Below are 120,334 nucleotides of genomic sequence, written 5' to 3'. Positions count from 1 at the left end.
TAATGTGCTTTCTCCAAGCATGCCTTTTATAGCCGATATTTCTCATTCTGACGCATGGCAGCATCATTCTCATCAAAACAATATTAATGCTTACGTATGGTGGGACCAAGGGTTTTGAATACAGTTGACTACACAGGGTCTCTGACAAAAGTTCGGATTTCCCCAACAATCTTGGAGTTGATATTATTTATATCAGGTTGTCTGCACATGCGTGTTTCATTTTCTCCTGTTTGAAATTGGAGACATTACGGTTTTGGGGCACTTTCTTGTTTTTTCATCGTCTGTTAGGCTGAATCTGGATATTGAACTGGAGACTTTGATCCTGTAGTCAGTCTAATATTTTGCACTTCTCGTGGCCATTTTCGCTCTGACATCCTGTCTGTCTCTTGTGCGGTGCCCCGGATGGCCGAGTGGTCTGAAGTGCTAGCCTTTACCGATCACTGCCATCTCACCCTTATCTGAGCCGGTTTAAGTCTCGGACTCAGCCAGGTCGAGGTTTCGTACCAGGGTTTATTTATGAGTTCTTCCTCAACCAACTATACTGGCTGCAATGTATAGTCTATCATGCACTTAAAAATGGCGTTAACCTCCAAACAACAACGATGTCTCTTGTCCTGACAATGATGTTTTCAGTAAGATGCCAGTGCTTGTTACATGGGCGCATGCAATAAGCCTTTTTTTTTGGTTTCGCAGTCAGAAACTGTGTTGGTTATGAGGTTTTATTCAGCATATTTCCTCAGTAGGAAGAGACTGATGCTGTAACATGTGCAAAACTTCCATTCAAGATCAATATTGTAGATATGTGTTAAAACTGAATAAGAAATACACTGCAGGTAACGCAGGCGACCGAATGGTCTAAAGCGCATATGCATTTGCTGCTCACTGACATCTCACCTCTGAACGCGTGGTTTCAGGTTGCGGACTCTGCCAGCTGGGATATGTTAGAAAGCTTGCCAGTAACTTCAAGTGGGTCAGCTTTTCCTGGGTTCTTTCTCCACCAGACATATTGCAATTCCTATCATGTGCTTAAAATTGCGTTAAACCGACAGGAGCAACAAGATACACTGCGTCATGGTCACTACCAAATACACATCAATCAGATCATACTTTAAACGTCAAAGGGCACTCATTTTGATCTAGTTCTTTCTCGTTGGAAGTCCGAAAACTCCTCTGTTGGACAGCTTATTTGGTGGCATCTTTCCGAATTTTGCCACATTCCTGGTAAGAGGAATTTTCTGACTTACAGCATCTCCAGACGGGGGTAGCATTTTTCATTGAGTGGTCTCCATGATTTCGATAGCAGATACACTTTCATCTGACCATTCATCGACTTATTCGCAACGAGACTGAACAACTAACTGCTTTGCTATGTCTCATTAGTGTCATACTAGAAGGCATGGGGAGTGGACACCTACACCTTCCTCCGTTTAGAATATTCATTTTTGTTTCCAAGAACAAAACTTTCAGATCACAACTCATATTAAAATCTCGCCGGTTGGTTGATGATCCCAGGGAATTACCGATGAAGACGGATCTGCCGTCACATCAGGGAAGGTCTCTCGTGTTGGACTCCAGAGACGAGTCTCTTTAGTAGGCCGAAGTGGATATTTTTGCTAGTTCTTTGGTCATTATGCAAGTGCGTTTTGTTTTTCCAATGCAAACCGAATCTCCGGTTTTTAACATGACACTGGCTTGTGTCCTGTATCGATTATTTTTGAAAAGCTTGGTTTTGAGATTATATTGCCTTCGTCTGTTTTCCATCACAGAGGGCTTCGACCACATTGTTTCAAGACAATTTGTAATGTTTGCATTAACTCTGAACTTGTTTAATATATATATATATATATATATATATATATATATATATATATATATATATATATATATATATATATATATATATATAACCTTTTGAGGACTGCCTTTTTTCTTCACTTTTCATTATATTCTTCAAATCTCTCATAGTAGGTTTATCCATCTCGTCAAAAGCTTTATCTTGAAGATTAAAAAGGGAATACCTTGAAACGGTTATCTGGACAGTAACGATATTCCCGTTTCTGGTGAATCTGCTTGACGATTTTAACTCTTGTTGTAATTGTGAAATATCAGTAAAATTAGGATCAGGAGATAAATGATGATAAGAGGTCCAGCGTACAATGCTAAAAAAAAAAAGGATCAAACACTTTTAACAAGGGTACTATTTGATTGATATCAAGTTGGTTACTTATTCCTTATTCCCGATTGAATAAGGAATAAATAACCAGTTACCGATTGAATAAGGAATAAGTAACCAGTTACTTATTTCCAATTCGATTATTTATACATACATTTGGGTACTGATTCCTTATTCACATCTAGTTAGGTGTTCATTCTTTATTCACAGTTCCATAAGTAATTGGTTATAACTTACTTATTGAAGATTAGAAGCCCTTCAGGGCATACATTGGTGTTGTTCTAACCCAGTTAGAGAAATAAGAATGTTTTCTGGAGCCAGCTATATATAGCTGACTAGAGAAAAATCCTCTAACTTGGAGCACAATCAGTACAAACTAGTAATACAATCTATTAACATTGGTGTGTTTTTCATACCGGGTACCCATAGGGTACCACTTATTTCGTTTTTTTCTTCTTCTTTTCCTTTCGACGAAATTCATATGGACATCCGTTGTAGGTGGTCTCTATCTCCGAGATATAAAATATCAAAGAAGTGTCTATGTCAAAACTCAGTGAAAACGGTGACGTAGTGCCCCAAATGTAACCTAAGATATAACTTTACGGCATGTGTTGTACTCGATCTCGTCTAGTCGCGAATTTCTCAAATTTAGGTCGACTATTTTTTTCTGTATTTTCCTGCTGTTAGAACAGGTCCCTAGCTAGATAATGTCCAAGAGGCGTTTAAATCAAAATCCTCTAAGTGAAGTGCAAACTATTAATACAATCTATGAATATTTGAGTGTTTTTCACACCCGCAACCCGTAAGATACCTTTTTTTTCTCGCTCTTACCACATGACGAAATTCGTCAGGACTTTATTTGTGGATGCACTCTACCCCCTCGAGATAAAATATTAAAGAAGGTCAATATCAAAACTCTAAAGAGGGGACGTCGTTGTTGTTGTTGTTATAGGGTTTAACGCCATTTTTCAGCACAAGATAGGCTATACATGGCGGCCAGTATTAATGGTGGAGGAAGAACCCGGGAAAACCCCGGAAAGAACCACCGACCCACGAGAAGCTGCCGGCACGCTTTCTCACATATCCACATTGGCCGAGCCCGAGACTCGAACCCAAGAAGACAGAGGTGAGATGGCAGTGATCCGTGACGGAGATCGCTTAAGATCACTCGGCCACTCGGGGCCCCAAAGAGGGGACGTAATGACCCAACTGTACAATGGTAGATGTTGTACTCGACCTCCTTTCTCTAGCAGCGAATTTCTAGAAATCGGCTCGGCGAATTTTCTTCAAACTTTTCCTGCTGTTTGAATGGGCCCTATTTAGATACTTTATGAGAGGCGTTGAAATCAGAATCCTCAAAGTAATGGTTCAATTAGTACAAACTATTGATACAATCTATGAATAATTCAGTGTTTTTCATACCCGGTACCCAACTCGCGTATCTTATTCCCCTGTTTCCTCTCGACGAAATTCGTCATGACATCTTTCGTGGATGGACTCAGTCCTCCTATAGATAAAATGTCAAGAAGGGTTTATGCAAAACTCTATAAAGAAGGGACTCAATGGTCCGAATATATACGTGATATACAATTTTCATACGGAATGTTTTGTACCCGACCACCTTTATGTGGCCGTGACTTTCTCAAAATCGACTCGACGTATTTATTTGAAGAAAATATTTTTTACTTTTGCACGGGCGTCTAACCAGGCACGGTCCAACAGGCATTGAAATCAAAATCCTCTAATCAGAGGTTCAATTAATACAAACTCTTGATTCAGTCTATTAATCTATGCGTGCTTTTCATACCCAGTACCCATCGGACGCCCCTGATATCGCAGTTTGCTATCGACGAAATGCGTCAGGACTTCGTTCGAGAGCTGACTCTATCCCCTAGAGATAAAATATCAAAGAAGGTTCCATGTCAAAACTGTATGGAGATATAATGTTCTCACGGCATGTGTCTTACTCGATCTTTATCTAGCCTTAGATTTCTCGAAATCGCCTTGACGAATTTTTTTAATGACTTTTACTACTGTTAGAACGTGTACCTAGTTAGATAATATGCAGGAGACGTTGAAATCAAAATCCTCTTAGCATGTGTTCAGTTAGTACAAACTTTCGATGCAGTATATTAATATTTGCGTATTGTTTTTATTGGGCTTTTTTTTTGGCGGGGGGGCTGGGGGGGGGAATACCAGGTACACAAAGAGCGTCCCTCATTACGCTGTTTCTTCTCGACGAAATTCGTCAGGACATTTTTTGAGGATTGACCTCTATCCCCTAGAGATAAAATGTCAGAGAAGGGTCTATGTTATAATCTTATGGCATGTGTCGTACGAGACCTCCGTCATCTAACTGATTCCTCGAAATCGGCTCAACGAAATTCCTCATAACTTCTTTCGTGACTACACGATCCTCTAGAAATAGCATGTTAAGAAGGGTCCATGTCAAATCTCTTTAAAGATGATACTTAACGACCAAACATTATAAGCAAGACATACTCTTCTTGCGGAGTGTGCTTTACCCACCCTCCACTCCCTTTTATGTAACCCCAATTTCTGGAAATCGGTTACATGTATGCTAAGTTCCCAGTTCCAAGGACTTCAAGACAATATTCGAGTTAAGAGAAGGCTTCTTAAACTTGTAAATACTCCACATATTTCTCCACTAAGGACATGACGACCACACAAGAGAAATCTCCAATTTCACACTTGTAAGTTTTTATTATTATTTAGGTTTTCCCTTTTACTTGAGTCATTAGTAAGCTTTTCGAACCCGAATACTAATACTTAACGCCATACATCACAAAACACGACACAAATACCTATCAAAACTAATTAATCCTATATCAAATTACAAAACACGTATTCCTATCAATATCATAAACCATTCCTACATATAGTACGTGATCTGTCTATATTCAACTTTATATAGCACTCGTATGTCTCCAATCATGTAACAATTACACCAATGCATGCCTTAAAAAGCTTTCATTTGCATTAATTTAAGTGGTAACCAATTACATACTGAATTGATAATAATGAATAAATATAAAAACCTCGGTGTGAATAAGGAATAAGTATTCATCTGTATGTGAAAATATTTGAATTGGGAATAAGTAACTGGTTACTTATTCCTTATTGAATCGGGAATAAGGAATAAGTAACCAACTTGATTTCGCTTTCTATTTGTCTGAAAATGTATGCTCCTTGTTCAATGAGCATATTTTTTCTTTTGACTAACTAGTCGCTTCTTGTAAACCATTTGTGAAACACTGGCGATGTTGTCGTAATCGCTCTTTCTGTTTTTGTGTCTTTGAAAAAAATGAATGATCCCTTCAAATGTTCAAACAACATTCAAGCGCTAAACCGATATTTTAATTGCCTTTTCAATGATTTATTTTCACATTAGATCATTGGTTTTGGTAAATACTGACAAATATCATAATATTTAGCTAAGCGAGAAGGGATCACATTTACACACAAACACACACTTGCTTTAGGTAGGCTTCTTTGGACGATGATGTGACGTTCGAGAAGAAATCTTTGTTCTGAGAAAATCAAGTGAGACTTGTCCAACAAATCTATGGGCAGCCGTCGCCGCCAAAATTACATTAATCAAATAATCCAGTATGAAATCAAATGATTTAACCTAGCAAATGAAATGATAAATCCAGATTCCAAATGATGTGGTGTCACATGAAATGATTTAACGAACAAATCCGAATGATGCATTTAGATTTCAAATAACGTGGTATTAAATGAAATGATGTAGAGTGAAATGAAATGATTTAACCCATCAAACGGAATGATCAATTCAGATTCCAAATGATGTTGTGTGATATGAAATGATATTGCATGAAATTAAATGATCATCAAGCGGACGTGATGGAAAAAATGTTTGTTAAAGTGGATATTGTCATCAGTTTGCCGTCATGTCCATACTGAGATCGTCATGGGGAAGATATGTCATTTTTGTTTATTTATTGTCATTAGTTCTCAACTGGACGGTTGCAGAATTCTTTCATAAAATCTCATTGGCGTGCCACTTCTGAGTGGCTTGTTCACTGTATAGTCCTGCTTCCGTTTACTATTATGTCACAAATTGTTTATTTCTTTATTTCTATATTTTACCATTTATTTTCTTTTATTGTTTACAGTTTCAAGACTCTCACTTTCGGGGAGTCCTGCTCCTGATTTTCCATTTTTCAAATATTTTGTTTGGTATGTAGTTATGCATGAGCCAAAGTGGCCACTATGACATTGTTATTAATTACATCATTAATTAACTCATGTGGGTTCTATTTACATAGCAAGCTTCGGTTGCTTTTGCCCTAGGATGGGATTAAATTTTTCCATCACGAGGACGTGATGGAAAACATGCAGATCAAAAGAGTCTCTGGTGTAGTTTTACTAGCCACCTAAGATGGCTTTCCGGAGACAAGATGATTTTTGGGTTTGTTTCTTTGTAGGCATGATAAGGAAAAATTTTGGCTAAGTTTCATTAGCTCTTGTTGTGCCCTGTGTTTAAGAATTATTTTGTATTTTTTTTATTTTTGCTCTATTTCTTGGTCATTTACTGCTAATTATCCCCTGTGGTATTTAATATGAATCACTCGTATGTGTCCTTATGTTAGTCCCTTTTGTGTTAACCGTTTCTCGTTAGTTTGCAGGTTTATGTGGGCACGCTTTTCGGTCTTGTTTGGTAATTTAATCACCGCCTGCTGTCTTCTATCTGTCATCAGCTGGCGGGATTTTGGTCCAGTTTCTCCCGCACTTTGTTTTAGAGGAACGGTAAATCTCTCTGTCTGAAATTAATTTCTAATAGTCTGGTTTAACGAGTCTATTTCGGCTACATTTGTTATATGTATTAAGGTTTGCTGGGTTTCAAATGCCGAAGTCGGGTCCTTGACTGTTGAGTTGGGGGGGGGGGGGGTCTGTCGGTGTTCTTATAGCAAGCTCATTATAAGTGTCTTTTCCGGGGGTTAGTTTCTCAAAGTTAGTTTGTTTTTCTGGTAGAGTTTTTGCTAGCCGCTTAATGTCTTTCCAGAGTATACAATTCAGTAATCCAAAGCTGTTATCTTCTATTTTACATAGCATTATAAATGAAGTCTATCACTTCTCTGTTCAAAATTTTGTCTGTTATTTTATGGGTATAAGGATGATTTTTTGGGCTCAAAATTGCCTAATTTGCTTATACTTTTATTTTCTATTTTTGTCTTTGTTTATTTAAGGATCTGAATTATAAAATTACGTTTTTTACTATGTGGTCCCTTGCACACGGGGCAAGAAGGGATGTTTGAGACAAGGTGTCTCTGGTGGGCATTTTCACCTGTCCACCCTACATCATGTAGATATTGATAAATGTTCGTTTGTTTGCTTATCTCTTTTATTTTTTTCCAATGATTTTCATACTATGTTCCAGTCAATCTCTAAATTTAGTGTTTCCACCTTGTTTGGCTTTACTTTTGTATTGTGTTTTATCATATTTTCCAATTCATTCTTATTAAAAATTGTCCAATATTCTTTGCTTGTTTTGTAATTTTGTATAGTTTGTGTAATTCTTTACGCTATTTTGGGGTGCACTAGCAATTTTGTCATGCTATTATTCCTATAAATTGCAGGCTTACTGGATAGAAGAAAGCCAAACCAGTAAAGGTATATGCCCTGCCAGTGATATTCTAGATTTTCCTGACATTTATTCAATCTGGAAATATAATTTACTACTTATTTAACTCAAGTCCATGAGATTGAGTCCTCCTTTTTTCCTATCTTTTTATAATGTGTATTTTGGTAATTTGTGGATCCCATTCCGTATAAATTTTATTATTAACGATTCAAATTTATTTAGATATATAAATTCAAAGTCCGATACGTCAAATTCGTACCAAATCGAGTTGTATAAATACGATTTCGCAATTTGTATTTTTCTAAATAAATTTATTTGCCTATCATTCCAAATTATAGCATGTTTCTCTAATTTTTTCCTAATTTGTAGAAAATTTAGCATTTTACTGACTTTCCCTAAATTTATTCCTAGTCCTTTAACTTGATTTCTTATGAGTTCTGTAGGGAGCCCTTGATAATTCTCCTTCCATTTGCCTACAAGTAGTATTTCAGTTTTAATTCGGTTTATCTTTGAACCCGAGGCTAATCCAAAAAGGTTTTACTGCTGCATTAAATAATGATACCATTGCTTTGAAGTTATAAAGTTGGAGCAATCGTCCTCATGTTGGAAGGTTTTACACTCCTTCCTCATGTTAGTTACTCTTACTCCTCGGATTCTTTTATGATTTTGGATTTCATTATGTAGTGCCTCTATCCCTGTTTCGTACAGTAACATAGATAGTGGACAACCCTGTCTTACTGAACCGTTTATTGAGAACGGATTGGTTTTTGCACCATTGGTCTGTACCAATGATCTTATATTCTTATAAAGTGTTTTGATCCAGTTTTGGAATACATTTCCAAATCCAAATTTATGCAGTATCTGCAAAATATAACTCATTTCTACCCTATCAAAGGCGTTCTCCTGATCAATGAGGATTAAAGCGCCATCAATATTAGATGTTTCCATATAATTTATTATTGTCTTTATTGAAAGTATATTATTCTGTATATTTCTGCCTTCTTCACCATATGTTTGGTTTGGATCTTTTATGTACCCTAGTATTGGTTTAACTCTATTTGCTAAATATTTACTGAGTATTTTGCATTCAATATTAAGTAACGAGACTGGTCTCCAATATTTTAGGTCTGAAGTCTAGCCTTTGTTTTGGAAGATGAGTGTAATAACTCCTGTTTTCATACTTTCTATCATTTCTTGATTTTTTATAAATAGTATTGTAGAGATTTTTCATTATTGGAATTAAATATTTTTTTAACTTTTGATAAAACTCGGGCGTTGTCCCATCTAACCCCGGAGCTTTATTCCTAGTTAATTGGTCAGTAAGTTTATCTATTTCTAATTCTGTTATGGTTCTTCTTCTTCTTCTTCTTCTTCTTCGTCTTATAATAATAATAATAATAATAATAATAATAATGTTATTATTATTATTATTAGTCGTGGTAGCTCCTAACTTTACTACATGTATTTTCCTGTACTATATGTACACATTATTTTGCTCTAATGTATGTACATCTTATTGTGCTGTACTATATGTACATCTTGTTGTGCTGTACTATATGTACATCTTGTTGTGCTGTACTATATGTACACCTTGTTGTGCTGTACTATATGTACACCTTTATATGTACATCTTGTTGTGCTGTACCATATGTACATCTTGTTGCGCTGTACTATATCTACACCTTGTTGTGCTGTACTATATGTACATCTTGTTGTGCTGTACTATATCTACACCTTGCTGTGCTGGACTATATGTACATCTTGTTGCGCTGTACTATATGTACACCTTGCTGTGCTGAACTATATGTACATCTTGTTGCGCTGTACTATATCTACACCTTGTTGTGCTGTACTATATGTACACCTTGTTGCGCTGTACTATATCTACACCTTGTTGTGCTGTACTATATGTACACCTTGTTGTGCTGTACTATATCTACACCTTGTTGTGCTGTACTATATGTACATCTTGTTGTGCTGTACTGTATCTACACCTTGTTCTGCTGTACTATATGTACATCTTGTTGTGCTGTACTGTATCTACACCTTGTTCTGCTGTATTATATGTACATCTTGTTGTGCTGTACTGTATCTACACCTTGTTGTACTGTACTATATCTACATCTTGTTGCGCTGTACTATATGTACACCTTGTTGTGCTGTACTATATGTACATCTTGTTGCGCTGTACTATATGTACACCTTGTTGCGCTGTACTATATGTACACCTTGTTGCACTGTACTATATGTACACCTTGTTGTGCTGTACTATATGTAAACCTTGTTGTGCTGTACTATATGTACATCTTGTTGTGCTGTACTGTATGTACACCTTGTTGTGCTGTACTATATGTACACCTTGTTGTGCTGTACTATATGTACACCTTGTTGTGCTGTACTATATGTACACCTTGTTGTGCTGTGCTATATGTACACCTTATTGTGCTGCACTGTATGTACACCTTATTGTGCTGTACTATATGTACACCTTATTGTGCTGTACTGTGTGTACACTTTATTGTGATGTACTGTGTGTACACCTTATTGTGTTGCACCATATATAGGAATACTAATCATATTCAAGTTTGTATTAACATACTTACGAAAGCAAAACATATTTAATTTTACTTTCAATAGTCCAGCAGGTAAGTGTGGACATCTGCGCTTCGCAAGCACAAAATGTTATTTGAAATCTTTTACTGAAACTTCATCTAATGTTGTGGGTGAGGGCAACGTTCCCTCTGAGATAATGCTGTTTGGGTAGATTAAGTGTGTTGAGGCAAGTTGGATAGTAATTCTTTTCCAATTTTAGCTTTGTACTATATTATGTTTTTTTCTTCTTTTTTCTAACTGGTCAAATTGAGAGTGTAAGGTAAATTTTGATAGTAGTTCCTTTCCAAGTCATAGCTAGGTGGGTTTTGATGGCTGTTGAATTGCTGTTAATTACTTTTTTTTGGGGGGGGGGGACCAGACATATGCCCCCCCCCCATTTCCAAAAAACTAAAAAGATATTTTATGTTTTTGTGTTTTCCCCACAGTTATGTAGTATGTTTTATTTAAAATAGGTGGGGTATTTATGTTTCCTTAGTGTTATCTAAAAGGTTGTTCGTCCGAGCCTGGTTTTTTCCACCTTGCTCGAAGTTCCTTCCCTTGTATATTTTTGTGACCTTTGCTAGAGGTCGCCTAGGTCTCAGTATCTGCTATATGCAGTGGTGCTATATTGTGTGTATGCTATTTTATATATATGTTTGAGACAGCAATTTTAGATCCAGTGTTTTTTTTCCCCAGTTGTATTTCTTTTCTACTAATTTGGATTTAGGATCCGATGTATTCTATTATGTTATATTCGATTAAATAGTTTTGGTTTTTGAATTTTGACGATGGAACGGTGTACTACTATTTTTTTCCTTTTTTGGGGGGTAAATTTTTTTATATTGTTTTAATCTAGTGCTAATATGTGTCGTTCCTCGTGGTAGTTCTAGGAGTATCAATATGTAGGTTACGCTCGATTCAAGGTCCACACTTCTTTATTTTCATTGTGTTTCTCCTGAGTCGAGTTAGGCCTCCTTTTATTAATTTATCTAAATATTTTATTAGAAAGAATCCAAAATTGTTTATTTTCCACATGTGGGTTGGTCAAACCATACAGTACGGGAGCTGTATGGTTTTAAGATAGATAAAGAGTTAGTAAAATATGAAACTATGAATTAGCCCATGTTTGTCTTTTATATCTGTTTGGTCTGTTTATGTTCTACGTGGGGTATTTTTTTCAAAACTCTTTCATGGGCCTGTCCACTTCGCGTAGAGCCATGTGACTTAGCCCCATGATGTCATAGTCTTTACTTTCCCCATGTATGTATCTTTGCATATTTTGTCTATAAGTTTTCTAAGTTAGGTAAGAATTGTATATATATATATATATATATATATATATATATATATATATATATATATATATATATATATAGACAGAAAAAGAAGAAAAGAAAACGAAAAAACAAACAAACAAAAAAAAGATAGAAAAAAAAAATCACTTTTTTTTCCCCTTATACTTTTTTTTACCTCTTTATCACAATTATTTGCCCACAAGTCATCATATTGTCTACTATGTACTCTGTAATTTTGTATAAAGTTTTTTTTATTGAAGTCTCCATCCATGTATAATATATTTGCCTTTTGATATCTCCCCCCTTTGTTTATTTCTTCTATCACTTTCAATTTACATGTTTTCCTGCTCTCGCACTGTATCATTGTGTGTAGTTTACTAAAAGAGGCTTTTTTAAACAGTGGACATTTTGGCGATACTCTGACCATGTGCCGTCTCACTGCTACCTCTCCTATCAACCATTGCATTGTGCATGTATTTGAAGCAGAGGCTTTGTATTTTTAGGGAACGTAATTTGGTCCAGTGCCCTCATGCTCTTTTCCAGTTAATCTCTATGTTCTCCTGTTCTACTTTACTTTTAGTTTTTCTTTTGTTATTTCCTCTCTAATGTATCTATATGTTAGTTTTCCTCCTGGTCCCATAAACTTTTTATATCCCTATATTTGGTTAGTATTTCTTTAATATATCTAAATTTTCTTGGTATTTCTAGTTTTTTTACAAGTTTATTATTTTTATAAATGTCCCCCCTGTTTCTCAATGTGAACCCAAACCAGTAGATGTATATTCCCTCCCATGGTGATGTTGGTGTCGCTTTAATCTTTTTAAATATATTTATAATATTTGCAGTCTTTATCCAAATGGGGTTGGAGAGTGCTAGTCCCCCCTCTCTTGTGCTCTATATAAAGTTTCCCTCTTGACGTAGTGGGTTTTAAAATCCCATATGTAATTAATAATCTCCTTATCTAGTTTTTCTAAATTTTTATTTTCTTTGTCAATAGACTTGGCAATAAAATTTATATTCGCGTATATGTACGTTTTGGCCACTTGGGCCCGTTCCATTAGACATAATGGCGTAAGTGCCCAGGTGTTCACATTCGTTTCTAATTTCTGTTTCATATTTTTATAGTTTTCTTGTTCTTCTCTTATCCCAAAATAAATGCCCAATGCATTCACTCTTTCTTTAATTAGGTGTGGTAGTAATCCTGAGTGATTTCCTCTCCAGCTCCCTATTTTCAGTATTTCAGTTTTTTCATGATTTATTTTTGACCCAGAGGCCTTACCAAATTTTTCAAATTCCTTCTCTAGGTGTTTAAAGGAATTTTAGTCTTTAATAAAATTCGTACAATCGTCTGCATGTTGTAGCATTTTTATTTCGTCTTTTACATTTGGAACTGTAATACCTGCAATCTTCCTATTTAGTGTTATTCTTATACTTAGAATTTCAATTGCTGTTACGTATAATAGCATAGATAGCATTCCACATAGTCTGGAGTTATGTTTTCAACAATCTCGTGATTTAAAAGTGATATTTTAAAAATAACATACGAAAGTGATTAAATATGTTGAATTGGAAATAACACCGTAATATTTAGCATTTCTCACAATTATTCACTCGTTGTTCCATGAAAAACGCTTTATCCACATGTAATAGCTTCACTACTTGCGATGAATGTGTGATTTTATAACTATTTAAACATTTTATCACTTCCAGTTCATTGCCTCTTCAAATCAACACAACTCCATTGCCTGAAATGACAAATGAACGCAATCGACTCTAAAGACAGTTTTGCCATTCTTGATAATGGGGTACTTTTGAATTCTATTTCACTCTGATGATATGTTACCACAAAAATGTATTCTGGCTCAACAGGATTGGTGTCGTTAGTAAACTTTATCATGGAAGAACTGAGAAAGTGTAAAGAGCGCATGTCAAATATGATGGAAGCAGAGAACATTATAAGGACTCAGGTACGTGGAATTGAGATTTTCATGGAGGACACCCTGCAGATGTATCAGTGCCTGTCGAAGTGATTGAGCTACTTGGACAAGCTCGTAGTATCTTTGACAAAACCGATATCAATTCTATGCCAGTCAGCGAAGACCACCAGTACAGAGCCTCGCAAGTCTACACAGGGCATAGGGGTAGACCTCTTTATGACATAAGAAAGGAACAACTACAATTTTTCATCGGTAATTTCTTAACTCAACTGACACACTAACATGTTGTATATTATATTTACATGTTCCATTGTTATCCCCTAACACATAAGCAGTGTTTACTGCTTCCAACTTCTTTATTTTTCTGATGTTCATGCACAATATTTGATAATGCTTCCGTATGCAAGCAAATCATAGAGGTGTCATTTTAAAGCGTTGATAGTTTTCAATATTGTAAGACATGACATTCTTTCTTGAGTATCATTATCTGTCCGTCTGGCTAAATGATTTCGTTATCCTGAATATTATAAGGTATCGGGATTTAAGCTGTTTATGCAACAACACTTAGGAATGATAAATGGTAAACATCAGTTAGGTAATGCCACTGAGTATATTATTCGCACACCACCCCGTTGTTTTGTACCCCGTTACAAATTTTACAATAAAACAGTATCAAGGACATAAAGATGCACGAAATTAAGTAATTTCATTCACTGATTTATAATTTCTAACTTACAGTTGATAATAGTTCCCTAACACTGCGGACGTATTGGCATTTCAAAGCAAACGGAAGCTCTCGATATAAACAAGCGACAGATCGCTCACTGACCTTTTCTGGTTTATAGAACAGTCCATTTCATTAAAAATGTCTATGTTTAATATTTCGTGACCAAATTGTGAAGTTTTTTGCTATCCTTGATGCCTTTTCGTTTTAACATCGGTGTGTGTGTGTGTGTTGGGAGGTTTGCAAATAAATGGGAGCATGTACGAATATTTTAGTCCTTAAAGAACCGTGTATTGAAATTTAATATATAGTACTGTCAAAGACTTCACATGATATTCTACAATCGATACTTTTACCACCGTACATTGTAAGAGAAACTGTGTTTTCTTTGGTTTGTTTGCATGATTCTTTATTCCACATATAGTCATGTAGTGCATTTTTTCCAAATTAATTGAATTATTTCATAACGTAAAACTTTCACCAAGTAGAAAGTATAAAAAACAGGATATTATTAGAAACATATATCCTATGCGGCATCATCTGGTAAATGTCCCAAAGGTAAATAAGGGACATTTATGCAAGTAGAACTTCTAGGAAGCATACTTCCATCATCAAAAAATTCAATCTCGGGTGGCATGTAGTATCCTAAAACTGGTATCTCTGCAGATGCCGTCACAAACTGTACTATTTTCTCCAATGTAACTTTGGCTTTCTCCGTTCCTTTTCTACCACCTATAAAAAGCAATAGAATTATATATATATATATATATATATATATATATATATATATATATATATATATATATATATATATATATATATATATATATATATTCAAATCTATGGTCTTAAACCAAGTGACAGAATAACGCGAAAACCAGCAAGTTTTGTAAAATTTAACAACTAATTTAATTCCCTAGAATACGAAATGAAAATTTAAAAAAGAAAACTTGCAGTATAGTGAAATGGATACCAAATAGTCATAAATGTTTTATCAGAAGGCCAAAGATATAGACTAATCGGAGTGAATTACAGTGTAATTCCAGTTTTGAATGTGCTGATGTGCCAATAGCCGCTCGTTGATACTGAATGCCGTTCATAGTGCGGTGAATACAAAAATAGGAGATGGTGGTTGCGTGTTGAAGAGTGATTCTTTCAGCATTCTGTTCAGGAGTAGGTTTCATACAATAAACATAACAGCAAGTTTGTTATTTAATAAAATTAAAATGTTGTTTTCATGTGTTAATACCGAATATATTTCATGTGAAACAAAAAGCAATATATTTTATATTTGAACATGTGACTTCAAGCTCGCTGAAATGGAAATGTCACGTTTTTTATACTACACAATGAGTTATAACCGGTATTAACATAGAAAAGGATATATATATATATATATATATATATATATATATATATATATATATATATATATATATATATATATATATCTGTGTGTGTGTGTGTGTGTGTTTATCGTTTATGCAAACCTTATAATTCATGATCTTCTTTGATATAACAACTTTATGTGGCCATTCCGCTAGCTGCCACAAAGAAGGACTGAACATATTGTTTTACAATAAGTCGTAGAAATGTGAATGTAAAAGAAGAAAATGTCCACCTCTCTTTAGAGGCTATATAAACCTTTCGCATCCAACGTCTCTCAAAATGTGTATATAGTGGAGTCCTAGTAATCATGCTAATCTAACACAACATAGGTACAACGGACTGAACACAGATACAATTTAGATAGTATGGAGTAATTCAGGAGTAAACATGTAATATCATTATATTAATAATAATCTTTAAGAAACTAGTTCAATTATAACCATGGCGCAAACGAAAAACATTTACCCCATATTTCATTTTGATAAATGTATATTTATAATCTATGAAATCAGAACTACCTCTTTCTTGTTATCTTTACAGATGTTATATATTTACCTGAAACTTCTTTAAGGTATGCTAAGAATTTTTGATATGTACCATCCTCCTTTAATCTTCTGTTAGATCCGATATCTGAGAATACTGGTTTTAGGATATGGATCAATTTTCTCTGTGTCAGAGTTGACCTTGCAGAAGGCCTGAAGAGATATTTAATACACGGCTTTCGGCGCATTAACTGAAAAGTAACATTTCAATACATAAAAAGTTGTAATTGACCCAAACTGTTTCATTAGCAAGGTTGCAATAACAAAAGGGACTTTGTACCATAACTTCTATTTGCACATAAGACTTTATTATCAGTTTGATTCTTATCCAGTTATGCGCATCTTCAGTTTACCTCTCAAGAATTGGAAAATATGAGGGGTACTAAATTTATAAAGCTTGATGAGATTAGCTGATATTCACATAATCTAATACATGATAAACTTATGCTTTTAAAATAACCTTAACAATGTTTACAATCCTTATTTAACAAACAAGCTATATTGTATATTGTGGTCCCAAAATCACTGCCAAAATTTTTAGTGTATAATGATAACAGGTTACAAGAGTTTTATAGGTCCGGGTTACGGCTGCAGGTTTGGGAAAGTTTAGATACTCATTTGTGCTTACATCAACAAAACCAAGCCGATTTAAGCCATCTCTAAATTGTGCCTGGACTGGTGTTAAGTTTTGGGACAGGAGCGTTTCCAATTCAACTTCTGTTAGGAAACATGGTAGAGGCCCGTTCTGCATCAATGACAAACCTAAAATTATTGTTAACAAGAATAGAACGACGCGCGTGTAATATTAAATGAAAGATATATTTAAACCAAATGAATCATTTTTCTGTTTCACTCTTATTAACTCCAAAAACGAGGCACAGCCTGTTAAGCAAGAAATGTGGGTCATCACAATCACATCTTACTAGTGTTGAAATACGCGTGACACATGAATGCACGCCAAAAATAGCAATGTATTGACCATGCATGCAACAATGTCGTGTAAACTGAAACTGATGTATAGGAGTTAAAGAATGTCAAAATTATTTTTGCTAAAATAGTTAGGATCGCTTTATATGTCGAGAGAGAGAGAGAGTATACTTTCATTCAATAACAGAATGAAAGACCTATACCATTCATTTACACGACAAACGATTTGCTTTATCGATTGCTTACCAAATTGCAGACCAAAGCTATTTACCACAAAAATTAACATGAAAGCATATTGTGCTCTGCCTAATATTCACATCGCAAATATGTTGTCCATTGATAGCCGAATTATGACCAACATAGTAAAAATTAAATCTACAGCAAGTAACGAAAATATAACACTTACCACAAACTAGCCCTGCACCAAAATAGTATTTCCTTTCAAGTCCAACGGAGTCATCTTTCAGTGTGTATGCACCCTCCTCAGTCATTTCAAAAAGTCTCCATTCTTCTTTTATTATTTCTTGCATCATATGAGTGAGGAACTCCTTCCTTGGTCCCCCTAGGTCGGAAGCCTCTTCTCCATAAAATGTCACCTCAAGGGGTACCAGAAGGTTTGGCGCTTCCAAGATCTCCTCCATTCCTGTTGCAAACATATTCATCCGCGACACATAGATGGGTTGGGTTTCACCCTCCAGCGGTTCTGTTAATGATGTTTGGTCTAATTGTCTTCTAGTCATTACAGATTTTTGAAAATAGCGCAAGACAGCTACTGGGTCATGAATGTCCTTGCTGTGGCAACAAAAAAGAGCAAGTCAAGGTACTTAAATTACTGAATTCAGGTGGAATTTTGTAAACTAAGAAGGCATCAGTATTTACTGAAACAAGAGAAAAGAAAAGCAACGGAGTCTAAGAATCTTAAAATTTGTCAGTTGTATCTAACTTTCCCAATTCAAAGGGCAAACACTCATTCATATGCACGTGGCAGTGGGAAATAAAGATATCCACTGAAAACATGTAATTGAAGTCAAGCTATATACATGAAATAATATATTTTGCTTGGATAACAAAGCAGAATATATCCAACAAGATTAACTAGTTGATAAACATATTAGTAATCGGTGCTTATTGGTGTGCGTGTGTTTGTGTTAAACCAGTCTTTAATATTAAGAAAATAATTACCTTTTTGCAGATGGAAAGATAAACATGTCACTTGGCACAAAAATACATAGTCCAGCATGTAAAATGAACTAATTAGAGTTACCTGCATCTTATTATGCGTTATTATGACCCATCTAGACAAAAGAATTTCCACAATCTCATATAAAGTAGTGTATCGCTGAAAAGGCACAGATTGGCCTCAAGAAGGAAATTTTCGTAGCATGAATGTATACAGCAACCATACAACATGGCATCTCATAATTGGATCTTTCCAAATAAAATTTTTTTAAAAACATCTTACACTTCTTCCAAAATCACAGCCTTGTTGTCAACTAAACAAGAAGACCTGTAATTTGTCATTACAGTATGATGCAGATCACCAATGCTGGGATGTCCGGTTACATCATTATGATGTTCAGTGTTTCTTGATCCAGCGCCATGCTCTTCACTGGTACGGTGTACTATTGCTACTATACCAGCATGCTCGCTAGTGCCAGAGCTGGGAAACGTAGCCACGACAGTATCCTGTTGTCTGATATTTGGAATTTTGGGTACATTACTGTACATTTCACCAGTGTTGAGAAGTGGGTCTGCAGTACTGGTGTTGTTGTGTGTTGTTACAACACTAGGCTGCTCACTAACGTTAGCTGGATCATCGCTGAAAACACATAAATATATTTACAACGTTTGACAAATCAGATGATTATAGATCGATTCAGATTTATGTCGTCCTGTAAGTTTCATAAAAAGCATATGCATTCTACAAGACATATATTTTAGATAAGAACTGTACTGTAATCTATGTAGGACACAACTGGAATGACTGTGAAGTGGCATATTTATTAATCAAGGATGACTAAATTCCATCATCAGACTCTGTAACATGCAATAGGATTGACAATGAAGCAAAACATCGCGTAAAAATCCACCAACAGGACATTTAGTTAGTTTACATGGGTAGTGACCAGTGGACTGAGTAAAGGGGACAATGTATAATGCATGATCAATCTGCAATGAAGCCTCACTTTCTTTTTCCCTAAAGTGATGCTCTATTGTGATGTTTAGTGGATTCCATACATTTATATGCAGTCTACTTCCAGTAAATCACATATCAAGTTTGCAGGAACTGTACGAATGTAAATCATATATCAGTTGTACATGCAACTATACTATACTCTACACAAATATGAATCATTTATCAAATGTACAGGGAGTTAGTTACACACTCTACACAAATATGAATCATTTAAGGCAAATAATCAATTTCTGAAGGATGGACACAAATTATCTAGTCCTGAGTAAGTAGATCTAAAACCGAGGTTCAAAGACATACAACTTACTTGAAAATTTCAATGAAATCTGCATCTTCTCCTGATTTCTGAAAATCATGAATAAAATGTGTGGGTACGTTTTTATCAATAACACTCTCAATCCCCAACATTACGTAAATACTCTGCACACATGATACCACCGTATAAATTTAGTGATCTAAACAACAGGCACTTTCTAACCAAACGAAATGCATACCCTTTGAGTCTGTCTAGGTATCAGTAAAGTTTATAAAAAAAATTCTCTCAACAGAAAAGCAAAGCAAAACTTCATTTACACAGCACTTCATCTTCGCTAGCCAAGCTTCCGATATGATAATCCTATCTACACCTTGGCGGATCGAACATATATAGTGGTGCTTTGTCCTAGCGACATCTACTGGATTTCCTGAACTGCCTCCCATCGTACATAATGCCAAGGAACCAACACCGTGGTGCATTCTACACTGGCCGAAAATAATGCAGGCAATTGACCTAAAAGGATACTTTGGATGTTTAACCTCGAAAGTACGACTAAGTACCAGAGTGAAGCCATTACAGGTGTATTTGAGAGAAAGGAAATTGTGCAAACACGGACTGGGACTAGAAAATTGCTTACTTATCAGTCCATTCTAGCTGTGTGCTCCCCTTGTCCCGATCATGTAGGAACAGTGTTCACATTTGAACAACTTAATTTTGACTGGATGCGGTGGCTTGCCGTTGCATCCAGTGAAATTCATAGACATGAAACACAGAAATATCTGCCCGATACGCCGAGGCGGTGATAGGTTATCATATCGGAACCTTGCCTTGCGAAGATGACAGCCCTTAGAAATTGCACCTTTGTCTAATATACATGAATTGTATATAAACGGAGGTAACATACTGTTGGATTAATGTTAAAGCTTTAACATGAGCAAAATACCTGATACAATTAACTGATAATCAGACTACCTTACCTGACAAGTTTGCATGTGTTCTCTCAGGTCCTTTATAGGTACCATGCTTGAACAAGACAAACACTTTTCTTGCTCTTCAAAGGAGTCTTCTATGTCAATTATAGCGATACTCTTCTGAATCGGCCTGATGTATATGCGACCTGTACCGAACTCCCTAACGTCTTCTGCACTGCATCTTCCGTGACTTACTGTGGTTAAAACTTTTTTGGAGTTGCTTTTTAGCGTTAACAGCTCAAAACCACCACACTGATCTAAAGCCGGAAAAGAGCTGGAAAACAGATAATGAATATTACATTTTTTTATTTTCGAGTACGGATAACAGTTTTATATCAATATTCACTTTTAAACTCAATTTTAAAACAATTATGTAATGTGTTTGTTTGGCGTTAGGATTTCAGGAATAAAGATATGGTTAAATTTATTTAGAAGGTTGGTTCAAGCTGGAAATATTGAATGGATGATGTTGAGTATTGAGAGGAATCGTCATTGAGTCTTATATTTCAGTAATTTCTTGAATATCATTCAATTGTTTTTATTCAGATAATATTGTTTTGTGAACGTATTTAAAATTTGGTTTATACTTTTACTTGATTTTGACAAGTAAACCGTAGGACATAGCTTGTTCAACCAAATCTTACTTGTCCGCATAAACGTTAAGAAAAACACCTGGTTTTACAAGTACAGTATTAAAACTAATCGCAAAAAGGGATACAGTTAAGTCTATAAATAAAATAGACAATATCTACTAAATCTGTACATTTCAAATTTTACGTAGTGTTTCTGAACTTTTATTTTGTGGAATATTCTATTTAAAAATGCAATAGGAGCTTAAGCATAAGTTATGGTCCAACAAATATTAACTTCCGCCACTCCCACTCACACATAAGCTTGATGGTTTATCAATTAGTACTTAATTGTTTGATTACCAAGAAACAATGTTCTAAGTAAACATTAGAGAAAAACATTTCCAGATGGAATATTCTTAATTTCTATGACTCAACAAATCTGTATATTATGAAATAGAAGTGCGCATAGAGATACAATTTGAAAGAGACATTTGCATCAAGAAAAACAGTAGATATAACTCACATCAACAAGCGATGGTGTATCTTGTCTATTATGACTTCAACTGTAACTAGATGAGCAACCTAGAGGCGGAAACCGAGTTGCATAGTGCCTACCTGCTGTTGCTTTTTTTTTTTTTTTTTTTTTACAGTTCATTCTCTTAAGATTTAGAACGTAACATACAAGCATTTATTCGCATGCACTTCACTCGTTTCCTTCATTTAAAAAATTTGCCGATCACTTTTCATTACCTTTTGGAAAACATAATTACCTTAGTATGGCCTGTCTCACTTGGTCATGCAAAGCATCAGCAGGAATACTAACTTTCTTTTCCCCAAGGCCATTTTTACGTAGGATTCTCCTTTCTTCCAGAGGTGGAATAGTAGTAGAAGTATTGGAACTCAGACAAACAAAAGATCGAGTCATAGTGCGACCTAAAATAGAAATATGTATCACCGCAGTTTACTTGTTTTGGTGACTAGAATCAGGACATAAAAATAAGCAATATTTCCTAAAACTTTATATAAGTTTATGTTGCATGAGTGAAGCAGCTAGGTATGTGTTTGTGAGACATGGATGCCCACACGTTCCTGTTGGACAAAAATTGAAGTAAGAAATAAATATGCATGTATTTATAAATCATACTTAGGTTTCATATTCTCTGTTGCAATTGTGTGAAAAAATGTGATAAATTCCATTTTGTAAATTTTAAATGTAGGCATTTCATCAAAATCGAATAATGTAAAAATGTGAATCGTCAAACACACTAAAGAAAAGACATAGCAGAACAAAAACAACAACAACATAAGAGGGGAGAAACAAACACATATTAACATTTGTGCATCGTAAGACAGACACACATCACGCAGACAGTCAATACAATAGTTGTGTATTTATTTTATATTCAAAATAATACTAGTACAGAATATTTAAAAAGAAACAAACATTGTGCCTTGTTCTAGTGGTTAACTTGAATGTTGAAGTGTTGTGGTGCTGGTGTCAAATCAAGACAATAAAGGCTATATATTGACTATATATATGGGATAACCTATTTGTGTGAGAGTATTTGTGTGTCTGTGTGTACACGTTCTATTAGATGCATTGTATGACATGTATTTTTCCATTCATAAGTGATGTCTTGAGTGCTTAATATGGCCAAAAAAAACAAACCCAGAAATAAAGCAACTATATAAAATAGTGATATATAGTGATAATGAAGGGTACCTTTTCTTCTCCCATCAATCCTGACCAAATTGTTATCAGTCCTACCAGTTCTTGACCTATATGGATTTAATCTCTGTGCAAAACAAAAAGAACATGTGACAAGTCTAAATGTAGAGAAAAAAGATGTGGGTTTTTCTCATATAACAAAAGATGATGCCTGGGTCATTATATTTTGGGGGAAATCAATAACATTTCATGGTGATATTCATTTACTCTTCTATTGAAAGAAGACCTATTTGATACACTAGGCTTCTATGAATGTTATAGGGCTTATATGTACGGAAACACACTTTATGAATCATAACGTTTAATTAAAGTTTAGCGGATATTATATTTTTACACATTAGCAATAGGACATTAGCAAGTTACGGAAAGGCAAAACTATAAGTTAGTTGGTGTTAATAGTTTCATTGTTTTTCGCATAGCATTTAATTCAGCTTAGTGGCTGTTGAATCCACTAAACTTAATTAAATTGATTAAATGGGACAGTTGCATAAAATTAAGTTAAAATTCAATTTTAAAATCTTTGTGGCATCAACAACTCAGGATGACAGACAGAAAGACGAAACGCCGTGATGACAATGATGTAGTTCATGGAATTAAACAGTGCAAAAAGGAGAAGTTTGTTGAAATTATATACCATTGTAAAACTAAACAAGCGCCTGTGTTCCTCCGATACCGATGAAGATGATGTCTGACTCGCAGATGAACCAGATGCAGAGGATCTAAGAGATGATAAGGTGGAGGAAATCTGGTCTGCGACCCTCCTCAAGATAGATATGGCATCATCAAGGTTTGTACTCGTGTCTGAATTAAGAACAAAATTGGTAATATTTATCGAACGCCATAAAAAGTACTTGCGTGTAAGCTGCTTGTATGAATCGTTTTCTGTTCTGTAATATCAGTGAACTGGTTGTCACAATGAGGAATACGTGTGTTTGTGTATGTGTATGTGTGCATGCATGTGTGTATGAATGTATGTATGTTTAAATTTGCATTGTTTGCTTGTTAGTTTTGTTTTAAAAAAATTATTTCACTTTATACTATTGTAATGTAATATTGTATGTTGGACTTATCCCTGTAAAAATTCAAGTTCATTTTATATTCGACTTTAATTACTGATTTTTTTTAAAGACTGTGAGCAACTAATACATGACTAAAATATTCTCTATGTGTATGGGGTTGATATTAAAATCACTATCAGTAGAAGTATACATGTTTATTTGGGTCTGGGTCTAGGTTATTGGAAATTCCCCATAAATTGCCAAGTTTTCCTGTTGTTTACTACATTTTGTATTATAATTTTAGAAACAGTTATAAATATAGTTATAAATAATTACAACTAAGATTTTATTTTGTAAACATTAGGAGCCTTCTGTAAGGGTCTGTATGACAAAATGCTAATTGTGACCGGAGGTCAAGTAGTGGACTATATAATATTGTCACTGGAAAAATTATTAATTTGTGATTTAAAATCTTAGTAGAATTAGTCTGTATTATTGTTGTGACCAGTAGTTCATATGGGCTGGAATTTTAGTTATTCCAATTACTTCTTCTCTGGAAATACAAACGTGCTCTGATAACATTCTTGGAAATAGAGACTTGGATTTATAGTGAAATACAAAAAAGGATATAATCTCGGATTGTATTATTGCAATCCAACAAAAGACTGTTGACAAAACAACACTTTACGAGCCATCGCAGGCACATCAACCCTTTCAGCTTATTCATACCTTTTATCGTCGGAACTTTTGTCTGCAATTATATGATTAGTTTGCGATTTAATTCGCAATACCATAATTTCTTTCTCTTTATTTTCACTTTGTAATCTACGGAAATATAATCTTTGTTGAATTTTTCATAGTCTGTTGCTTCTCACACTTTTCTATTACATATTTAAAACGACGGAGTCGTAATAATGTATGTATGTATGTATGTATGTATGCATGTGTGCATGTGTGTGTGCGCATGTGTGTGTGTGTGTGTGTGTGTGTGTGTGTGTGTGTGTAGCGTCATGTCTATCAAATCGGATAGTAAATACGTAGAATAGTGTAGACAAAGTGTCAAAAACGGAGTGTTCATGGCTAGAAACGTGAGGTCTTGGAAGTGGGGAATCTGTAGGTAACTCTGAGTTACTGTAGTGAACAAAATGGCATCGACTTTCGACGATTGAGGAGACCAGCATATAAATGCTTTACATAATGAATAAAGTTCCTGAAGACAGTTACACAAAGGTACATATTGAACTATCTTGTGTAAATGCTGTCTAACCCTAAGTCATAATGTACAGATGCGGACAAATTGTAGAGTTGTCTGATACAATGCACAGAGTAAAGGCCTCGGCGACTTTTGATTTGTTTTACTAAGATTCTTCCTATTTTTATAGTTAGTCGGGTCTTGATGCTGAAATTATGCATAATTAGACATGGACACAAAGGATTTAAACTGTATAAGAAAGATTGTTGGTCAACTGCATACAGTAAATCGCATACATAAGAAATTCATAAATATTATCCTTCACTTAATAATGAAAGGTTAATTCCTAGCCCTGTTAATTATATTTTTCTTATTTATTAAATTATGGCAAATTGTTCCTTGTAAACAAGTTGGTATTGAAAGAAATCAACACACTCTATATGTATGTATGTATGTATGTATGTATGTATGTATGTATGTATACAACACATATACAAATAATGAGAAGAATGCTGAAAAAAGACAGACGATCCTCACAAAACTATTTTGACATTATCGTGCAACATCATTACTGAATGGATACTGCCCTGCTGAATTACTGATGGGAAGAAAATTACTAGCTACTTTGCCACCGGCACCAGAAAACTTGCAGCAGAAAATGGCAAGATTAAAGAAACTGAAGAAATCGGAAAACTATAGACATTTAATGCTCATGCCTACCACAGTATCAGAGCTTGTCCGAGTGATTTTTTAAAAACCCTGATACTTGACTCTTGATGAAAGCAAATCAGCATCTATCAAGCAAACTTGATATTTCACACGTTTGGGAAGACTGTGAAACCCACATGAGAGACAGAACCAGGTCACGTTTCATTTTAAATGTTAACATACGCAGGATTCGAGATGTAACGTTAGCCTAATTCTAATTAGCTTTAAATATCACTCAGCTGTTCTTGACAAAGAAATTAATCAGACATTATACACTGGACTAGAACTGATTTACATCAACAGCTGGTTGATGTTATGCCCTCACAGGGTTTAAGATCAATGAGAAAAATAGTTTGAGGGCAATCATGTCTCCGCAGCTTTACTGGTGTCTTGTAATTAATAAATAATTAGTATGCGTTTAATACAAATACGCCATATAGATTAAACGTATTAATTCATATTATCATAAGGAAGCAAACATCCAGTAAGGCACTATTATCCTTTTTACCATCCAGGTTAGTATGCAGAATAAAAGCCGTCTTTTACCGACTGAGTCTGGTTCACCCTTCATTGATAAATGGTGCTCACCTGGAATATTCTATTTCATATATAACTTCGAACTAGTAATTGATAGCAGCCTATAACAAATCATAATTCCCCACCACATACTTTACCTCTTTCACACTGTACCTTACCTTCCCAGTTAATAATCGCCCTCATATTATATATCCCATCGTTCATTCAATGATTCTACATTGCATTTATCTGGTAAATCTCTAGACTCCATTAAAAATAAACTTCAAATCGACCTCAGCAATATATCAGTTTGGTGTCATCGAAACAAAATGCATATTAACATCTCTAAAACGAAATGTATGACAATTGGAAAAAAGCAGCATCTATCTACTAACATGGATTTACTTCTAACTCAAAATGGCTTAGATGTATCTATTGTCAAAAATCAGAAACTTCTTAGTATCTACATTGATCAACACCTCAGCTGGAATGCGCATATCGATAACCTATGTGCAATGATAGTCAAAAGAATTACTGTTACAATTGCTTTCGAAATTTCTACCTCCACAATCACTTGAAGTACCATATAGGGAAACACATCAAATTATAATCTGTCCAGAATTGATAGGCTCCAGAAAAGGGCAGCCCAAATAATACTGAAACTTTCTGTTATGACTCCCTCAAATGTTTTGTTTTCACGTATGAAATGGCTACCTATTCAAAAATGTATTCTTTATTTTAAAAGAATCATGACATATAAGTTTTTCAACGGTCTTTCTCCAGATTATATCTCTAACGTAATTGAACTAAGATCATCGAATACTGATCGTAATCTCCGATCGACGACTAACAACGATCTCCAGATTCCTCGGTCGAAAACCAATCATTACAAAAGCTCATTTTTTGTATCAGCACCTACTGTATGGAATTCCTTATCAATGAGGATACGTAATTCAACTTCCCTTGCTTCTTTTAAAATATCATTAAAGAAATTCTTTCTAGACCAGCTGGAATGACATACTAAAAGCTCTGAATAGAAAACTTTATAATCATATCCATGATTGATGTGTGTATATATATATATATATATATATATATATATATATATATATATATATATATATATATATATATATATATATATATATATATATATATATATAATAAGACTTGTGCTGAAATGTATGTACCTGTGTATTGAATATTGTTCATAGTTGTATGTTTCCCAGTATAGTCACACATAGTCAGAATGAGTGTGCGACGATACCTGGTTATGTGCATGATCTTATATTTTTATTTTGTGTATTTTCTTTCTTTCTTATTTTGTTTTAAATATTTAAAAAAAATTTTAACATAGCCGATTACAAAAACTGAGGACCACACGGCAGATGGGTCAGCCATGACCAAATGTGTTATCCTCGTTAAAGATAATTTATTATTATTATTATTATTATTGCATACTTCACTGATCGCGTAACTCATATCTACACCTGAGATTTACATATTAATTTCACGCGTTTCTCTTTGTGTTCCACCTTTGGTTCAATGTTAATTTCTCTTTGCATTTTGTAATAATAATAATAATAATAATAATAATAGTCTTATGTGATGATGGTAACACAATTAGTACCGAAACTAACCTCACTTGTGGCACTTTATTATCTACATATGTAGAGGCAAATATATAAAATACAGTTGAGAAACAAACATCATACAGAAAAGGTTTGATTGATATACACAGGAACAATTAAGTGTTGATATAGCACAGAAAGCATTGTGTACACCAACATGCATGATTCAAAGCTTTTTCGTTCACACACACACACACAACACACACAGAGGGGAAAGCTGACCATAACCGGTTATAGACATTTAGATTGTATCCATTTCAAACTCCTGTGACGAAAGGAATGCTCTGATGGTTCTTCTTTAACATCTATAGGTAGACAGTTCCAAATGATTGGACCCACACTATTTTTATACAATTCCATTTCGGGCTTAGAAAGAAGAAAGTTATAATTTGGCATAGAGCGTAGTATCGATAGACCAGAAACTGTATTGACATTATTTGTCCTTTTACCGAACATATTGTTATATAGTTTGGCGTCGAATCATTAGAAACTAAATCTTTATACTGTGAACAAATTTCTTTTAGAAAAATTACCACGTATGATGCTGTCACTCATATTTATACGTAATATTAATTTCATGTCATACGCTATCATTATTCTCATCTCGTTCTAAGTCATACTTGCTGTACAACATATTGATTGGAATGCATCTATCGCTCTCCTTTTCATAATATATTGTCTCAGTGCGCGCCTGCGCATGTGATACTGCTGACATATATACATATTTTATTGAATAAAATTTATGAGAAAAGTTATAGATCGCTACTGGAGTTATTCTTCAATAACAAGACATTACAATCACCATCACTATTTAGCACCACTTAGACCAGTAACTGGTGGCGCCTCCAGTCATGTCAGAAAAATGCGGAGAAGTGCTTGTAGGTGTGTACAGCACCACAATAAAACAATATCAAGATAATAAATTAAAGACACCAGCAGCACAAATATCATGTTCAACAACAACAACATAGTAATAATAATAATAATAATAAGAAGAAGAAGAAGAAGAAGAAGAATTTACTTGACATAATAAATCTGTTGTTGGTGCACAAAGTTAGATTTTCTTAAACTTTACGGTTTCGCTTGTTTCTGTTACTTAGTTTAACACTATAAAGTTGTAACACTTCATACAGACCCAAACTTAAAGTATCAAGAGATGCTAATTGTTGATACACGTTCCATGTTGATTTGTTTGATCTATTTGGAGATGTGGACCGTTTATCTTTCTAAGGGCTCATCACATACCACTTTACAAATATGGAAGTCCTTGTAGTGTTGAAACATATATCGAAAGAAAGACAGCAATGGAATCAATTTCTTTTCTTCTTTCTGAATTATCCCAGGATCATGTCTCTATGATTCTTGTAAAATATTTTGTTTTCACAATTTTTCAAGGAACTTTACAAAACCATATATTACCATGAAGCTTCCATCTTCGTTTTTATTAAAAATGTAGACGCACCAGAAATAATGTGCAGATGGAAACTGGAATGGAATTATGAAACTACCTGACATTAATAATTCATTCAAACTAGATATTCTTATAAAATACAAAGTTATTATTTTGGTACTAGGTTTTATATATATTGGAAGATAAAAGACTAAAAGTTTGGCTTATGAAAAAAGATGAAATGTGGACAGAAATAGAAACTACAAAAGAATAACTATTTAATTATTATGCAAATTGATAAAACTTGTTGCACGAATGCTGCATGCATAAGGTTCATGTAAATTTTAATCATAAACTTTTATAAACTTCTATGTTAATATCATTTCAAAAATTTTATTTTAATTTAATTTTTATTTTTATTTTAAATTATTTATTTTAATTTAATATTTTAATATTTTAATGGCTATAGTTTCTTCAGTGTTACTTCTAATATACATGTACCATATATTATTACCGTTTACTGGTAATGCATTTAAAAAACAATGTCATGCCTAAAGTACAGCCTCCTTTATAGTGACCAATTAATAAGAAATAAAGCAACATATGCACAGAGTTTCTTGATATGTGGAAGCCTGTAAAACAGACAGGATTATACAATTTTGGAGACAATGCTGTTACTGGTTGATCTTAAAATTAGTCAGTACGGAAAAGTTATAAGCTACCATGACAATAAATAAATAAATAAATAAATAAATAAATAAATAAATAAATAAATAAATCTATTTATTCTTCTTCCTATCATTATTACAAGAAGAATAAGAAGAAAAGCAAGAACAAGAAGAAAATGAATTATCTAAATTGATATAATGGCATGGTGATGACAACAATGATGATAGTGCTGCTAATGGTAATGATGATGAGCTGGAGGTTGCTTATTTTTTGCTTGAACTTTATTTTTAACCTGATTGTATATATTATTTTTAACCTGATTGTATATATTTGTGATCATCTAAAAAAACTCTTCTGCTAAAACACTTTTGGGAACCGATGAAAATTGGACTTAAATATTTGATGAAGAGGTACAGTGCTTTTGTGGATTTGGTTTTTATATTTGTGTGTCTGTGACACAATTACACAAACGTGTCAATTATTTTTTCTCACTTCCACAGATTATCACATCATCAGCTAAGGGTGATATACCCTAGCTACCTTACGTTTCATCGTCTCGGAATACACAACGATGATAATGTCCTACTTTAGTTCTAAGTTTGAATCTCTTCTGACTAAAATGGACTATTTTAGTAATAAACTAATATCGCTCATTCATTTTATCTGATATTAAGTGGCATAACAAGGAGATCAAACCTGGGGTGGGGGTGGGCTCCACTGAGCTATTGGGCTTGACTTATATTTGGAAGCATACGATTAAGAAACGTTGATTTTAGGTCTATGATGTCAGGAGAAGGAAGTAGTTAATATAAAGTTGCATGCAATAGTGTTGTAAAAGAGGGTTTGGGATACGGACGGAGTGTTTGCTCCGTGCGCTAGTGGCATTGGCATCAAAACCATGGATGGGCGCTAGAGGTGTTGTGGCGCCAAAACCCCCTTGGGCTATCATCGTCGTCCCGACGCCATTTACCTTTAGTACGCCACTGCTTGCATGCAAAGTTAGAATGTATTTATGCTTTAAAACAAACATTGCTCTTGTGGCAATGACAATTTGTTACTTTTGACATGACAAATAATAATTATTATTATTGTTATTGTTATTATTATTATTATTATTATTATTATTATTATTAATTTTGATATTTTGTTCTTGTTGGCACTGCCAATGACATCAAAGTAGAAAAGTGATAAAATATGCCTCGCTTCTGTAAAACAAGATGTCGAGAGTTCGAAACTCGCGGTGGCATCCCAATTTTTTGCAAATACCTTTTTTGGCATTTCTTTCAAATTCGCTCATCCCAATTTTCCTTTTTGAAATTTTTTATCTTGAAAATGAATGGCTTTTTTATATTGATACCCACATTTATCTTTCTAAGTGTCAGGCTGCCAAAGAAGAGGTCGCAATTTTTTAAACACCTTTTTGTATTTTTAAATTCAATTTTTTTAAAAAAAATTTGCTCATCCCATTATTATTATTTTTTGTTTACTTTTCGAGAATTTTATTTTATGTTGAAACAGGCAATTGAGCTAAGTACAAATAAATACCAAATAGACACTACTTAAATCGATGGATATCAGGTAAAATCTAGCATTGGTCCAGCGGTCAGCAGAAAGCAGAAAGTACAAGCTTCGACCGTTCTATTGCAGAGAGAGAGAGAGAGAGAGAGAGAGAGAGAGAGAACGTCTTTACCCTAAGGGCTACGTGGTATCACTTACAAATCGCGGATGATGTTTTTTTTTTTTTTTTGTGAAAATTCTGATAGAATCCATAGCCTTTTCTTGTTATTTTCATACATCATTTGCTAAATTGTGGGTTTATTCAAACATGATCTGTGCTTATTCTTCGCCATAAAACACTCCAAAGGAGGTCACTGTTTTTTTGTTCACGTATTATTCTTTCACAATATATGACCAAGTTCCTCCCCCCCCCCCCCAATTTCCAATACGTTTGGAAAGGAGAGTGGGGTGTTTGAAGTACACTAAGAATCGTGAATAAGGGATTCTAAGAAAAATTATATTCGATATCAAAGAGGAAATATAAAAGAAGAAAAAAAAAGCACTAATATGTCGCTGCAAACTGGATTCAATGGCGGATAAAGAATTGATAGCATATAGACCTTGGACGAATAATGCGTATGCACTTAGGGCCGGTAATGTAAAATATACCAAAAGTGACGGGAAACACATTTTTGGCTTAGTGTGTAAGGTCATTAAACATGGTAAATAATAATGATCAAATAAAATCAAGATTTAATCTCTTTAGTTGATAGATCTCGCTTTGTTGAAGCCTAAGAAACTCACGCAGTACATGGCAGAACTTGAAAAAAAAAATAAAAAAAAAATATACGCACATTCATTAATGTGGATAAAATCACTTTATGCTGATCGGAAAACATGGTTCTTGTTTATAAAATACGAAAAGAAACGCTCACCCTTGCTTTGCTGTCCAACCGTCGTCTGCAAAAATCTCAGCCGAATGCTGTAAATACGCCCGTCGATTATGTTTCGGCGTGCTGACATCATACGTCATAGATAACAGCGCCCCCCTGTGTTTGTTTGGATTTACGCTAGCTGATTTACATTTTGATCAGACCGTTTTCTTTCCATACATTTCATTTAATACCACATCATTTGGAATATGAGCTGATCATTCCATTCTGTTCTTCAGACCATTTCAACTAATGGCAGATCATTTGGAATCTGAATACATCATTTCATTTTTTGGGTTAAATCATTTAATTCTAGACTACATAATTTCATTTAATACTACGTCATTTGGAAGCAGATTTCATCAATCCGTTTTGTTCTTTAAATCATTTAATTTAATACCACATCATTTGGAATCTGAATTCATCATTTCATTTGTTGAGTTAAATCATTTCATTTCATACTACGTAATTTCATTTAATAATATGTCATTTGGAAGCAGATTTCATCAATCCGTTTTGTTCTTTAAATCATTTTATTTAATACCAGATCATTTGGAATTTAAATTCATGATTTCATTTGTTGAGTTAAATCGTTTAATTTTAGACTACATCATTTTATTTAATAGCACGTCATTTGGAAGCATATATCATCATTCCGTTTTGTTATTTAAATCATTTTATTTAATACCAGATCATTTCATTTAACTCAACATCATCTGAAATCTGAATTCATTATTTCATTTTTGGGGTTCAATCATTTAATTTCATGCTATATCATTTCATATCACAAAACATCATTTGGAATCTGAATTCATCATTCCGTTTGATGGGTTAAATCATTTCATTTCACTCTACATCATTTCATTTAATACCACGTCATTTGAAATTTAAAAGCATCATTCGGTTTTATTCGTTAAATCATTTCATGTGACACCACATCATTTGGAATCTGGATTTATCATTTCATTTGCTAGGTTGTATCATTTGATTTCATACTAGATCATTTGATTAATGTAATTTTGGCGGCGACGGCTGCCCATACAAATCTTCTTTTATACTGTTAACCGTCTCCTCTGAATGTCTTGACGTGGTATCAAATTGACTTTGAGCAGCAATGGACGAATAGGCATTCTTAACGGACAAAATGGAGCCTGTGTAAAAATAAACATGTATGTTCTGTCCTGTACATTTGTCTTAATGTATCACCTTTGTGGCTGCAGCTGCATAAGCCAGAACAGTGTAAGAAGACGTGGACAGAGAAGACATTTCTTTAGATATGGGTTTCCATTATTTTCATTGGCTGGTACCATCCTTAGCGGAGAAAGAGTAGAAAAAGAAAAAAAGGGAGACAGTCAAAGATCGAGGTTTTCGTGAAGACATGCCCTTACAGGCGGCAGTACCTCTATTTCGTGAAGTAACCATTTTCTGTTGCGTTTTCGTCTTATTAGAGTGTGAACTCGCTGAAACTCTCTTCCTTTTTAAATGTTATCTTGAGTTTACATTTTGTTATTATAGCTTTGGATTTAGGATTCCACCGTGGCAGCGAACGAATCATGATACCAAGTAGAGGTTCACTTCCGCATGGTTTCAAGATGATTTGTGTGATCGATTTTTGAATTAGCTAGCTATGTCAAAGCTACTTGTTTTGTTTCCCTTCACAAATTTGATGAAGAACGTGGATAGTGCATTGTAGTTAATTACGGGTTGTCAACGTATACCATCACAAGCCTAGATTCTAACAAATATGAACTCACATGTGCATTTTGTTTCTCGCGCCTGATGCCATACAGTGTACGAATCAATGTGACAGGAAAAGATAAAAAAGATATCATATTGAATACTGTCAGAAAGAAAAGTCGTGAATGATATTTTATAACTATTTTAGACAGACGAAAATTAGGAAGGCGGCGTGTAAATGACTTTCTTCTTGACGCCAGTCGTGAAACAAAACCATACCAAATATTAAATAAGTGGGAGTGATAAGGATTTTTTAAATCGATGAGTAAATATGTATGTGGCAGTTGAGTAGCGTCGTTATAAGCATAATTCGAGCAAGGTGTTCGTAATTGTTTTGCCAAGACTTGAACTTGGGATTTGTGTCTTGGACTTAAAACAAATTAAATGTATTGAGACTTATGGTGCTATGCGCTTGACTTTGCTGAAATTGATTATGAGAAACTTAAATAATATGTGCATTAAGATGATGTCCTTTTCGTGTAAACCAAGGTTTCGTTTATTCTTAGTGATCTAGCTATTTGTCAGTCAATATGAGAACGCAGAATGCCGACATAATTCTCAAGAGGAAAGTGATGCGACATTTGTTCGAACTGAAGATTACGTATCCTGAGTAATTTGTTGTACCGTTAAGTTGCACGTTTCCATGTTTCTAGACACCATTACGTCTTTCTATCTCTGTCTCTTGAAAAGTATGAATATCTCACTGACATAAGTATGCTAAAATTGTCGAGAAATGAATTCTTTACACTTGTACAAATGGGGAGAAAAGGAGAGCCACCACACTTCTCTCTTACGATGGTAATGGACATTTGACTCAGTATTTTAAAGTGCCGTCTGTGTTGCTAAGCTTATAATTAGTGGTTGAAATGTCTATATTGCCGAATAATATTTTATGATCAGTTGTTTAACAGCAGCAACAACACAGAAATTACTTGGCATTCGTCCATCTACGGGAGACGATGGTGTAGCTCTAGAGTAAGCTTTTGTTTATCCTTCTTTCTAGCTCTCTTTACAGCTTGTTTTCTTTTTCTGTCTCCCTCGGCCTTTTGAACTCCCTGCCTGACAGCTATCCGCCAGGTGGAACGGTCCTTAGCACAGCTCTCCCAGTCGTTGGCATTGATGTTGGCCGTCTTCGTGTCCTTCTTGCAAACATCTTTGTAACGCAGACGTGGTCGTCCAGTCGGTTGTGCACCTTCTGCTAAGTCCCCATATAACAGGTCTTTGGGAATGCGGCCTGGGTCCATTCTCTTGTCAATGCCGATCCAACGAAGGGGCCTCTCGCTGAGAATGGAGAACATGCTGTTCATGTTGGCGCGTTCTAGAACCTCTATGTTGGGTACTTTATCCTGCCACTGGATGTGCAGAATGCGCCGCAGACATCTCAGGTGGAAGCTGGTGAGTGTCCTCTCGTGTCTTGCATACGTGGTCCATGTGGAGTGAGCTGAGCACGCAGGATTGGGGTTGTTCCAGACCCTCTGGTTAAGTCTGGCCATCACTGCTGCTGCCTTGGCAATCCTGCCGTTCACCTCAGAATAATGGAGAGTGAACTGGAGATGTTGGACCCGAGGTATGTGAAGTTCTCGACAACTTCCAAGTTGTACCCATCAATGGTGACAGAGGAAGGGGAGTCTGCCTCCTGCGAAATGACGTTCGTTTTCTTCAAACTGATGGTTAGTCCACTTTCCTTGCAAGCGTGGGAGAGGCGGCATACCAGCTGATGAAGTCCATCTTCCGTGTGTGATGCCAAGGCTGCATCGTCAGCGAAGAGCAATTCAAGGATGAGTACCTCTGTGACTATAGTCTTAGCAGGGACACGGTCGATGTTGAATAGCTTGCCGTCAGCCCTGGTATGGATGTACACGTCCTCGCTGCATTCCTTCAAGGTGTACTGGAGAAGCATGGAAAAGAAGACGGCGATGAGCGTCGATGCAAGGACACAGCCTTATTTGACTCCGCTGATGACTGAGAAGGCCTCTGATGTTGCGCCGTTGAAGCACACTGTACTGTGCATGTTCTCGTGTAACGACATGAGGACAGCAAGCAGACGTTGAGGGCAGCCGATCTTCTGCAGGAGTCTGAAGAGTCCACTCCGACTGACCAGGTCAAATGCCTTCTTCAGGTCCTTGAAGGCAATGTAGAGGGGCGTCTGCTGCTCGCGAAACTTCACCTGCAGCTGGCGTAGTGAGAAGATCATGTCTACAGTTGACCTGCCGGCTCGAAATCCACACTGGGACTCTGCGTAGACGCGAGAGGCTAGGATCTGCAAGCGCGCCAAGGCAACACGGGCGAAAGCCTTTCCGACGATGCTGATGAGGGAGATGCCCCGGTAGTTGTTGCGGTCAGCATTGTCTCCTTTGTTCTTGTACAAAGTGACGATGTTGGCATCACGCACGTCCTGTGGGACGCATCCCTGTTCCAAGGAAAGGCAGAGGAGTATGTGTAGGGGCTGGAGCAGTGCTGGTTTCCCGCTCTCGAGGACATCAGACGGAATGTTGTTGCTTCCAGAAGCCTTCCCACAGGCAAGGGAATCGATGGCTTTTCCGAGCTCTTCCAGGGTGGGCTGTGTGTCTAGCTCCTCCATGATAGGCAGGTCTGGAATGGCGGCCAGGGCAGTGTCAGTGACGTTGTTTTGGGTTGCATATAGCTCGAGATAGTGCTCAACCTATCGCAGCAGTTGTTTCCCCTGGTCTGTGATGACTTCGCCCGTTTTGGACTTGAGGGGGACGGTCTTGGGGCGGGGCTGTCGCCTTCTTGATACCCTCATACATTCTCGGTGTCGGCAGCTGTCTGTATACTGTTGAAAAGGTTCAGCCAGTAGGTGTTGGCACAGAGGCGGAAGGTCTTCTGGGCGTTGTTTCTTGCAATCATGAGGGCTTGTAGTGTTCTGGATCTAGGTGCAGCCTTGTATGCCAGGAGGGTTTTCTTCTTTTCCTCAGTCACGGGCTCCATCTCCTCCCAGTTTGCCTCATACCAGTCGACATTTTTTCGTTCCCTCTTCCCGTAAGCTGTGATGGCTGAATTGTACACAGTGTCACGGAGATGGGACCACTTGGAGTCAATGGTGTCATCGGGTGTCACTTTGGTGAGAGCTTACAGCAGTTTGCTGATGAACTGCTGTATTTTCTCTGGGTTGCTTGAACAGCTGGTGGTGATGTGCGGGTGACTCTTCTTCTTGGCGTGGTGCAACTTCTTGGGTAATATTCGCACCTTGCTGGCCAAGAGGGAATGGTCCGTGCCGCAGTCTGCACTGTGGTAGCTGTGAGTGAGGAGGACACTGGCCAGTTCTGCACGCCTGGTGATGACGAAGATTAGCTGGTGCCAGTGGCGTGAACGTGAGTGTCTCCATGACACCAGGTGGATCTCCTTGCATTTGAAGAAAGTGTTGGTCACACATAGGCTGTGGGAGAAGCACATCTTCAGCAGTCGCTGACCATTCTCGTTGATCTTACCCCTTCCGTAAAAGCCGAGACAGGTGAACCAGGCCACATGGTCAGCTCCCACTCTAGCACTGAAGTCTCTTAGTAAGTAAAGGCCTTCATTGTTGAGAATACTGGATATTGCCTGATCCAGAGCCTCATAAAACTCGTCTTTCTCCTCTTCGGTGGAGCAGATGGTTGGGGCGTACACGCTGAAGATGTTGACCGGGCCTAATGATGTTGACAGCCGGAGGGCAAGGATTCTCTCAGTACCCGATGACGGAGGTTCAATGAAGGCGACTAGAGTGTTCTTTACGGCAAAGCCTACACCGTGATGCATATGTTCATCCGAGGACTTCACCGCCAAAAGAACGTGTAATTGGCTTCCCTGATGGTGCCGCTATCAGCCAGTCGGGTCTCCTGAAGGCAGACAATGTCGATTGAACATTGGGAGAGTTCTCTGTCAATGACAGCAGTCTTCCGTGCATCGTCGATCTGCTGTAGGTCAGCGGTCAATCCAGGACACATGGTCCTGATGTTCCAGTTTGCAAAACGAAGAGCTGGAGTCTTTTTATTTCTTCTTTGAGTCTTTTCTGGTGCGGAGGTTTGTGGCCCACTTGTCAAGATGGTTCTCTAAACTCCACGCACCCAGTGAAGCAGGCAGGTCATGGCTGGAAGCACCCTACTGACTGGGGGCTGCCCAAATTGAGGCGGGCGGTAGCTGTCCAGTGAGACCTGGTGATCTCTCCCACCGTCAGAAGTAACCCCGGGCGCCAAACTCTACGCTAATCGAGCTTTGAGACTTAGAACCGGTAAACTGCTACTTCTCGTGTTGTGCCGACACCGTACGACGACGCTGGAGTGCCCTCTCCACCAGTGGAGCTACGAAGCCTGGGCAGGGTGGTATGGAGGATGAGCTGTTGTCCATTCAGCAGATCCCCGCTCTCCACGCAGTTGGTGGGCCCAAGGGAAAGACGAGTGCCGATACAGCTTGGCAATAACGGAGTCGCATGAGATGCCGGTATGACGTTGAAGTCAGTGTCAGACCGCCTTAGGGACTCCGTCTCCGGATTTTCTGTAGGGGTTTACTCCCTTAGCCTTTCCCATGAGTGGGTATAGCCGCAAGGTAGCAGAGGTTTGGAATCGGAGTTTTCCTTCTCCTAGATGAGCTACCGTCCAAGGTTTACGAGTCTCATCTACCCGAAGCAACTGGTTTTAAGGCGCCAGTGGCCCGCCTCCACCCCTTCTCCTGTTAGTGGAAAATGTGGTCCGCCGGACTTCACATCTAAGCCACTCGCGAAGGCCAGGACCTGGATTTTAGTTGACAGAGGCAATCAGAGATGTAAGCCGTATGGGGCATTTCTGGAGGAGTTGGACGCTTGTCTCCCACTCCCACCCCGGCAATGTCAACTTTAGACCACAAAAGAAAGAAATTACTAGGGCATTAATAATGTACAAAGATGCTACACTGAATTAGCTTCCGGGCTTTGTTTAATAGTCATCAAATTGTATTAATATCTTGATTTGTATTTATTTTGTTTGCTTTTTAATAATAATAATAATAATAATAATAATAATGAGGACTTTGTATAGCGCCTAATCTTTAGAAGCTCTAAGCGCTTCACAACATTAGACAACACATATAAGATACAAAACATATAATAATATTATTAAAAAACAAACACCATGAAATTAGTAAAACATTAAAAAAATTTAAAAAAACATGCTGTGATACTGCCGCTGTAATGTATAATGCAATTAATTTGTTATTGTCATTTTTGCAAACTGATGCAGTGGCGTCACTCGGGTTGGTGTCACACAGTGCGGCAACTCATAGTGTCACCCCCAGGGACCTCCTTCCGCAACAGGCCATACAGAATCCTTAGTAAATTTTGTAGACAGTCATTTTGGTGTCACCCCCTCTGCTGTTGTCACCCGGTGCTGTCCGCGCCTCGCTTGTGACACCACCGAACTGATGGACTTTTCATGGGAATGAAGAACTTATCGCAATTGTCCCATATAATTTGTTTTATTTAACTCAATAAACAAACAGTGGCATATTCCGATGTGATACATTCTAACAAAACATTTTTCAGTGTGATGTGCTCTGGAAATCGTCATTCACTGTATTTATAGTATCAGCAACTCACACAGGTCGTAATACACATAACGGTCAAATAATACTGACACAGTAAGTACATACAGACATAATAAACAGCTGTAACACAAACACAGAAATATATAATCCACCAAGAATGACCCATTAAAGTGTGAAGAAGAAAAACATATTTAAAACGGAGGGATCAAGATTTTGGGGCACATTTAGGAAATTAAAATGATATATTCGTCGAAGTTTGTGAATTACTATTAAGTTTTTTTTATATTTTTTATAAAAACTTTTTTGAAAAACTGCTTTCAGAATTAAATATATCACCAGAATGTCAATACAGTCAAATATCATTAAACTAGGTTTTCTGGATTTCCTTTGCTTTAAAGGAATGACATAATAGCCGATTTTATATTATCTATATAATGTAAGATGACTATTTCTTATGCGAACAATTCCTGACCACGATTTTAGTCTTATCGGTTTATTGTATCCTCCACTTCAGCATATTTTTTTTTTTTTTTTTTTTTTTTTTTTTTTTTTTTTTTTTATACCAATTCCGGCATGCCACAAAGAACCCGAATAGTCAAACTTAAATTTTTGTAAGCAGAACATAACGTTTTCTAATATTCAGTGATATACGTTGACCTTGCCTAAGGAGAAAATGCTTTTACTTTTTAAAGCATGATATTAACTATGCGTTCACACATAAATGAACTGGGGAATATTTGGGATGCTTTTGAGAAATGATTATTTTACCATTGCAGGCTATATTGAATTCCGATTTATTTGTATCATTTGCCTCGAGTCAGATAGAAAACATTATGTTTTATTAAAATATAATGTCGATTGATTTTGAGAGAGAGTGGGCAAAAAGACTGAAGACTTCTAGTTCCTCTACAAGCCTTTACAAAATGCAATTTGGGTTCAGCTGACAGAACGTACCCACATGGGGTTACATCCCTTGATTCGGGCATAGCGCCCGTTTATGAACTTTTTTCAGCACGAAGAGAGTTAAAATAATAGAGATACAGTCTAAGTACTCAGCAGCAATGACTAATCTTTATGTTCATTCAACAATAATAATAATGTTGAAGCTAATAATAATAATAATTATATTAAATAAATAATATACAGTTACCATTTCAATATATTATAATATGTTAGTGATAATTTTGTATCAAAATCATTATTGAATATCCATTTCACTAATGGTGCAGTATTACTTTCAATTTGCATATTGCTTCGTTTCGGTTTCAACCAAATGTATCAACACGAAATATTTGTGTTCTACCGCTCACCAAAGGATCATTACACTTGGCTATTTTTGAATAACATACACATGGGTTTCTGTTGATTTCGAATAATTTTTGTGTAAGCATAATCCGATTTTCAGCTCGACATTATAAATGTAGATTTCCGCTTGCAACCATAACAGCCTTGGTGGCTTCCCCAACTTTCATATTCGTCGTGTCACAGTCAAGGACAAATCAAATGAGTTTGTATGCAGCAGTCACACACATTATAGCATTGTATGTTACTTGTAGAAATTCCAGAGCAGTTTTGATAATATATGTATAGACAGTACGCTTGTTTTATACTATAGCATGATGATTGGGGAAAACCAGTCCTTGTGCAGCCATGCTTGATCCAGGTTGGATTTAGTTCCACTTTCGTTTCTTTGGATTATTCCGTAAAGACTTGGGAAGTCCAAGTTTGTTGCATTTCACTTTCTTTTGATAAAACGTAGCAAACATGTCTGCTCAGCACGTTAAAGACCCTTTAAACATTTTTGTCAGTTATCGCAGCTTACGCAATCATATCTGGATGAAACCGTTCATGAATGTGTTGTACGAATCACTTCTATTTGAATTGTAATTGTCTTGTTTTATAAAGAGTACTTCATATATACAGCATAAGTTATTCTTTTCCAAAATTAAATTTTGTACAATTGGAACTTGGAAGTACCATGTTTTACTTCATTGTGTCTTGTAAAGAATGTGATATTCAACCAAGTGAACCCTTGATGACATTTTTATGTCCTGTTTTTTTCAGTCAAAGCTGAAAACATGGTCTCTAACCATATCACAGTGTAGTAATATCCTTGTTTTCCAAAGTTGTGATTTTCCTGTGTAAATTTTGCATAGATTCTTTTCGTATGAAGTACTATATGCAATATTTTATGCTGGAAACCCATGGATAACCTAACCTTGGAATCAAAATGTCTTGGCTTTTTTTTTATAACTGCATTTTTCTGAGTTATGTAAAAAAAAAAAACACCACTGAATGACATTGTATTGGATTTGCAATTCACTTGGTAGCCATCATAGCAATAAGAAATCACATTTTATGGAAAAACACCAAGTAGTGTTATTACACTGCACATACAGCAGTGATCAAGTTTAAGACTTGAATTTTCCATATGAAATATGTATCCAAAGATATTTTACATAACAACCAGTGTTTGTCCCAACTTTCCTTGATATGGGGCATTAAATGTCCTTTGGGTTGAAATTATGCAGCTCTTCTAATCAGTTGATTCGTTATTTACTTTCCATATTACTTGCTTATTACATTACCACAATTATGAATATGAACTTCCATTAAATTCATTTGGTAAATGCATACAAGTACATATTGATATGTATTGTTAAGTTATGATCACGTGTTTTTATTTGATGTAACAATTTTTTCAGACACATTAAGAAAGAAATAACAGTGCCAACATATAACTCTAGCATGGGTACAATGCTTCAGATTGCTGCACTTTGGTAGATAAAATGAAATTTTAATTTGGTGATTTGAAGCCAGTCCTTTTATTAGGGATATGTGCATTGTGATTATTCCATTTTCTTTATTTGCTTTGGTGAAACTATCAGTATCAGCACTGATAATACTGCCATCATTATTACTTTCAATTCAATAAGTTTCCAGTACTTGCATTTTTATTAAATAATCAGCATGAAAAAGATTTATCCAGAGATCTCGCTAGCATTTTAAACCTAGGAGTCCAGGACTCCTAATTTGGTAAAAATAGGAGTCCCCTCCCAGAAGCATGCTAAATTGTCCTTTCAGATGCCAGGAATATACAGACACAAAAATGTGTTAGTTTTATTTATTGGTAATTATTTATTATTCTTTAAAAAAGTATGAGTTAAAATTGATATCAGGTACAAATATCATATTCATAATTACAATATTGTTTACTTTCGTCTATGTCTCATTTCACAAAATGTTCTGATGCTTGGCTTTGGATCGTATTCCTCCACATTAGGTCACTCTTCTTTGACTCGAATCAATTGTGTTACAGTCTGATGTTTTAGTCTGCACCTTCTCTTCGTCTTGATTTTGTTCTGCACAGTAAAGACTCTCTCACATGCCAATGATGTCACTGGTGAGACCAACACAATTGCAGCTAGGACTGCAAAGTCAGGAAATCATCTCTGTACTGTTGCAGTAGAGTTGTACAGGCTTCTGTCAGTGTGCAGTTCAATGATTTTTAAAACTATCTTCACTTGGTAGAAATCAGCTTGTGCTCTTTCACCATCAATAACTCCATCCTCACCACGATAAATATTGATCAATTCCTATAGTTCATTTTTACCATGATCATCAAGACTGTTAGCATTTCTTGGTACTCTACTTTGTATTGGTTCAGCAGTGTTCATAAGCTGAAGGTTTTTCATTGATTGTTCATCAAACCTCGCATCTAAGTTTTCTACAAGTTTGTCCAGATAGTTGTTTGCATTAATCTGAAACTGCAATCTGAGTTGTTCTCTGTCTTTTACCCTCACCCCATGATATAAAGACTTTGATACTGCGAGTTCATCATACACTTTGGCTAATTCTATCCCATTCTTGTTTTTGAACTGGGTGATTTTCAATCGAGTAGATGCCACCATAATGTTCAGTCTCAATGTCTACATTGTCTCGCTGAAACACTAGAGATAACTTTCCTACTACTCCAAGAACGTCTTTAAAGAATCCAAAAACATGCACAAATGTCACACACTTTACCTTATTAAAAATTCCCTTTGCCTCAGAAACACTCTTTGCAGCATATGTTCAAGCATAGCATACAAAGCAGCTCTTTGTTTGTCCATCAGAATGAATTTTGTCAATCCAAGGAAAGTTTTGGTTCCAGATACTAAGCCAGACATCACATACTTTCTTACACTTGGATAGTGTCGCATCCGAGCTATCAGTTCTAGCAACTTTAGCACAGATCTGAATCTCATTTAAATCGTCATCAATTTTCCGATTAACACCAAAATACATGTCCAAATTTGCAAATGCCATTTTGTCCAAGTCTCAACGTGTGTTGATTTTCAGTTTGCAGGCAATATTTATATAGCTACAATTGGAAATGAAATCAATAACAGGGGTCGTGCTGGGCTTTGCCAATGTAGCAAATTGAGATTCTGTTTTCCTTATTGTTGACAAAATATACCATCTGGCGATATTTTTTGGCAACACCATTTTGGGCTGATAAAAACAGTCTTTGGTGTGGAGTGGAGAAATTCAAAGGCACCATAACAAGAAGCCGCAAACTTTGATATTAAAAATGCACTTGAATCTATTGTTACATAAACAAATCCTTGTTTCATATTGACAAACCACCCAAACAGTGCATTGTTATATCATAATCCGCTTATGCTGATATCTGGCCTTGGAAGGTGGGAACGTAATAATGACTCGAGTCCACCAGTTTTAAAAACAAATACCAGATGGCAGAAAAAATAGTTGCTGGAACTTCAAAGAAAACTGATTACCTTTGAAGCACTGATATAAACTAAGCAAATAAAAAAAATATGTCTCACTGTTCTACACTTATCTGATGTTGCTGCAGCAATGACAAACTGGTATTTGTTTGGTCCTTCAAAGGGAGCCTTTTAAACCGACGACCTTTGTTCAAAGAAAGTCAGCAACAAACTATAAAAAAAAGTAATTCTTCATTTTTCATAGTGATTAGAACGTATTTACTGTGTCGTTAAACTTTCCTGTTTGCTACACACACAAAAAAGTACGTACAGAGGACTCCTGCATGGGTGATTTTCTGCGTCCCAGATCAAAAGTTTACGTCAAAATATGCTATTTAAGCGTTTCCGAGATTTCTATCTATCATTATTTACAATTCATTGGCCGAAAGCTATGTCAAAGCAATATGTAATCTTGATAAATTTAGTAATGTGCCACACAGCATGAGCGATAAAATCAAGTGGACATTCCTAATAGTTGGGACAGAGAGAACAAGCTTGCAAATGATATTGATGCATAAATCTTGATAAAAATTAAATGAATTGCATATTTTTCTCCCATATATGGAACTAATAGCATTCTTAGAAATTCAGTGGGCTATTTTCTGAACAGACTGAGTTGTAATCATCAAGATGCTAATCATATCATTTAAATGGCCAAAACTGATTTAGGGTGCATTTGATTATATGGGTCTGTTTGACTGATTGTACTCACTGTCATGAAGTACCGTCATTTCAAACATCCATGAAGCATCATGAATTTGCAGCGCTAGCATAGTTTATATTGATTTAATGTGCCATAATAAAACATGGTCTGCTTATGGCAGGGTAAGTATGCTGTAATCTTTGGACTAAAATTCAAATTGAAATTGTTTTGCATAATTTGAATGCATTAAAAATTGTGTTTATACATTTATAGTCAATTTGTTGGCGTAAATATGCAGATATGCTTTCCCTCAAGAACTCTTTTACAGTGTGTATTGTCAATGTTGATGTGCATCCTGTCAGATTTTGCTTTGTAGAAAAGATGCAAATACTGACGAAGAAAACCAATTTTTTTTTATAATGTTAAAAATATCGTTTATGCCATTGTTTGATTATCTTAAACTTTTAGGTCCAAAATGTCAAAGGAAATTGCTGCCTCCAAGGCAGATGCTGGAAGGATTGTTGTGCGCAAACCACCACGTCGCTTCATACGCCCTGTAGAACGTCAGCGTATGAGACCATGGCTAATTGAGCATCTTGACAAAAATGATGTTGTTGGGTTGTGCTGGCAAAATAAGAGAGACAAAATCTTCAGAATCTCATGGAAACATGCAGCCAATCAGTGTTTTAATATGGCAAAAGACACGAGTTTATTTGAAAAGTGGGCCATTCATACAGGTAAATTGTTTCTAAATTTTATCAGAATTTGCATGTATATGTAGCAACTACAGTGTAACACAGACAAGATGACAGTTTACCTGGAAATCTGATGAAACTGTTGACCAAGTGTAGAATTTTCATTGCAGCATCAATACATGTCATCTGATTGCAACACATTTGATATTTGATGCTATATTTATGGAATTATTACGTTATAATCGTCGAAAGAAACAGATTTCATGCATCATTGGAAATAAGCATTGATCATGCTGCATTTGCATGACATCTCTCTTCTTTGTTACAAAATGCGGGTTATTAAAACTTCATGAATATTCATGAAATTTACAGTCCAATCAGAGAAGATGTAAACAATTTGGTCAGTGGTTGTAGCACGTTCCTCTGATATTCCTACACAAAGAAATAATCCCTCAAACTTTATGCAGACTTGACGAAAAGTTAGGCAATTTAAAAAAAATGCATCATGTATCATCAAAATCGACATATTCCAAGCTTATTTTGCTACCAAATTTATATATGAGAAACATTTTTAAACCAAACACAATGAGCATTGAACTTGTAAAACATCTGAATCTCCCCGTGTTGGCATTTTCCGTCATATTTGAAGTTTCTAAGAGCTGATAACAATACATTGTCAGTTTTCGTAAATAATTGGGCAAATAGATTAAGGAAAATTCAAAATAAAGTCTAGATATTATCTAATAGAAGATTTAGCGAAATTATTTAATCATGTAGGTCAGAAACATATGGGACATTACTGTGTTATGGAATTTGAAAATAAATGCTGCAAAGTCATGGTTGTTTTCGGACAACATTGATTTTTGTCAGAATATGAAAAAGATAGTGAAACAAATACTATTTTACCAATGCATATTGTTACTACCATAGGCAAATAATAAAACAATAAGTTTCCAATCTTATCAATGGATTGTTGTAATGAAGCTAGAAATTGAGTAGCTATCATTCACGTTGCACAATGCACATTGATACCAGTGCAAAGAAGGATCTAGTTCAGTCATGTATTGACTTTAATGCTTCAGTGTGTTGTCTATGAATAGTTACAGTAATGTTTTATCAGCAACAGCGAAGTTATGATGAACAGTATTATATGAAGTCACTTGTGCTTTTGTTCCTATGTACATGTTACAGAGGTTGTTTCAAAGTGGATTAGAAATCTTTCTGACTGCAATTTAATACAATACTTTCTGAAAATAAAATAAAAAATTTAGTGGTAGTTTATTTAGCATTTTTACCAATTTGCAGTTACAAGACTCTAATCTTGTTACTCCTATCAGTTAAAATTAATTACAGTTTATAGTTTTTGCCATGCTCTTTTAAAATCGTATGGCTGGATGTATCTCATTCCAAACATACACATATGAATACAGTTTTGTATGATAATATTAATTAATATAATAATTTTTATAAATATACAAAATGTGTTAATAATAAATATATAAAACAGATTGTTCAACTTAATAATAAAGTTTTGCATAAAACCAATGAGAAATAGATACTGGGAAATAAATGACATACAGTGCGACCCCATTATAATGCGAATTCGGATATAATGCGGTTGTGGTGTGGCTCCCGAAATTTCATATATTCATTCGCACATGAAAAAATATTTTTTGGGTCAGATACATGAAATATTGTATAACAAATTTATTATCATTTTTATATGAGAAATAGTGTGTAAAACGTTTATTATCATTTTGGGGAAGAGTTCACATATGAATGCGTATACAATACGATCATGGCATATTTCCTGAAAATTTAAATAATGTACATGTATTTTTCTCATACCGGGAAAAAATGTTTTGCTTTTAGTACAAGAAATGGTGTCTAAAACTTTTATTATCATTTTGAGGAGGGGTTAGCGTATGAATTTTAATATAATATGATTGTGGCGTAGCTTCTGAAATTTAACAGATTCTTGAAGTGTTATGCCAAAATAAACATTATTGGAAACATTGCTTATTACTGATCCATGAATAAAGCCAGTAAGTCGTCTTTGTGATTGTCTTCAATTAATTCTGTATACAATCGTTACTCAAACAATAGCCAACATATGTTTCTTCTTTAACTGCATACACAACCAAGCAGCAGACAATGTGGTGGTTGATTAAAGACTCGCATATTTTAATAAACATCAATAAACGAAAGCTGCCAAATTGCTGGGCTTGGTGATGCTGTTAGTGCATCAGTTGACCAGTAAATAATGTCTGTTTTATTAGCTGGAAATTTAAAGAGTATGAATTTGTACGTGCGTTCAGCTTAATTTTTTTATAAAAGTGACTCATGACCATTGAAGGCCTACTGCACTTAGTTCTCTGGTTTGACATGGGTATGGTGTTTGTTTATGAACTTGTTATTAATTTCCTATTTTTCATAAAAATATTTTACCATTATGGAAAAGCAAGTTCACAAACACGATTGTTCTCTGCACTTTGTGCAATGATTAGTATAGTAGTTTTCACATGTTTCTTTCAGTATTCAAAAAATCTGAAGTAAAAGTTATATGCACACGGAAAGTATGTGTTGATTGTTAATTATTCTTGCTGTAGTCATTCAAATGAATAGGCATACAAGCGTTAATTATTATAAATTTGCAGTGGATAAATGTGCATGGAAACACATATGAGAAAATGTTAGCAGTATGAAATTTGTACAGACATTGTTTATAGACCCTGGAACGTAATGAACCGTACATGTGCTTTGTCTTTCTTATTAACCTAATTTTGCTGTGAATTTTTTCCATTGAATTCAGACACATAGTGATGTGTGACAAAATTATTGAATTAATTTTTTCCATTGAATTCAGACACATAGTGATGTGTGACAAAATTATTGAATAGTTTATGTATTTATGCAGTTTTTGCAATGGAATTATGTGTATTTTGGATTAATTGCCAGCCTCAGTGGTACGATATCTGACAGCAGGTAAACAGTGTTAATACTCTGTTCATGCTGTATATTAGATGTTGAATTCAGACACAATGACCTGGGACAAAATTATTGAATATTATAAATCAGCGTGCAATTTTCAATGGAATTACATGCATTATGGATGAACTGCATGCCATGATGGCATGAAAATAAACAGTGTTGATACTCTGTTCATCATATACATTAGACATGAATACATGTATATGTGCCAATGAGTCCTTCTCTGGAAAAAAGTCAAATACTGTAAAACCCCACATTAACACGACCCTGTTTAGCTCCCTCTTCTCTCTAAAATGGCGGCCCCGAGTGGTCTAAAGTGCTCTCTGTTACAGATCGCTGCCATCTCACCTCTGTCTGTGTGGGTTTGAGTCTCAGATTCGGCCAATGTGGGTATGTGAGAAAGCTTGCCATAAAACATAAATCTGAGTTAGAGGAATCTGGTATACAGTGAGAGGAATCTGGTTTACAGTGCAGCATGATTTCTCCTTTATTCAAACTGTACAGTGTTAGTCTTATGAATTTTATGCAGTTGCAGTGTATGCCAATTGAGCTTTCAAGTTTTGTTTTTGTTTAAAAAGTACTTGTATCCTTAATGAGGAAAACCTGGTCCCTTAGTCACTCAGGTCCAATGAGAAAAACCTGGTCCCTTAGTCACTAAAGTCTAATGAGGAAAACCTGGTCCCTTAGTCACTAAAGTCCAATGAGGAAAACCTGGTCCCTTAGTCACTATAGTCTAATGAGGAAAACCTGGTCCCTTAGTCACTAAAGACTTTTGAGCATTAAATTTGAACTCGTACTAAAGTTTCAAAACTTGTGTTCTTCTGTAACTTTGCATTCTTTTATCCTGACATGTATAATAAACTTCAATGATACATGTATTAAGGGAATCTAAATATTAATTTTAGTGTTGCAGCTTTTGTCTTTTTTGCACAGATGGTTTGATGACTATGGGTTAAGAGTAAGATTACTCGTAATTCACTAATTTAAATGAACTCTACCCACCATGTCTGGTCATTAATGTGCTCCTACTTTGGATGCAGGTCGACACTATGATAGCGATCACAAGCGCTGGAAGGCCAATTTTCGCTGTGCTCTGAACAGTCTCCCAGATGTAACAGAATTGAAGGAGCAGGGAGTGAAGAAAGGAAACAATGCCTTTAAGGTGTACAGATTCCTAGATGAGAAAGAGTCTAAGTTTGGAAAGGATGCCAAAGCATTTGTCAAAGAACGAAAGCAAAAGAAAGGTAGATATTCTGTTTTTTTGAGAACTACACGGTGGATGTGATTGTTGTTATTAATTACCATATATACTCATATTGAAGTTGGGTCCACCTGCCAATGGATAATGTTCCATCAGATTTAGGTCTCCACTGCTTTTCTTTAAGGAGTAATCAGTAGAGCGAACAACATAGACCCCAATCTGTTGGGCATATTATCAGACGTCAAACAAGGGTCTGTGTTTGTGTGCAGTTGGACGTAGCTTATATTTGAGTATATATGGTAGATGTGAAATTATAAAAAAATGATTGCAAATTTGATACCATAAGCTGCTTGCAGAAAATAGCAAATTATAATATTAAATTATTAAAAATTTCATGAGTATTACTTTGGTATTTATTACAGGACTTAAGTTTACAAACTTTTTTAAGGTGATGTTGCATATTTATTGTTAAAATTTGATACACACCATTGACTATACGCCATTATTTGACTAACAATACATGTATCATGATAAATTTGAATGAGTACCCTACATACTGACTTGCAAGTTCAGTCTGACTTAAAACATCATAGACCATGATCTGCTATTAAAAACAATGCACCAGTAGGTCAAGGTCTGTGTTCTTTGTTCTGCTTCTTTTTCCCAACAAACTGCATAGATCCAGATCTGTCAGCCTATTATGCTACAGTTAATTGGGATCTAGATACAGTTTGCACTTGATCCTGATAAGCAAGAACATGTATTTATGGTAAAATATTTTGCAGTAGTTTGTTAGGTATGTATCGTGAGAAGAAAATACAGGTATAATCCATTCTAATTAAGTTTATTAAAGGTCCAATATCTCTATAATAAGTTTGAATGTACCATTAATTTTACTGTATCTGTTCATTCAATTTAATGTATCTGTTCATTGGTTTTTCTGTATCTGTTCATTGATTTTACTATATCTATTCATTAATTATGCTGTATTGTTCATTGATTTTACTATATCTATTCATTAATTTTACTGTATCTGTTCATTCAATTTAATGTATCTGTTCATTGGTTTTTCTGTATCTGTTCTGTTTTTTTTTCTTCTTCAGAAGTTCTTGAAAGCAAAAACATAGATGACGCATCAAATGCTGGTTCAGATGGAGATAAAACATCAGAGGAGGTACATAGCTATTAAACATTCTTATTTTATTCATCAGAAAAAACATCACAAGTTCCTTTTCTTGAAGGTCCTGGTTTTTGTTGCAAGATAAATTTAAGGCGAGGAGGGAATACACTTTTTGATTTTAAAGTTTAGAAAGATTGAATTTTATACCAAGGTTTTTGATCTAGCTGGCTGGTAGGCCTAGAAAGGTAATTAGACAGTTTACTTCCCTCAATCAACATATTCATAAAATTGCACAAAAGTTTGGATTTTTTCTTTTTTTGTTTAAAATCCTGAGCAAGTAACTGTTTTGTCCCTGCCAGATTTCAGCTTTTTTCCAGGATGCCAGTCAGGATTTTTTCAGCATTATGTCCATTTTCAAAATAAGAGAAAATACATGTATATCCTAGATCGGGGGTATTAAATTCAGATCACCACGAGTTCCACACAATGATTGGTACATTGACCTGAGGGTTTTATCATTGAAGAAAAAAATTTACATTATTATTTTACAAATTCCAGGTGTCATTGCAGGATACAGAAAAAACTTTACAGGCCTCACGTGGCCCATGGGTTGCATGTTTGAAATTCCTGTTTAAGATATTAAACTCTCTCTCCCTCTTGTGCAGGTTGCTTTTGTCCTCCTACAATTGTAGAACAAAAATGTCACCATTAATCCTATTGGAAAATTTCAGGGCATTTTTGGATTTTATATGCCATCTCTTATAACCAAGCATTGTGCTATATGTATGAAGAACTGTGCAATATTTTGTAGTTTCTGACTTGTGCCTTCTGTCTTTCTATCTGTTTTGCTTAAATATTATAAATACTTACATGTTTCCTTTACACTGAATATTCTTAATCACTGTTCAGAGCTGACTGATTGCAGCAAAAAGTTAATTTGTGATAGACCAGTGTTTCTCTTTACCCTCATTTGCGCTTCAGAGACCCCTGAATTTTTAATTTGACCCCCAGTTTTGATACCAGAGTTTGTTTTTAACTCAGTCTGACTCCTCAGTTTTGACACCAAGGTGATTTTTGACTCTCAGTCTTGCACCCCTAGGGGATACACTGTAGACTCTAAATTAGGGGTAAAAAATTCATCGATATGTTGATGCATGAATACTTTTGCTGTAACGATGCACATATTGATACAAGAGATGAAGAATCAATACAAAAAGATGCCATATGCAAGTTAATTTAATCTTCTGCAGTCGTCAAAAATTGTATTAGTCGTTTGCATTGTTGCCTGTTATTCTTTAAATTGAGAATTTTAGACAGCTGTTGCAGGCACATGCACCTATTTTTGTTTGTTTAAATGAAAGGATATGACAACACTCACTTGCCTTCTACAAATTAACACCAAGTGACAAAGGTAATTTGTAATATCCCCCTGCCCCTGCATGTCCAATTCCATTGTAAACAGTTTATTAAAACAGCTTGTTCGGCCTAAAGTAGTGTCTTCTGACCCGTGCTATCCCATTTTTTATATCCACTTACTAGCTGAACTATCATACTTGAATACCATTACATTTAACCAGACCTGAACTAAATCAATAGGAAGATGATTTATTTTCTAGAAATTGCGAGTAGAACATTCTCTGTGTTTTTAATTTGTTGACAGATGATATGAAACTACAGCATAAAGATGAAATTTGACCTGGAACTCACTACTGCATTGCTAGCCACACGACATGGTTATTTAATTAAATTTGAGTGGCACATTGTGTTCTGGAACAAGCATTATGTGGTAGTATGAACTTGCATCAATAAAGTTTTGCCAATATGTGTTTAAAATACGGACTACCTAGAAAAGACAGTATGTCTAATCCTAGTACGCTTCATCTTCAGATGAGGATTTCATTCAGCGAATACTGGCCGACGATAGTTATAAAGACAGTCATTTTTTAAGTTATGAAGTATATCAGATTATTACAGCTGGGAAAATGGAGATACCAGTTGGTCATTTTGTGCCTGAAAATGGTGTTAAATACATGTCTGATATACATGCTGGATGGACACTAATAGCATGCCGGTCAACCACCCTGTCAGCAAATGTAGAGAAGGCAGAATACCAAGCCAGATTAAAATAAATTAAGTTTAAAAGTAGAATCCCTGCATTATCTTGTGTTATAAAACTATATTTCCCCATCGGGGTTAAGATAAACAAATGTAGAGAAGGCAGAATACCAAGCCAGATTAAAATAAATTCAATTTAAAAGTAGAATCCCTGCATTATCTTGTGTTATAAAACTATATTTCCCCATCGGGATTAAGATAAACAAATGTAGAGAAGGCAGAATACCAAGCCAGATTAAAATAAATTCAATTTAAAAGTAGAATCCCTGCATTATCTTGTGTTATAAAACTATATTTCCCCATCGAGGTTAAGGTAAACAAATGTAGAGAAGGCAGAATACCAAGCCAGATTAAAATAAATTCAATTTAAAAGTAGAATCCCTGCATTATCTTGTGTTATAAAACTATATTTCCCCATCGAGGTTAAGATAAACAAATGTAGAGAAGGCAGAATACCAAGCCAGATTAAAATAAATTCAATTTAAAAGTAGAATCCCTGCATTATCTTGTGTTATAAAACTATATTTCCCCATTGGGGTTAAGATAAACAAATGTAGAGAAGGCAGAATACCAAGCCAGATTAAAATAAATTCAATTTAAAAGTAGAATCCCTGCATTATCTTGTGTTATAAAACTATATTTCCCCATCGGGGTTAAGATAAACAAATGTAGAGAAGGCAGAATACCAAGCCAGATTAAAATAAATTCAATTTAAAAGTAGAATCCCTGCATTATCTTGTGTTATAAAACTATATTTCCCCATCGAGGTTAAGGTAAACAAATGTGGAGAAGGCAGAATACCAAGCCAGATTAAAATAAATTCAATTTAAAAGTAGAATCCCTGCATTATCTTGTGTTATAAAACTATATTTCCCCATCGAGGTTAAGATAAACAAATGTAGAGAAGGCAGAATACCAAGCCAGATTAAAATAAATTCAATTTAAAAGTAGAATCCCTGCATTATCTTGTGTTATAAAACTATATTTCTACATCGGGGTTAAGATAAACTGAATCAGTAAGAATGAAGAAGAAAAAAAATGAAATTAAGAAGTAAAGATCTGTTGATCAAAATAACCCAGTCTGGTGCTAAAGTTAGCCTTTCATCTGCTCAGATGGAGCAGCCTTGTATGGCCTAAAGTGTTGAATACAAATCACTGACAACGAACAGGTAGTCTGTTTGAAATTATTTTTGTTTTGTTACGGATGATGCTAAATATGTGTTTCTCTGTAATTTTCATACTGGAAATGCAAGCAGTAAATCACATGAAAGGGTGACAGACCTTCTAAAGATGGAAAGACCATCAAGTTAATATGTGTATTGATGATATATTTTAGGCTATGTATAGTAAATCATATTGATGCACAGCACAGGTGTATCATTTCACCCCTACTCTTAACGGCAGAATATTTATTTTATATTTGTGTTGGGAATGAATCTCAGAAACAGATTTTTTTAATTAAATTGTTAACTTTTTGGTAAAAGTAACCATTATTTTCAAGGTAACCAATCTCTGATTTTTTTTAATAAAAACTATCTACAGTAGGTTTCTACACATCACTTCATTGTGTACCTGCAAAATATTGTGTATTATATCACTGCTTTTTGCACAGCAAAACAAGATTTCTTTAAGTAGAGACAATTGTTTTATGAAGAACACTTTCAGCGTTGAAACACTAAAACATTTATGCCATAATTTCATTGCAAGTAAGCTTCTACTTGCATCCTTGAGCAAACGTCTTAGTGCCAATTCAGGAATTTTAAATTCACTACAATCTTTGGAACTCACTTGTCCATAATGAGCCATGTCTATCAAACATTGCTTTTAATTCACTCCTTTTGTCAGGTTGACTAGCTATCTTTGATCACATTTGTGAATGTCTGTATAATTTAAGGTAGCGTAATTGTTACTTGCACAATAGTTATAACATTATTCAGTTGAAATAAGTTGACCTGAAACACATTGTTATCGCTAACTCTTATGCAGGCAGAATTTACATGCCTTTCAGCATTTTTAGAAAAAATTCCAATCTCGTTATTTAATTTGATATAAAAGACATAATGAACATGATAATACAAAGCAGGTCTGCTTTTAATTGATTGTAACAATACAACAAATATGTCTGCAGATTGGAGATCAAAACACAGTCTGTAGATAATGTTGTTTTAAGAGAAATGCCACTTACATAACTTTGATGGTAGATCGACATTTTTAACATTTAAATACACGAGGGCATATTGTATATATGATGATTGCTCTGAAACTAAACTAAAACATATGACTAAAACAAAAAAATTCACTTGACAAAACGTGTTTCTTCCTATTTATTTCTGAAAGTGTTGCCACCAGTAGGCATAAGTGGCTTTACACTATTTGAAAATTATCAGTGTCATTTACAGTTTAATGAAAATGTTTTTCTAAAGCAAATGTAACAAAATTTAGGACTTATTATAAGCTGAGAAATGTGTGATGCAGATTCAAATTTTCAGACACTAACCACTGCTTTTGATTATGTTCAGCACATCAAAGCTTTAGCCTGTGCTGATTGTCTTAAAAAGGCCACACTACATCAATGAAGCCTTGATTAGTGTATAGCCACAGAGTTTTATAATTATGGTACAAAATGTGTCTGGAGGGTTGTTGATCTAAAAAATAATTGTAATTGTTCAGTTGCACTGTATTTTTTTCAGGAAGAAGATTATGTGGATGAGGGTGCACAGAATGCTGCCAGTAGTCAGACTGCTACAAAAACCATTCTTGGGGGAGATCATAATGACCACAGCTATGCAGAAAGTAAGCTTTATTTTTATAAATCCCCCCCCCCCATAATGCAAAGCTTATTATGTTCTGTCGTATGGCCATTTTCTAAAGTTCTGTTTCTGCATTATAATTTGTGTTGTTCACCATCTACAATTAGCAGACTTTGGATGGTTTATGCTTGAAGTGAGAAAAAACCTTGTTAATTTTGGGGTCAGAAAGTCAAAGGTCAGGGTCACTAACTGAAAGAATAAAAATGGTTTCCATACAATAACTTAAGTACTTTATACCATCTGCAGTACCAAACTTCATGGCAGGTTTGCATTTGTGGTAAGGAAGAACCATGTTGGTTTTATGGTCCAAAGTGCAGGTCACTGACTAGAAGAAGACAAATGGTTTCTAGGTCACCTACTTGTACTAAACTTGTTGGACATGTTATACTTTGGTAAGGAAGAAGCCTATTGACTTTAGGATCAAAAAGTCATATACCAAGGTCATCATGACTGAAAGAAGAAAGTTGGTTTCTACACAAAAGTTTTAGTTCTTGACCGTGTGCCTTCATATATATTCATAGATAACTTACACATTGGGTAAGAAAGAATCCTTTTGATTTTGGAGGTAAAGGTAAAATTTCAAAGTCATTATGAATAAAGGAATTTTTTCACCTAATAATTTTAGTGGTGGACTAAATACATGGACCAAACACTGTGAATGCATTTAGGGCAATACAAAAATCTTTAGAGTCATTGGCCTTAAGATCAGATGTCACAATCAGAATAATTAATTAGAAAATATTGGTTTCTGCTCAGTAACTCAAGTGCAAGATGACGGCATACCTTTGCCAAAAGTTCAGATCACTGTTGCCGGAGTCAATCATGGTCTAGTGTTCCTCACATATAGCACTGTTAAACACTAGGCAGCTGTATAATGTGCCATTTACAATTCACTCTATGGGACTAGATCACGTTTTTGTCAGAAAAAGACCACAGGTTATAGGGATTATGCCAGGGCTCATATAACTGGGTGAAGTGGAGCCAATTTTCACTTTGATGCATCTGATTTTGCACTGCTTTATTGCTTATATATGATAATGTTCCTCTTTAAGCAGATTTGGAACAATCATTGGAACAGATTTGTGTGAAGACTTGTGGCTAACTTCTACCAGCTTCAAAGACATGCAGTGCAGTTGATGCAAATGATTGTACTGTGATAATTGCTTTATAATATGGGACTAATTAACGGACTTGAGGTCTTTAAAGGTCATTGAAAGTCATTGAGAAATTAGTACCTCATTTCAAATCCTTGAAAGTCATTGAATAGGAGAGATTTTTCTTAAAAATAAAATAAGATGGAAAATTTTACTTTGAGTCATTATTTATGTTGTATGAAGATTCAATGGGGTTTTCACAAGAATCATCATGTTATTTGACCCTAAATGAAAATGGTGCTGATCTTGTATCCAATATGGGCACCTCCATGGCCATCTTGAAAAATCTTGTTATTGCTATTTCTTCAAAATGAATCTTCATATCAGCATGCAGTTTTGACCCAGAGACTTCTTATGGTCTCTGGTTGATTATAAACAGAAATAATGCAGATCTCACCAGGAGACTTCATATGATGTCTAACTGGTAATACATGAAAATGGTACTGCATGCCAGGGTTGTTTTAAGGGGCATGCATGATGGTCAACTACCCAGGGTGTCAAATAGGGGGAGTTGTGCATTTTGTGGAGTTTGCAGTATATTTTACCAAGTGGATGTACTGAAGGCAATGCTTGCCTGGGGCTCCATTTCAATTTTACCAAGTGGATGTACTGAAGGCAATGCTTGCCTGAGGCTCCATTTCAATTTTACCAAGTGGATGTACTGAAGGCAATGCTTGCCTGGGGCTCCATTTCAAGTTTACCAAGTGGATGTACTGAAGGCAATGCTTGCCTGAGGCTCCATTTCAATTTTACCAAGTGGATGTACTGAAGGCAATGCTTGCCTGAGGCTCCATTTCAATTTTACCAAGTGGATGTACTGAAGGCAATGCTTGCCTGGGGCTCCATTTCAATTTTACCAAGTGGATGTACTGAAGGCAATGCTTGCCTGGGGCTCCATTTCAATTTTACCAAGTGGATGTACTGAAGGCAATGCTTGCCTGAGGCTCCATTTCAATTTTACCAAGTGGATGTACTGAAGGCAATGCTTGCCTGGGGCTCCATTTCAATTTTACCAAGTGGATGTACTGAAGGCAATGCTTGCCTGAGGCTCCATTTCAATTTTACCAAGTGGATGTACTGAAGGCAATGCTTGCCTGAGGCTCCATTTCATCCAGCACACTTGCAGTGGCCCTGTTGCTTCCACATCCAGTTCAGCCACACAGCATCCATCTTGAAAGTCATGCTTTTGCTACTTCTGAATGAATGATCGTATCAACATTGAATTTGCTGAATGATTTCATATAATGATTAGCTGGTGGTGCCAGTATGGCTGCCATAGTGGCCATCTTGAAAATCTTGTTATCACTATTCTGGAATGAATGGTCATATCAACATGGGATTTTCTCTGAAAGACTTCTTATAATATCTAGCTTTTTGTAAATAAAAAAGTTGCTGATCTGACTTCCACCGTGGCTGCCATATTAGTCATCTTGAAAAGCTTGTTGACACTTCTAGATAGTTAAGTTATTATAATTATGTTGTCACCAAAAGACTTATTATGATGTATGGTTGTTCCTAAATGGAAATAACATCAGTTTGAAAAGGTTGTTATCATTACACATTCAGAATGAATCAATGGAAATTCATATTAATGTGTAGTTTCCACCAGAAGACTTATGATTTCTTGTTGGTCCTAAATGAAAAAGGTGCCAATCTGACATCCATTATTTCCATGAGAGCAGCTAATTTAAAATTTTTATTTTTGCTGAAAAATATCAGAGTGGGTTTCACCCAGAAAGAAATTGGTCTTACCTTGAATATTCAAAAGAAAATCTTTTGGCCAGTAGAGGATCAGTCTTTTCAAGGGACTCTTGTTAAATGTACCTGTGTATAAATATACCATATATATATGGTATCTTTTCTAAACAGTGTATGACATATCACATTTGTGGTCATACCGTCACAGTTAGGGTCCATCCAAGGTCCCTAATGGACCTTTTTCCATTTTTGATCGCTTTAATTCTGAAGCCTTGAAATATAGATTTGATAAACATGTATGTAACTATACTAATAGTCTGAGTCATATATTGTAGGTGATAGCCATTGGTCCATGTTGCTTATTTTCATTCTTTTTCAATAAGTCTGTAACCCATGTAGATGGATTGTAAATCTTTTAGGAAGTTAACATGAATTTATTAAGTTGCTTACCATGATCTACCAATTATACATAATTATCATTTGATAAAATTGACAGCTACAGAAACCTGGTTGCCAATTTTGTTGTTATTACTCCGGAATGGATAATCTTACTGATATCAAATTGTCACTCATAGACTTGAGATGTCCAGCATGAAAATCTAACTTTTTGCTAGTTTTCCTGAAATGATGGTCTTAATGACATAGGGTATTCGCTTGAAGACTTCTTATGATGTCTAGATGGTCCTGTATGAGAAAGGTGTCAATCTAACATCCAGTATGGCTGTTTTGTCAGACATCTTTACAAGCATGAATGCAACTCTGCCTGACTAGTTGATTTCATTGACATGAAGTTTTCACTTAAAGACTTCATATGGTGCCTGATTGGTAAAAACGGTGTCAATCTAACATCCAATATGGCTGTCTTGTCAGACATCTTTAAAAGCATGAATGCAACTCCGCCTCATTAGTTGATTTCATTGACATTAAGTTTTCACTTAAAGACTTCTTATGGTGTCTGATTGGTAAAAAAGGTGTATGGTTTACAGTCAGCCTTTGCAAGCTTCACCAACACAGTTCTGTTTGTCACAGTAGACCTCTTCATTGCCTCAACTCTTTGCTATATGAAGAATTATGCTGCAAAGTTCAATCATCTTTACCTGATGATGACTAGAGAAGACCAAGACTTTAGAGGAACTTTATTGTCTACTACCATCTGAAGTTTAGCCGTCTCCTACTCTATCAACAGTAGGGTATAAAGTCCAAGCATCTGTTGATTTCTTGTGGAAGATAGATCAGTCCAGACTCAAGCAGTTACCTCAGTCTGTTAGAGAGATGGACATGTATTGTTAAGAGAGGCAATTACATGACCCCAGAGAACATCACAAGGCCACACTCAGACTACAGACATTGTTGTCAGTTTTAATCATCAGTGGTTAGGTAGAATGTAAGCAGGACTCCAAGGAGACAAATATTGCACAGGCCTTTCATCAGAGACCTCAATGATCTTTCCAGAACAGAGAGGAGAGAAACAGGAAGAATAAAAACACTAGTGCACACCTAGTGGGAAACAGTCTTACAGGCACTGTACATATTCAAAAGCAAGAAGTTTCTAAAGGGCCAATAACAAGAAATAGAGAGCATCTGTCCAGAAAGAAATGGCAAGATATTCATGCCACCCATGTATATTATCTTGGTTGTGGGAAGTCTCTTTGCTATGGAATGGGAAAGACTCTGTCCAGATGATCCATGTATCCTGCAAGTCATCTTAAAAGGACTTTACATCATATTCAGCACTCCTCTTCAACTATTTCATACATCCCATTCTGGGCCAACACTCTGTAGCTAGAAGGGGCCCAGAGTGGCCGAGTGGTCTAAAGCTCTTACTGTTACGGATCACTGCCATCTCACCTCTGTCTGTGTGAGTTTGAACCTCAGGCTCGGCTAACGTGGGTATGTGAGAAAGCCTGCCAGTAGCTTCTCGTGGGTCGGTGGTTCTTCCCGGGGTTTTCCAGGGTTTTTCCTCCACCAATTATACTGGCCGCCATGTATAGCCTACCTTGTGCTGAAAAATAGCGTTAAACCCTACAACAACAACAACTGTAGCTAGAATAGGCAAGATTGTATGAAACAGATTGTTATCAGATTTTTATTCAAGACATGTTAATGCTAAATGCCAATGTAACACTTTTGCCAGTCATAGATTTGAGCTCCATCAACTTTTACAGGCTACCATGGTTCAGAACACAGTTGTTAAGACTGGTTTTAAATGTTATTTAGGAGGGAGACTTTGTAGTCGGTCTAGAACTGCAAGATCTTTACCTCCTGTTCCAATACACAAATCCTACAGGAAGTTCCAATTATTCACTTTCAGGGATACAGTGTTCCATTTCAGGGCACTGTCTTTTGGGCTTAATATTAGTCCCTGGGTCTTTATAATAACTTCATACAGATTAGTGTCTCACTTCAGGACCATCTTAATGTCTTTGACATACGGCAACAATACCTTTAAAAACAATTACATTTTAAGTCAAGACATGAATTCCCTTCTTTCATTTCTGTTCTGCCTTGGATTCCTTGTCAACAAGAACAAATCCAACATCCAGCTGTAAATTTAGATCACAACATGAGGATGTAGTTCAAAATAAACGTGAATGGGGTCTGTCTCAATTACTTTGAGTGTTGAAGATCATCTCTACAATTAAAAAAGGAAAAAACTGCATTTCAGTTTGAAAATTCCTCTGACACTGAGCTTCCACACTGTGGCAGCAGATCTTTTAGTCTTGGGTCACCTGTATGTAGTACCAATGCAAATGATCCTGTTGTCCCAGTGGTGACCAAACTGAAGAAAACAGTCTTAGGTCCTATCTCAGCAAATCAGAGCAGATTACTTGGCTCATTGTGGGTTTTCCCTTACAGGTTAAGCATCCAGTAATCTTCATTTGTATGGATGATATCACAGAGGGCTGAGGAACCCACCTCCTGAACCAGTGTGTGGTAGCCTCCTTAGTTTGAATTTTGTATATGAATTGCCTAGCAACGAAAGTCACATTAGATTCATGTCATTGGTGGCTACATGGATAGGGCATACTCCTTCCTGACATTTTAACTGTGGTAAATTATCTCAGAAGCTTGGGAGAGTGCTAAATTCCCAGACCTCTGCCTTTTAGGTTGAGATTTTCTCAGGTGGTGCAATGGAAAATCTACAGTCAAGTCTGTTACAATCCCAGAAGGCTTGATATAATGGTGGACTTATCTTGCCAGGATCAGCTAATCCAAACCAAATGGTTGATTCATCTCTCTTTATTTAGTCAAATCTGTACCTCCTGGGCTGACCACTAATAGTTCTGTTTGTGTCAACCCTGCAACCTAAGTCTCTCCAGTCCCAACTCTGAAGGCCTGTGTAGTCAACACTCTTTCCTTGGACTGTAATGGTATGGATGGATATCCTTATCCTCCAGCACCTCTGATCCCATAGATCCTGCAAAAGGGAAGGGAATCGGAGCATTGCTTACCTCAATAGGAAAAATGATTTGATAAACAATTTTAAACCTGGCACTGGAAATCCAAAGGAAATTTTGGGGTCTTTCCTCCCTTACTCAAACAACTCTAGTGGCAAGTGTTTCATTTGAACCTACCCATCTGGATCATATCAAATAAACCCCAAGGGGGCAAACATTGTTCCAAACATGTGATAGGATGGAATCTCTTGTACAAGAAGGCCCACCACTCTTGAGGAGACATTGAAGAATTTCTCACAGTGGTGCAAGCTGGAACACATGACTCCACTAAAAGCATCCTTGTCCCAGTCGGTTATGATATATGTGGTAAAGAAATAAAAACCCAGCGCTATAAAAGTTTTACAATCTCAGACATGTTTTTACATTATGGAAATGAGGATATAGGATAGAAGAAAGGTCTTTTGGCTTTATGGCTCTAATGTATCATGACTGTGCTGCAAACTAGAATTTGGGTTCAGAAATAGTTGAATAAGACCTATCTGAGACACTCTTTAGCATCATTGCTTCATGTCTTTTATAAAACCTGCTTCCTAGCTGTCCTAGCTACAGCAGGCAGAATCAGTGAAATATATGCCTTGATGGTCATTATGAAATGTCTACAGTTCTAGTTTGAATTCACTTATGATAGTCCCTGCATTCGTTACCAGAAAGTAGACTCTCATCTGTAGGCAGGCAGTCATTCATGGTTAAACCTCTTTTGTTGTTAGACCCTTCACCGTGGGGTCATCTTCAGGACCCAGTGAAGACCTTAAAAGGCACTGCATCTCCTAAGGGTGCAAGACAGTCAAAGATCTCCTTGGTGTCAAAACTGGGGGGTCAGACTAAGTTCAAAAAACAGTCTTTTGTGTCAAAATTGGGGGTTAGGGTCTCTGAAGTGCAGATGAGGGTAAAGGGAAACACTGTTCTTGAAATGAACTGAACTGTTGGAAAGTGGGAGATATTGCTGATTGATACTTTTGAAAGATGGAAATGACTACTTGGATATGATATATTATTTCACTGGACTTATAGAGGACTTACATGTATTGAGGGGGATTAATTACCACCATACACATGTATTTTCTAATCTTCCTTGATGCATTATTGTACATGGCTGCTTGCAAGTGCTACTTTCATAATTCTGTCCATGTATATTGTATTCTTCATTGATGCAAATTGTATGTGGCACTTTGCATGTGCTACTTTCCTTCTGCACCATTGTCAATAGCTGCTTGCAAGTACTTCATTCCTAATTCTAGTCATAAATTTTCTATTCTTCATTGATGCAAGCTGTAAATGGCTGCTTGCAAGTGATAAGATCTACTTTCCTTCTACGTCATTGTATCTTGCAATTTGCCAACTTGTGAATTTATTCATAGTTTGTCATATGGCAAATGCTATGTCAGTTATTAAAAGTTTTAATATTCTATTTATAAACTTGCTATATCACAAGTTACACAGATTGCATCTTCTAAAATCTTAATTGTAATGTTGCATCAAGCACGTTGCAAGTTAGCCTTACAAAAGTTAGCATAAAATAATGCCACATTATGACAACAGATGGCACTGTGGCACATCAATTCTTACAATACAACTACTCCCCTGACCCTGACCCTAGCAACATGGGGTTATACCACTTGACGGCATGTTTGGCGTCTTATTTAAAATATCATTCGAATTCTATTACTGCATTAGAGTCAGCTGATTTCTCAGAGTATTAACATTCAGAAGAGATGTGGCCCTCAAGAATCTTAAAACAAATTAAATGTATCAAATTGTATACAACTAGATGTATTTACACAATGTTATTTTTCCGCTGACCCTTCCCACCCCATTTTTATTTGGACATTTTGTGTGTGTGTAATTTACCACTGCCGCACGGTGGCAGAATGGGGCAGCCACTTACAAGTAAGGTTTAAGGTCCTAATTTACTTATATATTCTCATTCACAATGTTATGAATTTAGAGCATATCTATTAATATAGAGTGAAGTGCAAATTCTGCTTTTTGTATCAGTAAAGACCTCTTATTGCACATGATAGTACCTCAAGGCCATACTTTCTCTTTTTTGCTTATTAAATAGAGAGAGAGAATTATATATGGATTATGTTGCCCAAATAGTTTAATCATATTTTTCGTATGGAAAATAATCTCAAAGAGTACGAAAAAGAATGTGTAATAAATATTTCATTTTGGGGAAGAGATCATGCATGAACAAATATAGGATCCCACAGTGAGTATTTTAAACTATTACATGATCGTCAGTATTAAAAATTAACATAGATCAGATGTAATTGCACTAAAGCAGCATGTATTTGTAATGTACGTTGTTTGTAATATACGGTAAGTTTAATTACATATATGTGCATTAAAATTTGCAAGTTAGAAGATGAATAACCATGACAAAGACATATTCCATCACAATTTTCTTGCACCTAATGATCAAATAATCCATATGCCCCTAGAGAGAGAGACAGACAAATATGTCTTCACGATTGTAAATCTGCATTGTTCACTCACCTGCTGACTGATTTTACTTGTTTACAAGTTCAGTAACATATTCCATTATCAATTAATACCACTAGTTAAGCAGTTCCTTCTAATGTTTGTTTCCACTTCCATTATTAAAATAATCACATGGCTTTGTATTGGTATATATATGCTAATTAAATATGCTATGGCTGTATTCAATCATTCCAAGATAACACCTGTTTGAGGTCAATATTCTGCAGACTAGATCAGATTAGCGAGGCTACCAATAAAGAAATGAGACTACCCATGGATATTATGAATACCGTACCATATAGTTAAAGGAAATGCCAGGTGGTTACTATTGTAAATTTCACAGCCAGTGACATATTTTAATTTGCAGACAGAACTGACACCAATTTAAAGTACATCTAGCATGAGCAAAGATCAAAAACAATTGCCGCCTAAGTACAGAAAGAGTGTCATGCACTTTAAACAAAATCTTAATTGTTGGGAATGGAGAGGTTGTTATACTTGCAAAGAAAATTAGACAGCATGCAAAATGGTCATTCTTGGGATTAAACTTAATGGAGTCCATATGTATAAAACTACTGTGAATATTTAAACCCTGAAAGAGTATGGTATGTATTTTCATAGTATACATTTGTTGTTTCATTTATTAATGTTTTCTCTCTTTGACAAAAGCTTCAGCAACACGAGGGCAATAAGTTAGAAAAAAAGAACAAAACTATCCCAAAAGAGCTGAACTTTCTCTCTCTCTCTCTCATATGTTGGACCATATTTTATATCACGAGGTGCAAAAAGAAAATGCAACGGAATACATATGTATCTTCTTTCTCTATCTCTCATCCCGTTCCACCCCAGGAAAATGCATTTTAGTCTTAATGATGCACTTTCACCTTTGCTGGTAATCTGAAATAGCATACAGTGATACTTTTAATATTTATGAAACCGAAAGTTATTATAATTTATTTCCATACAGCATCACGAGTTTTATCCTATCTGTAACTCAATAAATTTTAGGGTCAGTGTCATTATGTGTAGCTAAAAGTACATAATACATTTAAAATACTTCCTGTGAAACAAATGAGGTACTTTTAGTTACATTTTAATGATCCTGACTGGAAAGGTTACTGAGTTACAGCTAGGATAAAATTCTTGATGCTGTGTGGAACGAAGTGAAAAACACAATCTGAGGTGTTGATCTGGTCTTATGCTCAGCATTGACTGATATAAGGATGAAGGATGGAAAGTTTGTCAAATTGGCTGATTCAGCCTATACTCCACATTGACTTATAGGCTAGCAAATACGGTATACAGAATTCTCATAATGTATGGCATGGATTATTATGCAATAGCCAGCAAGTATTGTCACTAGTTTTCTGTGACAAGTATCCTCATACCTCCAATTTCATTTAAATCTCCAGTTCCAAACAATAGCAAGAGACAAATGGCTTGAAACATGGACATCACATACAAAGTATATCCTGTAGCATGGCTACAAAAATATGAACTTGTTTTATTATATAGGAAAATAAATTCTAACAGTGTGAAATATATTTTCTGTATCTAAACATTTCCATACAATTATAAGATGCTCTATTTTCACAGATATCAAACCGGAAACTACATTTGTATTATTATTTAGAATCGTATTCATCCATGTATGTGAAGCTATATTTATAGTACAGATCAGATGATTGATTGTAAGGTACTTCACTGACAAAATATCAGACTCCTTTGGTGGCAATTATAAAAATATAATATATTGAATATAAATAATGTTGCTATAGCTTCCAGTAACCAGCTCAGTTTGTTTTTATTATTGCTGCTACAATACAGTACCAAACTTGCTTGATCAGTTGGATATGAAATTAATGTAGTAGTTAAAAAGATTAATACTAATTTTATCATGTAACTTCTACAGTTGTGATTGTTTTCTGCTAGAAGAGTAAGACCCGACTTTTTTTTTAAAGGCTACTCACAGCTCAGGCTGTTGTAGAATCCATCCCTCCTCCCCCACATAAACATCTGCATTTGTCTATGATTTTATCATTTATTTTATCCTGTTTAAATTATAAGTTAACATTGTCGTGACACAAAAAATATCAGCACAATGCAACAAAGTAACAAAGCAAAAAAACTGAATAAAAACTTTGTACAGTCCTTTGTTTAATTTTTCATAGGAAATATTAGAGAAAAATAAATATTTAATGTAAACCAGAATTCACAGAAACAATGTTGGTAGTTGAATTAGTCTAAAACAAAACTGGATTGTCTTGTTACGTTGTTCTTTTAGATTTATTTGCCAATCCCTTTTGTTTTTCACTTTCGCATGAATAAGACATCCTTTTCACAGTTTGGCTTTTGGAAGGACATAACACTCATAATTGCAAATTCTGAGGATTTTAAAACTGTAAATTTTGGATTGGCCGAGACACATTTTCTTTTGTATACCACATACATTTGTAAATTATGCCTCAAGAACAGTCAGGTTATATTCCCTGTGTGACAGTTTCAAGAATTAATACAAAAAAAAATTCCATTACTGGATCTGTATTCAATATATACATGGTACAAAAATGCTCACCTTTTGGAGACTTTTATAGAGAGAGAGAGAGAAAGAGATATTTGATACACGTTAATTTTCATATAACAAATTTGACTGCCATGAAGTTTTATCTGAATGATAGCATATAATAGCTATGGACAATTATCCATTTTTTGTCGTCATCATCATCATCATCGTAAATCCATTATGCAGAACAAAGAGAAGGTGATGCAAGTTGTTGCCAGGTTTTATTATTGAACTTTTACATTTCCTTTGTTTATAAAAGATTGTATGCATAAACAGCTGGAGACAGAATTGTTTAATGTTGTTTTACTTATTATCAACGACAAAATAATACAGCTTATCACAGTTCCATTGTGGAAACTTTTTTTTTTGTTGAATGTATGTTAGGGTATTAGTTTTGAAGTGCTTTAATTGCAAGTCTTTTGATAAAAACTTTTGGTAAACAAGGGTATTCAATCAAATGTGGAATTAGCCTCTGGTCTTTCTGCCAACCAGACTAGGAACACACACACACACGTGATCATGCCCTATGACATCTTAGCGATATTCTCTATACCGTTACAATAACTTAATGAAATATGCATTTTTGGTGCATTCTCTCTCTCTCTTATGATAGACAATTCACTAAACTACTTTTATATTGCAAAGAGCAGTACACTTAATAAGACTGAATCGTGCATTACTACATTCATGTTTCAAAAATTCTTTAAAGTTTTGTTTTAATCTTTAATGTGACAAAGAGCAGTTGAATAATTAGAATCCAAGGGTGTTTTATTTATATTTTTAAAATTCTGAGCTAATTTATTATCTTAATTGGTTTGATAATGGTAAGACCTACAATAAATAAAACTAAAATCTCCTGTAACATTATGTATTTTGTCTCTGATTATTTCCACGTTTAAGGACAAAAGTTTTAAGGGTTGCAAACCAGTTTTAAAGCTTCTTTTTTTTAATTTTTATAAATACATTCAAAAGTTGAGGTTCTGTACATTAACAATGCAAATTAAGTATTGGAAAACACAATCATACACTAAATCAGGGTCCCCGAGTGGCCGAGTGGTCTAAAGCGCTACCCGTTACGGATCACTGCCATCTCACCTCTGTCTGCATTCGTTCGAATCTCGGATTCAGCCTATGTGGGTATGTGAAAAAGCTTGCCAGTAGCTTCTCGTGGGTTGGTGGTTCTTTCCGGGGTTTTCCCAGGTTCTTCCTCCACCATTAATACTGGCCGCCATGTATAGCCTATCGTGTGCTGAAAAATGGCGATAAACCCTACAACAACAACAACAGCAACAACAACAAATCATACACTACATCTAATACTTCTAATCACAAGTAAACACGTTTATCATGATATGAACATGATGTTCCACAATTTGATTATATAGGCTTTTGCGACAAAATATGTTCCAAAAGAATAAGAAAACCTTTAGGAATGCAAATTTTTTTAAAATGTCCTTTTAACTATAAACAGTTTTTTTAAATGTGCTATTGATGTTGATCCAAATCTATTATTTCCGCCTGAGCTTATGTACAGTAGTATCACAAGAGATGAATATCTGTAAGGTGATGTAATTATGATCCTTACAACCAGGGGTTGTCTGATGAAAATTTGTTAAGAGAAGTAAAAAGGAATATATCATTGTCATTTCTGATCCTTACTTTGCTAAAATAACTACTGTTTCCAAAAATATGAGAGATGTTATGAAGAAGTATGTTTCTTAACTGGCGAAAATAAATTCACAAATGCATCAAAAATGGGGTTTAGGAAGATGGACCACCCTGCTGTTGTGTATGCATTTTTGTTTTCATAAGTTGCTGTAAATCACTTCGATCTTCGAGAAAGAATATGGTTTTAGAGAATCATTAAAACTTCGTTGCTAACATATACCTTAAAAAAGGGGACTGAAAAAGTTACAATATCTATTGACACAAAAGGAATACTGTAAAGCTCCGTGGGGAGCATTCATTATTTCTAGTAAAGGAAAAACTTTAGCAATTTAGAGTGCCATCTGTTGCAAGTACATGTTTCAAATTCGCACCTGACTCATTGGTGTGAAATTGAAAGCACATGTTTGAAACAAATGCAGGTCCAGAAAATGCTGTGGCTCATATCCTTTCCTCTACAAAGAAGCTGGCATGCTGGTTTCATCTATACTGATAAATATAGGTTTGATCATGAGCACTCAGAATTTTTTTAGTTATTTAATTTTTAATAGTAACGGTGTTTGCATAGGTTTACTATAGGAACTGAATTAGTAGGTTGAGTCTTATATTCTGCTTCAGTAGTACCTGAAGTTTGGATGGGTTTTGGCAACAGTCCTTATAACCAAAAGGAGATCGTTCTATGTCTGACTCCAACCTATCTGCATATATCATTTGGCTTTTTTAATAGCTAACTTGGGAGGACAGGTTTGTGAGGTAGTGGTCAGAGTCTTACGGTATTATGATTGGGATAAGTATTATGGAAGAAACACATTTTAGTCCAAAACTTTGTTTGTGATAAGTATTAGAAATGGTTCAGTACTCAGCAGTTAAAAAGAATAAAAGAACACAAGAAATGGACTTATCAACGATTGCATGAAATTCTTTTCGGTCAGTATAACACTAGTATTTTCAAGGGATGCTTATTAATTACTGCACTGGTTTGCTTTTGCAACTCCTATACCTTTGTAATTTATTGTGTACTTTTATGCAGATACTACTAACAGTAATCAGGTGTCCTCATCAAGAAGTCAGAAAGAGCCCCATAAACCCCCAGACCTCCTGCCACGCTTGGAGGAACTGAAAACCATTTATAGCAGTCATTATACTGTGATAAACACCCTGCAGCAAGGAGGGGGTACAGTCTTCACCAATGCTGAAGGGAAGAAAATGCCAGTCTCCACAGGGGAAGAGTCCTTGAGTCAACCCTATCAAACTGATGTACTGCGACAAATACTTGGTCACAAAAATCCAGTGGCTACTTCTGTTGAAGCTTCAGGAACTGCCTGTGAAGGTTGTTAATTTTTTTTAGCTCTCTTACTTGTAAATGATTGTATATACCATCTGGAATATGTGGTGCTGAGGTTGTGTGTATGTGTGCAACTATAAAGGGATGTGCTATTGGGAACATGAAGTACTTAGGTTTTACATTTGTGCATCTATCAGGGATCTGCTATTGGGAACATTAGGTACTCAGGTGATGCATATGTGGTACTGGCAGAGACCTGTATTTATGAACATGAAATGTCTATGTTGCACATTTGTGCTGCATAGTAGAGAATTGTATGTGGGAGCATGATGTACCTCAGTTGTGCATATTGGGTACATTAGGTGCTCAGGTATCGAAATGCTCCACTACCAGGCAAGGACATGATTGGGTACATTATTAGGTATTGGGTTGTACATATATGCTGTGCTACCAGGCAAGGATATGATTGGATACATTAGGTACTCAGGTTGTACATATATGCTGTGCTACCAGGCAAGGACATGATTAGGTACTCAGGTTGTATATATATATATGCTGTGCTACCAGGCAAGGACATGATTGGGTACATTATGTGCTCAGGTTATACATATATGCTGTGCTACCAGGCAAGGACATGATTGGGTATGTTAGGTGCTCAGGTTGTACATATATGCTGTGCTACCAGGCAAGGACATGATTGGGTACATCAGGTGCTCAGGTTGTACATATATGCTGTGCTACCAGGCAAGGACATGATTGGGTACATTAGGTGCTCAGGTTGTACATATATGCTACCAGGCAAGGACATGATTGGGTATGTTAGGTACCCAGGTTGTTCATATATGCTATGCTCCCAGGCAAGGACATGATTGGGTACATTATGTGCTCAGGTTGTACATATATGCTGAGCTACCAGGCAAGGACATGATTGGGTACATTATGTACTCAGGTTGTACATATATGCTGAGCTACCAGGCAAGGACATGATTGGGTATGTTAAGTACTCAGGTTGTACATATATGCTGTGCTACCAGGCAAGGACATGATTGGGTACATTATGTGCTCAGGTTGTACATATTTGCTGCTATTCAGGGTCCTGTGATTAGGAATGTGAAGTTCTGTACACATGTGCTAGTTTGCATGTTCTAAGGTTGTGCATGTGCTATTAGGCAGGGACCTGTGATTAGGAACATGTGATGTTGGTTTATATATATGCTGATAGGTAGGAACCTGTGATTAGGAACTTGAGGTGCTCAGGTTGTGCATATGTAATATAGGTAAGGGACCTGTGATTGAGAACATGAGATGTTGTTTTACGTATGTACTAGTGATAGATAGGAACGATCAAGAGATTGAGATACTCAGGTTGCATGTATGTATCATAGAAAATGGACCTTTGATTGGGAACAGGAGATGCTCATGTTGTGCATATATATTACCAGTAGTCACGGAGCTTCAATGGGAACATGAGGTACTCAGGTTGTGTGTATGTACTACTAGGCAAAGACATGTGATTGGGAACATAGGTGCTAGGTTGTGTGTATGTACTACTAGGCAAGGACTTGTGATTGGGAACATGATGTGCTCAGGTTGTGAATAAGTGCTACTGGACAGAAACTTATCATTGTGAACTTGTGGTGCTCAGGTTGTGCATACATACTATAAGCCAGAGGCCTGTGATCAGACACATGATCTGCTCAGGATATGGATATGTACTGCTGGACAGGGACCTGTGATTAGGAATATGAGGTTGTACAAATTGTACATTGTGCACTACTAGGTGGATACTTGTGCATTTTAAACATGAGGTGCTTTGTGTGTTACACTTTGCAGGAAATTACTGTTGGTAACATGAGGTGCTTTGGTTGTTACACTGGGCAGGAAACTGCTGTTTTTAACATGAGGTGCTTTGGGTGTTACACTGGGCAGGAAACTGCTGTTGGTAACATGAGGTGCTTTGGGTGTTACACTGGGCAGGAAACTGCTGTTGGTAACATGTGGTGCTTTGGGTGTTACACTGGAGAGGAAACTGCTGTTGGTAACATGAGGTGCTTTGGTTGTTACACTGGACAGGAAACTGCTGTTGGTAACATGAGGTGCTTTGGGTGTTACACTGGACAGGAAACTGCTGTTGGTAACATGAGGTGCTTTGGATGTGACACTAGGTAGGAAACTGCTGTTGGTAACATGAGGTGATCAGTTTGTACATATATTACAACTACTAGGCAGTGGCCTGGGCAAATTAGGTATTCAGGTCGTACATACAGTACTCACATTGGATATTTAGAAAAATCCATGTGGTGGAAGTTCATCAGTCCACAACGTTACCCATCACTGTAGTGGTCACTATGGATGCTTATGTTGTAGCTTATAATGGATGGATTACATTTTATTTTCCCCATTACAAAGTTGCAGAAATATGACATGGAGCTTTCGTGTATATTGAGCTACATGTAGATTTTTGTGGTATGACTGTAGCACGCATTTTTCACCTTAAGCAGACAGCTTAAGACAGTGTCATTTCTTTTGTAAAGGTTTTGAAGATATATGGTCACAAACACTGATCCTGAGTTTTTGCCTCCAAATCCTGATTTTTTTCCTTTGGCATTCTGAATTTCATTCCACTCAAGGTGTTGGGTCTGGTGTAGTTATAAATGACCTTCAGTAAATCCAGTTTGTTTGAAACAATGCTTTGTTGTATTTGATAATCAATACATGCAGCGGTTGACAGTGGAAACAATGGTTTTTGCTAGTGATTTGGAATCACAATTTTTAGGATTTTCAGAGATGAGTTTGATGTTATTGATTTAGGAAAGTGTTAGCAGTGACTTCGAATTATCATCTTTGTCCATTGTGTCAGAAATTGAAACAGAATCAGATGATGAAGACAGTGCATTGTGGATAAGAGCCATGTGTCGTGCAGGTCACCGATTTCATTGAAAGCATAAGTCCTGCTTTTTGTTTTTGATGAGAGGACATTTTTTAAGGATTTCTTATTTAAATATTTGTCCTGGTATTAAATGAAAGAATTGTGGCTGAAACTAACATCTATTGAGAAAAATGTATGAAACAAATGATGATGAAGTTTTAAAAAAATAGAAAAGATGCAGCATGAGGTAACATAATGTGTAAGTAATGTGATGTCTGTCTTTGTGTAACACATAGTAATATTCTCATTTGTTCCATTAACAACACATTGAAGGACACGTGACTTGCATGCTATAAACATTATATTCTAATGACGATGTTGCAAGGGATACACAATACAACTTTAGGTCCATGATGACATCACTAGGCCCATGATGAGATCACTAGCTGCCTTTGCAGAAGATCTGTTTACATTGGGTCTTTCAATTCAATCCTTGTTGGAACCATGAAATTCAGGGAAAGGGTACAGCATGCAAAAAAGTGAACTCACTGTATTCACCAAGTTTTAATAAAAACACTTAGAGACAGAAGTTGGTATTGTTGTATCTTATGTGAAATGATATTTGGGAGAGAAGCAATAAGTATGGCCGATTATGTTACACAGACTCTGAAAACTGTAGTAATATTGCTGTTGTATAATGTTAGATTTCTTTGTGGAGTTAATCTCCATTATTGTTTATCACCCAGTCAGGAAACTTGTGAAGTGATGTATTTTACACTAGGTCACAGTGACCAATAATTTCTATTGAAAACACTGTTAAATATTTATGTATAAAAGTTTGGTCATCTCATGAATCAGTAATTGTTACAGGAATGTAAGTCCTACTGATTCAGCTTCCTGTATAGTTTGCTGAAGATGTATTTTTGTTTATAGTGTTTTAAACAATAATAACAACAACAAAAAATAACAAAATATACTTTGTTTCTTGTGGACTGTGCTATTAATGAATGTACGAGTACAAATTCGGTATAAAATATTAATGTTGATAATAAAAATGTGCCATTGGAAATATTGAAATACTTTAGGGGAAATGAAAAGATCAGTTTCCTTTTATATGCATTTAAATTTACATTTTTTTTTTAGATGTAGTTAAAACAGAGGTACAAGCAGGAGAAGAGTCAGCATCAAATGGGAGCTCAAGCACAAGTTCAAGCACTGACCTGAACCAGTTGGCCCAACTTGGCATTCAGCTGGAGCTACGTAAACGTGAACCTAACCAACCTGCTGACTCTACTAGCACTGCTTGTAAGCACTTTTTCTTCAAGTTGTCAAACTTGAGAATTGCAAATTTAATAGATTTCATATAAAAACTAGAACCTAATTTAGCAAACAGACCTTGATTGTTAGCTGGCACATTTTAATGCCAAATGGATTCTAGTCAGCTTATTGTGCCCTGCCCCTTTCCATCAAATGCCAGATCGATTTCAGTCAACTGATTGTACAGTACCCTTTCCGTCAGATGCCAGCCTGGAATTTTGATGGCCATTAGGAAAATCCTTTTATTACTGCTTTTCCTGAACGAACGATCTTGTTGTTGTTCAGACTGCTCATGTGGCCTAGTGATTAGAGTGTAAGCCATGGATGCAGGAGGTTGTGAGTTTGAACCCCAGCCAGGTAATGCCAGAGAATTATAAAAATAGTTCTAACAGCTGCCTCACTATGCGATCAGTATTAAGAGTTAGTGTCAAGACTGGTCAGCCTGCCATCAGGATAATGTAACAGGGTGGGACATCATGCTACTTTGACATGATGCTTCAGTGCTAGACATCAGTATAAACTGCCACACTGATGATATTGTAGCAGTATGACTGAAAAGTTGTTAAAGCTACGTTAAAAGTCCAAATCACACACATACACTGAACTTTTGACATAAAGACTGTTAAAGAACTATGTAGCTGTTCCAGAACGACACTTGAACTTACATGACCTATGAAAACCAGTTCAATTTGACTTAAGGGTCAAGTGAAGTCTTGCATTAGCTGAACTGTATTACTTAACCAATTTTGGAAAAGTGGGTCAGATATGTAACTTTTTTGTTGATCCTGCCACCAGCAGAAGTTTATTACACCAATCACTTTGGCAGGGCCATCACACATTTGTGGTTGAGGAAATGGCACCCTCAGTAAGCTCACCCCATCAAGAAATAATGTGACCAACTCTGCAAAATGTTGCCCGTCACAGCATCACAAGCCTTTTATGATGGCCCTACACTTTGGCATCTATGGGTACATTCATTTTAGATTGACATCAATGTTAATGTTTTAGATTAACTTTGTTATGTTTATAATAAAGGTTTTTCATTTGCTTATAGTTCCATGACCCCATAAGCAACATACCTGCCTACCATTTGGATGTTGGGTCTGGGTGACACTGGCATACAATGAATATAATATCACTTCATGCCTGTAATTTGTTCTGTATGAGAGTTACCATACCCCAGTGATGGGTTTGATGTTACAAAACTTGTTTGTGGGTTTTCATTCCACATACTTTGACAGGTATATTGAAGATGTCATTTTGTTGAATATTTCAAGTCAATATATTTAATCTTCCATTTAAAAATGCATGATGTCAGGGCAGCTTGTTGCTGTTTTATCTGCCGTTTCATTACCCGTAACACCACTGTGACTAGGGAGCCAACAGTACAGAATATTTTATTTCAGATTTTGTGAGCACGTCATCTTTCTTTAGGATCAGGAATATTTAAGTTTTCACATGTGTGAGTTTACAAGGCTTTAAGTCTGAAAAGATGATTAAAATTGTTGTTTGAGAGTTTTCCATGTAGTACAAAGATTTTAATGTAGCATTAATTTTGCAGCAAAAAATTAAATCTTTATTCAGTAACCCAGCTTGATTTGATACCATATTGTGTTACAGTGACAGCTCCACCCCTGACTCATCTTTCCAAATGTCTGTATACAGAAACATTTATCCATCTTTCAAACTGTATGCATACAAACGATTGGAGCACTGACTGCATTGAATTTGTTTGGACTTTATAGTTGGCAAAATTCCATTATTATTTGATATAATTGGAGGGGGTGTGTAATGACCAAGGTTGTGATTTGGGAACATAGAAGTTTGAGTATTTTTAGCAAGGATTTGTTTTGTTGCTGTTGTTAGGTGAAAATGAATTCATATTAGAAATAACTATTGGCATAATGACTGAATAATAGTGTCTGTCCAGCTTCATGTGCTTGTATATTCATTATGGCATCTGCTGCAAGTTTGTTGTCTGTGTTTAAACCTTATTGACTCCTCCCCAACATTTTTGGTGCCATGAGTATGTGATACAAGGTGCATTGAATTAGTATTGCGTTTAATTTAAGATCAGTATGGTTTCAACCCATAAGAGATGTTGATTTTCCACACTTTTAGTTGATTATTTCCCATAATGCTTAGGTATTTAATAATTCTAATAGACAGTCTTTCGATACTCAGTGAAAATTGAATGCATCTCTTTCAGATGTGTATTTGTGCCAGTGGTGTGAAAAGTGTTTCCCGACAAAATTAGAACTCTTCCAGCACTTTTTGCTTCTACACCAAGACATGCTGGTACTAACACAGGCCAGCGCCCATGTACAGGCCTCTGTCTCACAAGCTGCCACAGAGAGTGAGGATTCCAAGTCCGTGCTACAGCGGGAAATTGAGGTTCTAGAAGAACAAGTATTAGGGATTTCTAGAGGAAATATTCAGGTATTATGTCCCTCCACCATCACCCGTACTCCTGCTTGCTATCTTATCTGTCTGCATTGACTGTGTACCAGTCATTTCTCAAATCTGTTATCTTCAAATGTTGGTAAAAGCACTGCAATAAATGCTTGTTTTGGAGTAGGCTGGCTCCTTTTTCAGGACCACTAACACATTACCATTCTTATCACAACCTAAAAGAGACATATATCTATGCCCTGCATGCTCGCTGTTGGAGAGACCCTAGATATGTTTTATATTTTACAGTGTATGTCTTTCTATCACTAGCATAACAATGTATCAGAACAGTTAAAGAGGGAAAATTTTAAAACAGCTGTTGTGAGACAGTCTGTTTAGCCAGTGGAATTACTACTTTTTTGTTGTCCTGGTGTATTGGCTATGATACTCTTAGTTTCCTACCTTTAGTTGCACTTTTTTCTCAGTTATAGTGTGTTGACTGACTTGTAAAATGGTACGTCTCTGATATGCAATAGCCCTTGGCCTCAATATGGTTTTTTATGTTATTGTACTTTAGTATACAGAACACATGATATACATTGAGTATTACACTGTAGTATACAGAACACGTGATATACATTGAGTGTTGTACTTTAGTATACAGTACATGTGAAATGTATTGAGTGTTGTACTGTAGTATACAGAACACATGATATGCATTGAGAATTATGCTGTAGTATACAGAACACATATGATTGAGTGTTATACTATAGTATACAAAACACTTGATATGCATTAAGTGTTGTATTGTAGGATACATAACATGTGATATGCATTGAGTGTTATACTAAATTATACAGAACACATGATATGCATTAAGTGTTGTATTGTAGGATACATAACATGTGATATGCATTGAGTGTTATACTAAATTATACAGAACACATGATATGCATTAAGTGTTGTACTGTAGTATGCAGAACACATGATATTCATTGAGTGTTGTACTGTAGTATACATAACATGTGATATGCATTGAGTGTTGTACTGTAGTATACAGAACACATGATATGCATTGAGTGTTATACTATAGTATAGAGAACACATGATATGCATTGAGTGTTGTACTGTAGTATACAGAACCCATGATATGCATTGAGTGTTGTACTGTAGTATACAGAACATATTATATGAACTGAGTGTTGTACTGTAGTATACAGAACATGTTATATGCATTGAGTGTTGTACTGTAGTATACAGAACATGTTATATGCATTGAGTGTTGCACTGTATTATACAGAACATGTTATATGCATTGAGTGTTGTACTGTAGTATTCAGAACATGTTATATGCATTGAGTGTTGTACTGTAGTATACAGAACATGTTATATGCATTGAGTGTTGTACTGTAGTATACAGAACATGTGATATATATTGAGTGTTGTACTGTAGTATACAGAACACACAATATGCATTGAGTGTTGTACTGTAGTACGCAGAACACATGATATTCATTGAGTGTTGTACTGTAATATACAGAACACATGATATGCATTGATTGTTGTACTGTAATATACAGAACACATGATATGCATTTAGTACTGTACTGTAATATACAGAACACATGATATTCATTAAGTGTTGTACTGTAATATACAGAACACGATATGCATTTAGTACATATACTACACACGTTTTTGGTCTTTTTGAGTTTCCTGATTATTTTTTTAAAATCCATACTGAGATCCCACACCCACCCCAAACATTGTCAGCCTCCCTTTTTTGGATTCAGTGGATGTTCATATTTATCAAATCCTTGATGCACACTGAATGAAACTGGCGCTAGTCTGACTTGTAATATGACTGCAACAATAGCAATCTTAGCAATCTTGCCATCGCTACTTCACCCACATGACTGTTTCATGTTGACATTGTCTTTTTACCAATAGGCAACCATATGACTGGATATTGAATATGGCTACCATGGCATCTATCTTCAAAATCTTTTTATCAATGGTCACATTGATGTGATACCTTATTGATCCTAAATAAAATTGGTGCCAAGTTAACATCCAATATATCCACCATAGCAGCTGATTTGAAAATGTTTTCATTGCTGGAAAATACTAAGATAGTTTCAATACTCTGCATTTAAAAGGAAGAAATAGTCTTTTCCTTGAAATTCTTTTCATTTAGTTGATCTTCTAGGGACTCTAGTTGCATAATGACTTTTGTTCTAAATGATGCAGATTCGCCAAAGTTTGTGGAGGGCTTGCAGTTAAGAAAGAGGCCATCATTGTTATTGTGACTTAAAGAAAAAGGGATTATGCACAACAGCTCTTGCACCAGAGTTATAATTTCCTTGAAAGAATGGCTTGCACTTAGGGTGGGAAAACCCTAATGGTTCATGTTTCAGGCCATATTAGGTATAAAGAAAAAGTTTCTACATAGTAAATTTAGTTCTTAACTGCATAAATTGATTAAAGGTCACTGACGTTTAGACTCATTAGTCAGTAATTACTAAGCAAAACCAGTCTCCGTTTAGTACCTTGACAGACTATTAAGCATGGGGCAGGTTATAATGTGCTGCTTGGTGTGCACTTGTTTGGTTTAGCTCCATTTCTCATTATTGTTGGGTTTACTATCATTAAATTTGAGGAGTACATTCACCTTGTGGAGTACTATTTTTCTCAGACAAATGTGGATCCCAGAAACTGTTTTTTAGCGTTGTAGACAAGGGAAATTTTGGGATGGTTTGTTGTCTGTCATTTGTCGTCCTATCTCCATATGTCCATATTAGTACCAGTTCGTTTTATTATTCCTCCTACATTACTTGGTCACAGTGGTCATGTTCAGAATATTTTTACCACAACTCCTGATGAATGGATGGTAATATCAGCTTGGGGTTTCCTCTAAAAAAAACTTCTTATGATGTCTAGTTGGTTGTAAAATGGTGCCAGTTTTTAATATCCAAAAAGGCTAAGATAGTGGCTATCTTAGAAATTGTTTTTATCAGTTTTTTTCCATAATGGATGGTTATATCTATCTGGGATTCGCAAAGAAAGAATTCTTATGGTGTCTAGATTGGTCCTAAATGAAAACTGCCTATCTTATGTCCAAAATAGCAAATTATTTGTTACAGCTACTCCTGAATGAAATGTAATATTGCCATGGGGGGTTTTCACTAGAAAATTTCTTACGATTGTAGTTGGTCCTAAATGAAAATGGTGCTCCGTTCATGTCCAATATGGCCACCACAGCAGCCATTTAAAAAATATTGATATCGTTACTACTCCTGAATAGATGGTTGAATCAGCATTTTTACTAAAAAACTTGTGATGTCTATTTGGTCCTAAATGGTGCCACTGACACATTTGTTATTCTTGCCACAATGGCCATCTTTAAAATTTTGTTAGAATTAGTTCGCCAGATTAAATGGTCATTTCACTAAAAGACATCTTGTGATGTGTAGTTAGGTACTAGATGGAAATTCTGCTAATCTGCTATCCAATATGGCCACCATGGCAGCCATCTTGAAAATCTTGTTATTGTTACTCTTCCATATGGAAAGTCATGTTAAAATTGGTTTTCAGATGAACACTCATTATGATGTCTTGTTGGTCCATTACAAGCATGGTTCCAATTTGATGATAAGTATTTCGACTGCAGAAGTTTATTTAAAATCACAGAAGAATATCAAAGATAGTTTCAGCACTCAGTAGTTAAAAAGAAGAAGTGGTCTTATCCTGAATTCCTGGAAATTCATTTCAGCTCATAAGCATTAGCCTCCTCTAGGGACTCTTCTTCATCTTAGAATTGGGACAGAGATAACTGATAGGATAATGGATTAAGTGTCTTTAGGGGGACAGGTTGTAAAATTCTATTAAGTTCAGGTTTTCCCTAAAATCTGCATTTCAACTAAGTTAGAAACTAAAATTGTTTTCTTTTGCAGAGTCCTGCAATTGTTGAGGAGACAGTAATAGAGGATGGACAGGTGCTTGACCTGACAAATGAGGGAGATCCAAGTCCAGCTGTTTATGTTGAACACTATGTCCTTGACCTCAGCATGAAAAATGAAAAGGATGGCAGTGATGTGGATAAAGTACAGGAGTGTGCCCTAGACCTGAGTATGAATCGCTCCAATACCTCCAGCCATCAGAACTCCCCGGCTCACACACCATCCCTCACAACCCAAGCCAGTCAGTATCATTCTGGCGGTGAAGACAACAGTGTTGCTTTTGAAGTCAGTAACATGATCTCTGAGGGCAAATCACATCTCATGCAGCATTCTATGGAAGACCTCTTACATGCAGAGATTTTGATGTCTCTTAAGACAGGGTTCACAGCTGGGAAAACTGAATTATCCTCTGCAGACATGGAACAAAGCCAGTCTGAGCTACCATCACATAAAAAACAGAAGAGGAAATGTGAAGATTTGAAGAGTGATCACCCAGACTCTTTGACTGATTCTATGAAGTCTTTGAACAATAAACAGAAGACAAGTGCGGAAGGCACAGCGGTGAATGAGGAGAGCTCTAATTTTGTAGCTGATGTACATAAAGGCAAAAGTTTAGTTTTACGCAAAGCTGTCAAAGGTCTGATCACAGATCTCAGAGAAATGATTACAGCATCCATGGTCACTTATCCCTATTGTTGTGTTGTTTGTGGTCGCACCTATACCAGAGATATCTACCTCTCAGCCCATATCAGGTCACATAGTGGCCTCATCCCATACAAATGTGGAATTTGTGGGAAAAAATTTGCAGACAATGGCACTCTGCGTCGTCATGTTAAATCACACAAGACTCCCTTCCTGTACGAGTGTGATGTTTGTGACAAAGGGTTTCAGCACAGCTTTGCTCTTAAGCTTCACATGAAGATGCACAAAACTGAAGACACAAGTACTGCTAGGTATTCTAACACAGGCAGGGGCACATTTGACAGCGAATCTTCTGCTGAGAAGAGTATATATGAATGCAAAGTTTGTGGAAAGAGGCTGCGACGAGGTGATGAACTAAAAGTCCATTTGCAATCCCATCAATCCAGGACATGCAAAATCTGTATGAAAGAGTTCAGTAACCTGAGTTACCATATGAGGCAGCATTCAGAGGACAAGCCCTACAGCTGTAATATCTGTGACAAGAGCTTTGGATTTAGTGGTGCCCTCACCTCCCATGTCAAATCTCATCTGCGTGACAAGATCAGGGGGATCAAAAATAAGACAAAGAAGGAAACTGACAAACGTGCAAAGAAAGACCAACCTAGTTCACCACAGGATATGAGCTTTTCATCCAAAAAGTTTACCAAAGCTGCCAAAACAAAGGAAGGTGGGGCAAGTAGTCTATTTAAAAATGGCAGCTTGTTAGCAGGTAAGATGGAGGCAACTGTGATTTGTGACAAGGTAGTCATCAAATCAGACCAAGATTCTGTACGACCTGTGAGTTCAGAAAAATTGCAACAAGGTCCAAAGGGTAGAGCTTCTCCCAGATCCTTTGTCAGAGGAATGAAAGCTTTGTTTGGAAAAGGCAGAATGTCACCCGGTCATTTAATGAGTAAAACAAAGAATAACAGTCCAGAAGAACCCAAAATAATCACTGAGAGACCCATTGAAAGTAGTTACTCATGTGGATCACAGGGATTTGACACAGAGCAATGTACCAACCAAGATTCAGCTACGAGGGGACCATTGATTCATACTCTTGGGAAAGACTTTCCCAGGACTTACCATAACTGTTTTGGTCGTTTAAAGTGTCTATCATGTCCCAAATCTTTTCCCAATCATCATCAATTGCAAATTCATGCTGCTTATCATTCTGAGCCCAGGTTCAAATGCTTTATGTGTGACAGAGCATTTTATCATAGATACCAATTACAAGTACATCAAATTTCACATACTGGTTTGCAGAAATACATGTGTCAAAATTGTAATCTGTCATTTTTGTGCTTCTTTAGTCTCAGTATGCATATGAGACTTCATAAGTCAAATAGGAGAGTTGGTAGAATGGTACAACCTGTTCTAGCTTCTGACAGTGGAGCTGTCTCATTGCAGCAGAAAACAAGAACACCTTCCAGCTCTTGCAAATCAAATCGAGAGGTCAGTTGTTCCATCTGTGGAGAACAATTCCTGAACAGGTACAGGTTAAGGAAACATAGGGCAGAGGCACATATCCGATGTATCATTGCACCAGTTCTTTCACAGTCACCATGTTTCCTCTGTCAGTCATGTGGAAAGCAGTTCCACTCAGAGGAGTCGTATTTTAGTCATGCATGTAGCATGGAAACTGTTCCCAGGAATGAACCTGCACAGAGCTTGGGATCTGATCCAACTCATTTAGCTTGTGATAGTGCACGACCAGGCATGGGGTCACATGACAAGCTTGGCATTGCTTCAAAGGAGTATTCCTGTTATAAGTGTAATAAATGTTTTCATGTTATGCCTGACCTGAGACGCCACCTGGTGGAATGTCACTCAAACTTATCATACAAGTGTGAAGTATGTGATGAACTGTTTTCTTCTGAGGAGGAACTTCATAATCATATTCAGTCTCATGTACAAGACATTAAGGATGAACCCAGAGAGGATAATTTATACATCAGAATGGAGGAGCAGCTTCCTAGACAGTTACACCTGATGAGCAAAACTGGCGCTGATTCCCACCAAGACATCGATGAGAATAAATTGTGTATATGCCTTGTAGAAAAGGGTGACAAGAAATATTGTATCTTTGATAAATTCAATCAGTCACAAGAAGTTCATGGTACTGCATCCACAGGTGTGGATGATTATAAATATATCTTAAAAGAAAATGCAGCTCATTCTCCTCCCTCAGAGGAAAGTTGTAGTATCTCCTCCCTCGGTGGAAAGTTGTAATATCTCCTTCCTCAGAGGAAAGTTGTAATAGCTCCTTCCTCAGAGGAAAGTTGTAATATCTCCTCCCTCAGTGGAAAGTTGTAATATCTCCTTCCTCAGTGGAAAGTTGTAGTATCTCCTCCCTCAGTGGAAAGTTGTATCTCCTTCCTCAGAGGAAAGTTGTAATATCTCCTCCCTCAGTGGAAAGTTGTAATATCTCCTTCCTCAGAGGAAAGTTGTAATATCTCCTCCCTCAGTGGAAAGTTGTAATATCTCCTTCCTCAGAGGAAAGTTGTAGTGTCTCCTCCCTCAGTGGAAAGTTGTAGTAAAGTTCAGAAAAGGAGTTAATATTTTTCATGAGGATTAAAAACAATGAACAAAATGTTAGACTTGTAAAATATTTCACATAATGTGTTTTATTCAGTCTCTCCACAGTATTTCATAAATTCTACTAATTGCATAGTATATTTGTAAGTTGTCACTGACCAAAGGGCATTAAAAAGTATGATGAGGTTTACAGTACAGTCTAAACTGGAATCAAATGTTTTCTTGGATTTTCATTAAATATTTTATAAAAAAAATATATAAATTGTTTGAAAAATGGATTTTAGGCATTAAAAGCAAAACTGTTGCTTAATTACGTGTCTGCTTTTGGTCTTTAAGAATCTCGTATTGTTGTGGCATTTCTGTTTGAGTTATTGAATTGGTCACGCTATTTCCAATAAGTAGTCAGTAATGTTTAGAATTTTGATCTTGTGTCTTTGGGGTTGACAGGTAAATCATGTTTAAATTGAGCAGAACAAAAGTAAGACTAGCAGTTTTGATTGTAAAACTTGAAGAAAAAAAATCCAGGCAGCAAGTCACCATGGTTATCAGTTTAATGTGTATAAAGTTTATTATTTTATTTATTTTGTTTGCGTATTAGTACATTTATTGAGACTATATTCTCATAAGCTATTTTTCACTGTCCCAGTAGATAGGGATAGAGAACGTATGTTTATAATTTAAATCTGCAGAATATCCTAATCACAACCCTGTGTCTGAAGACGTTATCCTAAACTAAGAAAGATGGAACTGGATTTGCATGTCTTAGCACACATGTATTAACATAGCTCTTGATAACATGTTTGCTCATCATTTTCTTTGTCATATCTTTGAGGTAGAATTGGTAATAATATTTAATCTTTTAGAGAAATTTAGAGTTTTGTGGAAAGCTTTTCAACAGGCTAGTACTGAAGTCATTCTAGCCTGGAATTTGTAAAATGTTTCAAGTAAAAAAATTCAGAACTTTACTAATAGCGGGAGTGTTAGAAATTGTAGCTCCACATTGGCAAAGGTTTCCATAATATGCAGGAAATATTTTCAAGGGAAGAAGTTGAAGCCGAAAAATTTGATACCAGTATCCTCAAAGCTAGTTCATATCAAGTATCTACAATAATTTAAAACCTATTTAATTGCAGGTTTTGATTAAACTAAGTTTTAATCATGAAAGTTTATGAATTGACAGCAAAAGAAGAAGATTTTGATTTTTGAACAGTATTCATTTATAGTTGATTTTTTTTGCCAAGCCTTTGTAACAAGTATTTAGATTAGTTAAAAGTACATCATGTGACAGTTTCATGATATCAGAAAGGTACTACTTGTGTGTCCATTCACCTTCCTGTAAATCAATGATTAAAATATAGTTCTTTTATTTATTTCTCAAGATTCAATATTATTTTTGATTACTGTTTGTAATTAATTGAACTTAATTTTTTCCTGTTGATTAAACAGTGTATGAACTGGCTTTGCTATGGGCATTTATGTAATAGATTTTCTGATGATGTATCTTCAAGAATTCTGTAAAATATTAATTTGATTTTCATAAATAAGATTGACATTGATAATCCCATCTTCGCTAGCCAAGGTTCTGATATGATAACCCTACCTACTCTTGGCGGGTCAAACAGATATTTTATTGCTTTGTCCTAGCAACATCTATTGGATTTCATGAGTTGCCTCCTTTAGTATGTAATGCCAACTGACCAGTAGCATGTAATAGCTATGCCATTACAGGTATATTTGATTGAAATGTATTTGTACAAACATGGACTGGCAGTGGAAAATTGCTTATTCATCATTCCATTTAAATTGTGTCCTTCCCTTGTCTCGATCATGTAGGAGCCGTGTTCAAATTTGAACACCTTAATTTTGATTGGATGCAGTGGCTTGGTGCTGCATCCAATGATATTCACAGATTCGAAGCACAAAAATATCTGCTTGATATGCCAAGGTGTAGAGAGGGTTACTATATCAGAACCGTGGCTAGCAAAGATGTGATAAACGATTAATTTTGTTGTTTTCCAATTAGTACTATCACATGGGTGTTGGTATGAGGCATGCGGTTGATGTTTACTATTGAAGTTATTTTGTTACTTAGTTTATGTGTTTGTTTAATGTATTTACATGATATAACTGTTTGTGCAGATTACAATACATATAATGCATTATCTGCATTACAGTTTTTGTTATACCTCAATTAATACATTTCTTTAAAATAAAGGTAGTTTAGAGGATTTGTAATTATGTACATGCATATATTATATATATCACTGGTAATGGATTTAGTTGTAATAAAGGTTATTCAGTGTTTATTATTGCATACTGTTATGGGCATTGCTTTTTTTAAATAATATTTCGTTATTATTTTTGCATAAATATCTTGAAAACATAGGCCCTCACACAAGGTACCATAAGAATTAATTATATTCCCGTCCAATATTCGATGTTAAAACAATAACTGTTAGGTTCATTTTTTTTCCTTTAAAGTTTATATCATTGTTACTGGTCAAATGCCATGTGAGCTTCAGATATGACCCTGCATTATTTGTTTACCTTCAGCATTTTTACAGTCTTGGCTGGCACATTTTTTTGTCTGCACTTCCATCCATTCATTTGTCCATTTAATCTATTTATCCATATCTGCATGTTTTGCTTTCAGGTAATTTTCTCAGATACATTTGCATGTAGTCATGTGCGGGTATTGTGTCATACAAAGTACTACACTTGTATCATATGAAGTACTAAATCATCAGAGAAAATGAGGTCACTGTGACTTATATTTCATGGTCCAGTGATTCTGGTTGAACTTGTGTTTAGTTTATTTTCTGAAGCAGCTTTGTGTGATAACTTGGTCCATAGTGAAGAGGTCTACATTCTTCACCAAAACCTGGGTCCTGCTGATCCATTTTTCATTGTTCAGTGATTTGTGCTTACCTTTTTTAGGTAAAACTCAATTTTCTGGGTTAAGGTTTGTGTTAAGATAATTTTCTCAAAATACTATTACTTTTCAAGTTACAGAAGTTTATGTTAAATTGTGTCACAAATTGATTTTGGTTTACCTTTGTGTTTGCATAACTTTCCAAGGCAATATTGTCTATGGAGTCGCATAAATTGGTATTTACTTGCATCTGGAACAGTACTACAGTAACAAACTATGTCACTGTGAACTGTATTTTATGGTTCAGTAATTTACGTTAACGTGTGTGTTGGCCATTGTTTCTCCAATCACAGCTTGTGATTAGGTCATTTTTCAGACACCGCTCCTGTAGAGTGATGTAAAATGATATCAAGATGTGTCAGTCTGATGTACAAATGAGCGCACAAATCTGCAGATATTGGTGCCTCATTAATGAAATCAAATTTACAGTGTTCATGGTCTACAATCTGGTCTTTGTTTAACTCTTCAAAATACATTGAGACCATTTTCAGTCAAAAAACATTTTAGCATGGTAACCTTTGATTTTTTTTTTTAAATTGTGCAGGTCTCCCATCAGGCATCACCACTGTTAGTGACAGTAAAATTATTTTTAAATTACTTCACAAAAACTTTTGACCAAATATACTTTAAAATATCTACATGGCCACCATTACTAAAAGTACAGAAAACCATAAACTATTTCTTCTCAAAAGCAACTCAGATGAATTGCACAAAATATAATGGTTGACCCTGTGCAGTTTTAAATGCGTGAATTTGCATTGACAGGCTGACATGCAGCATGTCAACTACCTTGGTGAGCTGTATCGGGGCCTCTCAAGACTCATGAACTTTCTAAACTTAAGTTTATACTTGTATTCATTATGCAGAATAACAACAGGTTTATGTTTTGAAATGTAAGGAGTCCATTCAATGGCAGATTCATCATATCTGTGTCTTTCTTGTCTTGCCAAAAAAATATTGTTTTCCCTGTAGCAATGTATTTCATTCTTTTTTTTCCAAGCAAAATACTCTGCAGAATGATATTTTAGAATCTGTTTAATTACAAAGAGGGAAATAGTTGTCATATTTCATGAGCAATGAGATCAACAGTTTTGTGTGTGTGTGTGTGATTTGGATCTTTAACATAGCTTTAACAAATTTCCAGTCATATCACTTTGATGTCTGCAGTGTGACAGTTTATAGTAATGTCTAGCTATGGGGCATCATGCCACAGACATGTAGCATCATGCTGCACCCAGTCGCATTATCCTGACACCAAGTTGATCAGTCATAACACTAACCTCTTAATGTCAAGCGAAGTGAGACAGCAGCTGGTACCGTTTTATAAGTCTGTTATGACTCAGCCAGGGGTTCAAACCTGCGACCTCCCACATCCATGGCAGATGCTCTAACCACTTAGGCCACCTGAGCAGTCTCTACAGTTTTGTGACATGCATATACATTACGGCTTATTTATTTTAACCTTGGTCCAGATATCAACCAAATCAGGTGAATTAAGGCCAAATCCACTTAGGTATGAGCCATGCCATCCAAAGTTCTGATATGTGTACGTACTTTGTTGTGTTTTTATCACACATGTCCTGAATGATTTCATGGTCCAGTAAATCATACTATGGTATTATGGCCTAAATGAACCAGAGTTTTATTCAGCCCATCTTTGGAGGTACTTCTGTCTTTTCCCACAGAAGACTTTGTGAATCTTGTACCAAATTTAGAACAGTTACATGTTCAGCTTCTGTGAAGTACTGAGTATTTACTGTGCTATCTAGCAGTCTTTCATAGTGAACAGTGACAGAATATTTGCATACATTTTCAACCTGTTGTATGGATATTACCAGCCTTACTTATAAACTGCACAAGGTCCATGTAATTAACACAGTCTCTGGTACAAATATTTACCAGTGTAATCAGTTACTTGTATAGTATTTGTTTTCCAATTGCCAAGAATCATTTTATTCCTTACTGCATAGGTAAGGATCTGCTTTGAAAGTTTCATTTCATTTGAATTTTTCCAGTACAGTAGTATCATAAATAGATCAAAGTCTTTGTCTTCATCCCAGGTGTACTTTCAGTTTGATAGTAACATATTTGTGTTGGTAATGCATACATAACTTGGATTTTCTCAGTAAATTGGTAGATCAGACCAGCAAAGAACCAGCAGACCCTGCTTTGGTGATGCATACGCTACTTTGATTTTATCAGTAATGTGGCTGATGCAGCAAAATACTAGTAGAGCCAGATTTTTATATTCACTGAATTTACTGATAGTGTGAAACATTTGGTGGCAAAATTTTGCATCAGAATCCTGAACTTAGCTTAATGGGGAGAAATGTAGGGTTCAGTGCCCAGGTTATCTTGGAAAAAATTAAAATAAACCTGACAAAAGTCATGTCTTTTATGTACCATTGTATCATGTCTGTAAATACATGACATATAATCTCTTTTGCATTATTTTATATCTTACTTTTTTTTAATTTCGCATTGATTATTTGTATTAATAGAAGTTGTTCATGAAAACTGTCATTTTAGGACTAAAGTTGTGTTTTGGTTAACTGGTATATTTGAGAAGTCACTATACCATCTGATACAGCGTAACTGATTAAACAAGATCCCTTTCACTGATTCTAAGGTCCTATATGGTATCTAGTTGGTCCTAAATGAAAATACCATTCTGACATACAATATAACCACCATGGCAGCCATCTTAAAAATCTTACAATTGTTTCTCCTGAATAGAGACAGTTACTCCTGATGAAAGGAAAGTCAAATCGACATGGGATTAACTCTTTCAGTAAAAGACTTCTTGTTAATATGGCAGCTATCATGAACATCTTGTTCAGATTGGCTTTTCACCTATGGATCTCCTACAATGTCTAGTTGAATCTAAATGAAAATTGTGCCACTTGTATGTCCAATATGGCCATCAATGCATCCAACTTTAAAATTGTGTGTGTGTGCGGTTTTGATTTTAACAGAGCTTTAAATAATTTTCAGTTTTATAGTGATGTCTAGCACTGGGGCAACACGCCTCAGACATATAGCATTATGTCCCAACCAGTCACATTATCCTGACACCAGGCCGACCAGTCCTAGCAGTAACCTCTTAATGCTGAGTGCCTAGCAAGGTAGCAGTTAGTACTCTAAAATTGAAATGGGGTTTTCAGTAAAAAAAACAAAAAAACTTTGTATGAACTATGTTCTGTCCAAAATTTTTTTTGTCCCAATTTGATATCCTATATGGCCACCATATCTCCATCTTGAAAATCGTTATTGCTCTATGGGTAGTTTTTTCAGCATTGGGTTTTCACCAAAAGTCTTTTTATTGTGTCTAGTTAATTTTAAATAGTGATAGAATATCTAACATTGCCATCGCAGTGGCCATCATGAAAATCCTGTTCTTACTTCTCTTGGATAGAAAGTCAGTATTGGGCATTCAATAAAAGACTTCTTATGATGTTTAATCATTAAACAGTGTCTGTCCGCTATTCAGTTTGATGATGATTGCATCCATCTTGGAAATCTTGTTATTACGACTACTTGTAATTGTAAGTTAATGTTGACATGGATTCTTTTACCAGAAGACTAATTATGATGTCTGGTTGGTCCTGAGTGGCTGTGTGTCTGATCTTACTAAAATATGGCCACCATGGCAGCCATCTTGAAAATCTTGCTACTTCTCCATAAATGATGGTTACATTGACATAAGGTTTTCACCAAACTTATGATATCTAGTTAGTCCTGAATGAAACTGGTGCTCAGCAGACATCCAGTATGGTTTTCATAATGAACTTTTGGAAATTGCTTTGCTCTTGCATCTAGTATTGATGTCACTGTGGCTAATTTGAAAATGTTCACACAAGAATATCAGATGTGGTTTAAACTTTCAGGAGTTAGAAAGAAAATAGGTCCTATCTGGAATTCTGGGAAATTATTTTTTGCGTGAAATGTTTGTAACAATGTCCTGATTCCACATGATTGTCATATTACTAAAAACAATGAGTTTTTAAAGCTGTGAACAAATAATCAAAATTATATATGAACAATGGTAGGTGTTTATTTATTCTCACAAACTGATTTAACATCCTTGTGGTAGAAATGTTTCCCAAAGGCTTTTTGAAACAATCTGTCACATGACTTGTGTGAAATTGTCCACTTATTCAGTTCCACAGGTATTTGACTGCTTGTTTAGTTAGAGCCAAATGATTTTTAATATGTGTGAGTACATCATTATGTTGCTACTGTGAGTACATCATTATATTGCTGCTGTGAGTACATCATTATATTGCTGTTTTGTTACAGATGGGTGACTCTGAGAATTGCAGTGCTAGCTGATGTTTGCAGTAAGCTTGTATGTTTCTGACCAAAATAATGAATCCAATCATTTGTCATGTTTGTTGATCATATATTTCATCAGATAGGCACCAAGATAGGTCCCAGATTTCATTTACATGTATGCCAGCATGCCACAGAGAGAGAGACAGGCAGGGACAGATATTGTGTGTGTGATTTTGATTTTTAATGTACCTTTAACTATTTTTCAGGCATGTCATTATGATGTCTTCAGTATGGCAGTTTATAGTGATGTCTAGCACTGGGGCATCATGCCGCAGACATGTAACATCATGTCCCACCCAGTCACAATATCATGACACTAGGCTGACCAGTCCTAACACTAACCTCTTAGTGCTGAGCGCTAAGCAAGGTATCTGTTAGTACCATTTTTGTAAGTCTTTGGTATGACTCGGCCGGGGATCAAACCTATAACCTCCAGCATCTGAGGTGGACACTCTACCACGAGGCCACTGGAAAGGTCAGGGACTGATATTAAAGTCCAGTATATTAATCACTTGGAGAAGAGGGGACTTTTATGATTGGTCTTATTTTTGGTAACTACTTTGCAAATTTATTTTCTATTTTAAAAATGGACATTATATGAAATCAAGAAACCAGGTATGCTGGAACTATAGAGGAATTTTAAGTTGCAAAATCATTTCTTCACCTATAGGAATAACATTGCTTTAAAGAAAAAATTTAATACTCGAAAAGAAAGTAGCATTTATATCGACTCACCTGGAAAATGAGTATTGTAATTATTTATCAAGTTCTTTTAACTGATGAGGTAAGGCAGGATTGGTCCTTTGAGTAGACCACCACTTGAAAATCTTATCAATACTTCTGTACATACGGTTGCATTGACATGGCATTTTCACAGGAAGACTTTGTATGATGCCTGGCTGGTCCTAAATAAAAATGGTGCTGATCTGACATGTTACTGGCCAGCGGTGAAGCGGCCTTGAAGTTCTTGTAATAGCTTCTATTTGTCAACAGATGGTTGTATTGGGTTTGCTAATTTGCATTTTATGATGTCTAGTAGGTACTAAATAAAAAGAGTCAGAATCAAACCTTCAACATGACCACTGTGTTTAGTATGTGTTTATATCTTAATGTGTTTTATATTTAAAAAATCTTGCTTGGAGCATATAGTTGCTACTTAATTAAAATGTTACTGACCCAGCCTCCAAAATGGCTGCCATAACAGCAAAACAAAATATTTTAATATGGGTTCTTTTTTTTTGAATAGATAGTTATATTAACATTAGTGTTTTATTAAAACACTATAGGAATATGTCACTGGTTCTGTATAAATTTGGTACTAGTACTTTGCTAATCACCAGAATGGCAACATGGTCATCATCATGAAAATCATGTTATCACTGTTCCTTTTGTATCAATTGCAGCACTGATATGGCCATTCCCTAAAACACATTTTGTATTAATGGTGACACTAGCATGGGGTATTCCTGAAAATACATCTTGCAGTATTGACTTGGTTCTGGATAGTATGGTTATGACGATCAGTGTATATTTTATTCTGAAAAAATATCAGTTAGGAGGTTACCCAAATCTTGACACTGCCTAGTACATATTTATTATCTGACTATGACAAATGGTTCAAGGCCAAAGGTATCTTGCATACATATTAACTTATTTGGTTTGTTGGAGCTTAAGAATACCAGAGATGGGTTTCAGATCTCATCAATTAAAAAACATAAAAGGACCAAGAAAGGACAGGTTTATCTTGGATTTCTGGAAATTCCTTTCGGCCAGTTGACCGTCAGCCCCTTTGAGATACTTGTGTTCTTTTTTTCTATCACATATTGATATTTCTTCATTATTGGCTACATTTTTGTAATGTATTTATAATAAAGAATTAAGAAAATTGATTTCTTGTATATACATATAATTGATGTTATTTCAACATTTTTTGTGAATTAAACAATTTGCATAGTTAAATTATATAAATATATTAATATCCAGTACATGTATTGCTTGTGATGTTTATAATAAATATTGAGTTACTGTGTGTATCTGAGTTGTTTTCATTAGGTTTGGTGTGATTTAGATGAATAATCAGTTACTCAGTTGATTATTTGCTAAAATTGATTATCTGTGCAAAGATCAGGTGATCATTGAGGAAGACTGACACTAAAATGACCATTCTGTTCAATTTAGTACATGTTTACTTACCTGGTAATTGAAAAAAGCACTAGTGTGGAAAATAGTCATTGCAGTATTTTTATGTAACATTCTATCATCATGTTTCATTTAAAGTGGAGCTGTGTATCTTGTATGACGAAAAGATAGTGACAAGCAAATATTTGGAATGTTCATAAAAAATATTAAAGAATAACAGTATATTCTCTCCACAACTGAGAGCAGGGGTTCCATTCAGTTAGTGTTCAGCTCCAGCATGCAACTCATGTTGCCACGTTTCTTTTCCAGATAAAATTAAATATTAACTGTTGGCATCCTAAAATCTGAAACAATGTCTAATTTTACAACGTTATCAAAATCTGAAACAATGTCTACTACAGTACAAACGTTTTTAAAATCTGAAACAATGATTGCTGTACCAACAACATTATTAAACAGAAGTGTACTTCTCCATTGAACAGTTGCATTTGTGAGTGAAATACTTGTTTAGTTAAATGTCTGTGTAATTCTACCATAAGGATTGATGTTCTTTTGTGGTGTAAAACTATTTTTAGCACAAGTTACCAATGGCAGTATACATTACGGCCAGTATATTTGGTGGAGGAAGACCCTGGGAGACACCACTGACCTATGGGAAGCTTCTGTAAAGCTTTCACCGATTCTCATATTGGGTCAAGACTCAACCCATTTGGACAGAGGTGAGATATAAGTGATCTCTAAAGACAAGCACCTTAGACCGCTCAGCCAGTAGTGACCCCATCTTTGATAAGGGATCGGATGGTCACTATGTCCTTTTCTTTCTGGCCATTTGGTAATATAATATGGAATAGAAAACTGGTTGCAATAATTTGTATGAAGTGAAAATATTGCAATGAACACTTGATTACAAGCACTCTTGGAGTCCTGTCAATGAATTGTGCAATGTAAAGTAGGATGGTATTGTATACTTTGCAAGCCTATATATGCAATTAAAATTCACTTTCTGGAGAGTCTGTTGTACACTAGGTATCAAATGCTAGAAACTGATTATTTGTCGAAAGAATGAGATTGATAATGCTGATTTTGGGTACAATTAGCACATGTCTTTCATTTTCTTTATTATCATCTTGAGTACAATTTGCAGTACTCTGCTTCATAAACTATACAGTAAAACCTATCTTGTGAGACCACTGCCATGAAAGACAACCTGTCCTGAGAGACCAAGTTCTTCTTGCATAGATTTATTGGTTATATAGTGTTATGACCTTTTTTGAGAGACCACCTGTTTTGAGAGACCATTATTTTTTTGGCAGAAGGGGTGGTATTTCAAGACAGGTTCTACATGTATCACATTATCTTTACTGAATTAAATAATTATATTCCAGTGAAAATGGAGAATTTAAAATAAACATTGGAGGAAATGCAAATCATTAACATGGTCACATGGTAATAACTATGTTGGAGTCCTGTCCTGCATTCTCATATTTTTCTGATCATGAAACTAAGGGTCAGAACACTAGAATCAGATGAAATATGGAAACAAAAGAGTGTTTTTAGGATCAGTTTGCTCATACTAGTTAAATATCTTGTAAGTTTTAATTTTATATTATAATCCAATTATACAACTTTTTAAAAAGTGTTTTTCTGGAAAGGTAGGGTCAATAATGGCGCCATGTTCATTACTGACAAAAATCCAAGATATCATTAATATAAAGTATCAAAATGTGATTGTAATTCAGAAATTTAAAAATAATTATTGTGCGAAACCAAAACTGGCTGCAGTGGGCAATTTAAATACATATAGTTGGTACTTTGGGTAATTAGGGTTATGGCTCTGCAAATTATTGTAGTGATCCATATGAAGGTGACTGCAAATTATTGTAGTGATCCATATGAAGGTGACAGCAAATTATTGTAGTGATCCATATGAAGGTGACTGCAAATTATTGTAGTGATGCATATGAAGGTGACTGCAAATTATTGTAGTGATCCATATGAAGGTGACTGTAAATTGTTGTAGTGATCCATATGAAGGTGACTGCAAATTATTGTAGTGATCCATATGAAGGTGACTGCAAATTGTTGTAGTGATCCATATGAAGGTGACTGCAAATTATTGTAGTGATCCATGTGAAGTGACTGCAAATTGTTGTAGTGATGCATATGAAGGTGACTGCAAATTATTTTAGTGATCCATATGAAGGTGACTGTAAATTATTGTAGTGATCCATATGAAGGTGACTGCAAATTATTGTAGTGATCCATATGAAGGTGACTGCAAATTATTGTAGTGATCCATATGAAGGTGACTGCAAATTATTGTAGTGATGCATATGAAGGTGACTGCAAATTATTGTAGTGATCCATATGAAGGTGACTGTAAATTATTGTAGTGATCCATATGAAGGTGACTGCAAATTATTGTAGTGATCCATATGAAGGTGACTGCAAATTGTTGTAGTGATCCATATGAAGGTGACTGCAAATTATTGTAGTGATCCATGTGAAGTGACTGCAAATTGTTGTAGTGATGCATATGAAGGTGACTGCAAATTATTTTAGTGATCCATATGAAGGTGACTGTAAATTATTGTAGTGATCCATATGAAGGTGACTGCAAATTATTGTAGTGATCCATATGAAGGTGACTGCAAATTATTGTAGTGATCCATATGAAGGTGACAGCAAATTATTGTAGTGATCCATATGAAGGTGACTGCAAATTATTGTAGTGATGCATATGAAGGTGACTGCAAATTATTGTAGTGATCCATATGAAGGTGACTGTAAATTATTGTAGTGATCCATATGAAGGTGACTGCAAATTATTGTAGTGATCCATATGAAGGTGACTGCAAATTGTTGTAGTGATCCATATGAAGGTGACTGCAAATTATTGTAGTGATCCATATGAAGTGACTGCAAATTGTTGTAGTGATGCATATGAAGGTGACTGCAAATTATTGTAGTGATCCATATGAAGGTGACTGTAAATTATTGTAGTGATCCATATGAAGGTGACTGCAAATTATTGTAGTGATCCATATGAAGGTGACAGCAAATTTTTGTAGTGATCCATATGAAGGTGACTGCAAATTATTGTAGTGATGCATATGAAGGTGACTGCAAATTATTGTAGTGATCCATATGAAGGTGACTGCAAATTATTGTAGTGATACATATGAAGATGACTGCAAATTATTGTAGTGATCCATATGAAGGTGACTGTATAATGTATGGATAAAACAGCGCAAAAATAATCAATAATAAAATTACTACCATTCTGACGCAGCAAACATATAATAATTATTTAAAATTGTTTATTATATTAAATTGTCTTTGCCTTCCAGTATATCTTTTTATGTTTTCAAGAATGAAAGAAAAATTACAAAACATACAAGTTCCTTCTGCAGATGGTCATCCTGCTGGCATGTTGATAACACCTACGGATAATTTATCAAAACATGAAGTTTTCTCAGGATGTTTTTTGTGGATGCCAGTAATGACCCCAAGAATTGGTGAAGAAGAAAAGTGAATTAGTTTTATGAATTCAGGTGGAAAATCATTGTTATCATGGTTAACAGTAACTACAGATATCATTCAAAGTAATATTAATGGTTTATTCACATGGCATATAGCATCACAACAGGGAGTTTCTGCAGCAAGACATATTTTTATTGCTTTACAAAATGCTGATCGAGTAAATTCACAAACGCGTAGTCATATGATATTTGACAAAGTTGGAGTTAGTGAAGTTTCCTCACAAATAGCTGGACATTAAGAACCATATTGTTAAAAACAATTAAATCATGTAGCATGTGCATATCATTGTTTAATGGCGTTTATGGGACGTGATCAAAATATAGATACCGGTTTACAAATATTACAGTTAAGTTTCACAAACCTGTATCCAGTCTATTACTTTTCATTAGAACATATAGATTTATTCAAACAATCTGTCGTTGATATTCATTTTAAAGCTTGTGTAAACCAAGTTGTTGGTATTAATTATAGAGCAATCACAGTCATTCATTAAGACAAAGCAATTATACATGAAGGTGTTGGTGGACGAATGAGAATTATTGATGCTCCAGTAGAAAATAAGTAATTACATCGATCACGATATTTATAATGTCATATCATCATGTTAGTGTCAGTCTGACTCCTAGTCAGATTAAAAAGCTTCAATCAAGTTCACCAAAGAACTGTGGAATGAAAATATCACTAAAAAAAAGATCAGATCACAGGTGGTCAAAATAAACTATCATTGTCAGAATGTCAACTTAGACTTTTCAATAGTGCCAAACAATCAAAAACAGACGTTAAACTCAATCTTTCTGCTGGTGCAGTTAAAGACTCCATTAAAACAGGTGGTATATTTCCATTTCTTGCAGCAGCTATACCAGCATTAATAGCTGCTGCAGCTGCAACTGTTGCAAAAGCAGCTGCACTTGGTACTTTTGGATTAGTTAGTTTTGCCCATCCCCCCTGCTGGGGTATAGGCCGCTCACAAAATATCGCCAGAGGTTTCTGTCCTGTGCCATCCCTTCAAGCTGACTCCAGGTGTGACCCATCTTAGCGATGTCCGCCTCAAGGTCGCGTAGCCAGGTGTTTCTTGGTCGTCCCCTTCTCTGCTTGCCTTGAGGGTTCCATTTCAATGCCTGTCTGGTAATGTTGGTTGGCAGCTTACATAGGGTGTGTCCTATCCAACCCCACCTTCTCTTCTTGATCTCGTCCTCTACCGAAAGCTGGGAGGTTGTTTGCCACAGGTTAATGTTGCTGATGGTATCTGGCCAGCGGATCTGGAGAATTCTTCTTAGGCAGCTGTTGATGAAGCTCTGGAACTGCTGCTGGGATGGCATTAAAGAAAGCAACAGGACAAGGATTTTTTTTAAAAAAAGACGCGGTCGGGGTCTAAGATTATCAGAAACCTCTTATCGATATGGAAAAGGTCTGAGACTTCCAGGAACACTTCGTTAATATATCCAATGTCAAATTTTGATTTATTTGATGCTGCAAAAAAATTAAATATAAAAAGTTTCAGAGGTGTTTTTATGCCTGATCAATTACCAAAACAACCAAACAATACTGAAACAGGTATTAATCTTGATAAAAGTTCCGGTCCTGGTACTCATTGGGTTGCATACGCAATTGATTCACGTGGAATTATTTATTTTGATTGCATGGGATGGCTCCACCAAAAGAATTTATAAGTTACATGAAATCAATAAAAACTCCAGTCTGGCATTCAACATTGCCAACACAGACAATGACAGATCCGCCAATATGTGGCCGTGAAGTAATTGCTGCACTCAGCGATACATGTTCATCAATATTACCACCTTATAAAGCCGTACACGAGTATACAAATAGCCGCTAATCGGTTTAAACAGATCTTAAAGTATAATGGTAGATATTTACGGAAGATCTTCTATCAAAGACAAGGGAAAAAAAAGATGTTATTGATTTGTCAAATTACGCGACTAAAGATGAACTTGCCGATATTATGAACCTCGCCGGAGCTGACCGAGATGAAGTTTTTTTTTTTTATTCTTCTTCAGGATAAATACGGTGTTTTAAAGATGAGTAATATTAAATGGAATGACATAGTTCGTAGAGTTCTCGGTGCTATTGCGGATAACATTCCAGTATTTACTGACGGTGGTAGAATCAGAGACTCATATACATCAATCGCAACTATTAGAAATGTAATTACAAAGTGTTGCTAATCGTTTACGATCTACTGGTGATAAAATGACAGGTGAACTCATCATGAATGGAAATAAAATAGCTGTTTTAAGAGAGAAAAAAAAAGTATGTAGACAATTACCACAATACAGTAGATACTAAATTAACCACGCTGCGAGCTGAGTATGACGTTCACGTAAATATGTTTTTTAATCTTCGTAGAAACTTGCAAAAACTCAACAAAATCGCAGATGATTTCCTTGGAAGTCCGTTGACTGTTGACGTAAAACTCGGCGATATTAAAACAGCTATGTCAGACACTTAATAAACGATTAGGTGTTTTCAGAGATACTAAATCATTTTCAGAGCTAATCACGATAGCACAGAGTAATATCGATGATATTAGAAAAAACTAGAAGATGTAAGTGGAATTCCTGATATCGTTACAAATTTAATCTGAATAAAATTCCCCACAAGCAGATTAGCAGCGTGGTATAAACAGTGTCGTCAAGATCATCAACATGGTCACAGCAAAATAACACTATCAAGCATACCGCAGAAGTCACTGGTGTGTACTGGCTGTCAGTGTTCAGCGGTGCAAAATTTAGTATATTTACCACGTATCCCTGGCGTCATTCAACCGATAGTTTTTTTTCTGAAACCGTGTCTATTGTGTTAAATAAAGGAGACGAAGAGAGGTTTATTTATGCTGGAATCATCTGATAACAAATTAACCTCAGCGTCGTACTGGTGGTGTCTGGAATTTGTCGCTGAAACACCTCAATTGATTACTAAATAATTAAAATATAGTGATTATTCCAATCATCGTGCAACGTTTTAGATACAATCAAGCACGTGAATGACAAACAAAGCTAAAAAATATCGTTGACGAATTTACAGTAAAAGTAATCAAATATCGCAGACATGTAGTTGCTGTTGACATAACTGTATACTCGACGTCTGCTGTTATTGCTGGAACCAGCATATTATTATCAACAATAACAATGACATCACCAGCAGTTGTAACAGTCTGTGTTTCAGCTGCAACAACAATTGCCGGCATTCTTAATATCATCGCAAAAAAATGTATGCACGTGTACAAACACAATATTACATGATTATATAATATAATTACATACAGCGACGTTAGCATACTCCAAATTATCCTCGTTATTATCAACAAGCCTTAGTGATGGGAAAGTATCAGTATTTGAGTTCACTGAGATGATTAAAATTTACAAAGAAGTAACGACTTTGATAGAGTCCACGTCTGATTTAGAAAACCGGATTTAAATAAGGATGTCAACTCCGAACGAGCTACGTCAGCAGATTGTCGTTAACACAAGTCAGTCAAGAACAAAAAAATAATCGATGATATCAGTGAACTCAACTAATCCTGAATTTAATGTTCACTTTCCAATGAAATTTCAGCGAAAGAAATAGGCTAACACAATGACGAGTGGCCAAATATCAAATATACAGCTGGCCAAATATTTAATCAAAATCATTTGTTCGATTACCAGCACATAATTTGCTTATATTTGCAAATAAAAATAAAGACGACGGAACTCCTGATTTGCAAGTTGTCGGAATTTCAAAAAGTAATTATCAAATTGAACAAATCAATGACGAATTCCAGCGCAGAAACAAATCTGTAATAAGAGAATCAAACATAGCTATCACTGTTCATGAACCAACATTATGTGCTGCGATATAAATAAATTCGCCGGATTATGATGTAGATATTTATTCTTCGTCAATTCGAAGTGTTTTAGGATGGCCTGAAATTCCGCTAGAATATATATTTAAAAAAATACCAGAACCGAAACGAGATGATTTTCCTACTAACAAAAAACATTTATAACAACTCCGAAGTATCGAAAAGAATATCCATGGGATGGGACGTATTATTCAGTTAATTATGATAGAAAAAAATTCTGAAACCACCAGAAAAAAATAATTATTTCCGGGGATAATAATTATATTTAAATTCCTGCTATTCCTGGACTTTCAGAATTATTTACTGTTGAAGATTATGCTGAAATTCCTAACAAAGAGTTTTTTAATTTATGTGCTAATATAATTAAAAATGAACATCAAACTACATTACGAATCTAAGAAATGTATTTTCCAGTATCCCACAGTATGACAATAACAACGTAAAACAACAAATCATTGGAACGATACAACATCTAAACATCTAAATCAAATTTTATCGGGTACTGAACACGTTAATTCAGTTATTAAATCTGTAATTTTCGGAAAAGAATATACGTATCAAAGAGTACGTTTAAAATAACTGTTTCTCAATTATTATAAAATAACAGAGGAAAATCTATCAAACTTAGTAATACCAGAATTTGAAACAGACGAACTAAAAATATCAGTCAACGACTTTATCAGTGAAAATTTTCCTAAAATTGCTGAATCATGGAGAAAAATAGGCCCGATAGCATCTCTTCTCAAACATAACAATCATCTATACGGTGGCGGCACACATATTTCACCGGGAATTGTAAATATCACATTAACAATCGCAGTCAATCTTGTATGTGATGCAATTAATGGCAGCTATCAAATAGATCTTGGAAAATATAGTCAGGCTCAGCAAGGATATACTTTTACACCTCAAGTACCTCCTGGATATTTATATATATTTCTTAATTATAATATGAAGGAATTTGAGAGATTACCTGTAATTGAACCTTCTAAATTAGATTTGATATTGACAGAAGAACCTCTGACTTGCGGAGACGAGCTCTGGTTGATCCAACGAAAACTCTGATTAAAAGTAATCGTAATGCTAAAAGAGAATTTCGCATAGATGGCGCAGCTCATGTGTTACAATGAACGACCAACGAGCGGCGACGATTATTAGTTATCTGGATAATCAAAGATATTTTTTCAAAGTAAAGTTTATTAAGTAAGTAGACAATACTTGGATTATCAGTGACAAACGTGACCCTGTCCTTCATGATGAAAAAATCGCCGTATTAAGTAAAACTTTCAAACCAGGAATGTTGACTGGTACTGACAAACCGTATTATGAAAGAGCGTATCCTGTAACCGCGGTTATGAAAGAACGTATCCTGTAACCGTGGTTATTTATGGAATTATCCGATAACTGATTAACCCAGCATTCATGATCTAAAACCGATGAAATTTTCAAAAGGAAACTGTGTAACCGAGCGAGTAACGGAACGTGTTACAAACGCAATACGTGGAAATAAACTTAGAGATCAGAGACGTTTATAATAAATAAATGGGCTGAATCAGTCCCGGATAAAGGAGCTATAATAAACGATGTTGCCGAATTAGGAATTAAGAACAATAATCGGAGAGATTTTATACGAATCAAAGCAAAAATCAGAAGGAGATTCGATTGAAATTATTGATCATAATGCACATGCGTGGACTAATGCAGTAACAATGTTTCCACGAAATCGACATATTAAATGTTACCAAGGGGATACATTTGATTTTGTTAAAGAAATAAGCAAGAATGTATCCGTGTGGGTGTTTCAAAGTTCAGATAATGGAAACTATGATCAGTTTGTACGACCTAATGGATATATTTATCGCACAGAATCTCTCCATGAAGAAATGAAAAATTCTGCACTGAAATATACCCATGACGATGCTAAACAATTACTGAGTAATTGTTTTATTGTTTCGTCAGTTGCTGCTCATTTTACTTGAGATAAAATATCATGGAAACCGACACGATTGGATTTTCTTGAAAAAATACATCGCAGTTGTGTCGAATACGGACACGGGTGGATTATGGAATACTATTTACGATTATAAGGATGTTATTTCGGTTGACATGGCTGCATTTTATCCCGTGCGTTTTCTTGTTATGGGAGTGTTCTAAGTTTTTGAGCGATTTGGACATCCAACACACGAGATGACCACCAGAGTATTGATAAATGGGCCATTACCAGACTTTGATTTTACTGGATTTGCTTGTATCGAGTCATTTAAGTTCGTCGAAGATCTTCATCCTATTTGTCATGTCTGATTTGTCAAACATTTTACAGAAAAAAGTGGGCACCAACAGTATTATTACGACATATGCTTGATGTAAAAAATACTGATATTGTTGATTGTTAGTGAAGAAACTATATAGTATCGTCCACAGAAAGATGTTTGGTTATCACAACAAAAGAACTATTCTGGTGATGAAAATCCTGATATGACTGATTTTGAGAATAAAATCGCAAAAGATCTCGGCCGAAAAATAATCGGTAAATTCACCCAAGGAGGATCATATAATCGTGAACGACATTGTACAGATTAATTATAGATGATGCTGAACTCGATTTTATAATTGCTGATAGAACGAATAGAAACACATTTATAAGTCGAAGTAGTGTTAATTATTTGCCAAATGGAACTAAATTAGGTATAATTGTGAGTTATACTGATGGTGAATCACCGCAGTTAACCCATTTAAGATCTTCAATGCTCGCGTACGTTTCGCAAAATATATTATCGATGATAAATAGTTTCTAAGTTTGTTGTCAGAATCGCACTTTATTTCAATAAAAAGTACAGAATTGCTAGAACAACTATATCGGCACTTATGCGTCATTCGGTGAATGGAGAATAAAACAAGAAAATATACTTAATGATTCTGAATCCGCCGACGTTGAAATTATGGATATTTATTACCCAAAAAATCAAATATCAAAATTGTCATCTGCACCATTTGTGTATGATCCTGTAGTGTTACATGAAAGAGTTTATCTCAATGGTAAAACAACTCGTGTGATTGAATTATTCTTGAACAGTTGTTCAGAAATAGTTGTATTAACACCTACACATAGACTCACAAGAGAAATGAAAGAAAGAAATATTAAATCATGCACTTATAAAAAATTCTTTCGATGGAAGGGAGATAAATGGACTCGAACAACGAATGGGAGAGAAATATATTCCAAGGATTATTGTTTGGTATGAAATATGCACCGTTTCATTAGAAACGTTATAAATATTTCTTGATTGGTTATTGACAAAAAATACTGCTGTAATAACGTGCGGCGATCATGGACAACCACCGCCTTTTGTTGGATTGTCTCCACATCAATGGCTGAGGAATTTTGAAGCTTATTATGAAGAAATAACTATTGATCACAGAGTGCTTGATCCAGAATTAAGAGAGTTTAAGAAATTAATCAGACTACAACCGAATAAAATTTATTGTGAAATAATTTCAGAAACGCCTATTAACAATTTTTGGAATTTATGGAGACCAAATGATTTGATAGTGGCAAGTAGAAAGATAGTTCGTGATACACTTCAACAACAATTATTTATGTTACATAAAGAAAAGAAAAATTCAAATCTACCCGTACCATTGTGTTATCGACCAGCAGATACGCGACGACAGAATATCGACGTTGTTATACCAGGATCGTCAGAGAAACAAAATCTTGTATTAAATGATATTGTTTTAGTTCGTGTCAGTGTTGTTGAGAACGCGTTAACAATGGAAAAATAAAAACTCCGTGACGCTAGGATACGCAATGACAATTCATTCATCACAATGATTAACCATCTCTGATACAAACGTTTGGATCGTCGATGATCGTATCGGATGGTCAAATTTAGTTTATCTCGCTGTGTCTCGAGTCAGAAGAATATCTCAGCTGCGGAGAACTGTCATAGACTTCACATAAACTAATGATCAAATTCAGGAAATCCTTGTTGGCAATGGCGATGATATAGTGAGAAAAAAAATTAGTTATAAACAGTATGACTAAAAATAAGTGAGACTTTGATCTCTATGCTGAATATTTCATGACATTATAACAACAACAGAATAATTATTGTGCGAGCTGTAACACAGTAATGTTGTGGCAATATTAAAAAAATAATCCAAGACAATTTACCATAGACAGAATTAATAGTAATTTCGGTCACACACGTGAAAATGTGATGCTGACCTGTCTTGAATGTAATCGACGTCGAGGCGCTAGTTTACGAAAGTGAATCCTGTGGTAATTGTGTATCTACAGGAATAACTTGTAATTGTTCATGTACAAGTCCACGTTGAGGCGCAGTTCAATCTAACCCGTAGATCTTACCATGCTAGTAATTTTATGTGTCGTAATACTCCAAATAGGATCAGTCGCTCTTTTCTTACCACGTTCATGTTCACCAGGTTCAAATAAATATCTGACAGTCACATTATCAAATACTGGTTGTTTTGAAAATTCATGGCGTTGTATTGGTATATGTTTTTTTTTGTATTTGCATTAATGGGTTTCATGGCAGTTGTTCGAGTAATTTCATTATATAACGCAGCAATCACACTTGGCAATCTTGCAACCCATTCGCGAGATCTCATATCTTTCTGAATTATTTCCTCGCATATTGATATCCAAATAACCGCTCAGCAAGTGTTCGATTAAATCGTCCAACAATTGCCTGATCACGACGAATTGCGATATGTCCTCGTCTAATTTTGACATTATGTTTTTTCATCAGAGATGATACTGCGCCAAGAAATTCTTTGCCAGCATCATCCTGTAGCAACTGTAGCCACCACAAGGGTCCTCGTTGATAAATTCGTTAAAAAGCAAATACAAGTTCAGCTGCTGCTTGAGTTGATAACCGCTCTGCTTCCTTATATCTACTTGTAACGTCAACCACAGTCAACGGGTATTTGTATGTACGTGATTAACGTCTATCAACTTTAATAGCATAGTGTTGTAAAAATAAAATCTGCTTGATGAACTTCATTAGGAGTGCTGGCATAAAAATGTGCATTCGGATATTTTTAGGTGGTGGTAGTTAAATTTGCCATATTGCCCGTCGTTCTGACCATTTTGTAGCAACAGAACCTGTAACATTTGCTGCACCAGCGAGTTTACTAATCGCTGTTCTACCCCTCCAATATCCTTTTGGATTATAATAAATCGATTCCATTATTTTAATAATATGTTGATTAATTATTGGCTCCTAATACTAGTTTACCCTTCATCGCAGATCTTATCAACCAAGCAATGATTCTCTAAAAAAAAATTTTTTTTTATAGACTTTAACGAATAAATCAGCTTCACATCTGCAATATTTCGTTGTTGCAAATCTTGATTTTTATACGCGACATTATGAACTTGAAATGCTTGGTCAATCGCATTTATTGGATACTCCCCAGGTCTTGGTTAATCTCGCTCGTCAAGTCGACTATCAAGTCAGGTTCCAGGACCACAATAATTATATCCAGGAATATGTTTTTCTCCTGGGTATTTAGCCCATGGAGATCCTGGTAATTTTCCTAATGAAGTAGCTATATCACCACCAATTCTATTATTAGAAATAAATTAATATTTATTTGTACCACATTTATACATTTACCTGTAAGTGAATGGTTTTTATTTTTGGTTATTATTGTTGTTAATCATTTACGAATTGACAACATCTATACAGTTTACACAACTCTTCAATTCTCGTTCCTTTAGAATAGGGAAGAGTCTTCACGCTGCAGTTGTGAGATATCCAAGTTCAAATTCTAATTAAATTACATAGTCAGCTTCTCTTACCTGTACATCAAACTTCGCAATACTATATATGTTGTATGAATCTTTAATTCCTCTAGCACTTTATTTGGATATCTTTGTGCAATGATGGTTTACCGACGGGATTAGTCAGTGTTCATTTTTTTCATTGAACGAATCCACCCTTGTATTCCCCTCCTTTCTCCAACGTAACCAAATAAAAGAACCTTTCCGCGGTGCCTTGTAATAGTGTTTAGTGATAGCAATGGCTTGATGTTGCCATTCGTTGATGTTTGAACTGGTATTCCTACAGGCTTTACGTGACTTTTTTTTTTTTTGGGGGGGGGTAATTTCTTTCCAAAGAGCATTGTATTTCATCCATGCCATGTCTTTTTTTCTTCTTCTTCTTCTCATAACACCGTTCGATAACTTCTAGTGCAATTTATCAATATAAAATTGATGTGACGTCTCCGAAACCATCATAAAGATTTACAGCATCGTTGATTGCACGTTTACTGTCTGCAGTGTAGTCATCATAATAATTACAAAAGGGATTTTCAAGTCAATAATAAAATTGAACTGCATCCTGAGTCACTTTGTCGGACATTTAAAAAGCAAAGACTATAAATTTGGCATACCTGCAAAGCGTGACCTTGCCATTGTAAAATGGACAAGAAAAACAAAAGTGTCGTAGAGGCGAACCACAGACGTAAGAACACAATGAGTGGAGAAGCGTATTGTGATTTTTTTTAATTAAAAAAGCAATAAAACTACCAATTTCAACATAACCCTGTGTATCGTATTTCTTCCGATAGACAAATTAGACAGTTTACTGAATAAACTGAAAAATAATTACATGACATGAACTGGTACAAGACAATATTGTCCCTATATTCTTTAGGTGCTCGCTTGTTACCGTCTTATACATTAATTTCAAAAACGTTCTTCAGATCACGGCAAAAGAAAATAAGGAAGAAAATGGAAGAGACTCTGCAATTCTGGACACCGAAAAATACTGCATAAATAATGTGAACTGGTTGGTTTAGTATTGATGCACGTGTCTTTAACCGCATTTTGTACAATATTTGCCATTGTAGTGTTTACTACATCCATTACAATGAGGTATCATTGGGAGAATAGAGTGGCCAATCCTGTTCAAAATGTATCAATGAAAAACTTGGCCATTCTGAATGATTCATATTTCCCGTTATGTTTTTGTATCTCTTTAATCAACGGCGTTTAAAAAATAATTTCTTTCGCAGGCAATTATATACTCCATGTTTGTTCAGCAACACATTTCTCTGTTGATTTGGATCTGATAGGTTAAGCAATGAAATAATGAATTTAGTACAACATTGATCAATACCAAGATTACCTTCATTACCGCTTTCAGGTTTAGTTTAGTTTAGTCACCTAGAATACGAGTATAAAGATGGAATATTGAACATGTTTAAAACCGTACCCGACTCTTTAAGTCTTCTCTATGCGCTTGCAATAGTTATAGTTCATGGTTGATTTTCTTATCTCGTGTATTTACAGTAGTATTGTTTTATTTATGCCATTTTTTAAAATATTTTTTTTTCTTTTACAATATCAGCAACGATTGAAAGGGGAGATAAATCAATTCCACTTGGAACACTTGGAATTTGTCATCACTTGACTATCAGAAGATTTAACCAGTGTGTAGTGGCCAAAGGACCATCCATATAGTATCTTTGTGCATAATGAATAACCAAGACCATCCATATAGGTTGTTAGTATCTTTGTGCATAATGAATAACCAGGACCATCCATATAGGTTGTTAGTATCTTTGTACATAATGAATAACCAGGACCATCCATATAGGTTGTTAGTATCTTTGTACATAATGAATAACCAGGACCATCCATATAGGTTGTTAGTATCTTTGTACATAACGAATAACCAGGACCATCCATATAGGTTGTTAGTATCTTTGTACATAATGAATAACCTTGACTTATATTAATCATCATCAAACTTAGTCTCTCCATCTTTATCCAGGTAGTATCCATAATGTGCTTTGGCATATCTATGTCATATCATACTAAATCCGCCTCTCGTTCCATTCGTAATGATAAAGAACAAGTCATAGTCCGTTAAAAGTTCAAGTTCTACATCTGATATCTTGAAACTTGCCTCATTACCTAGTCATGGTGAAGTATAATAGTGACTAGTGTCAAGTTTTTAACTGTTCAAATAAACATTATGAAACTTCAGAAATGTCACGGCATTTAGGTGTCAATCAGGACACAGCTGCCCAACAGTTCTCCAAATGTGTGAAGGTTAAAATGTTGCATTGACGTACTGAACACAGCATAATCGTTCCTTTGATACGTTTGCTTTACTGCTGTGATTGTCCATGATAGATCAGATTGCCATTTAATACGTACAGCTTCAACGTATCATTAAAAGTCCGTGTCCATGTTTTGCACCCATGATACTTTTAAAACCACAAATAAATCAAACTTGGACATTTTTAATAGTGCCATCCATTATTTTTAAATTTTACAACCGAACATTCTACAAGCATTACATCTATGAAATTACCTTCATTTTCTTGACAATGTTCATATCATAATATATTAAAGACATGGAAGGGTTCTTGAGATATGCTAGTTATAAGCAAAATCCCATGTAAAACAAATTTCGATGGACATGAGCAGTAACTCTATCCAAAACGGAGTTCAGAAGAAGAAAGAAAAAACCATAAACGGCACATCTTAGACCTTAAAACGTCGTGTCTAAACCAAACTTGATCAGAATATTTTCAAAGCCTCACGAGGTATCCTAGTTACAAGGATTTGATGTAGCGGAAATGTGATATTTAAAAACGGGAAATAACTTCATTGGGTTTGGACTAAACAATTAAACACTTAAAGGCAAGTGCACGTGCAATATGCAACACACCTGCCAAATGTCATCCAATTATGTGTACGGTTTGCTGACCTATGCTAGTTATAAGCAGCACCACGTGTAAAGTATTCAAATTAATTATCCAGGGACATAAATCTCTCCAACATAACGTAAATGAGACAAGCGTACAAGAAAATGCTTACACGCTTCATCGGAATATCGTGAACAGTTCCTTCGTTACACTGGTAACACGGGGATCTGTGTTACATTGTACAAATCTGATGGCAATGGGAAAAGGGCAATAACTCAGAACGACATAGGACATAAGACTTTAATATTCATAGCTACAAATAATAGGAAATTCACATACTAAATGGCATACAATTATGTGTAAGGGCTGCTGAACTACAGTGGTTACTTGAAGTCTGAATAGGGAAACTGAGTGATTAACAGATGGAAAAAATTGTTACTATAGGGTTCCTTCTCCTCAATCCACGGCCCTAGTATAAATATATTTGTTAGCAGCGCTCTGATAACAATGCAAACACAGTAGATAATGTTTTATCTCAAGCATTTTGCGATTAAGATTCATAACACGTCTGTTATGAGCAGGTGTCCAGACAAAAATGTGTCAGATCTGGACGTGTGATGTACGGATCCGGTGCCCTCAAACATCAATGACATTGCATCTCCAAAATAACACGCTTTAGTTGTGTTCAGCTTTTCAGTATTGTATTTTTAAACCTGTACCAATTTTCCAGCAGTAACCACCAAGTTAAGCTTAAGAGATGGACACCAGTCACCTTTTCATGCCAGGGAAGAAAATTCACCTTGTATAGGAAGAAAATCCCTGCAAAAATAACAGTACCGTGAATGGAACATTATAGCTCTGCCTTGTGCATAATAGTCCTCTATACAAATTATTCAAATTATGGTGCAGAAACCATTTGTCTTCTTTCGGTCACAGCACCCATGACCTTTGGTCCACAAAATCAGCAGGCTTCTTCGTTACTGGGGGTGTAAGCCATCCAAAACGTTTGCCCCAGGTGTGTGATGGAGAACTCGTTATTGTGTAGACATCATATATCTTCCGTCAGTCACATTGATTTTGACTTTTTGACCCTGAAATGTAAAGCTAAGTTAAAAATCTAAATCACGCACTCACCGATGCAACTATTGACTGCAATATTACACCTCACTATATTAAACGTGTATGTACAGTAGACAATGTTTCAAGGTTTAATAAGATTATTTGCACAGAAGACATTGTATGAGATTTTAATAACATTGTATGTACGGTAGACATTGTTTTAAGGTGCCACGTATCAGAATTAAATTTTGTCTGGAAAAGAAACGTGGCAACAGGAGTTGAATTTTGGAGCTGAACCCTAACTGAATGGAACCCCTGTTCTCAGTTGTGGAGAGAATATACAGTCATTCTTTAATATTTTTTATGAACATTCCAAATATTTTGCCTGTCACTGTCTTTTCTTCACACAAGACACGTATTTCCACTGTAACTTATATGAAACATGATGATAGAATGTTGCATAAAAATACTGCAAAGACGATATTCCACACCAGCTATTCTTTTTTAATTACAAGGCAAGTAACAGGTACTAAATTGAACAGAATGGTCGTTTTAGTGTCAGTGAAATGTCTTCCTCAGACAATGATCATCTGACCTTTGCAAAGATAATCACTTTGAACAAATAATCAATTTAATAACTGATTATTCATCTAATCACACCAAACTTAATGAAAACAGCTCAGATATACAGCAGTAGCTCAATATTTATTATAAACATCACAAGCAGTACATGTACTGGATATTAATATATGTATATCATTTAATTATGCAGATTGATTAATTTACATAAAATGTTGAAGTAACATCAATTGTATACACAAATTAATATAAATTTCTAATATATTCTATAAATACTGTAAACAAATATAACCAGTTTTGAAGAAATATGTATTCGCGATATTAGAAAAAGCACCCAAATTTCTCAAAGGGATTGATCATCTATTTTCCCAAATAAATTGGTTCTGTTTTTCCTTTTATGTTTTTTTAACTTGTGATCTGGACACATCTTTGACATTTCTGAGAAGCTCCAACACACCAAAGAAGTTAATATGCACACAATATACCTTTGACCTTGAACAAAAAATCATGGATAAGACGATCAGTAATCTAAGACAAGATATATACATTTGCTGGAATTGGGTAATTTGCTAATTAATATTTTTTCTCAATTAAGTGAAGTTATAATATGTTGCTGGTCATGTTTACACAATGTCATTCAAGACCAATCAAGTACTGCAAAATGTGGTTTTAGAATAGAAGCATGTCAATATCACAATTCATACAAGGGAAGTAGTGATGATATAGTTTGAACAATGACCACCATGCTGCCGTTCTGGAGGCTAGCCAAGTGCCACATTAATTCAGACTGAGCTACTGATTTCCATAATGGCTAATAAAATACTCATGTAAACACGACCACCTAGTAATACATTAAAATATCTTGGATTGCTATTATGGCAGCCATTTTAGAGGTTGGATCAATATTATTTTAAATCTTGTAACGACTATATACTCCAAAGAAGAATAAATATAAAAAAATAGATGTACACACACACACACACACACACACACATGGTACCCATGATGGAGTTAGACTAAAACCGATTTGTTGTAGTATGAACTAGACATCTTAAACAGTGTTTTAGAAAAACACCATATCAATACAACCATCCGTTGATGAAGACTTTCTAAAACACGAATGTCAAAACTGCCTCAGTGCTGGCCATGTTGGATGTCAGATCAACACCATTTTTATCTGGGACCCAACAGACATCATACGAAGCAGTGATAATATTTTCAAAATGGCCACCATGGTGACCATTGTAGGTGTCAGTACAGTGCCATTTTCAAATAGAACTATCTACACAAAATATTTAAGAGAAAATTATGCCCATATGAAAAAATTGCTAAGGCATAAGCAATTGTTTCCTATTATGATCTTTAAAGTAGTAATATATACACACACACACACACACACACACACACACACACACACATATACCGGAATCCCGACAAGACAGATTTCTTTAGTCCCTAATTTGTTTCAATAGATTTTTTTCCCCTCAGTAAACTGAAAACTCCAACCCAGAATACCAAAATAAAATGCAATCTCAAGTTTCAATTTGAACTTTAAAAAATATATTCAATTCAAACTTGGAAATATGCTTTAATTTCCAGACACCCGCTGGAACATCAATCGTGGTTAGCAAGTACTGTAGTGGGACGATTGATCAAGATTTTGGCAAATGTCCCGCACTTGACATTGTGACAATATTTGACTTGTCCAGCGGCACAGGTTAGAGCTGTAAACAGGCTAATCTGAAGTCTTTACATAATACAAAATAGCCAGCGTTTACGGAGTATTATCATTAACCAAGTGCCTGTAGGTAATCCGTTTTAGAAAGACTCTCTATTGTCTGATTGTGATTGGTGCTCTTCATTTGTATGCACGGTCAGTAGAACAGTTTGCTTGACTTTGTTACGGAAATGTCAGGTCGTTATTAGTCTGGCATGTGGCCTCGCATTTGATGTTTTGCCGTCGGAGAATGGCAATAGTAGTGTTATAAAAGTTCGATGCTGTCAATGACATATCCTGAAGGTTTAGATCTTATACAGAGAATGAAAGACTTCACAATTACTAAGGATGATCTTTAGTTGGCTATAGTACAAGAAACGGTGTCATTAACACAAACCACATTAATTGAAGAAAGATGTAAAAGACAACAACAACAAAAAAAAAAAAAAAAAAGAAGAAAAAGACAAGGCTCTCAGTCGTCTTCAAGGCAGACTCTTGGACTGTGAACATTATGAATTGTATGGAGTATTTAAATAATGTAGAGTTTCATTCATAATTCTAACTTAGTTGAAGTCAATTATAGAAGTATTGCATTTCTCACATGATCCATGTGAGGAGGACTATTTCTACGTGACAACTGTATTTATTCATGCAACAGGTTGTGATTTTAGGAAGTTACGTATAATGTTTTGCTAATTTTTCATTCAATAATTTAATTTTTTACAATTAAGTGTGCGCACTCTTACAGAAATATTGATGCTATCATGATTACACCCCCCCCCCCCGTCTCATAAATCCTTAGAAAAAGACTTTCTTCACATCGCCAGAATCCTCGGTAAACCAAACATCTCAAAACCGAAACTATTGTTCGGTCCCAAGGGTGTTCATTATTGAGGTGTTCACTCTGCACTGCGTTTGTTTCTCTCTTCATACATATATTACAGTGGCACACACACACAAACACACACACACACACATATTTCTTACTGAATATGTTATTACTACAATATTGGCTTAAATCCCAATCACACACACATACCATTTTGTGACAGACAACAATAAACTGTAGAGAATAAAACAGAACTCTATTTTTAAGTCTGATAACCATTTTGTTCGCCTAGAATGCGGGAGGTCGCGGGTTCCAACCACAGCATAGTCATATCACAGACTGATAAAAATGGTACTTAAAGCTACCTCGCTATGCGCTCAGCATTATGAGGTACGAAGTTATGACTGGTCAGCCTTGTGTCAGGATAATGTGTTTGGGTGGGACATCATGCCACATGTCTGCGGCGTGATGCTCCAGTGCTAGACACGACTATAAATTGCCACGCTGCAGACATCGTAGCGATATGACTAAAATGTATTTTTTTTAAAAATATGCTAAAAATTCAAATCACACACACGCGCACGCACGCACTTTCTTCTTTACATCTGACTGATTTCATTGAATGAATTTCGGTTGAGTATTAAATTGGTAAATCATTAATATCACGATGAGTAAAGCTGCAATAAACAATATCTCATTATGCCAACAGAGGACGTTGTGATATCTGACATAGAAGAATGACCATGGGTCCAAAAAATGACCATGGGTCCAGTATAATTATGGAGGATTGGTTAATGGGTCCAGCCTATCTTGTCTCGTCTGTAACATATCATTTGTTGAATAATCACTAAAACGGTAAAATAATAAAATAGAGATTAGTTTTCAGAGGAATTTAAAATAAAGATTACTTTTTCAAAACTCGACACTTCCTCCTTTTCCAATTCATACATATACCTGGATTTTTACTTATTAATTTGGTCAGAAACTTACAAATTTATTACGAACATCGGCAAGCACTATAATACTTAAAATTATCCATCTCTAACAAAACAATATATCGATTTACTCACATGCTCAAAATTATTAATCTAACAACAACAAAAAACAGCAATATAACCATGTACTCACAAATGCTCAAAATCATTAATCTCTAACAAAATAGCAATATAACTATGTACTCACACGTGCTCAGAATCATCCACCTTTAACAAAACAGCCAAGTAACGACGTACTCATACATACACAAAATTATTAAACTATAACAAACAACCAATCAAATACCTCTGTGCCTAATTATGTAGAAAACTTCACGCGAGTCATTCATATTTTTTAAAAGCATTTGGGAAACATTTATAACAATGATGTTAAATCAGTTTGTGAGAATAACCACCTATCAGTATTGATATATATTTCGTTTTCTGTTCACTGCTACAAAAAAGCTGAGATTGTTAAATTTTTTTGGATGAAAAGTAAGTTTAATGAAAATGTTATATTTAGTAAAAAGTCTTTATCTCAACAGGAGTGCATTCAAGGGACTAATGCTATACTAGCAGAAAAAAATGTCCAGGATTCCATATAAAATCATTTTTTCTTTCAATTGCTGAGGGTTGAAGCCCCATCTGATATTCTTGAGTGAAGATTTGAAAATCAGCCAATGTTGCAGCCATACTGGGTGCAAGATTGGCACCTTTTACATTAAAGAGAAAGAAACCATCAAAAGACTGTTGGTGAAATTCCCATTCCAATATCACCATCCATTCAAGAAAATTAGTGACAAGAATTTCAGCATGTTCAATGTGATTGTCATAATGGATGTCTACTGAGCACCATTTTATTTAGAACCTTATATTAATACAATCTTCAATTCTGGCGGAATAAGTGTAAGAAGTCTTTCAAGATGGCTGCTGTGGTGTCCGTAGTTGAGATCGGATTGACGAAACCGGCATCAAAAGTAGTCCTTTAGTAAAAAAAAAAAAAAAAACAAAAAAAAAAAAACAGAACAACAAAAAAAAAGAAAAAAAAAAAAAAAGCGTCGACCAAACATTACATTTATGAGTAGTAGTAATAACTTGATTTCTAACATGGATGCCGTGGTCGTCAACTGAATATCGGATAGACGCCATTTAGTACCAACTAGAACTTTAGCGGTCTTCTGGTGAAGACCTAATGTTGATATCACTTTCTGTCCAAGAGTAACAACACGAATTTCAAGATGGCACTGTGACGACAATATATATCAGATTGTCAGTTTTTTAAATTTTTTTTTTTAATAGATCAACTAGAGATACAGTATGACTATCTTTGGTGAAAACCCCATGTTTATACGTTCAGGACGGGTAGCAATAACATATATTTCGAAATGGGCGAACCGCCCCGGTGGCCTAGTGGTTAGAGCGTCCGCCTCGGATGCGGAAGGTCGTGGGTTCGATCCCCGGCTGAGTCATACCAATGACTTACAAAAATGGTACAAAACTGCCTCGCTTGGCGCTCAGCATTAAAAGGTTAGTATTAGGACTGGTCGGCCTGGTGTCAGGATAATGTAACTGGGTGGGACATCATGCCGCATGTCTGCGGCATGGTGCCCTAGTGGTAGACATCACTCTGAACTGCCACACCTCAGACATCGTAGCGATTGACTTAAATTTTTTTAAAGCTACGTTAAAAAATCAAAATCACGCACACAAATCACGGATATCAGAAGAATACATACAAAATCTTATTCTCTTCTGGCAATTATAACCAGTCGACCAGAGTTTGTGGGTGGAATTGATGATTCATGGATGTGTCATTCAAGCTTAATTCTGTAATATAGCACACCTGGAAAGCTATATTTTTGAGTATCAGCTATAACATAACAATTTGTAGTCAGAATGGGTCATACCGTAATGTCTAATTATAACAACAATGGCAAGAATTACATTATTTCAACTCGTATTATGGATCCTAGGTGGCTTAGTCGTTTACATGCAAGACTTGCAACAAAATGGATGCTGGTTTGAATCCTGCTATCAGACCAGCATATGATGGCTATCATCGTTTGCTTTTGGGCAAGGCAATTAACTTCGGCTTTGGCACTAAAATAACCTAATTGTGTTGATGTGCCATAAAAACCAAACCAACATGTATTACGCTGATGTCTTACTTTCACTTTGCATTATAACTGATGCAGTGTTATTTAGTTTTAACTTTTGATCATTCACACGACTTTGAAAATATGATACTTCAATATCACATGTACCAGGCTGAAGCAACCGACTAAAAACTGCAAAGATTTAAGTGAACATAATGCTGATGATCTACGATATGCCGCTATGGGCCTATCAAAAGTATGATAGAATAATAGCACCCAAGCTCTTTAATTTGTGTAACTCTCCCATTTTCGTGACTGCTAGGCTGGTCTAATTAAAAAACATGTGTAAAAATACATTTTTTGTGGGGTTGGGTAAAAGCTGATGTTTTTTCAAACTTTTAATTTTTTATTTAGGTTTTCTTCAATTTCTGTTTTAGATTCAAAATGAAAGTTTAGGTTTCTTTTCGAGACTTTTGAGGTTTGCTTCCGACCTGTGCTTTGCGAGTCTGATCAGTAAAATTACTGAGAAAATCAAAGTTATGCATGCATCTCGTATATTGACCCTACTGATGTGTTGCTGGCATGATCAGCCAAATTACTGACAATATCAAAGTTATGTATGCAAGACCTACGTTGGCTCTACCCGTGTTTTGCTGGTCTGATCAGGAAAGTTACTTATAAAATCAAAGTTGTGTATGCATCACCAAAGTGACATCACTGGCAATGTCAGAACTGGTACGGTGCTCATATTCAGAAAAGCCAATGCAGACATGGTACTGTCCTATTTAAAGCACACCCGAGATGAAGACTTCGATCTATTTATGATACTAGAATATGCAAAAATTGGAATGGAATGAAACTTTCACAACAGATTATCACTCATACAATACAGAATATACTGATGGATATAAGGGAATTGGAAGAAAAAAAGTTCAAGTAACTTTAAACATACGTGTACCAATAACTGTTAGCCAAGGACCTCAAGCAATTAAAAAAAGGTAATTTCAATACAAGAGACTGAAAAACCATTTATATCATCTGTCTCTTGTTATAAAGAAATGGTGCAGTAAATACTTAACACTTCACAGAAAGAAAAAAAAACTGAAGATAGCATTGTACATTAGCACAATATCCTGCTTAATTTCTTACTCTTGTATTGTCAAAACCACTCGTGGGAAAATACAAAAGTACTCTCCAATGATGGGCTTGTTAAACTGTGCTTCATTTCTGGTATAATGTGTCGTTTTTTACTTGACCATGAAAACATTTTATTTGTATAGCATAAGAACAAAAACAAAATGTTCATATATCATACAGTTTGATGGCTTAACTCTTCGGTCATTGGTTTTGGGCTTAACTGCACTTATGTGGGTTGAAATTGGGGCCAAAATCAAAACAAACAAGGTCACAACATATGTACATGCTTTTAATAAAACTGTTGATCTCGCTGCTCATGAAATATGACAACCATTTAGTATTTTGTAGTTATACACAGTCTAGAATATCAATCTACACAGTATTTTGTAGTTATACACAGTCTAGAATATCAATCTACACAGTATTTTGTACTTATACAGACTGTAGAATATCAACCTACACAGATCAATCTACACAGTACTTTGTACTTATACAGACTGTAGAATATCAATCTACACAGTATTTTATACTTATACAGACTGTAGAATATCAACCTACACAGATCAATCTACACAGTATTTTATACTTATACAGACTGTAGAATATCAATCTACACTGTATTTTATACTTATACAGACTGTAGAATATCAACCTACACAGATCAATCTACACAGTATTTTGTACTTATACAGACTGTATAATATCAATCTACACAGATCAATATACACAGTATTTTGTACTTATACAGACTGTAGAATATCAACCTACACAGTACTTTGTACTTATACAGACTGTAGAATATCAATCTACACTGTATTTTATACTTATACAGACTGTAGAATATCAACCTACACAGATCAATCTACACAGTATTTTGTACTTATACAGACTGTATAATATCAATCTACACTGTATTTTATACTTATACAGACTGTAGAATATCAATCTACACAGTATTTTGTACTTGTACAGACTGTAGAATATCAATCTACACAGTATTTTGTACTTGTACAGACTGTAGAATATCAATCTACACAGTATTTTGTACTTATACAGACTGTAGAATATCAATCTACACAGATCAATATACACAGTATTTTGTACTTGTACAGACTGTAGAATATCAATCTACACAGATCAATCTACACAGTATTTTGTACTTATACAGACTGTAGAATATCAATCTACACAGTATTTTGTACTTATACAGACTGTAGAATATCAATCTACACTGTATTTTGTACTTATACAGACTGTAGAATATCAATCTACACAGATCAATCTACACAGTATTTTGTACTTATACAGACTGTATAATATCAATCTACACAGATCAATCTACACAGTACTTTGTACTTATACAGACTGTAGAATATCAATCTACACTGTATTTTATACTTATACAGACTGTAGAATATCAACCTACACAGATCAATCTACACAGTATTTTGTACTTATACAGACTGTATAATATCAATCTACACAGTACTTTGTACTTATACAGACTGTAGAATATCAATCTACACTGTATTTTATACTTATACAGACTGTAGAATATCAACCTACACAGATCAATCTACACAGTATTTTGTACTTATACAGACTGTATAATATCAATCTACACTGTATTTTATACTTATACAGACTGTAGAATATCAACATACACAGATCAATCTACACAGTATTTTGTACTTATACAGACTGTATAATATCAATCTACACAGATCAATATACACAGTATTTTGTACTTATACAGACTGTATAATATCAATCTACACAGATCAATCTACACAGTACTTTGTACTTATACAGACTGTAGAATATCAATCTACACTGTATTTTATACTTATACAGACTGTAGAATATCAACCTACACAGATCAATCTACACAGTATTTTGTACTTATACAGACTGTATAATATCAATCTACACTGTATTTTATACTTATACAGACTGTAGAATATCAACCTACACAGATCAATCTACACAGTATTTTGTACTTATACAGACTGTATAATATCAATCTACACAGATCAATCTACACAGTATTTTGTACTTATACAGACTGTATAATATCAATCTACACAGATCAATCTACACAGTACTTTGTACTTATACAGACTGTAGAATATCAATCTACACTGTATTTTATACTTATACAGACTGTAGAATATCAACCTACACAGATCAATATACACAGTATTTTGTACTTATACAGACTGTAGAATATCAATCTACACAGTATTTTATACTTATACAGACTGTAGAATATCAACCTACACAGATCAATATACACAGTATTTTGTACTTATACAGACTGT

At 35.4% G+C, this 120,334-nt stretch overlaps 2 protein-coding genes across 2 annotated transcripts; one reads left to right on the top strand and one right to left on the bottom strand.

Moving 5' to 3' along the window:
• Positions 1 to 14,760: 14,760 nt before the first annotated feature.
• Positions 14,761 to 22,176, bottom strand: LOC149793691 (uncharacterized). The gene is made up of 8 exons (XM_089969040.1): positions 21,972 to 22,176; positions 20,636 to 20,903; positions 19,710 to 19,747; positions 18,671 to 19,027; positions 17,615 to 18,000; positions 16,910 to 17,043; positions 16,295 to 16,472; positions 14,761 to 15,082 (listed from the first exon to the last, which is right to left on the bottom strand). Exons 1-8 carry the CDS (start codon positions 22,124 to 22,126, stop codon positions 14,877 to 14,879), a joined length of 1,722 nt encoding a protein of 573 aa, XP_089825166.1. The 5' UTR covers positions 22,127 to 22,176; the 3' UTR covers positions 14,761 to 14,876.
• Positions 22,177 to 40,961: 18,785 nt separating this feature from the next.
• Positions 40,962 to 93,418, top strand: LOC149793690 (uncharacterized). Its single transcript, XM_089967671.1, has 9 exons — positions 40,962 to 41,097; positions 45,595 to 45,863; positions 49,853 to 50,056; positions 51,117 to 51,187; positions 55,939 to 56,041; positions 70,111 to 70,410; positions 74,378 to 74,539; positions 76,761 to 76,990; positions 80,896 to 93,418. The coding sequence occupies exons 2-9, from the start codon at positions 45,602 to 45,604 to the stop codon at positions 83,812 to 83,814; spliced, it is 4,251 nt and encodes a 1,416-aa protein (XP_089823797.1). The 5' UTR covers positions 40,962 to 41,097; positions 45,595 to 45,601; the 3' UTR covers positions 83,815 to 93,418.
• The last annotated feature ends 26,916 nt before the right edge of the window (positions 93,419 to 120,334 follow it).

This window comes from Sinohyriopsis cumingii, chromosome 8 (assembly GCF_028554795.1).
Source record: "Sinohyriopsis cumingii isolate HCF-2022 chromosome 8, ASM2855479v2, whole genome shotgun sequence".
Taxonomy (NCBI): domain Eukaryota; kingdom Metazoa; phylum Mollusca; class Bivalvia; order Unionida; family Unionidae; genus Sinohyriopsis; species Sinohyriopsis cumingii.
Note: the sequence above shows the minus strand (reverse complement) of the source record. Positions and strands in the feature narration are given on the sequence as shown.

What these genes read in the sequence shown, in the direction of transcription:
- LOC149793691 (XM_089969040.1), bottom strand. Translation starts at nt 22,126, where the DNA reads ATGACTCGATCTTTTGTTTGTCTGAGTTCCAATACTTCTACTACTATT. An exon ending in GTGAGACAGGCCATACTAAG is followed by an intron (nt 20,904 to 21,971) that starts GTAATTATGTTT and finishes TCTGTTTTCCAG; the next exon opens with CTCTTTTCCGGCTTTAGATC. An exon ending in GATTTCATTGAAATTTTCAA is followed by an intron (nt 19,028 to 19,709) that starts GTAAGTTGTATG and finishes ATGTGTTTTCAG; the next exon opens with CGATGATCCAGCTAACGTTA.
- LOC149793690 (XM_089967671.1), top strand. Translation starts at nt 45,602, where the DNA reads ATGTCAAAGGAAATTGCTGCCTCCAAGGCAGATGCTGGAAGGATTGTT. An exon ending in AGAACGAAAGCAAAAGAAAG is followed by an intron (nt 50,057 to 51,116) that starts GTAGATATTCTG and finishes TTTCTTCTTCAG; the next exon opens with AAGTTCTTGAAAGCAAAAAC. An exon ending in TTTCTAGAGGAAATATTCAG is followed by an intron (nt 76,991 to 80,895) that starts GTATTATGTCCC and finishes TTTCTTTTGCAG; the next exon opens with AGTCCTGCAATTGTTGAGGA.